We start from the raw sequence: 144,179 nt of genomic DNA on the forward strand, positions 1-144,179 counted from the left end.
CATGGGGTATTAGTTGTTATTTTGGCCAAAATACGCAAAGCTCGCAACCCAACGTCAAGGGTCCCCAGTGCCTTGCGAGTCCCTAACCAGAACTTTTCGTTCCTAATTTAAAAACACAAACAGAAAAAATGGGACATAAAGATCATCAAAACCACAAAAAAGGCCATACTCACTAGGTAGGTGGGTGGGTGAAAACCCGTTCCCATCAGGACGCAGACGGGTCAAAGAATGCTGCAGAAGGAGTGTGCATTAAGTAGTGATAGCCCCTCCCACTAGTCTTGAGGGGAGTGGCGGACTAAGTGCTCAAAGGTGTGCGATAAATGAGTGTCAGTGTAGTGCTAGGGTGTGAATGGATGGTAAAAAATAAATATGTATGTATGAAAGTGTGTAATAATGTAATAAAAATAAATAAATAAATAAATGTGATAAATAGGGGTCAGTGCTGTGAATAGTACATGGGGTGTCAGTACTATGTGTAATACGTGGAGGGATAATGTGCTGGTCGTCAGGCATGGCGTATCTTGCCGAATAACAGCCTATTTGTAACGCCGCTAGTGTTAGCTAAAGCGGGCTGCTCTGCATTCCAAACCAAACGCCAGCACATCATGCCCTCCCAGCATATAAGACCCGGCTGCGTCCTGAAAAAAAGTGTAGTATACGTAGTAAGAAATATCCATGAAACATGGGGTATTAGTTGTTATTTTGGCCAAAATACGCAAAGCTCGCAACCCAACGTCAAGGGTCCCCAGTGCCTTGCCCCTGTAATAATGTAATAAAAATAAATATTCACAGCACTGACCCCTATTTATCACATTTATTTATTTATTTATTTTTATTACATTATTACACACTTTCATACATACATATTTATTTTTTACCATCCATTCACACCCTAGCACTACACTGACACTCATTTATCGCACACCTTTGAGCACTTAGTCCGCCACTCCCCTCAAGACTAGTGGGAGGGGCTATCACTACTTAATGCACACTCCTTCTGCAGCATTCTTTGACCCGTCTGCGTCCTGATGGGAACGGGTTTTCACCCACCCACCTACCTAGTGAGTATGGCCTTTTTTGTGGTTTTGATGATCTTTATGTCCCATTTTTTCTGTTTGTGTTTTTAAATTAGGAACGAAAAGTTCTGGTTAGGGACTCGCAAGGCACTGGGGACCCTTGACGTTGGGTTGCGAGCTTTGCGTATTTTGGCCAAAATAACAACTAATACCCCATGTTTCATGGATATTTCTTACTACGTATACTACACTTTTTTTCAGGACGCAGCCGGGTCTTATATGCTGGGAGGGCATGATGTGCTGGCGTTTGGTTTGGAATGCAGAGCAGCCCGCTTTAGCTAACACTAGCGGCGTTACAAATAGGCTGTTATTCGGCAAGATACGCCATGCCTGACGACCAGCACATTATCCCTCCACGTATTACACATAGTACTGACACCCCATGTACTATTCACAGCACTGACCCCTATTTATCACATTTATTTATTTATTTATTTTTATTACATTATTACACACTTTCATACATACATATTTATTTTTTACCATCCATTCACACCCTAGCACTACACTGACACTCATTTATCGCACACCTTTGAGCACTTAGTCCGCCACTCCCCTCAAGACTAGTGGGAGGGGCTATCACTACTTAATGCACACTCCTTCTGCAGCATTCTTTGACCCGTCTGCGTCCTGATGGGAACGGGTTTTCACCCACCCACCTACCTAGTGAGTATGGCCTTTTTTGTGGTTTTGATGATCTTTATGTCCCATTTTTTCTGTTTGTGTTTTTAAATTAGGAACGAAAAGTTCTGGTTAGGGACTCGCAAGGCACTGGGGACCCTTGACGTTGGGTTGCGAGCTTTGCGTATTTTGGCCAAAATAACAACTAATACCCCATGTTTCATGGATATTTCTTACTACGTATACTACACTTTTTTTCAGGACGCAGCCGGGTCTTATATGCTGGGAGGGCATGATGTGCTGGCGTTTGGTTTGGAATGCAGAGCAGCCCGCTTTAGCTAACACTAGCGGCGTTACAAATAGGCTGTTATTCGGCAAGATACGCCATGCCTGACGACCAGCACATTATCCCTCCACGTATTACACATAGTACTGACACCCCATGTACTATTCACAGCACTGACCCCTATTTATCACATTTATTTATTTATTTATTTTTATTACATTATTACACACTTTCATACATACATATTTATTTTTTACCATCCATTCACACCCTAGCACTACACTGACACTCATTTATCGCACACCTTTGAGCACTTAGTCCGCCACTCCCCTCAAGACTAGTGGGAGGGGCTATCACTACTTAATGCACACCTTCTGCAGCATTCTTTGACCCGTCTGCGTCCTGATGGGAACGGGTTTTCACCCACCCACCTACCTAGTGAGTATGGCCTTTTTTGTGGTTTTGATGATCTTTATGTCCCATTTTTTCTGTTTGTGTTTTTAAATTAGGAACGAAAAGTTCTGGTCAGGGACTCGCAAGGCACTGGGGACCCTTGACGTTGGGTTGCGAGCTTTGCGTATTTTGGCCAAAATAACAACTAATACCCCATGTTTCATGGATATTTCTTACTACGTATACTACACTTTTTTTCAGGACGCAGCCGGGTCTTATATGCTGGGAGGGCATGATGTGCTGGCGTTTGGTTTGGAATGCAGAGCAGCCCGCTTTAGCTAACACTAGCGGCGTTACAAATAGGCTGTTATTCGGCAAGATACGCCATGCCTGACGACCAGCACATTATCCCTCCACGTATTACACATAGTACTGACACCCCATGTACTATTCACAGCACTGACCCCTATTTATCACATTTATTTATTTATTTATTTTTATTACATTATTACACACTTTCATACATACATATTTATTTTTTACCATCCATTCACACCCTAGCACTACACTGACACTCATTTATCGCACACCTTTGAGCACTTAGTCCGCCACTCCCCTCAAGACTAGTGGGAGGGGCTATCACTACTTAATGCACACTCCTTCTGCAGCATTCTTTGACCCGTCTGCGTCCTGATGGGAACGGGTTTTCACCCACCCACCTACCTAGTGAGTATGGCCTTTTTTGTGGTTTTGATGATCTTTATGTCCCATTTTTTCTGTTTGTGTTTTTAAATTAGGAACGAAAAGTTCTGGTTAGGGACTCGCAAGGCACTGGGGACCCTTGACGTTGGGTTGCGAGCTTTGCGTATTTTGGCCAAAATAACAACTAATACCCCATGTTTCATGGATATTTCTTACTACGTATACTACACTTTTTTTCAGGACGCAGCCGGGTCTTATATGCTGGGAGGGCATGATGTGCTGGCGTTTGGTTTGGAATGCAGAGCAGCCCGCTTTAGCTAACACTAGCGGCGTTACAAATAGGCTGTTATTCGGCAAGATACGCCATGCCTGACGACCAGCACATTATCCCTCCACGTATTACACATAGTACTGACACCCCATGTACTATTCACAGCACTGACCCCTATTTATCACATTTATTTATTTATTTATTTTTATTACATTATTACACACTTTCATACATACATATTTATTTTTTACCATCCATTCACACCCTAGCACTACACTGACACTCATTTATCGCACACCTTTGAGCACTTAGTCCGCCACTCCCCTCAAGACTAGTGGGAGGGGCTATCACTACTTAATGCACACTCCTTCTGCAGCATTCTTTGACCCGTCTGCGTCCTGATGGGAACGGGTTTTCACCCACCCACCTACCTAGTGAGTATGGCCTTTTTTGTGGTTTTGATGATCTTTATGTCCCATTTTTTCTGTTTGTGTTTTTAAATTAGGAACGAAAAGTTCTGGTTAGGGACTCGCAAGGCACTGGGGACCCTTGACGTTGGGTTGCGAGCTTTGCGTATTTTGGCCAAAATAACAACTAATACCCCATGTTTCATGGATATTTCTTACTACGTATACTACACTTTTTTTCAGGACGCAGCCGGGTCTTATATGCTGGGAGGGCATGATGTGCTGGCGTTTGGTTTGGAATGCAGAGCAGCCCGCTTTAGCTAACACTAGCGGCGTTACAAATAGGCTGTTATTCGGCAAGATACGCCATGCCTGACGACCAGCACATTATCCCTCCACGTATTACACATAGTACTGACACCCCATGTACTATTCACAGCACTGACCCCTATTTATCACATTTATTTATTTATTTATTTTTATTACATTATTACACACTTTCATACATACATATTTATTTTTTACCATCCATTCACACCCTAGCACTACACTGACACTCATTTATCGCACACCTTTGAGCACTTAGTCCGCCACTCCCCTCAAGACTAGTGGGAGGGGCTATCACTACTTAATGCACACTCCTTCTGCAGCATTCTTTGACCCGTCTGCGTCCTGATGGGAACGGGTTTTCACCCACCCACCTACCTAGTGAGTATGGCCTTTTTTGTGCTGTTCACATCATTGTTGGCTTTCCGTTCCGGAGTTCCGTCGGAGGTTTCTGTCGGGTGAACCCCGCAACGGAAAGTCAAACTGAAACCACAGCATCCATTTCCGTCACCATTAGCGCAGTCGACTGTGCTATTGATTCCGTCGGAAAAACGGAAACCTTCCGGAATGGTGGCGAACGAAAACCATTAGCAATGTTTCCGTCACCATTGATATCAATGGTGACGGAAACAGAAGCTGTGGTTTCACTTTGACTTTCTGTTATAAGGTACACCCGATGGAAACCTCTGATGGAACCCCGGAACGGAAAGCCAACGCTGATGTGAATAGGCCCTACTCCTTCCCCATAAACCTGTCCCGGCTAATTCAAATATACACTACCGTTCAAAAGTTTAGGGTCACTTAGAAATTTCCTTATTTTTGAAAGAAAAGCATACTTTTTTTCAATGAAGATAACATTAAATTAATCAGAAACACACTCTATACATTGTTAATGTGGTAAATGACTATTCTAGCTGCAAACGTCTGGTTTTTAATGCAATATCTACATAGGTGTATGAGGCCCATTTCCAGCAACCATCACTCCAGTGTTCTAATGGTACATTGTGTTTGCTAACTGTGTTAGAAGGCTAATGGATGATTACAAAACACTTGAAAACCCTTGTGCAATTATGTTAGCACCGCTGTAAACAGTTTTGCTGTTTAAAGGAGCTATAAAACTGACCTTCCTTTGAGCTAGTTGAGAATCTGGAGCATTACATTTGTGGGTTCGATTAAACTCTCAAAATGGATAGAAAAAGAGAGCTTTCATGTGTAACTCGACAATCTATTCTTGTTCTTAGAAATGAAGGCTATTCCATGCAAGAAATTGCCAAGAAACTGAAGATTTCCTACAACGGTGTGTACTACTCCCTTCAGAGGACAGCACAAACAGGCTCTAACCAGAGTAGAAAGAGAAGTGGGAGGCCCCGCTGCACAACTGAGCAACAAGACAAGTACATTAGAGTCTCTAGTTTGAGAAATAGACACCTCACAGGTCCTCAACTGGCAGCTTCATTAAATAGTACCCGCAAAACGCCAGTGTCAATGTCTACAGTGAAGAGGTGACTCCAGGATGCTGGCCTTCAGGGCAGAGTGGCAAAGAAAAAGCCATATCTGAGACTGGCTAATAAAAGGAAAAGATTAATATGGGCAAAAGCACACAGACATTGGACAGAGGAAGATTGGAAAAAAGTGTTATGGACAGACTAATCGAAGTTTGAGGTGTTTGGATCACACAGAAGAACATTTGTGAGACGCAGAACAACTGAAAAGATGCTGGAAGAGTGCCTGACGCCATCTGTCAAGCATGGTGGAGGTAATGTGATGGTCTGGGGTTGCTTTGGTGCTGGTAAAGTGGGAGATTTGTACAAGGTAAAAGGGATTTTGAATAAGGAAGGCTATCACTCCATTTTGCAACGCCATGCCATACCCTGTGGACAGCGCTTGATTGGAGCCAATTTCATCCTACAACAGGACAATGACCCAAAGCACACCTCCAAATTATGCAAGAACTATTTAGGGAAGAAGCAGGCAGCTGGTAGTCTATCTGTAATGGAGTGGCCAGCGCAGTCACCAGATCTCAACCCCATAGAGCTGTTGTGGGAGCAGCTTGACCGTATGGTACGCAAGAAGTGCCCATCAAGCCAATCCAACTTGTGGGAGGGGCTTCTGGAAACATGGGGTGAAATTTCTCCCGATTACCTCAGCAAATTAACAGCTAGAATGCCAAAGGTCTGCAATGCTGTAATTGCTGCAAATGGAGCATTCTTTGACGAAAGCAAAGTTTGAAGGAGAAAATTATTATTTCAAATAAAAATCATTATTTCTAACCTTGTCAATGTCTTGACTATATTTTCTAGTCATTTTGCAACTCATTTGATAAATATAAGTGTAAGTTTTCATGGAAAACACAAAATTGTCTGGGTGACCCCAAACTTTTGAACGGTAGTGTATATATATATATATATATATATATAATGTGTATAGCGCTGAATCCTGTATCCGTCAGGTCATCGGGACTGACTGATTCCGTGTCAGCAGGTACTGCAGGATCGAGCTGTTACCGATCACATCTGAGTTCATAACTTAGATGTGATCGATAATAGGCGACCTAATGGATTCAGGTCTCAGCACTATATTAGGGTATGTTCACACGGCCAAATTTCAGACGTATACGAGGCGTATTATGCCTCGTTTTACGTCTGAAAATATGGCTACAATACGTCGGCAAACATCTGCCCATTCATTTGAATGGGTTTGCCGACGTACTGTGCAGACGACCTGTTATTTACGAGTCGTCGTTTGACAGCTGTCAAACGACGACCCGTAAATTTACTGCCTCGGCAAAGAAGTGCAGGACACTTCTTTGCTACGTAATTTGAGCCGTTCTTCATTGAAATCAATGAAGCACGGCTCAAGGTTTACGAGCGTCTCAGACGCCTCGTAAATTACGAGGAGGAGCATTTACGTGTGAAACGAGGCAGCTGTTAACAGTCTGTCTTTTCACACGTAAATGCCTCTCATCGTGTGAACATACCCTAAAGCTACTCTTTATACAGGATACAAAGCAGCTGTATCTCAAAAAGTAACAATAATTTTGCTGTAACGCTGTCCGTAGCTGATTGGACAGTGTCACATGACCCCTTGCCAATTACCTCCCCTTTGACAGTTCATGGTGTTATTTAAATATCGGGCGCCAAATATTACAGCACCGATATCTAAATAACGAAGGAGGCTAGGAATTTTTTTTTAAAGTGCCCCAGAGTTTGTGCAGCCCTTCCCGTTACATGCTGCACTCAGCTGCACATGTATGGGGAGGTGAAAGGTTCTCTTTAAAATAAAGTTATCATTTTTTTTTTTTTTTTTTTTTATTTGATATGTTTTATTTTATGGGTCTAATTTTTCTAATTATTTTAATATGTTCCCTAAGGTAACTATTTATTCATATGTTTGTACTTTTGTGGGGGCAGCCATCTTTATTTTTATTTTTCATACTGCTAATTTTGGTTTTGCAGTATCCGCGGACCATTTGGACTACGTCGTAGATTCGTTGGACTAATTCGCTGATTTAAGCTTATTTTCTTTTTTTTAATAAAATGGTTAAAGTGGATTGTGTGGGAGAGTTGTTATTTCAATCAAATAAATTTCTTTATGTCTCTGTTTTTTAATATTTCATTGCCGTCTTAGTAATGGCAGCTGTCTGATTCAGAGTATCCATTACTAAGAAGGGGCTTAGTGTTAGCCAGTAATAAACCTATCACTAACACCTATTATTACCCCGATACCCACCGCCACCTGAAGTATCGGGAAGAGCTGTCTACGAATCAGCACCCGACCGTCTGAAGTGAAGGGTGGGTACTGGGGTGGTCGCAGGCTGGTAATATCAGGCTAGGAATGGCCAAAAACCGTGGCCCTTCCCACCCTGGTAATGCTAGGCTGATGCTGCTTTATTGTATCTGGCTGGTTATGAAAAATGGAGGGGATTGCACGTAATTTTTTTTCTATTATTTTTATTTTTTTTAAATGACGTGGGGTTCCCGCTATTTTTCATAACCAGCCAGATACAATAAAGCAGCTGCAACCTTGCATTACCAGGGTGGGAAGGGCCACAGTTTTTGTCCCTTCCCAGCCTGGTAAAACCAGCCTGTGGCCGCCCTGCTGCCTTACCTTCGCTTCAGATGGTCAGGTACAGGATCGTACTCCCCTCGCGGCAGTGAGAACCGGGGTAATAATAGGGGTTAGTGATAGCCTTTTTACGGGCTAACACTAAACCCCTTCTTAGTAATGGACGCTCTCAATCAGACAGCAGCCATTACTAAGGCCATAATAAAGTATTAAAAAAACCAGACATAAGAGAATTTTTTTTTATTGAAATCTAAACTCCCCCATGCAACCCTCTCTCACCATTTAAAAAAAAAAAAAAATTAGATCATCGAAGTAGTCCAATGAATCTACGACGTAGTCCAAACGGTCCAGCGGAATCTACCAAAAAAAGTTAGCAGTATAAAAATGTAAAAAAATTAAATTTGCCACAATAGAAACTAGAGGTCAAGGAAAAATAATTCCCCTTCATGTAACTCTGCTTCCTGTCAACTGAAAAGTCATCTGCCAGAGGGAAAAATGTTTCCCCATGGCGGAGTACAAGAAAGTCTAATTCCCTGGTCAGGCTTTCTTGTACTCTGCCATCAAGAAACATTTATCCTCCTGGCGGATGATTTTTCCGTTGACAGGTAGCAGAGTTCTTCCGCAGTGATGTTAGGGGGGGGCAAACTCGCCAATTGCCCAGTGCCCCCAGAATGGGCCGCTACTCTTGAGCCAGTGCTGTGTGCTTGCCCCGCAGAGTAAAATTTGCCAGACAACCCCTGGCCATTGGCTCCCTGCTCCGCCGTTTGCTCTTGTAGGCCACAGCCTGGCATAGACCTGAGGACTACAAGAGATCGGGAGCACGCTGATGACGTCAACTGCCCGGCACGATGACGTCACTGCATCATGCCGTCCATGCCTGACCACTGAATTCAGTTAAAATTCATAATTCTATTAGGTAATAAAAAGGGGGCAAAAAAAAGGGGCATACAAAAGGGGGCATCCTTATTGTGGGGGCATAAAGCAGGCATCTTTACTGAGTGGGGGTATAAAGAGGCAAAATTACTGTGGGGGCATTATTACTGAGTGGGGCAGAAAAAGTGGCATTAGTACTGAATGGGGGGCATAAAAGGCTGCATTACTACTGAGTGGATACATTATTTCTGTGGGGACATAAAGGGGATATTAGTACTGAGTGGGAATTCTATTACTGGGTGAAGGCCCTAAAAGGGGCTCTATCACTGAGTAAGGTATAAAGGGGACACTAACACTGTGTAGGGGAACAAAAGTAGCACTTACTGTGTGGGGCCTTTGGAGGAACAAAAGGGTGTGTGTACTATTACTTTGTGGGGCACCTAGTATAGTATGTATAAGACGTTTGTGTAGAGGTAGGGAATAGTTAAGGAGTGCGCTAAAAAGAAAGGAGCCAAAGATATCTGTGTCATATTCTGCAGGGCTTAGGAAATTGTGGTCTTGGCTGGATGTCATTGCGGTCTTGGCTGGATGAAGAAGAAAAGGTGAAAGTGAGCGACTTCAATCTGAGAAGACGTCACCTGTGAGTCACTCAATATAACTATACTGTAATCACTTATATGGTCTGCAGATTTTCTGTGTATAACTGGCATCTACCTTTATATGGTTACTGTATGGTGGTAATATTCGTCTATATATAGTGTGTTTTATTCACTAACAGTATCGTTTGTTTTTCCTGACACTGTGTTGTAGTAATATGTGATCTTGTTTTTTTTTCAGTATCAATATGGGGTATTATTCAGTAACTATATGGTTATGGTGTGGCGGTATTATTCAGTAACAGTATGGGGGTATTATTCAGTCACTATGTGGTTATGGAGTGGCGGTATTATTCAGTAACAGTATGCTGGTATTATTCAGTCACTATGTGGTAGTAGTATGTTCTCATGGAGTGGAGGTATTATTCATGGACACTATGGTTGTATTATTCAGACACTATGTGGTGGTAATATGCAATCATGGTGTGGAAGTATTATTAAGCCCCTATGAGGTTATGGTGTGGGGGTATTAATCAGTAACAGTATGGGGGTATTATTCAGTCACTATATGGTTATGGTGTGGCGGTATTTTTCAGTAACTGTATGGAGCATTATTGGTAATGTTGGTCTTACAATCTATGTAAATTACTATGGTGTGGGCTGTGGGGAAGTGTGAGTGTGACAGCAGATGATCATTCTAAGAGACAGTCTGCAGAGTGGCATGTGATGTACTTTGACATATAGGTGATACTTACATGTGGGATGTGGGCCCATAACATGTGTACAGCCCAGGGCCTAAGATCATATTAATCCACCACTGGCATCAAGACAGCACAAGCAGGTCACAACAATACAGCAGGTAGAGCAAAGAAACCTGCCCAGAACGTGCCGCTTCAAAACAGCTCTAAGTGCGATCCGTCCTGGACTGGCTTGATTGTAATTGCAGAGAGTGACGCCGCAAATGAGACTGGCTGCCGAGGAGAGATATGGGGCAGTGCAGTGCAGACCGTACTATTTGCACTGCACTAATTGGTAGTAAGAAAAATTCTTGAAATCTTTTCTATACTTCAAACAGCACTTTAACAAATAAACATCAAATGTTTCCCTATTTAAAAAATGTATATATTGCGTGTTTGATGTGTAAAGCTAGTAATGAGAAAACTCATATAGATTTGTGGCGGTGCCTGTTTATAGTTCGCTTCAGGCAGCAGAGGGTCTAGTTTCACCCCTGTATGCGTGGATACTACATGTAAAGATGAAAAAACCATTGCGGCAGCACTCTGCGAATGCCAAGACTACCTAATAAACTACAGTATATAAAAATAAATATGCATTATTTCTGAATCTACCTACAATAGTGAGGTTCTTAGTGTGCATTTTGATCAAAATGTGCGAGCCCACCTTCCACAACTAGGCGACCTCTATGAGGTGGGTCCCTAACCTAAGGCCTTGTTCACGTTTATTTGACACTATTTTGCCGCGTTTTATGTGCCGAAAAGCGCTTCAAAAACGTATTCCGTTCCCATGGGGTGTTTTTAAAAACGGCCGCGTAAAAAAACACCTCGTAAAAAGAAGTGCATGTCACTTCTTGAGCCGTTTTTCATTGACTCAAAAACTTCGCAAAAAACGCTAGTTGCTTAACCACTTCCTGACCAGAGGCTTTACCCCCATTCCTGACCAGGCCCATTTTCAATGGGGCCGTTCATACATGCCTGAAAACCATGTGTTGTGTTATGCATCAGTGCGCTTGCGAGTGGCATGCGTTTTTGATGCACTCGTGAAGCACTCTTTTTTTTTAAATGGAATTGATGCGCAAATCACGCACCCATTGACTTCAATGGGCGCGTAGGTGCGTGAAAACGAACCAATATAGGACATGCAGTCAGTTTCATGCAACGGAATCTCGCTGCGTGAAAACGTACACATGTGTGAACGGCCCCATTGAAATCAATGTGTCCGTGTGCTGTGCGTTGTTTCAACGCACAACACACGGACGTGATTCACGCTCGTCTGAATGAGGCCTTAGCGTTACCTGCAGTCCTACGTAACACCGCAGATAACACACAGTGATAACTATAATGTATTAGTGTTACCTGCAGTCCTATATGAAAATCACAGATAACACACAAAGTGATAACTCTCTGAGTACATGTAATGTAGCAGATGCTACCTGCAGTCCTATGTAACACCGCAGATAACACAGTGATAACTCTCTGATTACAGATAATGTATTAGATGCTACTTGCAGTCCTATGTAACACTGCAGATAACACACAGTGGCACGGGTAATATTGTTGGAATGCACATCCGCGATACATACACATAGGCTGTGTTCACACACACTATTTATGGACGTAATTCGGGCGTTTTAGCCCCGAATTACGTCCGAAAATGCGGCTCAAAAGCATGTCAAAAGGCGGGGTGTAAAAAAGACGCCCGCGTCAAAGAAGGGCCTGTCACTTCTTCAGACGTAAATGGAGTCGTTTTCCATGGACTCCATGGAAAAACAGCTCCAATTACGTCCGTAATGGACGCAGCGAAAGACGCCTGCACATGCCATTACGGCTGAAATTACGGTGCTGTTTTCTCCTGAAAACAGGACCATAAGTTCAGCCGTAACGGACGCTGCCGTGTGAACATATAGTGTTAAGAGGTTAAAGGGGTTGTCCGGATTTAAACTTTTTATGTGTCAGCAGGAGAGGAGGGCTTCAAATAAAAAAGCAGCCCATACTTACCTCTCTTCCCCCAGACATTCCTGCGCTGGGGGCTTCTGTCAATCTCTGTTCTGTGTGTACACAGATCGGCTGCAGCTGTGACATCACATCGACAGTACATCACCGCAGCCTATTACTGGTCTCAGCGGAACACCGCTGAGTTTATTAATAGGCTGCAGCGGTGGTGTATGGCCAACACGATGTCACCAAACAGAGAACATATCTGACCGGGGCCCCCAGCGCAGGGAAGTCTGGGAATTCTTTTTTTTATTTTAACTCTTCCTGCTGCTTCAACATAATGTTGATTTTTTTATTCCAGACAACCGCTTTAACCCCTTAAGGACACAGCCTGTTTTGGCCTTGTGTACACAGCCGATTTTTTCAAATCTGACATGTGTTACTTTATGTGGTGATAACTTAGGAATGCTTTTTACCTATGCAAGCGATTCTGAGATTGTTTTCTCATGACATGTACTTTATGATAGTGAAAAAATGTGGTCGTTAAATTCAATATTTATTTGTAAAAAAAAACAAAATGTAGAGAACATGTGCAAAAATCAGCATTTTTATAAATTTTAATGTATCTGCTTGTAAAACAGATAGTAATACCACACAAAATATTTACTAGTTAACATTTCCCATATGTCTACTTTATGTTTGCATAGTTTTTTGAACGCCCTTTTATTTTTCTAGGGTGTTACAAGGCTTAGAACTTTAGCAGCAATTTCTCACATCTTCACGTAAATTTCAAAAGGCCATTTTTACAGGGGCCAGTTCAGTTGTGAAGTTGCTTTGAGGGCCTTATATATTAGAAACCCCCAAAAAGTCACCCCATTTTAAAAACCTCACCCCTCAAAGTATTCAAAACAGCATTTATAACGTTTCTTAAGCCTTTAGGCGTTTCACATGAATTAAAGCAAAGTAGAGGTGAAATTTACAAATTTAATAATTTATTTTTTTTACGAAATTCATTTGTAATACAGTTTTTTCTGTAACACAGAAGGTTTTACCAGAGAAACGCAACTCAATATTTATTACCCATATTCTGCAGTTTTTAGAAATATCGCACAGGTATCCCTATTGCAGTAATGGACTGAAACACAGGCCTCAGAAGCAAAGGAGTGCCTAGAGGATTTAAGGGCCTCTATTTTATTAGAATATATTTTAGGCACCATGTCAGGTTTGAAAAGGTTTTGTGGTGCCAAAAGAGTGGAAACCCCGCAAAGTGACCCCATTTTGGAAACTACCCCCCTCAAGGAATTTTTCTAGGGGTATAGTGAGCATTTTGAGCCCACAGGTTTTTTGTTACATTTATTGGAACTAGTCTGTGAAAATGAAAATCTACTTTTTTTCTGAAAAAACATACAATGTTTTAGTTTTTAGCAAGGAATAAAGGAGAAAAAGCACCCTAACATTTGTAAAGCAATGTCTCCTGATTACGGCAATACCCCATATGTGGTAATAAACTGCTGTTTGGACCCACGGCAGGGCTCAGAACTGAACGAGCGCCATTTGGATTTTGGAGCGCAGATTTTGCTGGAATGGTTTTCGGTGCCATATCGTGTTTGCAAAGCCCTGGATGGACCATAACAGTGGAAACCCCCCAAAAGTGACCGCATTTTGGAAACTACACCCATCAAGGAATTTGTTTAGGCGTATAGTTAGCATTTTGAGCCCACAGGTGTTTTGCTAAATTTATTGGAACTAGTCTGTGAAAATAAAAATCTACTTTTCTTCTGAAAAAACATACAATGTTTTAGTTTTTACTAGGAATAAAGGAGAAAAAGTACCCCAACATTTGTAAAGCAATTTCTCCCGATTATGGCAATACCCCATATGTGGTAATAAACTGCTGTTTGAACCCACGGCAGGGCTCAGAAGGGAACGAGCGCCATTTGGATTTTGGAGCGCAGATTTTGCTGGAATGGTTTTTCAGCTCCATTTCGCATTTGCAGATCTCCTGAGGTAGCAGTACAGGGGTAGCCCTCAAAAGTTTTGGAAACTATACCCCCCCCCCCCCTAATGTATATATCTAGTGGAGTAGGGAGTATTTCGAGACCAAGTTTTTTGTAGGATATGATGCAAAGTCCATGTGAAGAATTTAAATCTGATTTTTTCTTACAAATATCCTACAAAGTACATTTAACTGAGTAATTGCACCCCAACATTGATTATGCCTGTTCTTCTATGTTTATAAATACCCCTATCTGCTGCTCGATCAAATGGTGGGTCCCAAAAGGAGCACCCTGCGGCTTTCAGGACACAATTTTATTTAAATGATAGGCCCTATTCCACGTCTTTAGGGGATTTCAGCTGGCAGAATAATGTAACACCTCCAGAATTGTCTCCATTTTCAAAATTAAACCCCCCTAAGGTATCAATCTAGGGGGTGTAGTGCGCATTTTGAGCCCACATTTTGGTCCATAACTTATGTAAAGCTGGTGTGAAAAATTTTAATTTTTTTTTTTTTTTCACAAGTATCATTTTAAGGGTATTTTTGTCATGCAAAATTCATGATACTGAAGGAATGCACCCCAGTATTTATTGCACTGTTTCTTCTGTGTTCAGTAATATGTCAACTTTGGCCATAGTCTGCTGCCTAGCCACACGACAGGGCCCGAAAATATACGTCATCCCCAGAAGTTACTCCATTTAGAAAACTATACCTCCTAAACTATTCATCTAGGGATCTAGTGATAAAAGTTTTTAAAGCGGGAAAAAATAATTAGGGTTAGGTGTAAAAAAAAATGGAAATGTGCCATTCTGGTACAGCATATATAAATGGCATGCATTCTCACAATTTATTCTTTTACTCTGTTACTCCTATGTTTAGAAATATGCTGCGTTTCTGGGGGATCAAACAATAGAGGAGCGCCAATTTTTACTGGTAAAAAAGGCTTGTCCCTAACAGTGCATTTTTGCCTGTAGTTACTGCATAACCATATAATGCCAACAAAGCTGTTGACCATCAAACATAGTCCTGGTTTGATATATAGTAAGTTAGCAAGCAAGGAAATATTGTCATGTAGTGAAGGGCAATCTATCTAAAAATTGGAGGGAAAAAAATCGATACAAACGTGTTGAAATGAAAGCGTGTTCACAGGATGAATGAACAGTTGCAGGGAAATATATTCATCATCTTTTTTCAAAGGGACTGGTTGTACAACGCCTCTTTAGTACCATCAATCACTATATGAGAGAAGGACGTGCCAAGTGACATTGCCCGGCAAGGTAGGAACTGAAATGTGCGCAAAACAACCTGTCACCTGCAGAATATTTAAGGGGCAGTGTCCAACTCCGTATATATGGATAGTAAAGGACCACCAGTCCCCAAAGTATTGTTAGCTTTACTAGAAGTTTTGTCGGTTTTAAGAGGTCAGTGAATAAACAGAATAAAACCATCTAGAGCCCATACTGTATTGGTCATGAACAGCTTGATATCCTCAAAAAAAACAAAAAAACAAGATGCCCATATTACCAATTATCAGAATAAATATAACAGCTGAATATGGTAATAATAACAAGCAAACACAAGCAAAAATATAGAAACCTCAGTTTATCAAAAGATATGATAATTATTCACTTCTGAAGGTATTCCTCTAGGGGTGTAATAAGAAGAAGGGGTTGGCAGAAATGGATGAGGTTGTAGAGAGTAACAATTGTTATTTTTTTCAGATGTGTCAGTTTGTTACATTTTTTGCAGTTGGTAACAATAGGGAAACAAATGTCTGTTCCGCTTAATACAATCTTTAATACAAAGGCCAGGTTTGGGGGGGCATGTGTCGCATTGATAGTGAGAATCTTTACGGATTCCTCGTTTGTAGCACACACTAAAAAATGTTTGCGCCCGTAACTTTTTTTTTGAGGCTTCGCTGGCTGATGTTGAAGGTTTTTATTCATCCTCACTGCTTTCAAAAATGTATTTTCTGATTATGTTTTCCTGGTATTCCAGGTATTTTTTGCGATGGCCAGCAGATCTGTACAAAATGTATGAGTTGTACATCGCTACCTGGACAAGATGCATGACAATTTTTTTATACCAGGTCCTGGATTTCCTCATAACATCATAGTGCTTAATCATCTGGTCGGCAAGATCCACCCCCCCTCCCCCATATATTTATTATACGCCTGTATACAAACAGGCTGTGGGGGTCTCAGCAGATCTGCCTCGCACAGGGACAAGAGTGCTTGCATCATTGTGTATAGTTGTGAGCATATGGACGTCTTTCTTTTCCCTATATTTTAAAAAGAGCACCCCATCACTGCACATTGCCCTGCTCTCACTAATTTGGAGCCTTTGGCCTAGGAGTGTCTTTTGGAGGCTCTCTGATTTTTCCGTACTGTTCCACAGGCTAAAAAAAATTTCACAGTCAAGCATTTAAAAAGGGGAACATTGGTGTAAAAATTGTCTAGGTAGAAGTGGTAGCTGTGGATCCCAGACAATTTTACCACTTGTACCTAGGACAGGAGGGCAGTCTGCTGGTTCAATCTTTGTGTCTTTGCCCTCATAAATCCAGAATGTGTATGTGTAGCCAGTTTCAGACTCACATAATTTGTACATTTTGAAGCCGTATATGGCTCTTTTATTGGGGAGGTACTGCTGAATTTTATCCGGCCATTAAAATGAACGAGGGATTCATCAATCGTGATATATTTTCCAGGGGTGTATATTTCACTGAATTTGTTAGCAAAATGTGTGTTCACAGGCCGGATTTTGTAAAGGCGGTCAGAATTGGGCTCACTTGGGGGTGGACACTGCAGGTTATCATTATAGTGCAAAAATTATTATTATTACGTCAAACCTTGTGTCAAACCTTCCCCTGAACATAGTATTGCGGTACATGTGTGTATGGTGCAACACGTGTGCTGACCAATATGATCCCACAGAGGTTTTTTTTGTGATGCCCATATTTAACAGCAACCCCCAGAATTTATGCATTTCCACTGCATTAACAGGACGCCACCTGTTTGGCTTAGCATAAAATGACCGCGGATTAGTGGCAATAAATTGTTCCGCATATAAGTTCGTTTGCATAACAATAAAGTTAACAAACTCATTCGAAAAAAAGAGTTTAAAAAAACTTATATCATCATGACCCACTGTGTCTACGTGAATCCATGAAGTAGCATTGAATTCTGGAACTTGGGGGGTATAGTTAACAGGGGAAACCCAGAAATGTTTGCTATTATCAGGGAAGACTTGATGGCGGCCCACTTCGTGACTCAGAGGAATCTCCTCATCATCGCTGGATCTGTCACGAGCTGATTCAGTATCAGAGCAAAGCATTTCGTACGCCTCTTCAGCTGTATACGATCGCTTAGAAATACTGCCCTTTATATATATATATATATATATATATATACACATATGCATATGCATATGTACAAAACTATAAAACTGATACAGCAAAGTGTAATCTAACAGTAAACTATATAAAAAAAAATTCTAACAATGTAACGTCCCAGGACGCTATTCCTAGGACACCTTTATTCTAATAGAAAAATTGATTGATACAGAAAAATTAAATGTGTGTGTGTATCTCTCTCTCGATAGTAAAATTAATCGGTTACAATAAACTGTATTGTAACAGTGAACTAGATCATTTGAAACTAATTTATTTTAACTTTTTTTTTTTTTAATATTTATTTTTATAAAACCTCCCTAAGGCCTCATGCACACGACCGTAGCCCGACCGTAGCCGTGTGCACGGCCGTGATTTTCGGGTCGGCCGGCTGCGGACTGTCAGCGGACTGTCAGCCGCAAGCCGCCCGCACATGCACATGGCCGCGGCCATTGTTTTCAATGAGCCCGGACCGCAACTCCGGACCGTAATAAGACATGGCCGTACTTTCTGCGGTCCGGGCTCCCGGGCCGTGCACGGACCGCAAAAACTACGGTCGTGTGCACGGCCCCATAGAAAAGAATGGGGCCGCAATTCTCCCGTGGATTTTCGGGGGAATTGCGGACGCAAAAACACGGTCGTGTGCATGAGGCCTAACTATTCCTAGCCAACTATCGCTATCTACCTATATAATTATATCTAACTAATCCCTAATAATCTAAACCAGTATGTTATCCCTAAATTCACTATCAGTAAAATTTCTACCTCTCCCTCTCTCTTTCACTCTCTGTCTCTCTCTAATCTCTCCTCTCTCTATTCTATCCCTGTCTCTCTCTCTATTATTTTTATTTTTTTTAAAAAGAGAAGCTCCCACAAGCTTCTGTTAGAAGCAGAAGCAGGGAGCATGTGTACTGAACAGCAGTGGAGGGGTTAAGGTGGGGTTAATGTGGGATTATTGCAGGAACTGTCGCTGGGCACGTCTGATCTCTTCACTTTCACTCTCTGACTGAAGAGATCAGATGCTGACAGCAGTGGCAGATCATCATTATGGCGGTTGGGGCGGCCGCCGGGGGACCAAGGCTACCAGGGGGCCCATGGCCGCCCGAACCACCTCATGCCCGGTGGCGTCGCTAGCACCGGAGTGAGCCCCGATGCCAGGACCTGTCATGAGGCGAGGTGAGCTTCTGTCCTACTTAGCAGCCGTGGTCTGTGCTGAAACTCCCCTTCCAGGCCCCCTTCCCTGCTCTACACATCTCTCCTCCTGCTGCTAGCAGTCGGGACATGGAGGAGGGGAGACTATCTGCAGGCTCTGTGTCGGGCTGTGAGCAGGAGAAACGCTGTGTGAAGACTCCCACCACATCAAGCTGCTGAATGTCCTTCACAAATATCCTACATAAAAGGTAAGTGCATGTGTGTGTACAATGTGTACTTTATATGTGTATAATGTGCATATTCATGTGTGTTGACAATGTGTACTTTATATGTGTATAATGTGCATATTCATGTGCGTTTACAATGTGTACTTTATATGTGTATAATGTGCATACTCATGTGTGTTTACAATGTGTACTTTATATGTGTATATTGTGCATATTCATGTGTGTCTGTGATGTGTACATGTGTATGTATATATATTGTGAGGGTTTAGCATCAGGAGAGGTTGGTACAGCGGTTTCTTTGTAGCCAGAGACAGGGACTCACACACACTTTGTCTGCACCTTTTTATACACAGGCTACAGGTGCAGCTAATTGAGCAGCAGCCTTGTCCTACAAAAAGAGATGGACTAGGGATTGGGGAACCCGCCCTGCTCTTCTCCAATCCAACTCCAGGCCCTTTTTCCGGCTTTTCCTTAAGCCGAGATTGGAAAGCTAGAGCTTTCTATTGCAAAAACTACTCATTCCCTGGAGCCTAGGATACATATGACAGGATTCTAGGGGAAATGTACCTTCCCTCAATGACTTTACCTGTCACTGTCTCACAATATATATATATATATATATATATATATATATATATATATATATATATAGTGCGTGTGTGTGTATATAATATATATATATATATATATATATATATATATATATAGTGCGTGTGTGTGTGTATATATATATATATATATATATATATATATATATATATTTCTACAGCAATTCCGCAGAAACTAGCAGAGATTCCGCTGCAGAAGAAAAGCACCATTTCCTGCATTTTTGCTGCAGAAAATGGTGCGTATTTTGTTGCGTTTTTCTCAATGTTGAGAGATGGTAACATCTCCTCTGAAAAAACGCATCAATAATGTCCACTTTCCGCAGCAGGAATTGACATGCTGCAGTACGAGAAATGTCTGGTCGCAAATTTTACGCAGCGTCTGGATGAGATTTGCTAAATCTCACTGAATTTGCCACTACTGTATTCTGCATATTTTCCGGGCGGAAAATACGCAGCAATTCCGTTAAGTGTGGACAAGCCCTACTACAGTAGCAACAGAGTAGATTAGATGTGAACAATTCTCATCCAAACGCTGCGTAAAAGATAAGTGGGGAAAAAAAGCTCAGAAATTGATCTGCGGTGCGTTTTTTTATTACGCAGCATGCCAATTGTATGTGCGTAAACGCTGCTAATTTGTTTCGGGTTTTCCCTATTTAATTCAATGGGGTGGTAAAACCCGCAAAAGATAGCAGATGGTCTGTAAAAACACAATTTAGAAAAAATAAAAATCTTATACTTGCCCAGAATTCAGTTTCTTCATCCGGGCCGGCCTCTTGGGATGACGTTTCACCCCATGTGACCGCTGCAGCCAATCTCAGACTGCAGCAGTCATATGGGATAAAATGTCATCCCAGGGCTGCACTGTAGCGACGCTGTGTAGCACTATATACAAGGGGGGAGCGCTGTGTGCAGGGGCGTAGCTAGAGGCTCATGGGCCCCGATGCAAAAATTCTTACTGGGCCCCCCCCCCCGCAAACTTCTCATGGCCGACGGTCCACTTTCAGCTGCATCGCTGGGTCTCCTAAGTGACCCAACAATGCAGCACTAGCAGCCGGGGCGTCACTAAGGCTGGGTTCACACACACTATTTACGGACGTAATTCGGGCGTTTTAGCATTGAATTACGTCCGAAAATGCGGCTCAAAAGCGTCGGCAAACATCTGCCCATTCATTTGAATGGGTCTTACGATGTTCTGTGCCGACGGTCATTTTTGTTTACGCGTCGCTGTCAAAAGGCGGCGCGTAAAAAAGTGCCTGTCACTTCTCCAGACGTAAATGGAGCCGTTTTCCATGGACTCCATGGAAAACCAGCTTCAGTTACTTCCGTAATGGACGCAGCAAAAGACGCCTCCACATGCCATTACGGCTGAAATTACGGTGCTGTTTTCTCCTGAAAACAGCACAGTAATTTCAGCCGTAACGGACGCTGCCGTGTGAACATACCCTCAGGGCTTAAAATGTCCGGGAAATAGCCCCAATACATATGTGTCCGCCCCAAAAAAAAGTGTGTATATGAGACAGCATAGCATATCTATAGCACTACGACCCTATAAACTATGGATAGGATTAGATACAGTGGCTGAGCAGACAGTATCACACATGATAGGATTAGATACAGTGGCTCAGAAGGCAGTATCACACATGATAGGATTAGATACACAGCTCAGCAGACAGTATCACACATGATAGGATTAGATACAGTGGCCCAGCAGACAGTATCACACATGATAGGATTAGATACAGTGGCTCAGCAGACAGTACCACACATGATAGGATTAGATACAGTGGCTCAGCAGACAGTACCACACATGATAGGATTAGATACAGTGGCTCAGCAGACAGTATCACACATGATAGGATTAGATACAGTGGCTCAGCAGACAGTATCACACATGATCGGATTAGATATAGGGCCCAGCAGACAGTATCATACATGATTGGATTAGATACACAGCTCAGCAGACTGTATCACACATGATAGGATTAGATACAGGGCCCAGCTCGCTGACATTGCGTCTCCAGCGCTGGACCCAGGATAGGCAAGAATAATAATTTTGCTTCTTTATGTGTTACTGATTATTTTTGTGTTTGTGTTTTTTTTACAGGTTCGGTTGTTGGACTTCGGATTTGAGGACTTCAATGACGGCGTTTTTTTTATTCTCAATAAAATGGTTAATGAGGGTTGTGTTTTTTTATTTCAATAAAATATTTTTTCTATGTGCTTGTATCTTTTTAAACTTTATTACTACCGCCTTAGTAATGGCCGCTGGCTGATTGACAACCTCCATTACTAAGGCGAGGCTTAATGTTAGCCGGTGCAGAGGCCAACACTAAACCCCATTATCACCCCGGTACCCACCGCTACCAGGGGTACTGGGAAGAGCCGGGTACAAACCAGTACCCGACCATCTGTAGTGACGGGCAGGCACCGGGGTGGCCGCAGGCTGGTAGTATTAGGCTGGGGAAGGCCAAAAACAGTGGCCCTCCCACCCTTGTAATACTGCCTGCTGCTGCTGTGTTGTATCTGGCTGGTTATGAAAATTGGGGGGGACCCGACATCGTTCTTTCCAATTATTTTTTATTTTATTTTTTTTTAAATGACGTGGGGTCCCCCCCATTTTCATAACCAGCCAGATACAATAAAGCAGCAGCAGGCAGCATTACCAGAATGGGAAGGGCCACTGTTTTTGACCTTTCCCCTCCTGATAATACCAGCCTGCGGCCACCCCAGTGGCCAACCATCACTACAGATGGTCAAGTACTGGATGGTACCCGGCTCTTCCCAGCACCCCTGGTGGTGGTGGGTAACGGGGTAATAATGGGGGTTAGTGTTAGCCTCTGTACCTGCTAACACTAAGCCCTGCCTTAGCAATGGATGCTGTCAATCAGCCGGCGGCCATTACTAAGGCGGTAGTAATATAGTTTAAAAAAAAAAACACAAAGACATAGAAAAAATATTTTATTGAAATAAAAAAAAAACCCACACAGCCCTCATTAACCATTTTATTAATAAAAAAAAAAGCTGTCATCGAAGTAGTCCTGGAATCCGCCGTAGTCCAACGACCGAACCTGTAAGAAAACACACAAAAAATGATTAGTAACACATGTGGTAGGGTATGTGCACACACACTAATTACGTCCGTAATTGACGGACGTATTTCGGCCGCAAGTACTGGACCAAACACAGTGCAGGGAGCCGGGCTCCTAGCATCATACTTATGTACGACGCTAGGAGTCCCTGCCTCGCTGCAGGACAACTGTCCCGTACTGAAAACATGTTTACAGTATGGGACAGTTGTCCTACAGCGAGCCAGGGACTCCTAGCATCGTACATAACTATAATGCTAGGAGCCCGGCTCCCTGCACTGTGTTCGGTCCGGTACTTGCGGCCGAAATACGTCCGTCAATTACGGACGTAATTAGTGTCTGTGCACATACCCTAAGGCTTAGATACAGGGCCCATGTGTGATACTGTCTGTGGGACCCTGTATCTAAGCCTACCACAAGGTAGGCTTAGATACAGGGTCCAGCAGACAGTAATCTTATACAGTATAAGATTAGTGTGTGCTGGGGCCCTGTATCTAAACCTACAGTGTGGTAGGCTTAGATACAGGGCCCAGCAGACAGGATCACGCATGGGCCATGTATCTAAGCCTACCATGTGATTGGCTTAGATACAGGGCCCAGCAGACAGGATCACACAATCTGTGATCCTGTCTCATGGGCCCCCTAAGCCTGATACATCGTAGGCTTAGGGCTTGTGTAGTCCCTAAACATTGATGGCCTATCCACAGAATAGGCCATCAATAGCTGATGTGTCGCCCGGGACCCGCAAATCAGCTGTTTTGAAGGGGCCGCAGCACTCGTACGAGAGCTGCTTCCCCTTCATTTCACTACTCGCTCACACTGTGAATCGCCGACACCGATTCACAGTGTGACCGGAATGAAGTGACAGGAATGAAGGGGAGCAGCTCTCGTACGAGTGCTGCGGCCCCTTCAAAACAGCTGATTGGCGGGTCCCGGGAGTCAGACCCCGCCAGTCAGGGCTAACCTTACCTTCCTCTTCGGCCGCGGCGGGAGTTCTGTAGTCTCGATGCTGTGCGCGGCGGCATAGCGCTGAGACGTCATGCGCTGCGCACAGCGCTTGACGTCAGGACCTCCGCTGCGATCCGGAACCAGGAAGGTAAGTAAAGTATGTTACTATAGTAACAGGGGCCCGCGGCCCGAGTTACTATAGTAACTTTTTATTGATGTGGTGCGGGGGGCCGTGGGCCCCCCTGGCTTCGGGGCCCGGTCGCAATTGCGACCGCTGCGACCCCTATAGCTACGCCAGTGGCTGTGTGGCACTATATATAAGGAAGGGAGCGCTGTGTGGCACTATATATAAGGAAGGGAGCGCTGTGTGGCACTATATACAAGGGGGCGTGCTGTGTGGCTCTATCTATAGGGGCTGTGTGATGCTATCTATAGGGGGCTGTGTGATGCTATCTATAGGGGGCTGTGTGACTCTCTCTACAGGGGGTTGTGTGTGGTGCTCTCTACAGGGGGTTGTGTGTGTGGCGCTATCTACAGGTGTGTGTGTGTGTGTGTGTGTGTGGCGCTATCTATAGGGGGGTGTGTGACGCTATCTACAGGGGCTGTGTGTGTGGCGCTGTCTACATGGGGGGTTGGCGCTATCTACAGGGGGCACTGTGTATGTTACATAGTTACATAGTTACATAGTTAGTACGGCTGAAAAAAGACACATGTCCATCAAGTTCAACCAAGGGACGGGAAAAGGGAAGGAAAAATTCCCTTTACTTTACTTTACAGTGTGTGACACAATTATATTCAGGGGCGCAGTGCATGGTGATATTATATTTAAGGGCTGCAGAAATGGGTCATGGCCAGCAGAAGTCGTCATGAGCTCTGGACCGGATGGAGAAGAAAAGAGGAAAAAAACTACTAGCATCTGAGACGTCGTCACCTGTGAGTCACTGGATTTGTAGAGAATCTGTCCCCTCTCCTGACAAGTTTATTATAGGAAATCCTTGTATTCCACATAACATATTTGTGCAGTCCAGGACTGATAGAAAAATTGGTGTTACCATTCCCCTTGTCAGAAGGATGTGTCTCTGAGAAGTGTGATAATGTCAGTATGTAGGGACACAGCCCTGTGAAAGGGAATTCGTAACACCCATTTGTTAATGCTTGTGCAAAAAGGTAGTGTTAGCAATAGTTACGGCGCGGCAGGGTGGCGGTGGAGAAGGGGGGCCCAGGCCCATGGTCTTCTTAATCCGCCACTGGCTGACAGCTCAGTTACTGTTGTCATGCGCTGTGATTGGTCAGTCACAGAAGAATGACCAATCACAGTGATCTCCGACAGTGGACCGCTATGATTGGTCCCTGTCGCGTTACTGTGCCGATCAACTGTCATAAACAGTTGATGGCACAGTTCTGTCACCCTGTCTTTTGACAGGGTGACAAATATTAGCCAGGACGCACCGGTACGTCCCGGTGTCTTAAAGTATTTCAATAGAGGATGCACCGGTGCGTCCTGGTGCGGTAAGGGGTTAAAGGCTATGCACACTTTTAAAATGTTTTTTCTTTAAATAATCAGTCAGTGTGTTTTGTGCAACTTTCTAACTAAAGTATTTTTATTAAAAACTATTTTTACTTTTAGAGATACAGTTGCTTTGTATTCTGTATACAGAGCAGCTGTATCTACCGCTGAGATGTGAATCCGTCAGGTCAATGGGACTAACGGGTTCAATGTCACCAGATCCTGTCAGAGACACGCAGGATCCACCTGTTATCCATCACATCTAAGTTATGAACTGTCAGAGACACGCAGGACCCACTGACACAAAACGGCGGAACCCTTGCACAACAGAGACAAACGGAAACCATTTGCACCTGATCCGTCACCATTGAAATCAATGGTGATGCAAACAGAAACCTATGGTTTCTGTTTGTTTCAGTCAGGGTTCCGTTCTGACGGAAAGCTCAGACGGAACGCCTGAATGGAGCCCTGACACCGATGTGAACAAAGCCTAAGGCCTCATGCACATGACCGTAGCCATGTGCACAGCCGTGATTTCTGGGTCGGCCGGCGACAGAGTGACAGCCGCGAGCCGCCCGCAAATCGCGGGCTGTGCACATGGCCGGGGCCATTATTTTCGTTCTTTCTGCGGTCCGGACTCCGGTGCCATGCACGGACCGTGAAAACCACGGTCGTGTGCATGGCCCCATAGGAATGAATGGGGCCGCAATTCTCACGTGGATTTTCAGGGGAATTGCGGCCGCAAAAGCACATTCGTGTGCATGAGGCCTTAAATGTAATTACAAAGTTGCACCAAACACACTGATTTTTATTTAAAAAAAAAAAGACTTCAAAGGTTTACATAGCTTTTAACGTAGTCTGAACAAGCTTTAAAAACGCAAAAAAAGGTAAATGTGCACTATGAAGGCACTGAATTCTGTGCCCATTTGACATTTATCAACACTTTAGTGTCTTTCAGTGCCACCATGGTGCCCATTTGCCACTTATTGCCCCTTTAGCGTCCTTCTGTTTGGTGGCCCCTTGATGCCCATTTGCCATTTACTGCCTTTGTAGCCTTTATGTGTTTCACTGGATGAATACCAATGGGAATTTTTTGGTTAGAGCCTAACCTTAAGGCCTCATGCACACGACCGTATTTTTTTCCCACCCGTAAATACTGGCGTAAATTTGGGTCCGGTATCACACGTATTTGACCCGTTTTGCACCAGTATTTACGGACCCGTGCCCGTAAATATGGGTTCGGTGTCACCCGTATTCCACCCGTATTTACGGGCACGTTTTTGGCGGCAAAATAATCGGCAGCCCCTTCTCTCTATCAGTGCAGGATAGAGAGAAGGGACAGCCCTTTCTGTAATAAAAGTTAAAGAAATTCATACTTACCCGGCCGTTGTCTTGGTGACGTGTCCCTCTCTTCACATCCAGCCCGACATCCCTGGATGACGCGGCAGTCCATGTGACCGCTGCAGCCTGTGATTGACCTGTGATTGGCTGCAGCGGTCACATGGGCTGAAACGTCATCCAGGGACGGCCAGGTCGTCAGGCCGGATGTCGAGAGGGACGCGTCACCAAGGCAACTGCCGGGAGACCGGACTGGAGGAAGCAGGAAGTTCTCGGTAAGTATGAACGTCTTTTATTTTTATTTTTTACAAGTTGCTCTTTATTCTGATCGGTAGTCACTGTCCAGGGTGCTGAAAGAGTTACTGCCGATCAGTTAACTCTTTCAGCTCCCTGGACAGTGACTATTTACTGACGTCGCTTAGCAACGCTGCCGTAATGACGGGTGCACACATGTAGCCACCCGTCATTACGGGAGCTCCATAGACTTCTATGGACTGTCCGTGCCGTTATCACGGCCTGAAATAGGACATGTTCTATCTTTTTCAACGGCACGGGCACCTTCCCGTAAGAAAACGGGAAGGTACCCGTGGCCAATAGAAGTCTATGAGCCCGTTATTACGGGAGTTTTTACGGTCGTGTGCATGAGGCCTTAATGTGAGATTTATTTCACTTTTTAGCAATTTAAGATAGTGATACAATTGTATCCATAAAGTTCGTTCACTAGTGCTTGCGCACTTTACAATGACATATGTAATAAATTCGGATAGTACAAGGATGAGATTTAAATGGTTAATACCATCACACTCTAGTATTTATATTTTATTTTAGAATTTTCCTGGTTTTTATTTATTTTTATATTTTTATATATTTTTAAAAAAATATTATATTTAAATATTTTAGTTCCAAGTTGGGACCGGTACCCTCCTTGTCACAAGGTTTGTGCCAGGAACTGATGCAACATGAGCAGCTGCTCTAGGAGTTCCTCTATATGAATCTCTTGTATTTCAGCTACTGCTGCTATAGAGATCTCTGTGCAGCTCTCTTATTAGCAGATCAGCTGCTTTATCAAGCACAGGAGCTGATACAGCTTCAGCTGCTGCTGCTGTGGATTCCACTGTGAAGATCTCGTGTTTAGGAAAACACTAATCCTGCTTATCTGTAGTTATCTAGCCCTACGCGTTTCCTCACTCATAAGTAACTCTGCAGTAATTCATCAGGGGCTCACAGAGTTAATAGATTAGACTCTCTGGCATTCCAGAGGTCTGTGTAGACAATGCACTGATTCTATGATCAAACGTGGACATAGTTGCTAGCCTTTAGCATCTTTTGTGACAGAAGAACAATAAGGCCTTATTTACACGAGCGTGTTTCATATGCGTGATACGCGCGTGAAAATCACGCACGTCACACGGACCTATGTAAGTCATTGAGGCCATTCAGACGTTCCGTGTTTTTCACGCAGCGTGTGTCCGCTGCGTGAAACTCACTGCATTACCTATACTTGAGCGTTTTTTGCGCATCACGCACCCATTGAAGTCAATGGGTGCGTGAAAATCACGGACGCACATCCGTGTGCTGTGCGTGATTCGCGCAACAGTTGCTCAAAAAAATGATTTAAAAAAAAGAAAACCACCTCCTTCATTTCATTTTGCATACGTCAAAACCACTTGACATAAGGATTCCATACTCACATAAATAACGCAGACACGCACCAAACACTGATGACACACGGAACTGCAACGCGCGCAAAACGCAGTGTTTTTTATGTGCGCAAAACGCACACGTTCGTGTAAATAAGGCCTTAAGTGGCAACAAAATGGCAACTGGGCATCAAAGGGGCACAGAATAGAAGGACACTAACGGGGCAAAAAGTGGCAAATTGGCACCAAGGTGTCACTGAATCCTTTGTCCGTTTACCATTATTGCCCTTTTTAGACCCCCACATCAGTGCTCCCATTCAAACAAAGCCCAGAGCCAGTGACTGACCTGCTGGGCTTCTTAGAAACACTGCCTGCTGGAGCTGGAGCCGGCAGAAAACGTTTCCTCGGTTTTCCCACCAGCCCTGGAAACGCATAGGAAGCGCGGTGTCTCCTCCCTGTCTTGCGTCTTGAATGATGTCATCACGCCTGTCTCGTCATTCAGGAGGCAGGACAGGGTGAGCGGATAAAAGGTGGGTAGGGTGCGGGGCAGCCAATATTGAGGTCGGTGCAGTAAGTGAGTGGCACCTGACACGCTGGCGCCCTGAGTGGCCACGGCGCGGGGCATGCACACCCGCATTGCCCCCTTACAGTGCGGCTGGTGGCGCCCTGTGCGACCGCACTGGTCGCACGTACCAAAGGCCAGCCATACGCTCTGACCGTAAATACTACATGTAAAGATGAAAAAAAATATTGCGACAGCACTCTGCGAACGCCACGACTACCTAGGAGGAGGAGTGCTAGACAAAAAGGAGGCAGTCACCAGTCTAACACTCCTCCCATTTGCCCAAGACTACTTTTAATTACAGTAAAGCTGTTTCCTACATAACCCCAGTATATTCTGCAGGCTCAGACCCAGAACAGAGGTGTATTTTTGGGTTCGGGACCAACCTCATAGAGGTCGCCTTGTCGTGACAGGTGGCCTCACACAATTTGATCAACATGTGCGCTAGGAACCTCAGTATTGTAGGTAGATTCAGCAATAATGCATATTTATTTTTATATATAGTGTATTAGGAAGTCTTGGCGTTCGCAGAGTGCTGTCGCAATGTTTTTTTTTTTCTTTACATGTAGTATTTATGGTCACAAGCTTCACAGTCTGCTCTGTAATGACATCGCTCCACTCCACCCATCCTTATGTATACCTAGCCCCACTAACCTCCGCCCCTCACTACCTCCTAACCACCCTTCCTAACTCCCTTAACTCATTCCCTGCCTACATCCCTGATCATGGTGGCCTCCCCCTATGGCCTTCTGCCGGGTCCGGCCTGCACTTGGGGACTGTAGAGTGCGTTCACTCTTATAAGGGTAATGTTACTATGACTACTACCCCTCCACCCTTTAGTGGCCATACCACCTACTACCACCCTTCACCTATAAGAAGAACACGGACAACTTGGGTTGGATAAATTTGGCCACAGCAGCCATTTAATTTACAAACAAACATAATGGAAACACCAATTTACATATAAGACTAACAATGGAAGCTACAAAAGTCTATCAACAAAACAGCCCACCTGCATCGTATTTTACTCCCAGCCGTCCCCCTACAGGCTCAGGGGCAACGTCATACCTGCGGTTGGCGACCTAAACTGCAACCACTCCCCAGGACACCACCCAGCGTGAGCCCAAATTGACCAGACCACAAAACCATAATAAATTAGGGCGGGACCATACCCCCGATGAATCCCCCCACACAGCAATTTACCACCAACTCCAAGGACCACACGAACATACTTAGACAAACTTTAAGTATGAGAGCCCCACCCAGCAAGAGAGCCCGCTCGATCCCCTCCTGCAGGCACAGAGTTCAAAGATCAATCTCCACAGCCGTCAGATGAACACCATCACCTAATCAGAAATTACCTTGGCCATCTTCAAAGTCGTAATGATGCATGAAGATGCCCCCGTTCCTCACCACAAACCCGAAACCGCCCTATTGACCTTCACCCGGGCCTTATTTAAGTGCACAACAGATCTGGCATGTCTCCAGGCCTTACGTGGGACAATTTTGGACCACACCACCTTAACCCTCGGGAAACTGGACCACAACCTAAGTAGATCATACTTAATATCCCTGATCAATTCCCGAAAGGAGCGACTACCCAAATCATTACCCCCCATGTGCAATACTAGAACATCAGGGGCTCTATCCATCTGAGCAAATCTATGGACTTCAGGCAACATCCGACTCCACACCATACCTCTACTCCCCAGCCACCGAACCAATACCTCCTCCTGCCGAAACCCCAACTGCCGCCCGTCCGGACAAACATTGGCCCGCTCCTCCCCCCAATGCACGTAAGAATGCCCGATAATCCACACCAACTGGCAAGGGAAACCTAGGATGATAAAAGCAAAAGGTAATATAACCAACCATATGAAGGGAAGGATGAAGGAGGGGAGGGGGGAGAACCAACACGCACATAATTATCATAAAAACTGCGAGCAAAAATACAACTGGAAATGGCAGGAATCCCACCGACCTATCCGCTTTTTCCATGTTCGACCCCAACCCCCAGGGCACTGCCTCCGTTGCCACCTATATACGAAATGAATAAAGGAAAACAAGGACCCATCCAATCCCAACTGCCCAAGACACCTACGAAAAACCCAGGTAAACTGGTACCGGGACAAAAAGGACATCCTGCCCCCCCCCCACGGACCCCCAACACCACTCGCTTCCCACGTGCACCCTGATCTGTCTTAGAACGCCGGATCCATAACTCCACACTCCTGTCCTCCAGCAAAACATCCTCCATCTGTAACCCCCCCAGCCCTTTTAGTGCTAAGCGCCACCAGCTCCCCTACCCTCAGGGCCCCAAAAAACGCCCACGAGCGCCAATCTATACAAGTTCACTTCAAAATCATAAAAGCAAACATCCACCAACACCCCCCACAACTGTTCCAATAACACAAAAGACACAGGGTGTCGATGATCAGGTAACACTCTCCTTTTCTATAACCCTGCAGGGCCTGGCCAACCCAAAAACTTTTTGCAATATCACTGCACCCCCGGAGCTTAAGACCAAACGCCAGGGCTACCACAAAATGACTAACCTTGGATACGGACCAGCCCGCGATAGAAACCTGTCCCAGAAAAACTAGAAGTGCCGCCACGCGATCGTTATCTGTCCTTACCCCATCCAGAGACGCCAGCCAACCTTCCCAATCCAGCCACGCAGAGTCACAAAAACTCTCCCCTCTCCAATCTATCCTCAATGCAGCAGCCAGGCTCATCTTTATGACCAACCGCTACACCAACGCCTCTAATCTGTGCCAGTCACTGCACTGGTTGCCCATCCCCTTCCGAATAAAATTCAAACTTATTACTCTCACCCACAAAGCTCTCCACAGTGCTGCACCTCCTTACATCTCCTCCCTCATCTCTGTCTACCACCCTACTCGGGCTCTACGTTCTGCCTACGACCTTAGATTAAAATCTTCCATAATCCGAACCTCCCACTCCTGTCTCCAAGATTTCTCTCGTGCTGCACCCGTCCTCTGAAATGCGCTACCCCAGACAATCCGATTAATTCCCAATATCCACAGTTTTAAACGTGCCCTGAAAACACATCTATTTAGACAGGCCTATAACATTCCCTAATCTGACTTCTTTTCAATGGCCCTCCTTTTAGATTAGTCATCAGAATAAGATTCCCTCACACTCCTTCTCTTCATGTCCGTCATACACGAATACTGGCTGGTGACCGGCTCTTGTAGCTTTATGTTACCACCGCATGTGTATAAAAATGGCCGGACCAATGTACAGAACAAACACTGTTACACTTTGTGTCTCCCTTATTTCCTCATAGATTGTAAGCTCTTGCGAGCAGGGTCCTCACTCCCCAGGTTTGAATTGTAAATGAACTTTGTCACTATGTAATGTCTGATATTGTTTGTTTCATGTTCCCTCTAAATTGTAAAGTGCTGCGTAATATGTTGGCGCTATATAAATAAAGATTATCCCCGCAACTTATCCCCAACCACCCCCACATACTGCAACGCCGAAAGCAGATTACGCAAGGAAAACGGAACCTCTTGAGAGGGGGGAGGGATCTGGAAACCAACCCGAAAACCATTCAACAACAAAACCGCCCGCGATCTATCAGGGAATCTATTTAGGAAGGGCTCCATTTCTTCCCACTTCACCGGAGTCAGGACCTTGGCTAGCGCCCCCTGCCCCCCGTCCCTTAACTTTTCGAAAACACTTGGCAGAACCGTGGGAAGTTCCGCCCCAGGAGGAACAGCTATGTTTAAACTTACAACCCGGTCCGAACTTACACTGGCCCTCGTTAAACTGGCAGAAGAACCCGGATTTCCCTGCTGCCCCACATGACCCACCACTAGAAGGCGCTGAGGGGCCGGATGAACTGGCCCCACCCGCAGGAAAGGACTAGCCATAATGCACCAGAGCCATGACCCGCAACCACAACCCTATATCCTTATTATCCAATCTACACCGTGTTCCAAATTATTATGCACATTGGATTTAAGTGTCATAAATATTTAATTATTAGTTTTTCAATTAAACTCATGAATGGTATTGTGTCTTAGTTAGTACGGCTGAAAAAAGACATGTCCATCAAGTTCAACCAAGGGACGGGAAAAGGGAAGGGAAAAATTACTACACCTAGGAGCTAATACTTTTTTGTTCTAGGAAATTATCTAACCCTTTTTTAAAGCCATCTACTGTCCCTGCTGTGACCAGCTCCTGCGGTAGGCCATTCCATAGATTCAAAGTTCTTACAGTAAAGAAGGCTTGTCGCCTCTGCAGGTTGAACCTTTTTTTCTCCAAACGGAGGGAGTGCCCCCTTGTTTTTTGAGGGGGTTTTACATGGAACAGGATTTCACCATATTTTTTGTATGTGCCATTAATATATTTATATAAATTAATCATGTCCCCCCTTAGTTGTCTTTTTTCAAGGCTAAATAGGTTTAATACTTTTAATCTTTACTCATAACTTAGATTCTCCATGCCCCTAATTAGCTTTGTTGCTCTTCTTTGTATTTTTTCCAACTCCAGGGCATCCTTTCTATGAACTGGAGCCCAGAACTGAACTGCATATTCTAGATGAGGCCTCACTAATGCTTTGTAAAGTGGCAATATTACATCCCTGTCCCGCAAGTCCATGCCTCTTTTAATACACGACAATATCCTGCTGGCCTTTGAAGCAGCTGATTGACATTGCATGCTGTTATTTAGTTTATGATTTACAAGTACACCCAGATCCTTCTCAACAAGTGAATCCACCAGTGTAGCTCCCCCTCGGACATATGATGCATGCAGGTTGTTGGTACCCAGATGCATAACTTTACATTTATCTACATTAAACTTCATTTGCCAACTGGATGCCCAAACACTTAGTTTGTTTAAATCTGCTTGCAATTCACGAACATCTTCCATAGACTGAACTATATTACATATCTTGGTGTCATCTGCAAAAATAGAAATAGTGCTTGTAAAGGATCTGCCAGGCACAGCTTCTGTGTCAACGCCCATAGGTAATCAGTCTGCACCTGCTTCTGTGTCTGTGAGACTGACTCCATCTTCCACCACTCAGGATGGCAGGCTTAGGAGTGGGAGAGCCTATCACAGCCTGGCCAGACGGAGCTAGCTCCCGCCCTCTGTCTATTTATACCTGCCTTTCCTGTTCCTCCTTGCTTGTGATTCTTCTCGTGTGGTTTCCTGGCCCTGCTGGAGCTTCTGAACTATTGAACTACCTGCTTCATATTGACCCTGGCTTACTGAATACTCTCCTGCTCTGCGTTTGGTACCTCGTACACTCCTGGTTTGACTCGGCTCGTTCACCACTCTTGTTGCTCACGGTGTTGCCGTGGGCAACTGCCCCATTTCCCTCAGCTTCTGTGTACCCTTGTCTGTTTCCCTGCCCCCATCATTACATAATCACAAGCCCATATACCTAGTCTACCCTGGTCCCTCACACTACTATGGACCCCCTTGAGACCCAGGCTCAGCAAATGCAGGGTCTCTCCCTACAGGTCCAGGCCCTGGCTCAGAGGGTCAACCAGCCTGATGCTACCATGGTAGCGCCCCTCACCTCACCTCTTGAACCCCACCTCAAGTTGCCTGACCGGTTCTCAGGGGACCGGAAGACTTTTCTCTCCTTTCGGGAGAGTTGTAGGCTCTATTTTCGCTTAAAGCCCCATTCCTCAGGTTCTGAGAGCCAGCGGGTGGGTATAATTATGTCCCGGCTCCAGGAAGGGCCCCAAGAATGGGTCTTCTCCTTGGCTCCTGACGCCCCTGAACTTTCCTCCGTTGATCTTTTCTTTTCTGCTCTCGGACTCATTTATGACGAAACTGACAGGACTGCCTTTGCCGAGAGTCAGCTGGTGACCTTACGTCAGGGTAAGAGACCTGTTGAGGAGTATTGTTCTGACTTTAGGAAGTGGTGCGTAGCTTCTCGGTGGAACGACCCTGCCTTAAGGTGCCAGTTTAGGTTGGGTCTGTCGAACGCCCTGCTAGTTAGCTATCCCTCTTCGGACTCCCTAGACCAGGTTATGGCTTTAGCGGTACGACTTGACCGACGTCTCAGGGAACGACAACTTGAAAGTTTTTGTGTTTTCCCCTCTGACTCCCCCATGATGCCTCCCGAGGTTCCGTTGCTTCGCTCTTCCACGGAAGACTCTGAGGTACCTATGGAACTCGGGGCCTCCGTGTCCCCCCGACAACGTAGAGAGTTCCGCAGGAAGAATGGTCTCTGCTTCTATTGTGGGGATGACAAGCATCAAGTGAACACCTGTCCTAGGCTTAAGAATAAGCAGCCGGAAAACTTACGCGCCTAAGTGATCATCGGGGAGGTCACTTGGGCGCACAGGTATTTCCCGTAAATTTGAAACGTAATAAAATCTTGCTTCCCTTTCAGGTCTCTTTTGGTGGTAGGTCTGCTACCGGCAGTGCCTTTGTGGATTCAGGGTCTTCTGCTAATATCATGTCTGTGGAATCTGCTATGTCTCTAGCTATGCCTGATTGATTTGCCTAAACCTGTCCCGGTAGTGGGTATCGACTCCACTCCTCTTGCTAATGGTTATTTTACACAGCATACCCCTGTTTTTGAACTCCTTGTTGGCTCCATGCATTTGGAGCAGTAGTGCTCTGTACTGTTGATGCAGGGATTATCGTCGGATTTGGTTTTAGGCCTTCCCTGGTTGCAGTTGCATAATCCCACGTTTGACTGCAATTCTGGGGAGCTTACCAAATGGGGTAATGAATGCTTGACGTCATGTTTTTCTGTTAATTCTATTTCTCCCCCTGAGGAGGTGAACACGCTACCTGAGTTTGTTCAGGACTTCGCTGATGTTTTCTCAAAGGAGGCCTCCGAAGTGTTACCTCCTCATAGAGAAGACGATTGCGCTATCGATTTGGTACAAGGAGCTAAGCTCCCTAAGGGTAGGATATTTAATCTCTCTTGTCCCGAACGTGAAGCCATGAGAGAGTATATCCAGGAATGCCTGGCCAAGGGTTACATTCGCCCCTCTACTTCTCCGGTAGGTGCTGGCTTCTTCTTCGTGGGGAAGAAGGATGGTGGTCTTAGGCCATGCATTGACTACCGTAACTTGAATAAGGTCACTGTAAGGAACCAGTATCCCCTTCCTTTGATTCCTGATCTCTTCAATCAGGTTCAGGGGGCCCAATGGTTCTCTAAGTTTGATCTACGGGGGCGTAAAACCTTATCTGCATCAAAGAGGGGGATGAGTGGAAGACTGCGTTTAACACGCCCGAAGGTCATTTCGAATACCTCGTCATGCCCTTTGGGTTGTGTAATGCTCCCGCGGTCTTCCAGAATTTCATAAATGAGATTTTAAGAGATTACCTGGGGGTATTTCTTGTAGTGTACCTTGATGACATACCTGTGTTTTCCAAGGACTGGTCCTCCCACATTGAGCATGTCAGGAAGGTGCTCCAGGTCCTTCGGGAAAACAAACTGTTTGCGAAGACCGAAAAATGTGTGTTTGGGGTGCAGGAGATACCATTTTTGGGTCAAATCCTCACTCCTCATGAATTCCGCATGGACCCCGCCAAGGTCCAGGCTGTGGCAGAATGGGTCCAACCTGCCTCCCTGAAGGCGTTACAGTGCTTCTAGGGGTTTGCTAATTATTACAGGAGATTTATTGCTAACTTCTCGGTCATCGCTAAGCCTCTTACGGACCTCACTCGCAAAGGTGCTGATCTCCTCTACTGGCCTCCTGAGGCTGTCCAGGCTTTTGAGGTTCTTAAGAAGTGCTTTATCTCGGCTCCGGTGCTGGTTCAGCCCAACCAAATGGAGCCATTTATCGTGGAGGTTGACGCATCCGAGGTGGGAGTGGGGGCTGTCTTGTCCCAGGGTACCAGGTCCCTCACCCATCTCCGTCCCTGTGCCTACTTCTCCAGGAAGTTTTCGCCCACTGAGAGTAACTATGATATTGGCAACCGCGAACTCTTAGCCATTAAATGGGCATTTGAAGAGTGGCGCCACTTCCTGGAGGGGGCTAGGCACCAGGTAACGGTCCTTACCGACCACAAGAATCTGGTTTTCCTAGAATCTGCCCGGAGGCTAAACCCGAGACAAGCTCGATGGGCATTATCTTTTACCAGATTCAACTTTTTGGTTACCTATAGGGCTGGGTCTAAAAATATTAAGGCTGATGCACTGTCGCGTAGATTCATGGCCAGCCCTCCCTCGGAGGAAGATCCTGCTTGTATTTTGCCTCCAGGTATAATCATTTCCTCTATTGATTCTGATTTAGTCTCTGAAATTGCGGCTGATCAAGGTTCAGCTCCCGGGAACCTTCCTGAGAATAAGCTATTTGTTCCCCTGCAATTCCGGCTAAGGGTACTTAGGGAAAATCATGACTCCGCACTATCTGGTCATCCAGGCATCCTGGGTACCAAGCACCTCATTGCCAGAAACTATTGGTGGCGTTGGTTGCCTAAAGACGTTAAGGCCTACGTCGCCGCTTGTGAGGTTTGTGTTAGGTCCAAGACTCCCAGGTCCCGACCAGCGGGCTTACTACGTTCTTTGCCCATTCCCCAGAGACCTTGGACCCATATCTCCATGGATTTTATCACCGATTTGCCTCCATCTCAACGCAAGTCGGTGGTGTGGGTTGTAGTAGACCGCTTCAGTAAGATGTGCCACTTTGTGCCCCTCAAGAAACTACCCAATACTAAGACGTTATCTACCTTGTTTGTCAAACACATCCTGCGTCTCCATGAGGTCCCTGTCAATATTGTTTCTGACAGAGGGGTACAATTTGTTTCATTGTTTTGGAGAGCCTTCTGTAAAAAGTTGGAGATTGATCTGTCCTTCTCCTCGGCCTTCCATCCTGAAACTAATGGCCAAACTGAGAGGACTAATCAGTCTCTAGAACAATATTTAAGGTGTTTTATCTCTGACTGTCAATATGATTGGGTCTCATTCATTCCCCTCGCCGAATTTTCCCTTAATAACCGGGTCAGTAACTCGTCAGGGGTCTCCCCCTTTTTCTGTAATTTTGGGTTTAATCCACGGTTCTCCTCCATTTCACCTGGTAGTTCCAACAATCCCGAGGTAGAGGTCGTTCATCGGGAACTTTGCACAGTCTGGGCACAGGTTCAGAAGAACCTAGAGGCGTCCCAGAGCATACAAAAAACTCAGGCAGATAGAAGACGTTCTGCTAACCCCTTGTTTATGGTCGGGGATCTGGTGTGGCTATTGTCAAAGAACTTGCGCCTTAAAGTCCCGTCCAAGAAGTTTGCTCCCCGGTTTATAGGGCCGTACAAGGTCATTGAAGTCCTCAATCCTGTCTCCTTCCGACTGTAGTTGCCCCCATCTTTTCGAGTACACGACGTGTTTCATGCCTCCCTCCTTAAACGCTGCTCCCCGTCCTTGGCTCCCTCAAGGAAACCTCCTGTCCCCGTTCTCACCCCTGAGGGGGTGGAATTCGTGGTGGCCAAGATTGTGGGCAGCAAATTGGTACAAGGCTCCCTCCTGTACCTGGTCCATTGGAGAGGATACGGGCCTGAGGAGAGTACTTGGGTACCCACCCGGGATGTTCACGCTGGGGTATTGGTCAAGAGGTTCCACCTTCGTTTCCCCAATAAACTAGGTCCACCTAGAAAGGGTCCGGTGGCCCCTCGTAAAAGGGGGGGTACTGTAAAGGATCTGCCAGGCACAGCTTCTGTGTCAACGCGCATAGGTAATCAGTCTGCACCTGCTTCTATGTCTGTGAGACTGACTCCATCTTCCACCACTCAGGATGGCAGGCTTTGGAGTGGGAGAGCCCATCACAGCCTGGCCAGACGGAGCTAGCTCCCGCCCTCTGTCTATTTATACCTGCCTTTCCTGTTCCTCCTTGCTTGTGATTCTTCTCGTTTGGTTTCCTGGCCCTGCTGCAGCTTCTGAACTATTTTACCCTCCTTCATATTGACCCTGGCTTACTGACTACTCTCCTGCTCTGCGTTTGGTACCTCGTACACTCCTGGTTTGACTCGGCTTGTTCACTACTCTCCTGCTCTGCGTTTGGTACCTCGTACACTCCTGGTTTGACTCGGCTCGTTCACCACTCTTGTTGCTCACGGTGTTGCCGTGGGCAACTGCCCCATTTCCCTCAGCTTCTGTGTACCCTTGTCTGTTTGTCAGTCATGCACTTATTGAGCGTAGGGACCGTCGCCCAGTTGTACCCCGTCGCCTAGGGCGGGTCGTTGCAAGTAGGCAGGGACTGAGTGGCGGGTAGATTAGGGCTCACTTGTCTGTTTCCCTACCCCCATCATTACAGTGCTATTAATCCCATCCTCTATATCATTAATAAATAAGTTGAATAATAGTGGTCCCAGCACTGAACCCTGGGGTACACCACTTATTACCGGGGACCATTCAGAGTAGGAATCATTGACCACAACTCTCTGGATACGGTCCTTGAGACAATTCTCAATCCAATTACAAACTATATTTTCTAAAGAAAAAAAAGTTGAAATTGAATCCAGCGAGGTAATTTCCTGTATCACAACCAACCTACTTCGTAGAACGGGTGAACATAATCTTCACCACCTCTTCTTCGGGTAAGTCATTTTCGGTCTTTCCTTTCTAATATTATGTGATTGTATTATTTGTTTGAAAATGTTATTAACTGTATAACTAAATTATCGCTGGAGTTTGCGATATTCCAAAAAAGACGGTAAGGGAATTTCGCCCTTTGGTGTAATTTAATACCGGGAATACTGACTGGTTAAAAACATGTATAAGTGTACGTAACATGAGTATAAAAATTACTAGTTCTGTGGGAGATACTATTCGGGAAAGGTTTACTGTATTATTAATATAAGATATCATTTTTATTATATTATACAATATAACTTGGTGTCCGATAACACATTTTGTTATCTGAGTTCTTTTAATATATATATATGGACGTTTTATGCAATAGAATATGTGATTGGAAGAGTTTTAGTGAACTATTTCCATTATTTTCAAATGTCCGATCTGATAAACTTGTGGGATTTAAAAGACAATGTAAGTACCGATTTTAACAATACGGAAAAATACTAGTAAAATATGATAATTATGACACATTTCATGGATGGGAGATCCATTTTTATGCACTATTTTAAATTACTTTGTATTTATTTAATGATCTCTATCTGTCAAAACAATAGGGTTTTGGAGATATATTATGGAAGTAATGGTTTGCTTAGCATGATTACTGCCGGCGTGCAGGATCGTATTGCCGGCTGTGGGCTTTCTGAACGTTTTTGATTGTATTGCTAAATTTTCTACTCCTGTTAATTCTAAATCCATGAAGATAATACTGTTTTTATCATGTGCATACGTAAATTTAAGATTCGATGTATAGGAATTCAGGAATTCAGGAAACAAACAAAATCTGGTATGGCAGACACATCCCCGTCCCAAATGAACAAGAGATCTTCAATATATCTGCTTGTTTCCTGAATTCCAATACATCGAATCTTAAATTTACGTATGCACATGATAAAAACAGTATTATCTTCCTGGATTTAGAATTAACAGGAGTAGAAAATGTAGCAATACAATCAAAAACGTTCAGAAAGCCCACAGCCGGCAATACGATCCTGCACGCCGGCAGTAATCATGCTAAGCAAACCATTACTTCCATCCCAGTGGGTGAACTATACAGAGCCAAACGAAATTGCAGTTCAGATAAACAATTTAAAATAGAACAGCAACAAATTCATAACAGATTATGCAACAGAGGTTACCCACAATGGTCATTAAAAAGAGCAAGTAACATCACCTCTAAGAAAACTAGGGATATCCTACTATCCCAGAAACGCATAAGTCCCATTTTAGAACCTAATAAACCTACTTTAGTTCTAGAACAAAGTAATCAATTTAATGACATAAAAAGGATTGTTACAAGACGTCTACCCATGCTGATGGAAGATGACATTCTAGCAGACATTCTCAAAGAAGGTTGTAGATTCGTGGCACGCAAAGCCCCCTCCCTTGGTGGCTCCCTCTCTCCCCCTTTTTTTTTCAGCTCCAAAGTATCTAAAACCACATGGTTAGAACATAAAGGGTTCTTCAAATGCGACAATAAACCTTGCAAAGTATGCCTGTATGCAACCCCAAAAAAAGTTTTCCTGGATTCAACAAACACTAATACCTTTACAATTAATAATTACATCAATTGCAATTCAGAATCCATGATATATATTATAGAATGCACACAATGCAATCTTAAATACATAGGATGTACAAACCGTAAATTAACCCCTTAATGACCGGGCATGTTTGTACCTTAATGACCAAGCCAGATTTGTCAAATCTGGTATGTCTGACTTTATCAGAGAATAACTCTGTGAAAGTTTTGAATATCCAAGTAATTCTGACATTGTTTTTTCGTCACATGTTGTACTTTATTTTAGTGGTAAAAGTAGACTGATACGATTTGCGGAAATTAATAAAAAAATTGAAAAATGGAAGAAATTTTGTAAAAATTACCATTTTCCCCTATTTTTAACTGCAATATGTCACATATGTACACACATACTGTACAATTTTTTTAATTAAATATATATTTCTATCTCTTTACTCCATTTTGGCAGCACTTTTGAAAAAATAAAATAAATTTTCAGCAATTTAGAGGACTTACAAATTGAATAATAATTTTATAAATTTTGAAGTACATTTTGTTTTCCTGCACCAAGCCAGGTTTTCAGAGGCTCATAGGTCTCAGAGTGATGGAAACCCCCTACAAATGACCCCATTTAGAAAACTAGACCCCTTAAGGTATTTACCTAGGGGTATAGTAAGTATTTTGACCCCACAGTTTTTTGCTAAATTTAATACATAGCAGGTGAAAAAAAAAATAATTTCACTTTTTTTCATAAAAGTATCAGTTTGAAGACCAATTTCTTTGTAAAGCGACCATGAGAATGAAGAAACACACCACAAAATCTATCACCCTGTTTCTCCTGTTTTCAAAAATACCAACATTGTGGCCCTAATGCGCTGCCTGGACACACGGCAGGACCCAAAAGGAAGGGAGCACCCGGAGGCTTTCAGGACTCATATTTTGCTTGAAAATGTTTTAGGCCCCACTGTACATTTGGAGAGGCTTTGAGCTGCCAGAACGATAGAAACTCCCCATAAACGACCCCATTTAGAAAACTAGACCCCATAAGGTATTTATTTAGGGGTAAAGTAATTATTTTGACCCCACAGTTCTTTGCTAAATTTAATGCATATCAGGTGAAAAAAATAATAATTTCACTTTTTTCATAAAAGTATTTGTTTGAAGACCGATTTCTTTGTAAAGCGACCATGAAAATGAAGAAACACACCCCAAAATATATCACCCTCTTTCTCCTGTTTTCAAAAATACCCACATTGTGGCCCTAATGCGTTGTTTGGACACACGGCAGGGCCCCAAAGGAAGGGAACACCCGGAGGCTTTCAGGACTCATATTTTGCTTGAAAATGTTTTAGGCCCCAATGTACATTTGGAGAAGCTTTGAGCTGTCAGAATGATATAAACTCCCCATAAACGACCCCATTTCGAAAACTAGACCCCTTAAGGTATTTATCTAGGGGTATAGTTAGCATTTTGACCACACAGGTTTTTCGCTAAATATATTGAAATTAGTCTGTAAGAATTAAAATGTACTTTTTTTCTGAAACAACATAGAAATTTTTATTATTTACAAGGAATAACGAAGAAAATGCACCCCAACATTTGTAAAGCAATGTCTCCCGATTACGACAATACCCCATATGTGGTAATAAACTGCTGTCTGGACCCACAGCAAGGCTCAGAAGGGAAGGAGCGCCATTTGGATTTATGATTTTGCTGGAATGGTTTTCGGTGCCATGTCGCATTTGCAATGCACTGGAGGGACCAAAACAGTGGAAACCCACCAAAAGTGACCCGATTTTGGAAAAACCTTCAAGGAATTTTTCTAGGGGTATAGTGAGCATTTAGACCCCATGGGTCTTTTGCAGAGTTTATTAGAATTAGGGCGCGAAAATTAATATCAACATTTTTTCCACTAAAATGTTGCATTTTCTCATTTTCACAAGGGATAAAGGAGGAAAAAAACAACCATTTTTTATAAAGCAATTTCTCCCGAGTACGGAAATACCGCACATGTGGTCATACGTTTTTTCATTAGAAATGAATTAACCCTTTCAGGACTGATCCATTTTTTGCTTTCATATTTTAGATTTTCACTCCCCGCTTTCCAAGAGCCATAACTTTTTTATTTTTCCATCAATAGAGCTGCGTGAGGGCTTATTTGTTGCGGGACAATCTGTAGTTTTCATTGGTACCATTTTGGGGTACATGCGATTTTTTTTGATCACTTTTTATTCAGTTTTTTTGCAATTCTGAGCAAAAAACAGGAATTCTGACACCGTTTTTTAGGTGTTTTTTTTGCGGCGCTCACCGTACGCTATAAATGACATTTTTACTTTATTCTGCGGGTTGGTACGATTACGGCGATACCATATGTATATAGGTTTGGTCCTTTTTTTTAGCGTTTGCGCAATAAAATGACTTATTTATAAAAAAAAAAAATTCTGTGTCACCATATTCTGAGAGACATCATTTTTTAATTTTTTAGTCAAAAAAGCTGTGTAAGGGCTTGTTTTTTGCGGGACGGATAGAAGTTTTTATTGGTACTATTTTCGGGTACATGCGACTTTTTGATCACTTTTTATTCTTTATTTAGGGAGCGGTGGTGACCAAAAAAATTGTGATTCTGTCGTCGTTTTTTATTGATTTTTTTTGGGGTGTACATCGTGCAGGAAAAATAACATTACAGTTTTATAGTTGGGGTCGTTACGAACGCGGTGATACCAGATATGTGTACTTTTTTAACGTGTTCATTTTTTTTCTATAATAAAAGTCTTATTATAGGAAAAAAAGCATTTAGTGTTTATAGAACTTATAACTTTTATTTTTACACTTTTTTTAAAACATTTTTATTACTTTTTTTTACTTTTTTAACTTGTCCCACTAGGGGACACTTAGTCTTGCAGCTTTGATCGCTGCTAGAGTACATTACACTACACACGTAGTGTAATGTACTCCAACTGTCATTGTGACGTGACTGTCACACTGACAGGAAGCAGAGGAGGAACGGCCGGAGGCTGTTCCTCCGAGGCTTCCGTGCATGGCAACCCGGAGGTCATTATCTGACCTCTGATTGCCGTGACAAGCATCGGTAGCCCCCACGATCACTTCGTGGGGGCTGCTGATGTGCTTCAAACCACTTAAATGCGGCGACGGCAATCCGTCGCCGCACTTAAGGGGTTAACTGCCGAAATCAGCGGCGATGGTCCGCTGTCCGGCAAGACTGATGTCTCAGCTGTCTAGGACAGCTGTCAGCGCGCATCTGTCACTCTGTGTTTAGACAGTTTGAAATGCGGACGAAAATGAACGTCATGGTGCGGGAACTAGCAGCCGACCATGACGTTCATTTTCGTCCTTGGTCGTTAAGGGGTTAAAAACAAGAATACTGGAACATCTAGATTATCCGGAATCCGAATATACTGAATATATCAAATGCGCCAAAACATTTCATTCATCACCACAATAGATCAACTAATAGTTTTATTTGTTATGCGATTGAAAAAATTTGCACTCCCAAGAGGGGAGGGATATTAAACACAAGACACACACAAGAGAGGCATATTGGGTATACAGACTACGAACACGAGTACCCAACGGCCTCAATTTAAGAAAATAATTAATGTTCCATTACTGAATTACATACATAAGAACTCTTGATTCAATGTAACAAAAAAACATTTACCGATTGGCTAAAGAGCGTATCTATTTTTTAGACACGCTAGGATTAGGTTAACAATCCAGAGATTGACCAGCAGAAGAATGTAATACAATTCCTAATATATCTCCAAAACCCTATTGTTTTGACAGATAGAGATCATTGAATAAATACAAAGTAATTTAAAATAGTGCATAAAAATGGATCTCCCATCCATGAAATGTGTCATAATTATCATATTTTACTAGTATTTTTCCGTATTGTTAAAATCGGTACTTACATTGTCTTTTAAATCCCACAAGTTTATCAGATCGGACATTTGAAAATAATGGAAATAGTTCACTAAAACTCTTCCAATCACATATTCTATTGCATAAAATGTCCATATATATATATATATATTAAAAGAACTCAGATAACAAAATGTGTTATCGGACACCAAGTTATATTGTATAATATAATAAAAATGATATCTTATATTAATAATACAGTAAACCTTTCCCGAATAGTATCTCCCACAGAACTAGTAATTTTTATACTCATGTTACATACACTTATACATGTTTTTAACCAGTCAGTATTCCCGGTATTAAATTACACCAAAGGGCGAAATTCCCTTACCGTCTTTTTTGGAATATCGCAAACTCCAGCGATAATTTAGTTATACAGTTAATAACAATTTCAAACAAATAATACAATCACATAATATTAGAAAGGAAAGAACGAAAATGACTTACCCGAAGAAGAGGTGGTGAAGATTATGTTCACCCGTTCTACGAAGTAGGTTGGTTGTGATACAGGAAATTACCTGTGTTCCAGGGAGTTCCCCAGTTGAACCGCAATTAACTGTTGCTAAAAATAGACCGGATATAAATTCCTAGACTGCGAGCGAGACACATCAGAAGCCATGACTAAGGACGCAGTTGGCGTCAGAAACGCGTAGGCACCGCTCACACTGCTAAAACCCTCTATTGTACTTTGGGAATACCCGTACTCACTACATTTGTTGTTTTAAGTTTGTTGCAAATAATAATATTCTCTGAATATTATGAAAAGGGGGACAGAAATAACTGAACTAAGCTCTTTAAGAATTCTAGGGTGTAACCCATCTGGTCCCGGGGCCTTGTGCACATTTATTTTATTTAATTTAGCTTGGACCATATCTACATTCATCAAATTCAGTAGATCAACTGATATATTAACAGCACAGGCACCGGCTACATCAGCTGCTCTTTCTTCTGTTGTATATACAGAGCTAAAGATCCCATTTAGTAACTCTACCTTCTCTTGATCCCCTGTGACCAACTCCCCATTACCACTATCTAGGGGTCCTACATGTTCAGACCTTGGCTTTTTAGCATTTATATACTTGAAGAATTTTTTGGGATTTGTTTTACTATCCTTGGCCAGCTGCCTTTCATTTTGTATTTTTGCTAATTTTATTACATTTTTACAGATTTTATTAAGCTCTTTATATTTTACAAAGGCTACAGATGTACCCTCATATTTGTATTTTTTAAATGCCCTTTTTTGTCATGTATTGCCCCTTTCACAGAAGGTGTAAGCCATGTGGGATTTAATTTTAGTCGTTTATACTTGTTACCTATAGGAATAAATTTTGCACTATAATTACCCAAAGTATATTTGAAAATCTCCCATTTATCATTTGTCCAATTAGTTGACATTAGTTCTTCCCAGTCTATATCCTGAATTGCAGCCCTCATCCTGGGGAAATTGGCCTTCTTAAAATTAAATGTTTTTGCCCTCCCAGCCTGCGTTTGTTTTTTACAGTATAGGTAAAATGTAACTATATTGTGATCACTGTTACCAAGGTTTTCACGAACATTGACATTCCCAACAAGATCTGCATTATTAGAAATGACCAGATCCAACAGAGCTTCACCTCTAGTCGGGTCTGGCCCATAAAATTTTCCTGCAACAGGTTGAGGAAATGTCTCCCCTTTGCAGTTGAAGCCGAACCATGACACCAATTAATATCCCGTAAATTAAAATCTCCCATTATCACTACAGTACCCGCCTATGCAGCCCGCTCTATCTGTTTATATAGCTGACCTTCCATCTCCTCAGTTATATTGGGGGGTCTATAGATTACACCAAAAGTAATTTTTTCAGTGTTTACCTCCCTTTCTAGTTCCACCCACAAGGTTTCAACTTCCTCACAGTATTCACCCACTATTGTCTCTTTCACACTTGCCTTCATATCACTTCTCACATACAGACATACACCACCGCCTTTCCTATTTGTCCTGTCTTTCCGAAACAGTGTAAAACCCTGTAGATTTACAGCCCAGTCATGTGAAGAGTCCAGCCATGTTTTAGCAACACCAACTATATCTATATTTTCTTCCAGTACCAAGGCCTCCAGCTCCCCCATTTTGCTTGCTAGACTTCTGGCATTTGTGAACATACACTTTAACTTGCCTTTCAGTTTTTCACTTTTATTATCAGAAATGTGATTTGACATTATTTGGGCATTTTTATTTACACTGCTGTTTTGTAACAAAAGGATCTCCTTATCCTGTTGTCTAGTCCTCTCCCCACATTCCGTTTCTCCCCCCACCAATACAGTCTGGCCCCTCTCTAACCTGACTACCCCTTTTTTTTTCTACATTGACCTCCCTCCTCAGCCCTAGTTTAAATACTCCACCACCCCAGCTGGAATTCTCTCCCCCAGCACAGCGGACCCCCTTCCATTTAGGTGCAAATCATCTTTAGAATAGAGTTTGTACCCCAATGAAAAGTCAGCGCAGTGCTCTAGGAACACAAAGCCTTCTCCTCTACACCAAGACTTAAGCCATGCATTTAACTCCCTGAGCTCCCGCTGTCTTTCCTGTGATGCGCATGGCACAGGCAGTATTCCTGAGAATACAATCTTGGAGGTCCTTCCCTTCAGCTTGTAGCCTAGTTCTTTAAAATGATTCTTAAGGCTCCTCCACCTACCATTTATTCTGTCGTTGGTACCGACATGAACCACAACAGCTGGATCATCACCAGCCCCTCCCAGCAATTTGTCCACCCGTTCCACCACATGCCAAACCCTAGCACCAGGGAGACAGCAAACCATTCGGTTGAGTTGGTCTTGGCGACAAATTATTCTATCCGTCTTCCTGATTATAGAATCCTCTACGACTATCAATTGTCTTGGCTTAAATGCATTACCATCCCGCCAACTACTAGCTGGGCTGATCTCATGGCTGTTAGGGTGATCAGTATCCACTAGGGCTGCCATTTCTGAGACTGACACCCTCGCATCCTCACCCAACTTGGCAATTTTGCTTGGAATGTCAGAAACAGGATTGGCCTTCCTTTTCTTGGACCGCTTTCTACTGCCCCTAACTACATTAACCCAGCTACTTGCCTGATCCTGCTCACCCATGTCTTCACCCTCCAGTTCTAATCCACTAACTGCATCTTCACACAAGATTGTCTATCGCCCTCAGTGTTGCATTTTGCTCCTCCAGATCTCTAATGCGAGCTTCCAGGTGACCAACATGCTCACATCTGCCACAGAGGTATTCACCCTGGAACTCAGGTTCCAGTCGTGCATACATATGGAAAACTGTGTACTGAAGAAAACCTCCAATCTTGCTGGCCATTATCCCAGTTACAAAAAAACAGCGAACAGTTGTTAATGCAAAAAGAATAGAAGAGTACTTTAACTCCTCTTTTTAACTCCGGTTTTTGTAACTCCACTTGATGTACAAACCACTTGTTTTATAAGCCCTACTAGAGCAGGTTTTTTGGAGCCCTGAGGGTTAATTTATACCACCTGGGATCAGCTAACCCCTCCCCCTAGTTAGCTGCTCAGCAGGAAGTAAGCTGCAAAGAAAAAACGTTTTTAAATTGTGTCACTTTTGCAAACTTTTTAGCAAGCAAGCAATCAATTCATATATCACATACAATGGCCCCTCACTTTGTCACACACAACACAGTAAGTCAATCCGGTTTTTGTAACTCCACTTGATATACAAACCACTTGTTTTACAAGCCCTACTAGAGTCTTAGGGCTCTTTGGATCATTGTAATCAATCTCAGACACATGTGATAATTAGTTTGCCAGGTGTGCCCAATCAAAGGAAAACTACTTAAGAAGGACGTTCCACATTATTAAGCAGGCCACAGGTTTCAAGCAATATGGGAAAGAAAAAGGATCTCTCTGCTTCCGAAAAGCGGGAAATAGTGCAATACCTTGGACAAGGTATGAAAACATTGGATATTTCAAGAAAACTTAAGCGTGATCATCGTACTGTGAAAAGATTTGTGGCTGATTCAGAGCACAGACGGGTTCGTTCAGATAAAGGCATAATGAGAAAGGTTTCTGCCAGACAAATTAATAGGATTAGGAGAGCAGCTGCTAAAATGCCATTGCAAAACAGCAGGTTTGCAAGTGTGCATAACGCTATTATTCGACCACCCCTAAACAATGCTCACAAGCAGAAACGGTTGCAGTGGGCTCAGAAATACATGAAGACTAATTTTCAAACCGTGTTGTTTACTGATGAGTGCCGTGCAACCCTGGATGGTCCAGATGGATGGAATAGTGGATGGTTGGTGAATGGCCACCATGTCCCAACAAGGCTGCGACGTCAGCAAGGAGGTGGCGGAGTCATGTTTTGGGCTGGAACCATGGGGAGAGAGCTGGTGGGCCCCTTTAGGGTCCCTGATGGTGTGAAAATGACCTCTTTAAAGTACGTAGAGTTTATGACTGACCACTTTCTTCCGTGGTACAAAAAGAAGAACCGTGCCTTCCATAGCAAAATTATCTTCATGCATGACAATGCACCATCTCATGCTGCAAAGAATACCTCTATGTCATTGACCTCAACCCTATTGAGAACCTTTGGAGCATCCTCAAGCAAAATATCTATGAGGGTGGAAGGCAGTTCACATCAAAACAAAAGCTCTGGGAGGCTATTCTGACATTCTGCAAAGATATTCAAGCAGAAACTGTCCAAATACTCACAAATTCAATGGATGCAAGAATTGTGAAGGTGATATCAAAGAAGGGGTCCTATGTTAACATGTAACTTGGCCTGTTAAGTTTTTTTTTTTATTGAAAGAGCTTTTGATTTCTGTAAATATGACCTCCTGATGCTACAAATTCAACAAATTACCATTTTAGTTCTCTTTACAACCTTTAAAATGTTTTGATCTCTGTTGTACATAATAATTTGAAATAGTGCATTTTGAGTTTTTTACTTCTAAAAAAAAATCTGTTATCATTAGGAGATTTGTTCAATAAAATTTGCATTATACTCCAACGGTTGATGGATTGAAGATTATACTGACTGTTATTTGCATCGACTATTTAGGAAAATCAGCGAAAAAGAACATTTGCATAATAATTTGGAACGCGGTGTAATGTCAGGCCGCACGGCATTCCGCTGCCGGAACTGCTCATCATAGCGCAGCCATGTCTGCCCGCCGTAAACACGATGAGCTTCCCCCGATAGCATCCATATAGCAGAAGAGCGCAGAACAATGATCCGGCGTCCTCTGGCCTATCACGCTTGCCAAAATTGCAAACGCCTGCAACTAATTAACAAAAGTTTGGGGAATCAAGCGATAGCGTCGTTTTTCCTCCTTCTCCTTTTTACTCTCCAACCACTTCCCCTTATCTAAGTTAAACTTCAATAACGGCAACAATGAAAAAATTTTGACGTGTGCGTCCTTCCATATATTTTTCCTGACTTCGGGCTTCAGAATCGCACCTAACGGGCAGACATACACTTCACCCTTCGCCTTATCATCCAATCGCACCTCATCATCTGCCCCATCCTTCTCCGTCTGCACCGACATTGCCACACACGCTTTCCTAGCCACACCCCCAGTACCTCCCAGCGGACTATCCACCATTGCAGGCCCAACCGACGCGGCACCCAGAGAAACGAGCCAACAGCTCCCGCACACAACTGCATGCAACAGGACCGCCACAGAGGAGGAGATGTCGTCACCGCATGAGCCCCGGATCCACACACCGACACATCACCGTCTCCTGCCGCCGGAGCAAAAGGCCCCACCAGCTCCTCTCCACCTCCACTCACCGCCGAGCTCAGAGCCGACGACAGAGGGCCGGATAGCCCCAGCCCTTCCGCAAGCCACGCCATCCTTCGCTCTGCTGTAGCAGGCCAGAGCTGGGTAAGTAGGGCCTCCATCGTAGGTGCAGCAAACAGTGTACAACCCTCACTGTCTGCTCTGTAATGGCGTCGCTCCACTCTCCCCACCCTTAAAGGGAATGTGTTGCCACAAAAACATGTTGTTTTTTTAAAAATTAAACATTTAGTGTGTGGGTGATTAAACATTGTTCAAATTTTTTTTATTTTTTTCACGAGTCAGGAAATATTATAAATTAATTCTAATTTATAATACTACCCATTTTTGGTCACTAGATGGAGCTGTCCCCAAAATTGCAGCTTTGCAAAATTGGGTAAAAAGCCCTCGCTCTAGTGAGCTCTCAGCATCCCCCCCTCCTTTATCCTGGCTAGTGCCGGGATAAACGAGGGGTTTGAACGGTGTAACCTCCTACACTGTGTGTCGCCATTTTTTGAGCTAACACACAGTGTAGTAGGTTTACATACAGTAGTAAACACACACAAACACGAACATACATTGAAATCTCTTACCTGCTCCGGCCCGTCCTCCCTCCGGCCCGTCCGCTCCGTTTGCTGCCGCTGGTCCAAGTGCACAAATCCGGAAGCCGCGACCGGAAGTAGTAATATTACTGTCCGGCCGCGACTTCCGGTCCACAGGAAAATGGCGCCGGACGGCGCCAATTTCGAATTGGACTGTGTGGGAGCGGCGCATGCGCAGTTCCCACACAGACGCCGTACACTGAAGTCAATGGGACGGGAGCCGTTCGCAGTCCCTATGGGACTGTGGCTGTCGTATTCCATGTCTGTATGTGTCGTTAATCGACACACACAGAAATGGAACAAAAAATGGCAGCCCCCATAGGGAAGAAAAAGTGTAAAAATAAGAAAAAGTAAAACACAAACACACAAATGAATATAAACGTTTTTAATAAAGCACTAACATCTTTAACATATAAAAAAATAATTTGTGATGACACTGTTCCTTTAAGTATACCTAGCCTCGCCCCACTAACCTCCGCCCCCCACTACCTCCTAACCACCCCTCCTAATTCCCTTAACTCATTCCCTGCCTACATCCCTGATCATGGTGGCCTCCCACTATGGCCTTCTGCTGGGTCCGGCCTGTACTTTCTCCTGGATTTATCTGGAACAGGCACATCCACTCATCCATTCTTATATCCTTGTGTAATACGTATCTCATATAATTTTCTGCCAAGAGCTATAATCTCCTAATTGCCGGGCATGACCAGAAACAGTGGACCAACCCCGCATTGGCTTCTCCACACTTCGCACATTGCTGAGTATAGTTAAGGATGTAGTTTTCATATGGCATATTAAATGCCCTACAGAGTCTAGATCCTAGCTCCCATTGCATTTCTCTTAAGTTTTAAGATGCTGTAGCCCTATTAACTCGTGTCCTTTAACAAACATTCCTCTACTTCCTCCTCCGAGAGCTGTGTATCCCAATCCCTTTTTCATTTTTGTATTATATTCTTTATGCATTTAGTATCTTTCTTTATTAACAATCTCCGCCTATGATAAATGCGATTGACGGGCTGCCCTGCATACCTCTTATCATATATAAGAATTAGTTTTGATTCATTCCCAAGAGCCTTTGCAGGTCCCCTTCTTTTTTCATTATACGATCTATTTGCATATATTGCAGAAAATAACCATGTTCAAGATCATATTGATCCTTAATTTGGCCAAAAGTTTTACATTTTTTGGCTTGCTCGTCAATCAAGTCCGAGATTCTGCAAATACCTTTTAGTGTCCATCTCTTTGTCCAGCCTATATTCTCCTGATGTCCTTTAAGCTGTAAGTATTCACCAATGGTCAGGAGCCCCAATAAACTATAGGACAGATTGAAACTTCTTCTCAGCAGTCTCCATACTACCTTAGAGTCTCTTAGCATAACAGAAAACCCAGCCCCAGAAACGCCTGCCCCAGGGGGTTGTTGCCGAAATAGTCTCAAAGATTCCAGTGCCGTTAATTGCCTTTCGGCATCTAAGTTAACAAATGTGTTATTATCATTCACCCATTCTATGAAGTATCTTGCAATGCAAGCAATATTATATGCCCTGATATTGGGGAAAGATATCCATCCAAATCTAGTATCTCTTTGTAAATTTTTTATTGAAATTCAGGATCTTTTATGTCTCCACAGGAATATCTGAAAGTCTTTATTGATGTTATTTACATCGTTATGCCATAGCAGGTTTGGGATCATCTGAAACTGGTACAATAGCCTAGGAAAAATCACCATCTTTATTAAGTTTTTTCTCCCATACAACGATAAAGGCAGATTTTTCCGAAGTTCCTTCCTTACATCATCCAGTATTGACGTAAAATTCAGCTTATAAATGTCATGTACGTCCCTCGCAATATAAACCCCTAAATATTTAAGTTTTTCCTCCACTACGTTCAATCTAATATCCCGATTCCAACTAAGATCCATTTGTTTATTTCACAGCAGGACCTCGGTTTTTTTGTGCTATTAATTTTGTATCCCGCTAAATATTTAAATTTGTGCATTATTTCTAATATTCTGCATATTTACACTTTAACCCCTTCCCGCACATTGACGTAACTGCAAGTCAATGTGTGCAGTAAGTTTGCGCACCTTGACGTGCAGTTACGTCTGTGCTTTAACAGTTAACTGCCGCGCGGCGCTACACCGCAGCGGCGGTTAACTGTGCAGGGTGTCTGCCCTGCATTCCCCGTTGCCGATCAGCGGCCTATCGCCGCTGATTTCGGCAGTTAACCCCTTAATTGCGGCGTTCGATTTGAACGCCACAATTAAGGTGTTTAGTGCCGATCGGCAGCCCCCATGTGAAATCACGGGGGCTGGCGATCGTACCTATGGCAACAGGACGCCAGACAATGGCTTCCGGGTTGCCATGTACAGAAGCCTATGAGGACCACCCCGAGGGTGGTCGTCGTAGGCTTCCTGTCAGTGTGACTGTTACGTCACAATGACAGTTGGAATGCATTACACAATGTGTGTAGCGTAATGTATTCCAGCAGCGATCAGAGCTGCAAGTCTAAGTGTCCCCTAGTGGGACAAGTGAAAAAAGTTAAAAAAAGAATAAAAATGTTTTAAAAAAAAGTGTACAAATAAAAGTTATAAGTGACATAAACATGAACTGCTTTTTTCCTTTAATAAGTCTTTTATTATAGGAAAAAAAATTAACACGTAAAAAAATTTACACATATTCGGCATCACCGCGTTCGTAACGACCCCAACTATAAAACTATTATATTATTTTTCCCGCACGGTGAACACCGCAAAAAAAATAAATTAAAAACAAAGCGAGAATCACTATTTTTTGGTCACCACCCCTCCCAAAATATACAATAAAAAGTGATCAAAAAGTTGCATGTACGCCAAAATTGTACCGATACAAACTACAACCCATCCCGCAAAAAACAAGCCCTTTCACAGCTTTTTTGACTGAAAAATAAAAAAGTTATGCCTCTCAGAATATGGTGACACAAAAAATAAATTATTTTCTAAATAAGTTATTTTATTGCGCAAACGCTGCAAAACATAAAAAAACCTATATACATATGGTATCGCCGTAATCGTACCGACCCGCAGAATAAAATATAATGGTCATTTATAGCCTAGGGTAAACGCCGTAAAAAATAAATAAGAATCATTGTCAGAATTGATGGTTTTTGTCACCACGCTTGCCGAAAAATGGAATAAAAAGTGATCAACAAAATCGCATGTACCCCAAAATGGTACTGTCAGGGATCATTATCATGTATATTGTTTGAAAAATATTATCCTCACACATATGTATATACATTTCAGTTCTTTGTGTAATATACTGATATATATAACAAGTTCTTTGTTCATGTCGGACACACCTATGGAAGACACCGCCCCCTGGAATGCAAAGAGGAGTGTGCAGAAGAATGTATAGCAAAAGTTACAGCAGAAGAGCCAATGGAATTCAAGCAAGTCACACATCTATAGGGAGGGGCATGTGTCTTCTCTGTGTGTGTTTCTTTGTTCTGAATAAAGTTCAGTCCCTCCTGGCTGACATTGAAGCTGTACCTCAGACATTTGTGTGGTGTACTTCTCTCCAGGCATGCCTTCAGCTTTCAATTTACAGAGGTGGTTATTCGGTGTGAAATGCGGACCTGACATTTGGTGCCGAAACCCGGGACCTCACTCGAGGAAAAATCAAAATCCGGACAGTCGACAATCACAGGGTGAAACAGAGGACTCAAAGTTGCCCACTGAAGGAATTTGATCACCTCCGCAATAACACGGTAAGCGAATTGATTTTATAAATCTTCGTCTTATCTGTGTTAGTGGGCAGTCTTGTAGCGATCTGTAGAACCCTTTTGTTGATTTCCTGGATTATCTCAGGCGACAGAGGTGATATTTTCCGCTGTGAGGTTGGAAACCTGTGAGACCCTAGTCGCGCCCGACTAACCATCCTCTGGGTAATTAGGGACTGGATAAAGTTATATAACACGACCAGAGAGCTGCAGACTGTGGAATTTTTAATATTTCCAGCGAGGCCAGAGAGTCTAAATAAATAAAGTTATATAACACGACCAGAGAGCTGCAGACTGTGGAATTTTTAATATTTCCAGCGAGGCCAGAGAGTCTAATTGAATATTTTTGAGAGTCTAATTAAAGATTTTTTATAATTCTAGCGAGATGTAATGATAAATACATTGCAGACTAGAGTTTATACTATTTCGGCGAGACTTAGCGTTGGAGACTGTGAAATTATATTATTTCCTGCCAGACCAAGAGTTGCAGATCGAAAATTGTTATATAAATTACGTGTATAATATAGACTGTTAGAATGGATGGTTTACGGTCCATATTCAAATCATCAGGATCACCCGATCCTATTCATGATTTGGTGAAGTGAATGGAAGTTAGGAATAAGAAAGGTATTGTATGTTATATGTATTAGAAAACAGGACCAGCCAACGCCCGGTAATGGTGTCCGTATCTCATGTTGAGTGTGTCCTCATTGTGGGTGGGAAACCACCCCCCCTTCACAGCTGCGCACTGTGTTTCCAATGGGAGAGGCTGCCCCCCCCCCTGCCCCTGATGTGGCCACGCCCGGCCCAACCAAATCAGTATGAAATAATCACCTTGTTAATTTTGTTATTTGTAGTGTTTTTTCTATTTACAGAAGTTCCAGTCTAGTTCACAGATGAAACAACACGTCATCATAATATAGAGATGGTGGCCGACAGATTGTACGGTTAAACATTAACGTAGATAATTCCTATACAATGGTGTGATGAATGATTGCAGATACGTATGTTGTTTTGCCGGCATTGAAAGTGTTAAGATTGTGAGAGAAGAAGTTGTGAGAAGCTGAGAGTGTGTGACCCCCCTCCCTCCCCTCTAAAGTGTGCTGTGTTTGGGAGGAGGAGGAGGGGGGCTGACTGGGTGCAGTCTGCAGGGCTGATGAGACAAAGGGATCTCAATATGCACTGCTGAGATATATATATGTCAGTAATGTCTACAAACTGAAATACATTTCTTCTCTTTTGCGCAAGCGCTGTTGGTTATAAAAGTTACGATATTTATGTGTTATGATGTGATCAGATTTCATGTGTTTTGATAATTCAGATGTCTTAAACTACAGATACTGTGAGACACGGGGGTTTTGAAAATGTATGTGCCCCCACCGTTATACTGTTTATTGGTTTGCAGTAATTAATGTTATCAGAGATAATATTTTTTTTTGTTTTATTGAATAACAAACTACAATTGTTTTGCTTTTGATTTCACACATGAGTTATGTCATTGTAAAGATCAAATGTATTTTCGTCAGGAAAAAGTCATTTTTGTTTCAGGCTGTTGTACATTACAGGGGGTTAAGTTAGTGTTATGTTGAGATGTCGTTTTGAACTCTGCTACATCACTTTCGCAGAGTCCACAAAGGGGGGAAGGGTGAAGGAACTGATCAGGTACAATTTTGGTTTGTTTTGAGTTAATTAATTTGGTTTCAGGAGATCTAAAAATGTGTAAGAGACCATCCCCCTCCAGCAAAGTTACACAGGAGGCAGAGGTGACGTCACTCACACGAGTCTTTATGGATTAAGATGAGGGGGAAGGCAAAACAAAAATTGTCTGGACATTGTTAATTTGATGTAAAGTTTTTAGGAATGTTTTCTTTTTATTTGTTTTTTTTTTTATTAATCAAGTATTTGCAGAACCTGATAAAAGTGAGATTCTCAAGGTATTCTGGATTATCAGATGAGTGTGGAGAAGTGTATAACATTTGGTTTTATTTTAGAGAATGAAGACGCCACCCCTTAGAGATGTTCTATCTATATGTGACATGGGTTTTTAATGTAAATTTGTAATAAAGAGATATTTTATTATACAGTATGTACAAGCCGGGATACGAGGCACCATGTAAATTACCCAGAAACCACTCTCACCTTCTTGTTCATCTCAAGGAGCGGAGCTGGAGGTGCTCGCTGAGGCTTGTAACCTGGCAGAAGGTAAGACGGCCGACATTTACACTGACTCTAGGTACGCTTTTGGCATCGCCCACAATTATGGGCCCATTGGTAGTAGGAACTTTATTGGATCATCGGGTAAGCCAATTGAGAGAGCGAGAGAAGACAGACCTGACAACAAGGGTATGTGCAGCCAGGTATCAGTAAATTGGCTTGTCCCTGGATACAATAATGCCACCACTAGGTTTGTAGCAGCCGGCATGATGTGCGCACGGCATGACATAGGTAAAACAGCAAAGGTACCTGTGAAAAGTGCAGCCCGGCCAGATTAACAGTCCCAGCGACTGCAGAACATACAACTACCGGAGGTAGAAGTGTATGACAATGTGCTCGTATGTGTAGACCTATTCTCAGGGGGGCCTGAAGCCCGGCCTGTATTTTCCCCACTACAGACGTTGTGTGTAAGTGACAGGGGAACAATGGTATCCCAGGTATTGACCTGATGTTTGTACAATAAGATATCAGCAGTTCTCCAGATGTTATCCCAAAGTTAGTTTGTTTAATAATTGTATTTAAGAAGTGTTGTGGGAATATTAAATATTGAGGTTAAGTTTTATGTAAAGTTCTGGACCAGCCTTAGCATTGGACTATTAGAGTCATGCGTCAGATAAAAGGTACAGAAGTGGAATATTCCCATTAGAAAACATTTTTATTTGTTTATTTTTATTTTTGTTGTGAAAGGGAAATTTTAGAGCAGAGAATTCTGTGCAGTGTATATGTGTATGTATAGATATGTATATAAAGAAGAAGAATCAATTTGTAAGTTTTAGTTACTGACCAGTGTGAACGTTTGATGTAAAGATGCTATTTGTTAATGTTTTTCTTCAATTGAATTATCTGATTAAGATCAATTAATGTTTATGCAATGAAAAAGCTTGTTCTCCACAGGAAGTGTCCAACTGGGAGCGGAAGGCGGGAGAACCAGATTCTAACAGAACGTGGACGGATAAAGGAAGGTGAACGGTGGCACCCAATTCACTCTTGATGGCACTTGTTTTGATGGTGTATGACCTCACATATGCCCCAAGACTGCAAGGATCGATTTGGTAAGATCTAATTGGTATGTCCCAGGTTTTACAGCTGTCGCTGCTAAATTCTGTTAGAGCTGTTTGATTTGCCTACAGAACAGTCCTGGCAGACCGGTGCCACCCTTATCATACCCGCCTCCCACGAAGAGAACCGACCTTGAGAGGCCTTCCCAGGTAGAACGAACCAGGTTAGAGTAAGAAAAATAGGTTTAAGACGCTTGTCAGATAAACATGTGGAATCTGTGTATCTTTCTGTGAGGTGGAGATGTTCCAGGCAATCAGCTGAGATCAAGGTACAAATCCTGCTGAAAGGGTATCACCAAGTGCAAATGAAATGTACCCAGTAAGTTACACATCTTCTAGGTGCCCTGTCCATTGTAACAGAGAAGTTTTTCCTTATATAAAGGTGTTTGATGTCATTTAGGGGCCTGACATTATTGTATGTACTTAGAACAACGTTTATAATGTATGCGGATGATGTTATCACCAGATTAGTATTTATTTTAACAATTGACAAGAGTTGGGGGTCCCCAGCAAGTGCCAGTAAACATGAACTAGAAGACTTTTAATATGATGCACTCCATCACTGAGATGCGGCAGGCACAGCCTGAGCCAGTACAACGCGTTTATCATGAACTGACGGCAGTGTCACAATTCTAAGCGGCCGCCCAGACGAGTAACTTGCCAGAGGAAGAGTACAGATGCGGAGGGTTTGATAGTCACAGTACAACTCCACTAATCCGCCTACGTGGGATCTCACCCCAGGCTCACAACATGAGGTGCTATGTACAGCCTGATGACGTAAACTAAAGGAGACGGTGTCGGACAGATGAGAAGGACCAAACCAAGTCCTGATGACATCAGCAAAGTAAAGACCAAAGACCTGAGTGAATCCGTCAGCAGGATCAAGTGTTTTGATAAGTAAGTGACCAGGAGGGGGTAATAATAACTCCCCCACTGGACACCAACGTAGTCTGACTCCACAATTGTGTGGGTTACCCTGAGGGTGACAGTCAGTGAAGAGCAGAAGACAGGAGAAGAAGAAGACGATGGTGTACAGGACTGGCAATGAACTGATGGGACCCGAGACCTGAGGGTGATAGCATGAGATTGGTGATAGTATTATGATTATTAGTTGAGGCCCTATTGTTTATAATGTCTGAGGTTTATAATTATAATGTGTGTAAATATGCCACGGTGCTGCAAATTACAATCTGAGGAGTTTTATGTGAAGGTGTGAGGTGAAGGTCACTGTGCTGCCCATGACCTGTCATATCTGCAGGGGTAAAGTCCCATTAGGACAGTAAGTGACAGTGCGACAATTATTACTGTTAATAAAAATGTAGACCGGATTAATATATATATATATATTACAACCAGCAGTGGTTTGTAGATTATATCAAGACAACCATCCTGTATCCAGAGGAGAATAGGGAAAGTTAGGACCACTCCGACACCTTGGAAGTCCAGGTACAAAGGGGGGTTACTCATCAGGAGTAGCTCGTCTCAAGCTGGTGAAGAAATCCAAAACCCCTACCCGCCTGGTTCGAGTGGTCAGTGGTAGGTTGCTAGGCAAGACTCAGGGATAGAGTAATAATATTTTTAGGGGGGACTGTCAGGGATCATTATCATGTATATTGTTTGAAAAATATTATCCTCACACATATGTATATACATTTCAGTTCTTTGTGTAATATACTGATATATATAACAAGTTCTTTGTTCATGTCGGACACACCTATGGAAGACACCGCCCCCTGGAATGCAAAGAGGAGTGTGCAGAAGAATGTATAGCAAAAGTTACAGCAGAAGAGCCAATGGAATTCAAGCAAGTCACACATCTATAGGGAGGGGCATGTGTCTTCTCTGTGTGTGTTTCTTTGTTCTGAATAAAGTTCAGTCCCTCCTGGCTGACATTGAAGCTGTACCTCAGACATTTGTGTGGTGTACTTCTCTCCAGGCATGCCTTCAGCTTTCAATTTACAGAGGTGGTTATTCGGTGTGAAATGCGGACCTGACAGTACCAATGAAAATTACAGATTGTCCCGCAACAAATAAGCCCTCACGCAGCTCCGGTGGTGAAAAAATAAAAAAATTTCCGGCTCCCAGATTATGGCGATGCACAATGTGCAGAGCGTTCCAAAAGCGGATAAGATTGGGCACCATTTATAATATAAGTGCAACACTGGCCACATATCTGCGGATTATTATTTATTTACCCCATTATTATACCCTCTTATTATGCCCCTGATGTACTCTGCCCAGTCTACATTTGCCCCCACATTATAAACTGAAATACCAGCAAAACGCCAGAGCTACTACCAAGCAAAATCTGCGCTCCAAAAGCCAAATGGCGTCCCTCCCTTCTGAGCCCTACAGCGTGCACAAACAGCCATTTACGTCCACCGATATGGCATCGCCATACACGGGAGGACCCGGTTAATATTTTATTTGTGGTATTTGTGGCACAAACTGGGCACAACATATAGTGCACTAAAATGGCACATCAGTGGAAAATTGTAATTTTCACTTTCCACCATCGGCTGCGCATTAAACCCTTCGCGCACCATGACTTAATAACATGTCGTGGTGTGGGGGGTGATATATGGAGCGTCTCACGCGCTGAGCCCGTGCCTTACGCTGCGGGTGTCAGCTGTGTATTACAGCTGACACCCGGGACTAATGGACAGAAACAGCGATCGCGCTGTTACAGGATCATGTAAAAATGACAATATACTGCAATACATTAGTATTGCAGTGTATTCTACCAGTGATCTAACGATTGCTGGTTCAAGTCTCCTATGGGGACTAATAAAATATGTAAAAACAAAAGTAAATAGTTATTATTAGTGGAAAAACATAAATAAATATTTAAAGTCCAAAAAGAAACCCTTTTCATATTTTTTCTCTAAAGTAATGTAAAAAAAAAAATAAAAAAAAAAAATTGGTATCGCTGCGTCCGTAAAAGTCCAAACTATTACAATATGCCATTATTCAACTCGCACGGTGAACGCCGTGAAAAAGAAAGAATTTTAAATGGCAAAATCGCCGTTTTTTGGTCACCTTCACTCTACCAAAAAATTTAATAAAAAGTGCTCAAAAAGTCTTATGTACCAAAAAATGGTACCAATAAAAACTACAGCTCGTCCCGCAAAAAATAAGCCCCCACACCGCTCCATTGACGGAAAAATAAAGAAGTTGTGGCTCTCAGAAAGCGGGGAGGAAAAACGAAAAAGAAAAAGCAAAACATGGATCAGTCCGGAAAGGGTTAATTATTTTCCAATGAAAAAACATTTATGACCACATGTGGGGTATAGCCGTACTCAGGAGAAATTGCTTTACAAATGTTGGGGTGCATTTTCTCCTTTATCCTTTGTGAAATTGAAAAAATTCAACATTTTTGTGGAAATAATGTTGATATTAATTTTCACGGCCTAATTCTAATAAATTCTGCAAAAGACGTGTGGGGCCTAAATGCTCACTATACCCCTAGATAGATTCCTTAAGTGGTGTATTTTCCCAAATGGGGTTACTTTTGGGGGGCTTCCACTGTTTCGGTCTCTCAGGGGCTTTGCAAATTCGACATGACACCCAAAAACTATTCCAGCTAAATTTGAGCTCCAAAAGCCAAATGGTGCCCCTTCCCTTCTAAGCCCCGGAGTGGGTCCAAACAGCAGTTTATTACCACATATGGGGTATTTACGTAATCAGGAGAAATTGTTTTACAAATGTTGGGGTGCTTTTTCTCCTTTGTTCCTTGTAAAAATTAAACATTTCTGAATTCTTACAGAAAAAAAGTTGATTTTTACCTTTACAGACTAATTCCAATGACTTCAGCAAAACAACTGTGGGGTCAAAATGCTAACTTTACCCCTAGAAAAATTCCTTGAGGGGTGTAGTTTCCAAAATGGGGTCACTATTAGGGGGTTTCCACGGTTTTCATCCCTCCAGTGCATGGCAAACGTGACACGGCACTGAAAACTATTCCAGCAAAATCAGAAATCCAAAATCCAAATGGTGCTCCTTCTCTTCTGAGGCCTGCTGTGGGTCCAAACAGCCGTTTATTACCACATATGGGGTATTTCTATAATCGTAAGAAATTTTTTTACATATGTTGGGGTGTTTTTTCTACTTTATTCCTTGTAAAAATTTTACATTTTTAGGTTTTTTCACAAAAAAAGTAGATTTTCATCTTCACATACTAATTCAAATAAATTTAGCAAAAAAACTGTGAGTTCAAAATGCTATCTATACCCATAGATAAATTCCTTGAGGGGTATAGTTTCCAAAATGGGGTCACTATTGGGGGGTCTTTACTGTTTTGGTACCACAAGACCTATTCAAACCTGACATGGTGCCTAAAATATATTCTAAAAAAAGGAGGCCCCAAAATCCACTAGGTGCTCCTTTGCTTCTGAGGCCTGTGTTTCAGTCCATTACCGCACTAGGACCACATTTGGGATATTTTTAAAAACTGCAGAATCTGGGCAATAAATATTGAGTTGCATTTCTTGGGTAAAACCTTCTGTGGTAGAGAAAAAATGTATTACAAATGAATTTTCGACTTAAAAAATGAAATTTGTAAATTTCACCTCTGCTTTGCTTTCATTCCTGTGAAACGCCTAAAGGGTTAAAACACTTTCTGAATGCTGTTTTGAATACTTTGAGGGGTGCAGTTTTCAAAATCGGGTGATTTATGGGGACTTTCTAATATATAAGGCCTTCAAAGCCACTTCAGAACTGAACTGGTCCCTGAAAAAATAGGCTTTTGAAATTTTCTTGAAAATATGAGTAATTGCTGCTAAAGTTCTAAGCCTTGTAACATCCTAGAAAAATAAAAGAATGTTCAAAAAACGATGCAAATATAAAGTAGACATATGGGAAATATAATCTAGTAACTATTTTGTGTGGTATTACTATCTGTTTTACAAGTAGATGCATTTAAATTTAGAAAAATGCTAATTTTTGCTAATTTTCTCTAAATCTTGGTGTTTTTTACAAATAAATATTGAATTTATCGACCAAATTTTTTCCCTAACAAAGTACAATATGTCACGAGAAAACAATCTCAGAATCACTTGGATAGGCAAAAGCATTCCGGAGTTATTACCACATAAAGTGACACATATCCGATTTGAAAAATCGGCTTCGTCCTGAAGGCCAAAACAAGCTCAGTCCTGAAGGGGTTAATATCGTGTACAAAACAAAAACCAGATCAATCCGCAAATAGTGCTATTTTTACTTCCTCTTCCCCAAATTTTATACCTTTTATCTGTGAAGTCTGAGAAATAAATCTGGCTAGTGTCTCAATGACCAGATTAAATAATATTGGTGACAAGGGGCATCCTTGTCTTGTGCCCCAATACAACCTACATTTTTTAAAATGTCTCCCTATGTGACAACTTGTGCATATGCGTGATGATACATAGCACTAACTGCTCCTAAAAATTAACCCGTTATCCCTATCTTTTCCATCACTTTTTTGGGCCAGGGCAAGACCAAACTATCAAATGCTTTCTCTGCATCAAAGGAGAGTATTGTTGCATTTTGCACCAGAGATGGCCTTGCCCTGGCCCAATATGGGACCCCCAACATCTTTCTAATATTTCTCACCCCATGTCTTCCTTTTATAAACCCATTCTGTGAATCCTGGATGATGTCATGAAGTACTCTTGCCAATCTGTCTGCCAATATCCACGAATACATCTAAGCATCAACATTAATCAATGAGACTGGTCTGTATGAGGCCGGATCTAACGGGTCTCCTTTTTTCTTTGGGATCAATTTAATATGGGAAATATTTCCAGATTCCATTATTCCAGATTCTTTAACGAGTTTATTGTAACCTTCAGTCAGAATATCCCTTACCTGCTGTGACATTAACTTGGAAAACTCTGCAGTATACCCATCAGGCGATGTGCCTTCTGTTTCAGAGCATTTTTAATTATTTCATTAAACTCTTGCCTTGTTATCTGGGCACCTAAATGGTTAAACTGGTCCTGTGTTATCGATGGTATGAAAACAACCGAAGCGTTATGTTTGTATGTAGCCATCTAAGGGAAGTTGTCATGATTTTTTTGTTTTGTTTTTTATTATATTGCTTTTAATATAATATTAACAAAAATTTTATTTAATTGTGTTCTCATTTTTTACTTTTTAATGTATTCTTACTTTTACTTCTCTATGGGGGCTGCCGTTTTTTTTCATCTCTGTATGTGTCGATTAACGACACATACAGAGATGCTATACGGCACATACAATCCAATAGAGAATGCGAACGGGAGCCATTCCAAAATGAAGCTCGTTCGTAGAGCGAAATCCGGCGCCATTTTCATGTGGAATGGAAGCCGCTGCCGGACAGTAAGATGATGACTTCCGGCCACTGCTTCTGCCCATATGTTCAATTAAGTGATGGCGCAAGGAAGTGGAGCGTAGACCAGCGGGGGCGGCGGCAGGAGCAGATAATTTATGTTTGTGTATGATGTGTGTATTATGTTCGTGTATGTTCGTGTGATACTGTCTGCTGAGCCCTGTATCTAACCCTCCTAGCACTGTGCAGTCGCTCAGAAAATGGCAGCACACAGTGTAGGAGGTTTGAAGACATTCAAACCCTTCCTTCTCCTGGCACTAGCCAGAAGAAGGGCGGGGGGACTGTGTGAGGACACTATAGGAGAGTGTGTCCACCCCAAATTTGCAGCATAAATAAATGAGGTTGCTTTCCCACAGTGACCATGCTGCAATTTTGGGAACTGCTCCCTCTAGTGGCCAGCACATGGAAATGTTATAATTTAGAATCTAATTTATAATATTTCCTGACTTGTGATAAAATTAAAAAAATTAAAATAATGTGTAATCACTTAAATACTAATTGTTTAACTGAAATAAAAATAATAATTTCTAGCGACACATTCCCTTTAACTTGATTCTGATAACTATCACACAACAAAAGCCATTGAAAAGTTATTGAAAAAGTCAAGATAAGGGATCTAGCCATTCTTTATTTAATGTGTTAAAAGTCAAGGTAAAGATGGCTACATCTGTAGTTTACCCTGTATAATTTGGACTATGAGAATGAGATAAAGAGTTAACTATTGTTTTTTTTGTACGTGGTCTGTAAAATCCCCAGAAAAGTTAACTTTAAGGCCCCATGTACACGAACGTAAATCACGGGCCCATAGACTTCTATTTGCCACGGGTACTTCCCCGTATGCTTACGGGAAGGTGCCCGTGCCGTTGAAAAATATAGAACATGTCCTATTTCAGGCGTAATTACGGCACTGGCAGGCCCATAGAAGTCTATGGGGCTCCCGTAATTACGGGTGACTACGTGTGTGCACCCATAATTACGGGAGCGTTGCTAGGCGACGTTAGTGGATAGTCACTGTCCAGGGTGCTGAAAGAGTTAAACGATCGGCAGTAACTCTTTCAGCTCCCTGGACAGTGACTTCAGATCACAATATAGTTCAACGTGTAAAAAAAATAGAAGTTCATACTTACCCAGAACTCCCTGCTTCTTCATCCAGTCCGGCCTCCCGGGATGACGCTGCAGCCAATCACAGGCCAATCACAGGCTGCAGCGGTCACATGGACTGCCACGTCATCCAGGGAGGTCGGGCTGGATGTCGAAAGAGGGACACGTCAACAAGACAACGGCCGGGTAAGTATGAATTTCTTTTACTTTTACTACGGAAAGGGCTGCCCCTTCTCTTTATCCTGCAATGATAGAGAGAAGGGGCTGCCAATTAGTGCAGTGCAATTTTGCAGCGAAAACATGCCCGTAAATACGGGTGGAATACTGGTGACACCGGACCCGTATTTACGGGCACGGGTCGGTAAATACTGGTGCAATACGGGTCGAATACGTGTGACCAAGGACCCGTATTTAGGCCAGTATTTAGGGGAGGAAAGAAATACCTTAGTGTACATGATGCCTAACTTGTTTTTTTTTTCCAAAGGTGGGGGTTCAGGGCTTTTCCAACAGGCTCCCTCTTTGTTTAAAGGGACAGTGTCATGATTTTTTTTTTTTTAAATAAATGTATGTGTTTTTATTTAATAAAATATTATATTGATTTGATTAAATTTTTCACACACAAAGTTTTTTTTTATTGACACTTTCTTACTGTACTGGGGCTGCCATGTTTTATTTCATTTGTGTATGTGTCTCTTAACGACACATACACAAATGGAATATGGCAGCACAGTGCATAGGACACAATGAGCGGGAACCGTTCATTGCTTCTGCTATCTGGCTCTGTACTGCGCAGACGCAGTTCAGAGCCACCCAGCAAAGAAGCTTGTTTGTAGGGAGATAGCAGTCACCATTATGAAAACCGGCTGCACTGCAGGTAAGGTGTGTGTGTGTCTCTGTCTGTCCCTCTCTCTCTCTCTCTCTCACAGACCCCTGCTCTCATGACCCTCGGCGGGCCCCCCCCCCTGTCGCTAGATGTATTGTCAGTATGGACGGTGCGCGGACTGTGATCGGGTGAGGAGATGCGGTATCCGTGAGCAGGAGGTCGGGGAGGAGACTGTCAGCAGCAGATGGTTATTCCTATCACAGAGTGGTGTGACAGTCTCCTCTACTGCGGAGGAGACTGTTAGGAAGATTGTATGAGGACGATGGAGGAGACTGTCAGCAAGATTGTATGGGGACGATGGAGGAGACTGTCAGCAAGATTGTATGGTGATGCTGGAGGAGACTGTCAGCAAGATTGGGTGGTGATGCTGGAGAAGACTGTCAGCAGGATTGTATGGTGACGCTGGAGGAGACTTTCAGCAAGATTGGGTGGTGATGATGGAGGAGACTATCAGCAACATTGTATGGTGACGCTGGAGGAGACTATCAGCAAGATTGGGTGGTGATGATGGAGGAGACTGTCAGCAGGATTGTATAGTGATGCTGGAGGAGACTATCAGCAAGATTGGGTGGTGATGATGGAGGAGACTGTCAGCAGGATTGTATGGTGATGCTGGAGGAGACTGTCAGCAGGATTGGGTGGTGATGCTGGAGAAGACTGTCAGCAGGATTGTATTTTGACACTGGAGGAGACTGTCAGCAAGATGGGTGGTGATGCTGGAGGAGACTGTCAGCAAGATTGTATGGTGACGCTGGAGGGGACTGCCAGCAAGATTGGGTGGGGATGCTGGGGGAGACTGTCAGCAGTATTGGGTGGTGATCCTGGAGGATACTGTTAGCAGGATGGAGGTATAAAGACATTTAGCAGGAGAGGCATGTAAAATGCGCAAAAAAAAACATGTCAAATACACGCCGTGTGAACCTGTCAACTGAAAATTCATTCACTTCACTTTCATCATTCTGAGGGTATGTTCACACGCAGTGTTTTCAGCAGTTTTTCGGGCCGTAAACGTACTAATTTATATTTGCATCGTTTTTTGAACATCCTTTTATTTTTCTAGGACGTTCGTAAAGACAGGACAAATAGGAAAGGTGGTGGTGTATGTCTGTATGTGAGAAGTGATATGAAGGCGAGTGTGAAAGAGACAATAGTGGGTGAAGACTGTGAGGAGGTTGAAACCTTGTGGGTGGAACTAGAAAGGGAGGTAAACACTGAAAAAATTACTTTTGGTGTAATCTATAGACCCCCCAATATAACTGAGGAGATGGAAGGTCAGATATATAAACAGATGGAGCGGGCTGCACAGGCGGGTACTGTAGTGATAATGGGAGATTTTAATTTCCGGGATATTAATTGGTGTCATGGTTCGGCTTCAACTGCAAAGGGGAGACATTTCCTCAACCTGTTGCAGGAAAATTTTATGGGCCAGTTTGTGGAAGACCCGACTAGAGGTGAAGCTCTGTTGGATCTGGTCATTTCTAATAATGCAGATCTTGTTGGGAATGTCAATGTTCGTGAAAACCTCGGTAACAGTGATCATAATATAGTTACATTTTACCTATACTGTAAAAAACAAACGCAGGCTGGGAGGGCAAAAACATTTAATTTTAAGAAAGCCAATTTCCCCAGGATGAGGGCTGCAATTCAGGATATAGACTGGGAAGAACTAATGTCAAATAATGGAACAAATGATAAATGGGAGATTTTCAAATCTACTTTGAGTTATTATAGTGCAAAATTTATTCCTACAGGTAATAAGTATAAACGACTCAAATTAAACCCCACATGGCTTACACCTTCTGTGAAAGGGGCAATACATGACAAAAAAAGGGCATTTAAAAAATACAAATCTGAGGGTACAGCTGTAGCCTTTGTAAAATATAAAGAGCTTAATAAAATCTGTAAAAATGTAATAAAATTAGCAAAAATACAAAATGAAAGGCAGGTGGCCAAGGATAGTAAAACAAATCCTAAAAAATTCTTCAAGCATATAAATGCAAAAAAGCCAAGGTCTGAACATGTAGGACCCCTAGATAATGGTAATGGGGAGTTGATCACAGGGGATCAAGAGAAGGCAGAGTTACTAAATGGGTTCTTTAGCTCTGTATATACAACAGAAGAAAGAGCAGCTGATGTAGCCGGTGCCAGTGCTGTTAATATATCAGTTGATATACTGAATTGGATGAATGTAGAGATGGTCCAAGCTAAATTAAATAAAATAAATGTGCACAAGGCTCCGGGACCAGATGGGTTACACCCTAGAATTCTTAAAGAGCTTAGTTCAGTTATTTCTGTCCCCCTTTTCATAATATTCAGAGAATCTCTAGTGACTGGTATAGTGCCAAGGGACTGGCGCAGGGCAAATGTGGTGCCTATTTTCAAAAAGGGCTCTAGGTCTTCCCTGGGTAATTATAGACCAGTAAGCTTAACATCCATCGTGGGGAAAATGTTTGAGGGGCTATTGAGGGACTATATACAGGATTATGTGACAATAAATAGCATTATAAGTGACAGCCAGCACGGTTTTACTAAGGACAGAAGTTGTCAAACTAACCTAATCTGTTTTTATGAAGAGGTGAGCAGAAGTCTAGACAGAGGGGCCGCTGTGGATTTAGTGTTTTTAGACTTTGCAAAGGCATTTGACACTGTCCCCCATAGACGCCTAATGGGTAAATTAAGGACTATAGGTTTAGAAAATATAGTTTGTAATTGGATTGAGAATTGGCTCAAGGACCGTATCCAGAGGGTTGTGGTCAATGATTCCTTCTCTGAATGGTCCCCGGTTATAAGTGGTGTACCCCAGGGTTCAGTGCTGGGACCACTATTATTCAACTTATTTATTAATGATATAGAGGAAGGGATTAATAGCACTATTTCTATTTTTGCAGATGACACCAAGCTATGTAATATAGTTCAGACTATGGAAGATGTTCATGAATTACAGGCAGATTTAAACAAACTAAGTGTTTGGGCGTCCACTTGGCAAATGAAATTTAATGTAGATAAATGTAAAGTTATGCATCTTGGTACCAACAACCTGCATGCATCATATGTCCTAGGGGGCGCTACACTGGCGGATTCACTTGTTGAGAAGGATCTGGGTGTACTTGTAAATCATAAACTCAATAACAGCATGCAGTGTCAATCAGCTGCTTCAAAGGCCAGCAGGATATTGTCATGTATTAAAAGAGGCATGGACTCGCGGGACAGGGATGTAATAATGCCACTTTACAAAGCATTAGTGAGGCCTCATCTAGAATATGCAGTTCAGTTCTGGGCTCCAGTTCATAGAAAGGATGCCCTGGAGTTGGAAAAAATACAAAGAAGAGCAACGAAGCTAATAAGGGGCATGGAGAATTTAAGTTATGAGGAAAGATTGAAAGAATTAAACCTATTTAGCCTTGAAAAAAGAAGACTAAGGGGGGACATGATTAACTTATATAAATATATTAATGGCACATACAAAAAATATGGTGAAATCCTGTTCCTTGTAAAACCCCCTCAAAAAACAAGGGGGCACTCCCTCCGTCTGGAGAAAAAAAGGTTCAAGCTGCAGAGGCGACAAGGCTTCTTTACAGTGAGAACTGTGAATTTATGGAATAGCCTACCGCAGGAGCTGGTCACAGCAGGGACAGTAGATGGCTTTAAAAAAGGGTTAGATAATTTCCTAGAACAAAAAAATATTAGCTCCTATGTGTAGAAATTTTTCCTTCCCTTTTCCCTTCCCTTGGTTGAACTTGATGGACATGTGTCTTTTTTCAGCCGTACTAACTATGTAACTATGTAACTATGTTACAAGGCTTAGAACTTTAGCAGCAATTTCTCACATTTTCAAGAAAAATACAAAAGGTTATTTTTACAGGGACCAGTTTAGTTCTGAAGTGGTTTTGAGGGCCTTATATATTAGAATCCTCAATAAATCACCCCATTTTAAAAACTGCACCCCTCAAAGTATTCAAAACAGCATTCAGAAAGTTTATTAACCCTTTTCATAGAAAATAAAGTAGAGGGGAAATTTACAAATGTCTTTTTTTTTTTTACCGAAAATCATTTGTAATAAAAAAAATTGTGTAACACAGAAAGTTTTACCAGAGAAATACAACTCAATATTTATTGCCCAGGTCCTGCAGTTTTTAGGAATATCCCACATGTGGCCCTAGTGCCCTAATGGACCGAAACATTGGCCTCATAAGCAAAGGAGCACCTACAGGATTTTGGGGCCTGCTTATTTTTAGATTATATTTTAGGCACCATGTCAGGGTTGAAGAGGTCTTGTGGTGCCAAAACAGTGTAAACTCCCCAAAAGTGACCCCATTTTGGAAACTAAACCCCTCAAGGAATTTATCTAGGGGTATAGTTAGCACTTTGACCCCACAGGTATTTTGCTATATTTATTGGAGTTAGTCTGTGAAAATGAAAATCTACTTTTTTTCTGAAAAAACATAGAAATTTTTAATATTAACAAGGAATAAAGACGAAAATGCACCCCAATATTTGTAAAGCATCTTCTCCCGATTACAGAAATACCCCTTATGTGGTAATAAACTGCTTTTTGGACCCACTGCAGCGCTCAGAAGGGAAGGAGCGCCATTTAGATTTTGGAGCGCAGATTTTGCTGGATTGGTTTTTAGTGCCATGTCGCGATTTCAACGCCCTATAGGGAACAAAACAGTGGAAACACCCCAAAAGTGACCCTATTTGGGAAACTACACCCCTCAAGGAATTTTTCTAGGGGTATAGTAAGCATTTATACCACACAGGTTTTTTGCAGAATTTTGTAGAATTAGGCCGTGAAAATGAATATAAACATTTTTGCCCACTAAAATGTTGAATTTTTTAATTTCCACAATGGATAAAGGAGAAAAAGTCGCCCTAAATTTGTAACGCAATCTCTCCCGAGTACGACAATACCCCACATGTGGTAATAATTTATTTTTTTTAATAGAAATTAATTAACCTTTGCAGGAATGATCCTTTTTTGCTTCTTTTCCATTTTAGTTTTTCACTCCCCGCCTTCCAAACGCCATAACGTTTTATTTTTCCATAAATTGAGCGGTGTGAGGGCTTATTTTTGGCAGGACGAGCTGTAGTTTTTATTGGTACCATTTTTTGGTATATGCAACTTTTTGATCACTTTTTATTACATTTTATTTAGAGCTTTGGTGACCAAAAACAGTGATTTTGGCGTTTTATATTCTTACAGCGTTCATAATGCGCTATAAATGACAATTTTACTTTATTTTGCGGGTCGGTATGATTACGGCGATTCCATATGTATAGATTTTTTTTATGTTTTGTAGCGTTTGCACAATAAAATCACTTCTTTATAAAATAATTTATTTTCTGTCACCATATTCTGAGAGCCGTAAGTTTTTTATTTTTCAGTCAAAAAAGCAGTGTTAGGGCTTGTTTTTTGTGGGACGGGTTCTAGTTTCTATTGGTACTATTTTCTTGTACATGCAACTTTTTGATCACTGTTTATTCTATATTTTGGGAGGGGTGGTGACCAAAAAATAGTGATTCTGGCATTGTTTTTAGTTTTTTTTTTTTTTTGCAGCGTTCACCGTGCAGTAAAAATAACATTATAGTTTTATAGATTGGGTCGTTACGAACGCGGTGATATCAAATACGTGTACTGTTTTTTAACGTTTTAATTTTTCCCCTATAATAAGAGACTTATTATAGGAAAAAAAAATCTTTTATATTTACACTTTTGTAAAACATTTTTATTAACTTGTTTTTACTTTTTTCTTTACTTTTTACACTTTCTTTTTTTACCTGCAGCTCTGATCGCTGCTAGAATACATTACACTACCTAGGTAGTGTAACGTATTCCAACTGTCAGTGTGACGTCACAGTCACGTTGACAAGTTAGTCTACGAGGGCTGGTCCTCATAGGCTTCCATACATGGCAGACCCGGAGGCCGTTGTCTAGCCCCCGGGTGCCATCACAAGCATCAGCAGCCCCCACAATTGCATGGGGGCTGCTGATGTGCTACAGACCCCCTACATGCGGAGATCGCAATCGAGCCCCGCATGTAGCGGGTTAATTGCCGAAATCAGCAGCAATGAGCCGCTGATCGGCAACAGTGGTGTCAGCTGTCAGGGACAGCTGACCTCCCGGTTCTAGATGCATACTGTCATCGACAGTGTGCATCGCGAACGGCAGTGACGTCCTGTCACTCTGACAGGAAGTCTATCAGAAGGCTAATCCTGATAGGCTTCCGTACATGGCAGACACGGAGGCCATTACTTGGCCTCCGGTCACCATGCTAGCCATCTGCAAACCTCACGATTTAATTGTGAGGTCTGCCGATGTGCTAGAAACCCCTGAATGCGGTGATTGCAATCAATCACAGCAATTAAGGGGTTAATTGCCGAAATCAGCGGAAATAAGACGCTGATCGGCATATAGTGGAGTGTCAGTTGTCAGGGACAGCTGGCCTCTTGGTTCCCGGTGCACACTGTCGCCGACAGTGTGCACCGGGAACCACACAGTAACTGTACGTCCCCGTGCGCTAAGACACTGGCCACATGGACGTACAGTTGCGTCGTGGTGCACCTAGTATTTAATAAGCTAATAAAATACACAACCAAATAAATTACTCTATTGCAATTCAGTGAGAAGTGTATATATATGCTCATTATAATCTTAATGAGAGTAGTGGATACATTTTGCAATGTGACAAAGCAAGCTACAGAGGAGTTAACCAAGAAAACTGAGAAGACATTGGTTAATAACATAGTACAGTAATAATACTAAAGAGACATATAAGTACTGATGTGAACAAATGCACTCTCCACAAAGCCATAAATACATCGTAATTACACTTGAACGTAGTAATAATCCTTCTATAAAATAGAAAAACATAAAGTCTAATTTAGGACAAATTATCCAGTAGAAATAAAGAACAGTTCTGTAATATGATAACACCATCTGAAACATTGGACATTAAAAACATGTCAACTTACGCGACCTAGCACGTCTTCAGCAATTTCCGAACAGAGAATTAAGTATGTTCTGTAAGTGAGCAACCATATTCCTTACATATCTGACATATCTGAACAAGAACACAAAGGTAGTCCTCATGACACAGAAGAAGAAGTAGCGTGCTCCTCTAATCTTCATTTAGGCGATTTCCCCTTGGTAGCGGTCAACCATTCAGCACGATGCGGTAGACCGGAAAAGGAATTTGAAGGTGGATCGGTAGCAAAGAGGGTATAGTCAAGGGTGGAATGTCCCTCCTTTGCTAAAGAAATCCCAGGCCATCTGGATGTCTGATGGTGTCACGGCGCGGGGTGTGGACCCACTGGGCCGTACTGCGTAGCGGGATAGCAGCTGGCCAAACAGGTATAGTACAAAGTCTATAGTCCAGAAAGGGAGGGTACCTGAGGCAATGTAGACAGTAGCGATGAATCAGGCTGATCATCAGGCTCCGGCAATAGACAGACACCCGGCGGGGTGTGACACAGTAGAGGTAGTGGAAGACACAACTTGACTTCAACTGTAGAAGACACAGAGGCACGATAGCACAGGATACATGGTACAGGCAGCAGGAACGGATAACACTGGGAACTGGAAAACACTAGGAGACCATTTGCAAGACAAACTTAGGTACACAACAATGCTCAGGCACTGAAGAAGAGGACAGAGCCCTGTTTATAGTCCAGTAGCACTCTGGGCTTGATTGCAGATTTCCTGTAATTGTGCGCACACTGGCCCTTTAAGGCCATGCACGCGGGGGCGCGTGCCCTACGGGAGAGAGTCTCTGGACCAGGAAGTGAGTGCCGGCATCTATCAGGAGGGAGATGCCGCCTCACACGTCCATGGCCGTGGCCGCCAGAGGGTAAGTCAGAACGATGGGCCGCGGCCATAGACGTCACAGGTGCCCTCTCTTTTACGCCCCCTTTTTTGGAGACCAAAGCGGGAGAGAAACTTCTTCACGAGGACAGGAGCATTCTCCTCTGGCTCCCAAGACCTCTCTTCTGGACCAAATCCCCTCCAATCCACCAAATAAAACGTCCTTTCTCCCACTTTCTTGGTTACCAGGATCTCCCTTACTTCGAAAGTCCCTGACGAGCTGCCAGGAGCCACTGCGAAACTAGGAGGCCTGGGGTAGCGGCTCACTACCACGGGCTTCAGCAGGGAGACATGGAAGGAGTTAGGGATCTTGAGTGAGAGTAGGAGGCAGCCGAAGCTTGTAAGACACAGGGTTAATTTGTAGCAGAACCTCGAAGGGTCCAAGGAACCTGGGAGAAAACTTGCAAGATGGCATCCTCAGCCGGATATTCCTGGAAGACAGCCAGACCTTTGTAACTGGAAGAAACTGGGGAGGCTCTCGTCTTCTAGTGTCTGTCTTTTTCGTCATGTGGTCCACTGCCAGCAGAATAGAAGATCAGGTCTGCTGCCATATCTGTAGAAAATCCCTGAAGGTAGAGTCAGCTGCAGGCACCTGGGACATAGTAGAGACAGGAAGAGGTATTCGAGGATGTTGACCGTATGACAATGAAGAACGGACTGTAGGTGGTGGACTCACTAGTATGGTTGTTATAGGAGAACTCAGCCCATGGGAGCAGCTACATCCAGTCATCATGCCGCCTGGGGACAAAGTGCCGCAGATAGTTCTCCATAATCTGGTTAACCCGCTCGACTTGACCATTTTACTGGGGATGGTAGGCCGAGGAGAAGTCCAACTTTACACCGAGGACACCGCAGAGTGCTCTCCAAAACTTTGAGGTGAACTGTATGCCTCGATTCGAGACAATATGCAGAGGCAAGCCATGCAGACGGAAGATGTGTTGAACAAAGAGATCGGCCAGACGAGCAGCAGAGGGCAGACCAGTCAGGGGGACAAAATGAGCCATCTTGGAAACCGATCCACCACCACCCAGATCACACTGCATCCAGCAGAGAGAGGCAGATCAGGCACAAAGTCCATTGCAATATGTTGCCAGAGGGCATCATGCACAGGCAGTGGTTGGAGCAGACCGGCTGGTCTGGAGTGGGCAACTTAATTTGCTGCGCATACCGTACAGGAGGAGACAAAGTCCATGACATCTTTGGACAGTGTGGGCCACCAGAAATGATGGGCAATTAGGTCTCGGGTCTTACGGGCACCCGCGTGACCTTCCAGCTTGGAACTGTGACCCCAGCAAAGGATTCTTCCTCTGTCAGCCAGACGTACAAAAGTTCTTCCCGGAGGAATGTCTCTAACTTGCAGAGGGTTGACAGAGAAGATGCAGGAAGGATAAATAATATTCTGTGTGGACTCCACAGTATCCTCTGTCTCAAAGGACCTAGACAAGGCATCAGCCCTCACATTCTTGTCGGCATGTTGGTAGTGGAGTTCGAACCGGAACCGAGCAAAGAACAGTGACCACCTGGCTTGGCAAGGATACAGCCGTGGAGCCGTCTGAAGATAGGTCAGGTTCTTGTGGTCCGTGAAGACCAGCATAGGATGAGCTGTGCATTCTAGTAGGTGTCTCCACTCCTGTATGGCCAGCTTGATGGCCAGTAACTCCCGATCCCCAATCGAGAAGTTGCGCTCTGCGGGAGAAAACAGCTTAGAATAGTAACCACATACCACCGTCTTGCCTTTTGAAATTCTCTAGAACAAAAGTGCACCAGCACCAACAGAGGAAGCATCCACCTCTAACGGAAACCGTAGAGACACATCAGGGTGATGAAGAATAGAGGCTGACGTGAAGGCTTTTTTATGGTTTTAAATGCGGCTTCTGCTTTCGGAGTCCACACCTTGGCATTCATGCCCTTTTTGGTGAGGGTAGAGATGGGAGTTGTCAATAAAGAGAAGTTGGGGATGAACAGCCGGTAGAAGTTGGCGAATCCCAGGGAACATTTTATGGCCCTTAAGCCTTGGGGACATGGCCATTCCAGGACAGCCTTTACCTTCTCAGAGTCCATATTGAGACTCTGATCGGAGATGATATAGCCCAGGAGGGGTAGAGTCTTTTTTTCAAACACGCACTTCTCCAGTTTGGCATAAAGATGATTCTCCCTTAATCGCAGCAAAACCTGGCGGACATGACTCTGATTGATGCGTTACAAGATCTGGGGAAAAAAATCTAAATATCATCGAGATACACCACAACACAGACATAGAGGAGATCACAAAAAATGTCATTGACAAATTGTTGAAACACTACGGGGGCATTACACAGGCCGAAGGGCATGACTAGGTATTTGTAGTGCCAATCCCGTGTATTAAATGCAGTCTTCCACTCATCACCCTGACGAATCCGGATTAGATTGTAGGCCCCCCGCAGGTCTAATTTAGAAAACAATTTTGCCCCCGTATGCGATCAAACAGTTCCGAAATCAAAGGCAATGGGTACCTGTTCTTCACCGTGATCTGGTTGAGAACTCGGTAGTCAATGCAGGGTCGGAGGGATCCATCTTTCTTCTTGACAAAGAAAAACCCGGGTCTGGCCGGGAAAGAGGATTTACGTATGAAGCCCCTCTCCAGATTCTCCTTAATGTAGGCCAACAAAGACTGGGTCTCAGGTAAGGAGAGAGGGTATACTCTACCGCGAGGAGGGGACGAATCAGGAACCAGGTTGATAGGACAATCATAGGCTCGATGTGGTGGCAACGTTTCTACTTCCTTCTTGTCGAAGACATCTGAGAACAGAGAATAACAATGAGGCAACCCTGCCAATGACTAATGCGGAGGAGACTGAGGCGAATGGATATGCCCCAGACAGTGGTTGAGAGACTTGTGGCCCCATTGGAGAACTTCTCCGGAGTTCCAATCCAGGACTGGGGCGTGTAGACGGAACCAAGGCAAACCCAGCAGCACGGGGTTGACGGCCTTGGGCAGGACAAACAGGGAGATGAGCTCAGCGTGAAGAGCTCCCACTTGAAATCTCAACGGCTTGGTTATCGACAAAACTGGGTCAGGCAGCAGCAGTCCATCTACCGAGGCAACGGTATACGGCCTTTCCAGCAGAATAGTGGGCAACTGAAGAAGATCCACAAGGTCTTGGCAGATGAAATTGGCTGCAGAGCCAGAGTCCAAGTAGGCAGAGACCGGATGGGGCCTCTCGCCAGCGACGATGATCACAGGAATTAACAGTTTGAAGGAGAGTTCTCTATTAAATGCAGCATCGCCCAGGGTTGTCTCTCCAACCAATCCTAGGCGGTGGGGTTTTTGGCTTCTGAGCACACAGACGCACAACATAACCAGCAAGGCCGCATTATAGACAGAGTCCAGATGTAATGTCGGGGAGGGGAGACAGACAGGTGAGCCCGAATCTACCCGCCACTCAGTCCCTGCCTACTTGCACGGCCCGTCCTAGGCGACGGCGTACAACTAGGTGATGGTCCCTACGCTCAAAAAGTGCACAACAGACAAACAGACAAGGGTACACAGAAGCTAAGGGAAATGGGGCAGTTGCCCACGGCAACACCGTGAGCAACAAGAGTAGTCAATGAGCCGAGTCAAACCAGGAGTGTATGAGGTACCAAACACAGAGCAGGAGCGTAGTCAGTAAAGCCAGGGTAAATTTGAAGCAGAGGTCAATAGTACTAGCAGGAACAGCAGAGCCAGGAAACAAGACAGAATCACAGGCAAAGGAAGAGCAGGAAATGAAGGTATAAATAGACCGAGGGCGGGAGCTAGCTCCGTCTGGCCAGGCTGTGATAGGTTCTCCCACTCCTCAGCCTACCAGCCTGAGTGGTAGCAGATCGAGTCACTCTATCAGACCTAGGAGCAGATGCAGACTGATTAACCACGGGCGTCGACACAGAAGCTGTGTCTGGCAGATCCTTTAAAGCACCCCCCCCCCCTTTTATGAGGGGCCACTGGACCCTTCCTAGGTGGACTTGGCTTATTGGAGAACCGAAGATGGAACCTCCTGAGCAATACCCCAGCGTGAATATCCCGGGCAGGTACCCAAGTCCTCTCCTCAGGCCCGTATCCTCTCAAATGGACCAGGTACTGGAGGGAGCCTTGGACCATCCTGCTGTCCACAATCTTGGCCACCTCGAATTCTACCCCTTCAGGGGTTAAAACAGGGACCAGAGGTTTCCTCGAGGTAGCCAAGGACGGGGAGCAGCGTTTCAGAAGGGAGGCATGAAACACGTTGTGTATTTGAAAAGACGGGGGTAACTCCAGTCGGAAGGAGACGGGGTTAAGGTCCTCAATGACCTTGTACTGCCCTATATACCGGGGAGCAAATTTTTTGGACAGAACTTTAAGACGCAAATTTTTAGAAGACAGCCACACCAGATCCCCGACCACAAACAAGCGGTTAGCAGAACGTCTTCTATCTGCCTGAGTCTTTTGTATGCTCTAGGACGCCTCTAGGTTCTTCTGAACCTGGGCCCAGACTGTGCACAGTTCCCGATGAACTACATCTACCTCGGGATTGTTGGAACCACCAGGTGAAACGGAGGAGAACCGTGGATTAAACCCAAAATTACAGAAAAAGGGGGAGACCCCTGACGAGTTACTCACCCGGTTATGAAGGGAAAATTGGGCGAGGGGAATGAAGGAGACCCAATCATATTGACAGTCGGAGATAAAACACCTTAAATATTGTTCTAGAGACTGATTAATCCTCTCAGTTTGGCCATTAGTATCAGGGTGTAAGGCCGAGGAGAAGGACAGATCAATCTCCAACTTTTTACAGAAAGCTCTCCAAAACAATGAAACAAATTGTACCCCTCTGTCAGAAACAATATTGACAGGAGCCCCATGGAGACGCAGGATCTTCCTCCGAAGGAGGGCTGGCCATGAAACTACACGACAGTGCATCAGCTTTAATATTTTTAGACCCAGCCCTATAGGTGCCCACAAAGTTGAATCTGGTAAAAAACAACGCCCAACGAGCTTGTCTCGGGTTTAGCCTCCGGGCAGATTCTAGGAAAACCAGATTCTTGTGGTCGGTAAGGACCGTTACCGCGTGCCAAGCCCCCTACAAGGAGTGGCGCTACTCTTCAAATGCCCATTTAATGGCTAAGAGTTTGCAATTGCCCACGTCATAGTTACTCTCAATGGGCGAGAACTTCCTGGAGAAGTAGGCGGATGGAAATGGAGATGGGTGAGTGACCTGGTACCCTGGGACAAGAGAGCACCCACTCCCACCTCGAAGGCGTCAACCTCCACGATGAATGGCTCCATTTGGTTAGGCTGGAGAAGAGATAAAGCACTTCTTAAAGGGATGGTGTTGCCAGAAAAACATGTTTTTTTTTTAAAAATTAAACATTTAGTGTGTGGGTGATTAAACATTGTTCACATTTTTTTTATTTTTTTGCATGAGTCCATGTAATATTATAAATTATTTCTAATTTATAATACTACCCATTTTTGGTCACTAGATGGAGCTGTTCCCAAAATTGCAGCATTGCAACATTGGGTTAAAAGCCCTCGCTCTAGTGAGCTCTCAGCATCCCCCCCTCCTTTATCCTGACTAGTGCCGGGATAAACGAGGGGTTTGAAAGGTTTAACCTCCTACACTGTGTGTCGCCATTTTTTGAGGTAACCCACAGTGTAGTAGGTTTACATACAGTAGTAAACACACACAAACACTAACATACATTGAAATCTCTTACCTGCTCCTGCCGCCGCGGCTCCCTCCGGCCCGTCCGCTCCCTTTGCTGCCGCTGTTCCATGTGCACAAGTCCGGAAGCCGCGACCGGAAGTAGTAATATTACTGTCCGGCCGCGACTTCCGGTCCACAGGAAAATGGCGCCGGACGGCGCCAATTTCGAATAGGACTGTGTGGGAGCGGCGCATGCGCAGTTCCCACACAGACGCCGTACACGGCAGTCAATGGGACGGGAGCCGTTCGCAGTCCCTATGGGACTGTGGCTGCCGTATTCCATGTCTGTGTGTGCCGTTAATCGACACACACAGAAATGGAACAAAAAATGGCAGCCCCCATAGGGAAGAAAAAGTGTAAAAATAAGAAACAGTAAAACACAAACACACAAATGAAAATAAACGTTTTTATTAAAGCACTAACATCTTTAACATATAAAAAAATTATTTGTGATGACACTGTTCCTTTAAGGATCTCAAAAGCCAGGACCACCTCCGGAGGTCAGTGGAGGAGATCAGCACCTTTGCGAGTAAGTTCCGTAAGAGGCTTAGCGATGACCGAGAAGTTAGCAAAAAATCTCCTGTAATAATAAGCAAACCCCAGGAAGCATTGTAATGCCTTCAGGGAGGCAGGTCGGACTCATTCAGCCACAGCCTGAACCTTGGCAGGATCCATGCGGAATTCATTAGGAGTGAGGATTTGACCCAAAAATGGTATCTCCTGCACCCCAAACACACATTTTTTGGATTTAGCAAAGAGTTTGTTTTCCCGAAGGGCCTGGAGCACCTTCCTGACATGCTCAATGTGGGAGGACCAGTCCTTGGAAAACACAAGTATGTCATCAAGGTACACTACAAGAAATACCCCCAGGTACTCGAATAGGACTGTGTGGGAGCGGCGCATGCGCAGTTCCCACACAGACGCCGTACACGGCAGTCAATGGGACGGGAGCCGTTCGCAGTCCCTATGGGACTGTGGCTGCCGTATTCCATGTCTGTGTGTGCCGTTAATCGACACACACAGAAATGGAACAAAAAATGGCAGCCCCCATAGGGAAGAAAAAGTGTAAAAATAAGAAACAGTAAAACACAAACACACAAATGAAAATAAACGTTTTTATTAAAGCACTAACATCTTTAACATATAAAAAAATTATTTGTGATGACACTGTTCCTTTAAGGATCTCAAAAGCCAGGACCACCTCCGGAGGTCAGTGGAGGAGATCAGCACCTTTGCGAGTAAGTTCCGTAAGAGGCTTAGCGATGACCGAGAAGTTAGCAAAAAATCTCCTGTAATAATAAGCAAACCCCAGGAAGCATTGTAATGCCTTCAGGGAGGCAGGTCGGACTCATTCAGCCACAGCCTGAACCTTGGCAGGATCCATGCGGAATTCATTAGGAGTGAGGATTTGACCCAAAAATGGTATCTCCTGCACCCCAAACACACATTTTTTGGATTTAGCAAAGAGTTTGTTTTCCCGAAGGGCCTGGAGCACCTTCCTGACATGCTCAATGTGGGAGGACCAGTCCTTGGAAAACACAAGTATGTCATCAAGGTACACTACAAGAAATACCCCCAGGTACTCTCTTAAAATCTTATTTATGAAATTCTGGAAGATCGCGGGAGCATTACACAACAAAAGGGCATGACGAGGTATTCGAAATGACCTTCGAGCGTGTTAAACGCAGTCTTCCACTCATCCCCTTCTCTGATTCGGATAAGGTTATAAGCCCCCAAAGATCAAACTTAGAGAACCATTGGGCCCCCTGGACCTGATTGAAGAGATCAGGAATCAAAGGAAGGGGATACAGGTTCCTTACACACCTTATTCAAGTTTCGGTAATTGTTGCACGGCCTAAGACCACCATCCTTCTTCCCTACGAAGAAGAAGCCAGCACCTACCGGAGAAGTAGAGGGGCGAATGTAACCCTTGGCCAGGCTTTCCTGGTTATATTCTCTCATGGCCTCACGTTCGGGACAAGAGAGATTAAAAATCCTACCCTTAGGGAGCTTAGCTCCTGGTACCAAATCGATTGCGCAATCGTCTTCTCTATGAGGAGGTAACACTTCGGAGGCCTTTTTAGAAAAAACATCAGCGAAGTCCTGAATAAACTCAGGTAGAGTGTTCACCTCCTCAGGGAGAGAAATAAAGTTAACAGATAAACAGGACGTAATGCATTCATTACCCCATTTGGTAAGATCCCCAGTATTCCAGTTAAACGTGGGATTATGCATCTGCAACCAGGGAAGGCCTAAAACCAAATCAGACGATAATCCCTGCATCACCAGTACAGAGAACGGCTCCAAATGAATAGAGCCAACAATGAGTTCAAAAACAGGGGTATGCTGCGTAAAATATCTATTAGAAAGTGGAGTGGAGTCGATACCCACTACCGGGACAGGTTTAGGCAAATCAATCAATGGCATAGCTAGAGACATAGCAAATTCCACAGACATAATATTAGCAGAAGACCCTGAATCCACAAAGGCACTGCCGGTGGCAGACCTACCCTCAAAAGAGACCTGAAAGGGAAGCAAGATCTTATTCGGTTTCATATTTACGGGAAATACCTGTGCGCCCAAGCGACCTCCCCGATGATCACTTAGACGCGGAAGCTTTCCGGCTGCTTATTCTTACGCCTAGGACAGTTGTTCACTTGATGCTTGTCATCCCCACAATAATATATTTAAATAGGTATTACCCTCTTACAATTTTATATATAATATGCTAGAGTAATTCACACTAGGTGTACACCACCAATTGTCGATACATGAATAAAGGAACGGGGAGTGGGAAAAGCAGTGTGTTTTGTAATTACAAAAAAATAAAAAATACTTTATTGTTAAATTTATATTAAAAACAATGTTAGATGAAAAGTGATGTTGCGCCAAAGTCCCCTAAATTGGCGCACTATGACAAATTATGTCTTAATTAGATTGCTCCGGATTATAAAAGATATATGTGTGTCTAACCTCCCCCTTTTTTTTATAATAGAGAAGAAACTATAGTAGTCCCTAAACCAAAAATTGGGTTGTTAAGTAATTGCAAAGGGGAGGTTAGACACACATATATCTTTTATAATCCGGAGCAATCTAATTCAGACATAATTTGTCATAGTGCGCCAATATAGGGGACTTTGGCGCAACATCACTTTTCATCTAACATTGTTTTTAATATAAATTTAACAATAAAGTATTTTTTATTTTTTTTGTAATTACAAAACACACTACTTTTCCCACTCCCCGTTCCTTTATTCATCATCCCCACAGTAGAAGCAGAGACCATTCTTCCTGCGGAACTCTATACGTTGTTGGGGAGACACGGAGGCCCCGAGTTGCATTGGTTCATCCGAGATTCCCGTGGAAGAACGAAGCAACGGAACCTCATGAGCCATCATGGGGGAGCCAGAGGAGAAGGCACAAAAACTTTCAAGTCGTCGTTCCCTGAGAGGTCGGTCAAGTCGTACCGCTAAAGCCATAACCTGATCTAGAGAGATCTAGAGGGATAGCTAACTAATAGGTCTTTCAGGGCGTTCGACAGACCCAATCTAAACTGGCACCTCAAGGCAGGGTCATTCCACCGAGAAGCTACGCACCACTTCCTAAAGTCAGAACAGTACTCCTCAACAGGTCTCTTACCCTGACGTAAGGTCACCAACTGACTCTCGGCAAAGGCAGTCTTGTCAGTCTCGTCATAGATGAGCCCAAGAGCAGAAAAAAAAAGGTCAACAGAGGAAAGTTCAGGGGCGTCAGGAGCCAAGGAGAAGGCCCATTCTTTGGGGCCGTCCTGGAGCCGGGACATAATTATTCCCACTCGCTGGCTCTCAGAACCTGAGGAGTGGGGTCTTAATCGGAAATAGAGCCTACAACTCTCTTTCGAAAGGAGAAAAATGTCTTCCGGTCCCCTGAGAACCCGTCAGGCAACTTGAGGTGGGGTTCAAGAGGTGAGGTGGAGGGCACTACCTGGTTAGCATCACGCTGGTTGCACCTCTGAGCCAGAGCTTGGACCTGTAGGGAGAGACCCTGCATTTGCTGAGCCAGAGTCTCAAGGGGGTCCATAGTTGTGTAGAAACCAGGGTAGAAAAGGTATATGGGCCTGTGATTATGTAATGTAGGGGAGGGGAAACAGACAGGTGAGCCCTAATCTACCCGCCACTCAGTCCCTGCCTAATTGCACGGCCCGTCCTAGGCGACGGCGTACAACTGGGTGACGGTCCCTGCGCTCAATAAGTGCACAACAGACAAACAGACAAGGGTACACAGAAGCTAAGGGAAATGGGAAAGTTGCCCACGGCAACACCATGAGCAACAAGAGTAGTCAACGAGCCGAGTCAAACCAGGAGTGTACGAGGTACCAAACGCAGAGCAGGAGCGTAGTCAATAAAGCCAGGATCAATTTGAAGCAGAGGTCAATAGTACTAGCAGGAACAGCAGAGCCAGGAAACAAGACAGAATCACAGGCAAAGGAAGAGCAGGAAATGAAGGTATAAGTAGACCGAGGGCGGGAGCTAGCTCCGTCTGGCCAGGCGGTGATAGGTTCTCCCACTCCTCAGCCTACCAGCCTGAGTGGTAGCAGATCGAGTCACTCTATCAGACCTAGGAGCAGATGCAGACTGATTAACCATGGGCGTCGACACAGAAGCTGTGTCTGGCAGATCCTTTACACCAGAGGTGTGCCTGCGCTGTTTCTCTTGAACAGACAGTTTAAGCTGATCCACCGGCAGCGGGACCTTGGGTGGAGCAGTAGAAGGCAAGAGGGGTTGCTGGAAGTTGGGCGCCAGTCTAGGAAGCTGTCTCTGTTGTCGCACTTATTGAGATCTTTCTCTTAGCCTTATGTCCACTCAAGTGGCAAGTAGAATCAGGTCATCCAAGGTAGATGGTAGATCCTGAGCAGCAAGTTCATCCTTGATCTCGGCTGATAGACCATGCCAGAAGGCTGCGACCAACGCCTCGTTTTTCCAGGACAGTTCTCCTGCCAGGGTACGGAACTGGATGGTGTATTCGCACACAGAGGCGTCTTTCTGGCGAAGGTTAAACATACCAGTGGCTGCCGATGAGACTTGTCCCGGCTCCTCGAACACAGTACAGAATGACCGTACGAACCCCTGGAAGTCTCGGGTCTCGTGTCCCTATCGTTCCCAGATTGGGTTCGCCCATGCCAGGGCCTTGCCGGCAAGTAAAGAAATATTGAAGGCGATACTGACTCTGTCGGGCGTGCAGGGTGAAGTGAATATGGCATTGGTTCAGAAATCCCCTGCACGTACTTGCGTCTCCATGGAAATGAGGTGGCAGTGGCAGCGAGAACCTATGATCCGTACTGAAGCTGCCAGGAGGTGTAACAGGAGGATCAGTCGGAGGAGCTTGAATAGGAGCAGAGAAGGAAGTAGTTAGCGCCCCTAGCTGCTGTGCCATGGAGTCTACTGCCACAAGAAGTTGATCCTGTCTTGCTCGCAGATCCTGCAGGTCCACCTGCATGGCTTGGGAGGGAGACAGTCCCATGAATTGACCAGCCGGGTCCATGGCCTGAGTGTAATGTCACGGCGCGGGGTGTGGACCCACTGGGCCATACCGCGTAGCGGGATAGCAGCTGGCTAAACAGGTATAGTACAAAGTCTATAGTCCAGAAAGGGTACCTGAGGCAATGTAGACAGTAGCGATGATTCAGGCTGAAGATAAGGCTCCGGCATTAGACAGACACCCGGCAGGGTGTGACACAGTGGATGCAGTGGAAGACACAAATTGACTTCAACTGTAGACAGCACAGAGGTACGGTAGCACGGGATACAGGGTACAGGCAGCAGGAACGGGTAACACTGGGAACTGGAAAACACTAGGAGACCATTTGCAAGACAAACTTAGGTACACAACAACGCTCAGGCACTGATCAAGCGGGCAGAACCCTTTTTATAGTCCAGCAGCACTCTGAGCTTGATTGCAGATTACCTGCAATTGTGCGCGCACTGGCCCTTTAAGGTCGTGTGGGCGTGCACGCCCTGCGGGAGAGAGTCACTGGACCAGGAAGTGAGTGCCGGCGTCTCTCAGGAGGGAGATGCCGCCTCACACTCACAAGTCCATGGCCGCGGCCGTCAGAGCGTAAGTCAGAACGACGGGCCGCGGCCATGGACGTTACAGATGGTAATTTGTTTACCGTTACACATTGTAGACAAACTAAAGAGGTACAAGCATCTAAACTGAACTCGTCTTCTCTCAATATATCCGTCAGCGCTTTTAGTATTTTCCGCTTGGTCAGCGTGCTGGTTGCTAGATCCTGGAAGAAAAGAACTTTAATCCTCTCAAAGACCACATTGGACGTCTCTCTAGCCTTCTGAAGTAATGCAGCCGTATCAACATAGCTCAAAAGACCGCATATCACATCTCGTGGCGGATCAGTTAATGCTGGCTTTGGGCGTAAAGCTCTATGAATTCTTTCTATAGATATTTTATTTGCTCTGTCTTCTCCCAGTAATCCCGAAAACATTGTCACAGCCACATTCTGCAAATCGACAGAAGCTTTGCTTTCAGGTAGAACTCTTATCCGTATTTTCTTCATACGTCTTGGTCTTCTAACATGAGAAGAGCATTGTTCAGATGGTCTTGTTGCGCTAAAATATTAGCCTGTGCAGCTTCACTGTGTGACAGGATGGAGGATTGTGCAGTTTCCAAGGATTCGACTGATTCCACCGATATGTTTTAACTCCGCTTTTATGTCCGAAAGTTCTTTTAGGACTGGAGACAGAGCTTGTGCCAGGCACTGTTTCAAAAAGGATTTAGAGAGATAGCAAGAGTCAGTATCAGTGGCCCTTTCAGAAGTACTACTTCAAACGTCAGAATCATCAACCAGATCCAGTTGAGCAGAGTCATTTGAAACATGCTTAAGCCTACCCGCTGGTGAAGCTTCTAGTTTCTTTCTCAGGAACTTATCAAGTTCTTGTTGGCTTTTGTGATGTTTAGGTGTACTGAAAGAATCTTTGATTTTATCTTTAGAAGGTTTGACCATTTTCAATGCAATATATCGTTCAAGTGATAAAGAATGCAAGTGTCCCACCATAGTAGACACACGTTAAAGCATTATTGCCAATAAATGTATATGTTCAGAAATGTATATCTTGCTAGTGATGCAATAGTCAGGGTTGTTAAGAGACAGTTCAATGACCAATTTGTAAACTAAACTTGAGTGTGCAGTGAAAAAATTGGAGCTATGCTCCTTTAAGGTTTGATGTAAAAGTTCATATGAATCGTATAAGCTAGATAAGAGAAATCAGGGGGGGTTGATGTATGGCAATTACTCAGTAGCCTGAGAATGCTGAGGTGTTGTAAGATCTCCACCTTATCTTTATACTCCGTGATCCCTGATAGTCCAAGATGGCAGATGTCCCGTTCCACAAGTCGAGACTGTCCAAAATTGAGGCCGCGGTTCCTCTCCTACAGGGCCTCAAAGCGTCTTCCTGGCCTATATAAGCAGAATCGTACCCAAGCACGCAAAAATCCACCATGCGTCCGGGACCCCGTCACCTGAGTCCTGTCAATCTCGCACCTCAGCTCTGCTGGGTAGCACATTCCCAGAGTCAGCGTCGGCACAAAAATCGAGGCCGCGGCTCCACAATGTCAGTGCCGCAAGTCGTACTTGCGGGTGGCTCCAGCCCCATCCATGCCAAAACCCACAGAAATGTCCAGCAAGACTCTTAGTGCTGCTGAGAGATAAGGTGGGTAATGTGCGTAGCAGACCTGTTTTTGCAGGTTATAAAGGAGAATCTCACAGCTCGGTCAAAACACGCCTGCTCTCCTCAGCGTTCGAGCCACGCCACCTAAATCATAATTTCTTTATTCTGATACCTAATTAGGGTACGCATTGATCTTCCCTCTTCTTCAAATTCTGTGGATATTATCTTAGCATTTACATTTTTATTGAATAGTATAACCACTCCAGCTTTACATTGCGTAGTCCCTTTTCCCCTTACCTGTCCAACCCAGCCCTTCATTAATTTTTGTATCTCTGTCTCTGAAATGTATGACTCCTGAAGGGGAGCTATATCAGTATCGAACCTTTTCAGGTGCTTCAATATTTTTTCCCATTTTATCAGGATGACCATCCCTCTTATATTCCATGAGACCGCATTTAACTTAGCCATTGCTTCCTTCAGAGAGTGATAAGGATCTATAAGGGTTCTGCACAGACCGTGGACCCCATGCCCCTTACCACCATACCCTCCACCCCCTTCCTTCTCTCTTTCCTCGCATTGCAACTTCTTTTCTTCCCTAACAGCAATTACTAGTGGTAACATTTCTATAACAATTGCTCTCCAGTAACTTTAGGATAACAACAGTAAGTATACCTCAATGTGAGCCAAGAGGTGAGGGGAAAAAAAGGAGAGGGGAAAAAGGGAGATATTTGTCTACTCATCTAGATTAATTTAAAATGTATCCTTGCAAGATTTAGCTGCCTCCTTTGGTTGCTCATATGATTGAATTGAAAAATCTTTAAGGTTGCAGGAGACAGATGTATAAATTTGATGTTTTGCTTGTATAGACCAGAGCATAGTGTTGAAAATGTCCTTCTTTTTGTACTGGTTTCTGCTAAGTAGTTCGGGAATATTAATTTTTTTTTGTCTTATCAGAGAAGCTCTTTCTTTTCTCTGTAAAGCTTGACAATCTCGAGTTTATCTTGAAAGTCCAAAATTTTTGCAATCAAAACACTGGGACTTTTCCCTTCCTCCTGTAGCAGAGCTTGACCAAGTCTATGGACACTCTTGATTTTGACTTCTCTATTGAGCCACAATAATGTAGGTATTTCTTTGGAGATCATATCTCTTAAGACTATATAGGGAACCCTTTCTGGAATGCCCACTTTCGGATATTATTTTGTCTAGACCGGTTTTCCAGGTCATTGACTATTATTTTTTTTCTTCTGAATATCCTTCAATTGGCAGTGTAAGTTCTCTAGCTCATCCTCCATGGTTGCCACCTTTTGCCCTAAATATTCCACTTTCTCTTGTTGTTCTTCTAATTCTTGGTTTACTTTTGCAAAGGCTTTTTGGACCGCTCTATCTATGATATCGTCCATGATTGGCATTATTTCTCTTATGATGGCTTGTGCTAATTCTTTTATATTTTGCATCGGTAGGTTCTCATATGTAGTACCCATGGATTGTCTCGATGGAGATTTTTGTCTCAATGTAGTTTGTCCCCCTCAATCCCCCATCCCCGTTTTTTTCTGGGGTGCTTCTAACAGAGCCATGCTTTATGCAGTTCTGTATTTCTCAAATTTTTACTCTGTAAGTTGGGCATTTTCCCTCTTTCTTTCGTCCCCTAGGAGAGAAAAAAACCCACCTGTGGGCCCTTTTTTTTGGTTAGATCAGCCTCGCCCTCATTACAAATTATAACCTCCTGACCTCAGTTTCACTTTTGCAGCTGCCCCCCCACCCCCTGACTCTGCATTCCTTAGCCGTGTATTTATGCTATGTTGTTTCCGTACTTTCACACACATAAATGAAAAGAGACAAAAAGAGGGGGAAAAATAAAATAAAAAAATAAATAACACAAAATAAAAAAAGTTTGACTTTCCCTCCAGAGGATAGGCCATCAATTTCTTATGAATGGAGAGTTCACTGTGAATGAGGTTACCAGCGGCCAAGTTGAAAGTAGGTCACTGACCTACTTTCAATGTGACTGCTAGTAACCCTGGTCACATAGCTAATGCAGGGACTCTGTCACTTTAGGGGTCCCTGCATTAGCTTTTTCTGGCGCATGGGACATATATGATTCGCCAGAATTATTAATAACTATTAATATTTTTGGTGTATCTCTAGGTCCTGTGCGCCACAATATAAATTAGAGTAGATGTAAATGGGAAGCTTAATCAAGCATTTTTTGACGCGCTGTTCGGCACATAAAATGCGCCAAAAAGCACGTCAAATACATGCCTTGTGAACTTGTCAGCTGAGAAGTCATTCACCTCATTTCTCTTTCCTCCTGACTCTTATCATTCTCAGCCTTTTGGTGTGTCCTGTAGCTGCTGCTGCCGTTATCAGCATGTCTTACCATTGTACAAACACTCCAAAAATGCAGCAGCACAATGCTTGGAAATTTGAAGACACCTCTCTTTGGTTTGTAGCCAAAAATAGGGAGGGTTGGTGAGTTTTGTCACTAGTAGGGAGAGTGTTCCTCCTGCATTTACAGCAAATGTGAGTCAGGTTGCTTTGCCTGATTCACCTTGCTGCAATTATGGGAAGTGCTCCCTCCGGTGGCCAATATAGGAAAACATGTAAAGTTATGGTTTCCTCTTCAATACTTCCCACCTTGTGGAAGAAAAAAAATACACCCCAAAAAAATATATAATAAAAATAAGTAACTTGGTAAAAAAATTTTTTTATTTGCAACACATTTCCTTTAAGCCATAGTGCAATGTAAATAGTCTCATGTAGCTTTTTGTTGGAAGATTCTGAACTCTTTTGTTCTTTTAATATTATAGGCATGAAGCGAAGGGAACTAAATGTTGCTTCTTGTTCTGACGTCAACATTAATTGTGGGGTTGTGAATCTGTTTGCTGGCACAATGACAATTCTATGATCCTTTGGAACTGTGCTGTTATTTATATAGCTCTCAAGGAATTTGGTCTCCCACCAAGACTTTATATTATCTTTATATTTGTCGTTGAGTTGCTTACCTTTGCTTGAATTTGGCTAAAGAAGACCTATCACCATTAAACATGCTAAGTTATCTTACAGTAGGGAATAGTTAAAGGGAACCTGTCACCAGCATTTCACCTATTAAACCGACTATACCTGGTGGTAGTGGGTGAAAAATCATTTCTATATAACCTATAATTGTCTTCTTAGTCGGCTCTGTAGCTTTAGTATTTAGCTTTTTAGTGTTCCCACATCATATGCTAATGAGCAGAAAAGAGTCAGATCTTCATTTGAAAAGAGTCAAATCTTCGTTTGGAAAGAGTCATATCTTCCTTCCTCAAGTCTTTCCAAGTTTACTTCGCCTCCTTACTTTTGATTGACAGCTCCTCGCCTTCCCCCAGCACACAAAATCCTGCGCTTGTGCATTGATGTCCTCTTTTGGTGTGTGCGCACAAAGGGACACCGCATAATTACGATAAAAGGCGCAAAACTTTTGCAGACTGATATTTACAGTCGGAAGAGGAGTTTAGGAGCGGGGATAACGGCAATGAACTTTTTATAGCAGCGGCCAGTGAGGGATAAGTAAAGCTCAATAGGTGAAATGCTGGTGACAGGTTCCCTTTAAATATACCTAAACATGCAAGAAAATTCCTTTGGAAGCATAATGACTTGGTAATTATGTTGTGAGAGAGACATTTTGTAAACAGTTTTTGAGATGTGCCATCTAGAGATTCATACCTCCCAACCATCCCGGATTCAGTGGGGCAGTCCTGGATTCCAGGGTGGAGTCCCGGGGGGGGCGGGGGGGTATGTCCCGGTGTCAACTGTATCTGCGTCCCCAGGGCGCAGATACAGTTGAACCCAATGCTGATGCAAGGTACCGTCAGCTCCCTGCTTCAGCATTAGTACAGAGGACTCCCCGGGCGCAGCGATACTTCAAGTGCTGAGCCCGGGAAGCACTTGACGTCACTGTCCATATACGAACAGTGATGTCAAGGGCTCCTCCTGGAGCAGAATCCCTGGCCAGAGCGTTGCTGACGATCTGGCCGGGGATTCCGCTCCTAGAGGGAATCCCTAAGGTCGCTGTCCATATATGGACAGTGACGTCTGTGGCTAGTCCTGGAGCGGAATCCCCGGCCACAGCGTGGCCGATGCTCTGGCTGGGGATTCTGCCCCTAGAGGGAGTCCCAATGGATACAGGGGGGATAACGCTATCTAGAGGGGGTGGCACTATCTTCAAGGTGGTGTGGCAATATCTATATGGGCACCATGGCACTATCTACAGGGGACTCTGTGGTGCTATCTATATGAGCACTGGGTGTAGCACTATCTACATGGACAATGGGGCACTATCCATATGGACACTGGCACTTTATATGTGGGCACTGGCACTAGGGGCATTGGGTGGGATTCGAGGTGTGGCTTAAAAGGGAAAAAAATGTCCATACTTGAAAGTTGGGAGGTATGGAGATTGTCAGCTCAGCCTGCTGTGTCCCAGTAAGCCACGCCCCTGTATTCCAGGCTTGTATGCTTTGCAGTCACAGTTAAAGGAACAGTGTCATCACAAATTATTTTTTTATATGTTAAAGATGTTAGTGCTTTATTAAAAACGTTTATATTCATTTGTGTGTTTGTGTTTTACTTTTTCTTATTTTTAGACTTTTTCTTCCCTATGGGGGCTGCCATTTTTTGTTCCATTTCTGTCTGTGTCGATTAACGACACATACAGACATGGAATACGGCAGCCACAGTCCCATAGGGACTGCGAACGGCTCCCGTCCCATTGACTTCCGTGTACGGCGTCTGTGTGGGAACTGCGCATGCGCCGCTCCCACACAGTCCAATTCGAAATTGGCGCCGTCCGGCGCCATTTTCCTGTGGACCGGAAGTCGCGGCCGGACAGTAATATTACTACTTCCGGTCGCGGCTTCCGGATTTGTGCACTTGGACCAGCGGCAGCAAACGGAGCGGACGGGCCGGAGGGAGCCGCGGCGGCAGGAGCAGGTAAGGGATTTCAATGTATGTTCGTGTTTGTGTGTGTTTACTACTGTATGTAAACCTACTACACTGTGTGTTAGCTCAAAAAATGGCGACACACAGTGTAGGAGGTTACACCGTTCAAACCCCTCGTTTATCCCGGCACTAGCCAGGATAAAGGAGGGGGGGATGCTGAGAGCTCACTAGAGCGAGGGCTTTTAACCCAATGTTGCAATGCTGCAATTTTGGGAATAGCTCCATCTAGTGAGCAAAAATGGGTAGTATTATAAATTAGAATTAATTTATAATATTTCCTGACTCGTGAAAAAACTAAAAAAAATTTGAACAATGTTTAATCACCCACACACTAAATGTTTAATTTTTTTTAAAAAAACATGTTTTTCTGGCAACACAATGCCTTTAAGGGAGCTTCTTATCAGAAGCAGGATCTTGTTATTTTTATTGCTGTGCACGTGTACCTAATCCCATGCTAATTTAGATACTGCTATTTATCCGGTATATGGTTATGCCACTAAACCAGTGTATCTAATCCCTTGATAATTGGATAATTGAGACAGTACAATTCATCCAGTGTATCTCAGCCTATTATACATAGTTACATAGTTAAATAGTTGATAAGGTTGAAAAAAGACACAGGTCTATCAAGTGCAACCTATAACCCTACAGTGTTAATCCAGAGGAAGGCAAAACCCCCATGAGGTTGATGCTAATTGCCTCATTAGGGGAATAATTCCTCAGATTAAATCCCTGGATTAACGTCCCATCTCCATAATCTAGTATTCATAACTTGTAATATTATATTTTTCAAGAAAGGCATCAAGGCCCTTCCTGAACTTGTTGAAAGAATCAACCATCATAACATCCTGTGGCATAGTCTTACTGCTTTCTCATTATGGGTCATACTGTAATGTTGTGCTGCTATGCCAGTGGATCTAAGCCTATCATGTGTGAAACTGAGCTGCTGAGTCAGACTATGGCCCTGTTCAGATCCCATTAATGGCCTCTGCTTAGCAAGTATGCAAAGAAAAACTACCGACATACACACTTTAGCGTCCCATTATCCCAATGGAGGCATCTGTCGGGTCCTGATATTGAAAAAAAGATATTGAATACTGTAGTAAACTATGCTATTCCATGCAATAATATGCAGTTAAAAAAATATATACTGCGCTGTATACATTTGTTTTCTTTCAACGGGAGCTCATGATTCAAATAAGTCGAGTCGTGTACCCCTTTATGTCCCTTTATGTACCTTTTAATAGAGCAGACACTGAAACCGAGTTGGATTTTAATGGCCACAGCAGCCGTTTATTATCTTAAATAACAATGAATTTGAAATAACCAAATAACATAAGTTTTGAATTCCCCCCGAGGAATTCATCATAACATAAATAACCCTGTGACCCTCTCAGGGTCATAAAAAACAAAAAGAATGACAGGGGCAAGTCCTATTGAGGCCACCAATAGTTTATTTACAGGTCATCTGCCCACCAATACCTTACCCCCAGCCGTAACCCGGCTCGGGTGCACCGATTACCTTTTGCAGATGACCTCTACCATATATGTCACAGTCTAAGAAGCCGATTTCCAAGTAATTGGGGGGTGCATCCCGTGATGCATTCCCCCCACCACTTTTTTCGACCTACTTCAAGGACTCCCCCCGCCAAAGCGATATAGGCCTTGACCTCCTCAAGCCTGTGAGCTCCTCCACATGCCCACCGCTCGTTCAATCCCCTCAGACAGAGCCAGACTCCACATATCCATTCCCACGTCATTCAAGTGCACTCCATCCTCCCTCCAATAGTTTCCTGTCCCAGCCTCCAAGTCCCAATGCCGTACCGCAACCCGCCCACTCCGCGCAACGAAACCTGATATAGCCCTGTTGGCCTTAATACGAGCCTTGTTGACCCTAGCCACGGAGCGAGCCAACCGCCAACTCTTCCTCGGGACTATCTCCGACCACACAATCACTAGCTTGGGGTGGGATGACCACAAGCACAACAGGTCATGTTTGACATCTCTCACCAATTCGCGAAAAGGGCGTAAGCCCAAATCATTTCCACCAACATGTAAAACCAGCACCCACGATACCCTGTCCAAATGTACGAAGGTGTTAAACTCCGGCAACACCCTACCCCAGGTCATACCACGGAAACCCATCCATCGTAATGTAGCTGTATCCCGGGGAATCCTGAGCTGTCTGCCGTCTGGCCATACATCCGCCCGTATGGTGCCCCAGTACACATACTAATGCACCATAATCCATACCAAGCATGGAGTAGGGCCTGCAAGACAAAGGAAAACATACTCGCACACCACTCAAACATGCTCACAACGACACATCACAGGCGGAAATGCACACACCCAGATCAGTAATGCATAAATACAAAGATCACAGCATATGAGGAAGAACATACGAGCAGAAACGCGCTGATTCCCAGCGCCCTATACGCTGCACCCCTGCATCGTCTAAACCCCACCTCACTGCTTCCGTCGCCGCTCCAATCCCAAATGAATGAGACGAGTACTGTTCCACCCGCACATGACACGCCACCAGCCATTTCCTAAACACCGCAACAAACTGAAAACGCGACAAAAAAGTGCCATCCAAATGCCTAAGTAACGGGGAATCCGAGAGAACTGCGCCCGCCAAAAACTCCCTGAAGCAGAAAACTGGACATACCGCATTCCCCGGCCATGCGAACAACAATAACCTCCTTCACCTATGATCCATTTGATCAGTCTTTGAACGACGAAGAACTATCTCCACCCTATCCTCATACACATCCACATCATCCCCCGGTTTTGACGCACTAGGCGAACCAGCTCCCCTAACCGAAAAGCCCCGAAGAAAGCCAGCGAAAAAGACAAACTAAAGAGCTTGCTCTCATAAGGTGATCTACACAGCTGCCACACCACCTCACCCATATCACAAAGCAGTTGGAATGACAATGGACGCCTCTGATCTCTTATCACCACACCCTTTTTCAATCTCTGCAATGCCTGGCTCACCAAGAAATGCTTTGTGACGTCCATCAACCCCCGGAGCTTAAAACCGAAAGCAATGGCAGCCACAAAGCGATTGACCTTGGCAACCGTGCAACCAGTAGAAAATGCATCCCCCAACCAAAACAACAACGCAAGTATCCTGTCATTGTCAGACACCACATCCCCCAGGGACCTAATCCACTCCTCCCATGGACCCCATCCGGCGGAATATGCTACTCACGTCGATCGTTCGATCAAGGCACTTGCAGCCCGGACACGAGCTTCCAAAGATGACTGACACAGTCCACCTCAGTCAAGTCCGCGTCCGGCACCAGCTGACGAAAATGATCCCATTGTGAGTGAGAAAGCGAATCAGCGATACAATTCTCCACCCCCGGTACATGCACCGCCACCACCCACGCATTCAATTGCAGACAAGTGAGCACCAACTGCCTTAACAAGCGAACTACCGGGTGAGACAACGCCGACACATAGTTTATTGCCATTACGACCCCCATTTTATCGCAATGGAAGTGAACATTCGTGTCCCGGAACCTGTCCCCCCAAATGGTAACTGCTACCATGATAGGAAACAGTTCGAGCAGGGCCAAGGTACGCGTCAAACCCCTCTCCACCCACGTAGCCGGCCACGTGCCCGCGCACCATTGACCTTTACAAAACGCTCCGAAACCCACTGCACCCGATGCGTCAGTGAACAACTCCAGATCGAAACTATCCAAAGCCCGAGACATCCATAACGAGCGGCCATTATGGGTAGCCATGAAATGAAGCCACACTCGCAAGTCCTCCCTGTGATCAGCGACTAATCTAATAAAATGAAGTGGCTCCTTAACCCCCGCCGTCGCGGCTGACACCCGACGGCAAAACACCCTACCCATCGGCATGATGCGGCATGCAAAATTGAACTTCCCCAACAGCGACTGCAACTCCCGTAACGTGATTTTCTTAAGATGACAAGCTCTGTCATCCTCAGAACGCAAAGCAAACAGCTTATCATCCGGTAATCTACACTCCATTGTCAGGTCCGTATATCAGGGAAGCTCCTTTCTCCCTGTCATTTCACACCGAATAACCACCTCTGTAAATTGAAAGCTGAAGGCATGCCTGGAAAGAAGTGAACGAGTCAGAAATGTTCGCTACACACTTTCCCTTCATCAGAAAAGAGGAGAACTGAACTTTATTCAGAACAAAGAAACAGACAGAGGAGACACATGCCCCTCCCTCGAGATGTGGGACTTGCTTAAGTCCCATTGGCTCCTCTGTTGTAAGTTTTCCTGTACATTCTTCTGCACACTCCTCTTTGCATTCCAGGGGGCGGTGTCTTCCATAGGCGTGTTATGCAGGCTCTTTGTGCTCCATGAATTCAATCTCTTTGTGTAATATACTGAATATATATATATATATATATATATATATATATATATATATATGTAAGGATAATATTTTTCAAACAATATACATGGTAATGATCCCTGACAGTCCCCCCTAAAAATATTATTCTATCCCTGAGTCTTGCCTAGCAACCTACCACTAACCACTCGAACCAGGCGGGTAGGGGTTTTGGATTTCTTCACCAGCTAGAGACGAGCCACCCCTGATGAGTAACCCCCCTTTGTACCTGGACTTCCAAGGTGTCGGAGTGGTCCTAACTTTCCCTATTCTCCTCTGGATACAGGATGGTTGTCTTGATATAATCTACAAACCGCTGCTGGTTGTAATATATATATAATTAATAAGGTCTACATTTTATTAATGGTAACAACTGTCGCACTGTCACTTACTGTCCTAATGGGACTTTTACCCCTGCAGATATAACAGGTCATGGGCAGCACAGTGACCTTCACCTCACACCTCCACATAAAACTCCTCAGATTGTAATTTGCAGCACCGTGGCATATTTACACACATTATAATTATAAACCTCAGACATTATAAACAATAGGGCCTCAACTAATAATCATAATGCTATCACCCTCAGGTTTCGGGTCCCATCAGCCCTGCAGACTGCACCCAGTCAGCCCCCCTCCTCCACCCAAACACAGCACACTACAGGGGGGAGGGAGGGGGGTCACACACTCACAGCTTCTCACAGCGTCTAGTCTCACAATCTTAACACTTTCAATGCCGGCAAAACAACATATGTATCTGCAATCATTCATCACACTATTGTATAGGAATTATCTACATTCAAAACATCAACCACATAATTTGTAACAGTATCCAATCTGTCGGCCACCATCTCTATATTATGATGACGTGTTGTTTCATCAGTGAACTAGACTGGAACTTCTGTAAATAGAAAAAACACTACAAATGACAAAATTAACAAGGCGATTATTTCATACTGATTTGGTTGGGCCGGGCGTGGCCACATCAGGGGTGGGTGGTGGGGGGCAGCCTCTCCCATTGGAAACACAGTGTGCAGCTGTGAGGGGGGGGTTTCCCACCAACAATGAGGACACACTCAACATGAGGTACGGAAGCCATTACCGGGCGTCGGCTGGTCCTGTTTTCTAATACATACAATACCTTTCTTATTCCTAACTTCCTCTTCTGCAAATCCCTCTAAAGCACTTTCCATCAATTTCTTCATTTTACTCACATACTGCTTCCCTTCTCTTCGCTTCCTTAAATCATATGCCTAACAGTCTATATTATACACGTAATTTATATAACAATTTTCGGTCAACGACTCCCCGGCCTCGCCGGAAATATTAAAATTCCTCAGTCTACAGCCTCCGGTCCGCCGAAATATAATTTTTATTTAGACTCTCCGGCTTCGCTGGAAATATTAAAATTTCACAGTCTAGCTCTCCGGTCTCTTATATAATCTTATTTAGACTCTCCGGCTTCGCTGGAAATATTAAAATCCCAGTCGATAACTCTCCGGTCTCTTATATAATCTTTTATCTAGTCCCTAATTACCCAGAGGATGGTTAGCCGGGCGTGACTAAGGTCTCACAGGTTTTTTTACCCTCACAGCGGAAAATATCACCTCTGTCGCCTGAGATAATCCAGGAAATCAACAAAAGGGTTCTACAGATCGCCACAAGACTGTCCACTAACACAGATAAGACGAAGATTTATAAAATCAATTTGCTTACCGTGTTATTGCGGAGGTGATCAAATTCCTTCAGTGGGCAACTTTGAGTCCTCTGTTTCACCCTGTGATTGTCGGTTGTCCGGATTTTGATATTTCCTCGAGTGAGGTCCTGTTCGGGTGCCAAATGTCAGGTCCGTATATCAGGGAAGCTCCTTTCTCCCTGTCATTTCACACCGAATAACCACCTCTGTAAATTGAAAGCTGAAGGCATGCCTGGAAAGAAGTGAACGAGTCAGAAATGTTCGCTACACACTTTCCCTTCATCAGAAAAGAGGAGAACTGAACTTTATTCAGAACAAAGAAACAGACAGAGGAGACACATGCCCCTCCCTCGAGATGTGGGACTTGCTTAAGTCCCATTGGCTCCTCTGTTGTAAGTTTTCCTGTACATTCTTCTGCACACTCCTCTTTGCATTCCAGGGGGCGGTGTCTTCCATAGGCGTGTTATGCAGGCTCTTTGTGCTCCATGAATCCAATCTCTTTGTGTAATATACTGAATATATATATATATGTAAGGATAATATTTTTCAAACAATATACATGGTAATGATCCCTGACACCATCGCCACCGAATCTATTGAAATCCCCAAAAAACAAATGGACGACGTAGGTCCTTCTGTCTTCTCAGCCGCCAAAGGGACCCCAAACTCCCATGACACCCATGTAACCATCTCCAGCAAGTTCGCGCATATTCCCGAACCCGCCGGACCGACACACAAAAAGTCGTCGAGATAGTGTATAACCGAATTCACCCCAGCGACACTTCTAACAACCCACTCCAAAAAAGAACTAAAAACTTTGAAATACGCACACGACAGAGAACAGCCCATAGGCAGGCAACGATCAACAAAATATCCCCTGTTCCAGTAACACCCTAACAGCAGCCGGCTGTCCGGATACACCGGCAGTAAACAAAAAGCTGCCTCCCTGTCGGGGTATCTACTTAGAAAAGGGGCCATCAATGTGACCCTCACTGGCATCACCCCATGACCAGAGGAACCACTAGCTCCCCCTTGTCGTCGCCTTTCAAGGACTCCCCCCCGCAGCTGCAATGACAAACCATTACAAACATTTGAAACACCTTCACACCATCCTGAATCCATCCATCAGTAAAACAACATCACCTCGGCTGGAAACCACCAGCCAGCGAAAAACTACCATCCAGCAAGCTTGCTGAGACACTCCAATCCAAAGTAGGGCGGGCGGGCGTGGACATGTTCTTGCTTCAGCGTCCTGGCGAAGAGAGGGAGAGAAAACACAAGGAAAAGGTACTTCCCCTATTCCCCCCTCCCCTTTCCTTACTAGCCCTCCTACTGGCCTTATCCCAAATTCCCATAGGCCAAACCAACTCATTACCCTTCCCATCTATTTTAGTCATGGAGGCCTCCCCTTATTCTATTTTTGTCTGCAGTACAGCCTTTTCTTTAGCAACATCCCTTACTGTATGCCTATATAGTGGGATATGTCGCAGGCCTCTTTCTGAGGTATACATCTGGAGTTTTCCTGGCATATACGTCAGAGGCAATTATTGAGATGTGAACAGTGCCTATCTAATACTCTGTGCACACTGCGATTGAGCCTTCGTTATATGTTGGGAAGATTTATACAGTGACATATGTTGCCCATAGACTGCAATTGTAAAGAAGAACATACACTGCACAGTTTTCATTTTTTTTGCGGTGGCCCACTGGCAGGCTGGAGAAAGCTGGGCTATCTTCTTTTTAGGGCTTCAATGACAAGTGCCTTTCAGCTCCTGCAAGAAACTGATGTCAGCAGGTACGGAGGGGACATCTACCGAAATACTGCAGGCTGCTGCCTGAGTTAGATGTAGTAAAGTTGGGTCTGTCAAATGCAGAAGAGCTGAATATGTCAGATGTGGAAAAGGCGGGTCTGTCAGATGTAGCAGAGGCGGGTCTATCAGATGCACTGTAGGAGACAGGGGTGTAACAAGAAAAGACTGTGCCCCATAGCAAACTTTTAACTGGGCCCCTTCCCCCACAACCAATGCCCTCCCACTCCCACAAAACCAGCCCTCCGGACAATTAACATTTTTCAGCTCTGTGTGGAATGTAAAAATACACCTAGGCTGCCAAGTTGTAGATCATCTCCCCCATCCCTATTTTTTGAGATCCCATTAATAATGATCCCATAGCCCCTGTAGATAGTGCCACACCCCCCTGTAGATAATACCACACACAGTTCATCTGTAGATAGTGCCACACACCCCATTGTAGATAGTGCCAAACCCCTTTGTCAATAGTGCCAAATCCCCCCTGTAGATAGTTCCACACACCCACCTGTCGATAGTGCCTCACACCCCTTGTAGAAGGTGCCACACCCATCTTGTAGATAGTGCCACACACAGTCCCCTTGTAGATAGTACCATAAACCTGCTTATAGATAGTACTATACACACCCCTGTAGATAGTGCCACATCCCCTGTTGTATTTGGTGCCTCATACCCCTGTTGTAGATAGTGTCACACACATTCCCTTGTAGTTAGTTCCACACAAGCCCTCTTGTATACAGTGCCACACTCCGCCGCCTTGTAGATAGTGCTACACACCCCCAATGTAGATAGTGCCACAGAGCCCTGTAGATAGTGCCACATACACCCCTTGTAGATTGTGCCAAACACCCGCCTTGCAGATAGTGCCACAAAGCCCCCCTTTGTAGATCGTGACACACAGCCCCCCTCGAAAATAGTGCCCCCCAAAGAAATTTTAAAAAACCTTGTACTTACCTAGCCCTGCAACTGCGACAAATGGAGCTGCTCCACAGCCTCTTCAGAAGCCTATGAGATGGAACCTGTAACGGTTCTCACAGGTTTGTTTGTAGATCCTCTGTGTTGTCTGGGAGATGGTGCTTGGAACCCAGGGCAACGCTTAGCACAGTTCGTTAGAGGCGGTCGGATGGTAAGGCAGAAGTCAGGACAGGCAGCAGATGTCGTAACGGGTATGGATAGCAATAGGTCAAGGCAGGCAGCAGGCATCGTAACAGGTATTGATAGCAATAGGTCAAGGCAGGCGGCAGGCAAGGATAGTCAAGTTCAGGCAGAGGTCAACAACGGGAAATCCAGACAAAGGCAGAAGGGAAGAAAACAGAGAACCAGGGTACAGGGAAACTCACGGGGACTACGTATTGTGGATGGGGAAAGATCCATATTTTTCAACTCCCCGCAAGAAGCTGACGACTGGGTGAGAAGTAAATGATCGGTGCGCCGAAATTAATATTATTGATCAATGCAGTCAGCGATTCATACAAGGCGGACTGATGCTATTGACCCAATCCGTATCACCGGAACCGTGGGACAGTTCGCAGGGATTCTCGGTCCGTTTCATACTGACGGTGATGCGGAGGGGGCCAGATGGAGATCGGTCGGCCCCTGCCTGACTAAGGTGCCTTTCCACGTCGGGTAATATGTGAGGCGACACTCCTGAGGAGGCTACCGCACGTATCCTTAAAATAGAAGCTTGAACAGTTGCTGTTTGGCGCGGGGATTACCCCCGATTACTTAAATGCCACGTTTCTGGGCATGCAACGGCAATGTAGTAAGCATCTTCATGCATTGTCGGTATTGTTATAATGTTTTCAACTGGTTTATCTTGGTTATAAGTTGGAATGTGCCGCGGATGCGGATAGATTTAATATTACTAAGGTACAGATGCAACCGTGTAAGAGATGTATTGATTCATTTATACTCACCCCTGCAACAGGCGAGAATGTTAATGTATATCTGGGATTATGGCTTACTCCTGCATATGGATATCGCAATGTATAGATGTCTTCTTTAACTGTAATGTCCTGGAACGTGAGGGGTATGGGAAGTCCGCAGAAGCAAGTTATACTGTATAGCCACATCCGTAGAGTTAACCCTCACATATTGTGCCTCCAGGAGACTAACTTAATACCCGCCAAAACGAGAACAGTGACCCGACTGTGGGTTCAGTGGTCTGGCCACTCTTGTCATACCTCATATTCAAGAGGTGTTTCTATCCTGGTGCACAAATCTGTGAGGTGGGAGGCCATCCATACCAAAGTTGATAGTGAAGGCAGATATGTGTTTGTGTATGCCCTCATAGAAAATGTTCCCTATGTAATACTGGGTATCTACATCCCTCCGCCCGCATCTATGCAAATTTTATATATGGCTGCTGCCTTTGCCGCAACTTACCCGACCGCTAAAGTACTGGGAATGGGAGACTTCAATATGGTAGTGAATTGCAACCTTGACAGACTTAACACTTCCTCTGAGAGGGATAGGGCACCACCCGACATGTCTGTATTGGGCTTATGGTTGGATGAGATGGGATGGATAGATCTTTACCGATATAAACATCCGACAGCTAAAGTGTATTCATGTCACTCATTAGGTAAACACTCCCTATCACGCATCGATTATATGGTGGGTAATTCTCACGTTGTGCCCATTGTTGATTCTATCTCCTATAAGTCCAGAGCGGAGTCAGATCATTCTCCTATAGTGGCCAGCCTTAGCCTCCCTGGCCCCTCTAGGCCTGGGACGTGGAAAATACACCCCTTTTGGCTGACCCTGATAGGCCCTTAAGATAGGATCCCAGATCAATTGGAGGTGTTTAACATGGACCATAGTACATTTGAGAATTCCAGTATTGCATGGGACACCTTGAAAGCTTATCTTAGAGGATGTCTTAGGTCCACGATTTCATATATTAAAAAAGATTCTACCAGGATTGAATTAGAGCTAGAGCAGCAATGTAAAATTTTAGAGGGCAAATTCATCGATGACCCTACAGACACGAACAGGGATCTCTGGCTGCAAACAGGGCGGAAATACCTTATGCTGCTTCAGGAAAAGGCAAACAGAAAAATATTTTTTACCAGACAATCGTATTTTGAATTGGGCAACCAGTCTAGTAAGCTATTGGCACACTTAATCCACCAGAACTCTAAAAGTCCAACCATCCTTAAAATACAGGGGGATCTGGGGAGAGTTTGACAAATTCCCTAGGTATAGCCGAGACATTTGTACAATACTACAAAGAATTATACACCTCCCATTCTAGATACAATGTGTCAGAGTTTAAGGCCTATATGGATGGTATAACGTTCCCTACGCTGAGCACAGAAGGCAGAATCGCTTTAGAGGCCGAAGTGACGGAGGAGGAGATACGGGAGGCCATGGGGGACATGTCAAAAGATGGGGTCCCTATAGAGGTGTATCACAAATATTCGGAAACATCTCGTCCCCTCCCTATGTTCTCCTATGCACTAGATAAGGGGCGGCTGCCTGATAGTATGTATGATGCAACTATAATAGTCCTGTTAAAACCTGATAAGGATCCGATGGATTGTGGCTCCTATCGTCCGATCTCACTATTAAATAGCGATTACAAGATACTTACCAAAATCTTAGCGAATAGGCTTAATAAAGTCATCTCCCAAGTAATTCACGAGGACCAATCTGGCTTTATGCCAGGGAAGTCTACATCCGACAACATCCGTAGGGTACAGATACTTGCACAGATAGGAGAAGCTATGAAGGCAGACTGGGCAATGGCATCGTTGGATGCCGCTAAAGTCTTTGATTCCATTGAATGGGCATACTTGTTGGAGACTCTGGACAGATTTGGATTTGGGCCTCAATTCCTTAGGTGGATCTCTCTTCTATATAAGGAACCACGGGCACAAATTCTGGTGAATGGGGTGTTATCCCCGCATTTTTGTTTACAGAGGGTTACTAGACAGGGCTGTCCCCTCTCCCCTTTGCTGTTTGCCCTCGCTATTGAACCACTGGCCCTTCGAATTAGACAGCACCCTGAGTACAAAGGGATAGGTCTGGGGGAAAGGAGGAAAGAATTGGCTTGTATGCAGACAATATGGTCCTTCTTATGTCTCAACCCAGGGAGACGCTACCCGTTGCGATCACTGCTTTAGAATTATTTGGGAAATTGTCGGGACTCCACATTAATTGGACCAAGTCGTTTTTTATGCCCCTCAGGGAATGGGATGGCCAGACATCATACAGGGTCTACGAGTAGTCTCTTCATTTAAATACCTTGGTATCATTATAAATCGGGACCATAGAAATGATCATGATACTAATATCTTACCACTGCTGGATTATGTAAGGGGCAAGTTCAGGATCTGGAGTACTCTCCCCCTGGCTGTAACTGGTAGGATTAACTTAATTAAAATGGTCATCCTCCCCAAATGCCTATATGTCCTAGAACACGCAGCGACACCAGTGTACAAAACCTTCTTTAAGCAGATACATGCCTTATTCCCAACATTTATCTGGGGTGCTAATAGGTCGAAACTCAGCCGCACTACATTGCAAAGGCCCGAAAGACAGGGGGAGCTGCCTTGCCGGATCTCTTTCTGTACTATCTAGCGGGGCAATTACGATATTTAAAAGCATGCGTAAATGACACGGCACTGACAAATAGGGAAAAACACCTGGCGGTCTACCTACAAATACCTACCCTTTGGCCAGTATTGGAAGGACCCATGAATGCACTCAAGAATGTACTACCTGTTCATAGGGTGGCTTTCCAAGTATGGTCAGCTGCAAAGGGCATTTACGGGTACTCTGACGTGCAGACAGACATGCCATTATGGTCAAACCCACTGCTCACCCAGGTATCAGAGGACCTGGCTCCAGTATTCTGGATCCAACATGGGATGCACAATATCGGGGATTTATATGAGGGAAACAGCCTCAAATCCTTTACACAGCTGCAGTCAGAATTTACACTGCCCAGGACTGCCTTCTACAGGTACTTGCAATTGCGTCATGCTCTTAGGGCCCAGTTCCCTGCCCCAGATACGGCATTCTCACAATTTCCATTGATAGGAGTATTTAGATCTCAAGGACCCAGAGGTTTAACCCCTTCCCCCTGCTTGCATTCTGGGCCCTAATGTCCAAGCCATTTTTTACATTTTTCCATTGTCACATTCGAAGAGCTGTAACTTTTTTATTTTTGCGTCGGCATAGCTGTATAAGGTCTTGTTTTTTGCGGGACGACTTGTAGTTTTTATTGGTACCATTTGAGAGTAGATGCGACTTTTTGATCACTTTTTATCACATTTTTTTTAAGTCAGGATTAACAGAAAACAGCAATTTTTTGATTGTTTTTTATTTGATTTTTTACGGCGTTCACAGTGCGGGTTAAATAATGTAACAGCTTTATAGTCGGGGTCGTTACGGACGCGGCGATACCAAATATGTGTAACTTTTTTGCTTTATTGTAGTTTTTTTTAATAGTAAAGCATTTTGTAAGGGGAAAAAGTGGGTTTTTCATTTATATTTTTTTCACTTTTTTTTTAAATTAACTTTATTAAACTTTTTTTACTTTTATACTAGTCCCACTAGGGGACTTCACTATCCTCCGATCGCTATTGTAATACACTGCAATACTTTTGTATTGCAGTGTATTACTGCCTGTCCGTTTAAAATGGACAGGCATCTGCTAGGTCATGCCTGCGGCATGATCTAGCAGGCATTCACTCCAGGCAGACCTGGGGGCCTTTATTAGACCCCCGGCTGCCATAGAAGACACTGACACTCGGCGATTTTATCGCCGGGTGTCGGTGGGAGAGAGAGGGAGTTCCCTCCCTCTCTCCAAAACCATTCAGATGCGGTGCACGCTATTGTGCACCGCATCTGAAGGGTTAAACGGGTGAGATCGATACTAATATCGATCTCACCCGGCAGAGCAGGGACGCCCCCAGCCCTCAGCTGCCTCTGGCAGCTGAGAGCAGGGAGATTTGACGGCTCCCTGCTCTGTTTACTTTATTCTACAGCAGCGCCGTAGAATGGCGGCGCTGGAGAATAAAGCCCATTAATGACCGCCGTGAAAAGGCTTATCGGCGGTCATTAAGGGGTTAATATCAGCCATTTACACGTCTCTCATAACAGCCAAAGTTAGCATACCACTACCGGTAAAGGACAAATGGAGAGCACAGATACCTAACCTCACTGAGGAGGACTGGGACGAGATTCTCTCTTCCCCACTCTATGTGTCCCCAGCGGCCAATAACAGGATGATACAACTTTCCATGATACATCAAAGCTACCTTACTCCTGTTAGGCTACAAAAAATGGGTAGATATCCGAGTATGGAATGTCACAGGTGTCGGTTTCCTAGGGCCGACTTCTGGCACATGATCTGGGAGTGTCCATTTATTTCCTCTTTCTGGGATGAGGTAGTTGGGGTAGCAGCTGGAATTCTGCATATCCCAGTCCCGGCAACTCCGCAGATTTGCTTATTCGGTATTCTCCAAGACGAATGTTGGCCGCATTACATGAAAATATTTCTGAGGGAAATACTGTTTATGGCAAGGAAGGCTATTGCTCTTAGATGGATGGACCCGCGTCCTCCCAAGGTGAATAAGTGGAAATCACTTGTGAATTCGATCATCCCTTATGAACGGATAATGTATAAACAAAGAGGATGCCTTGATAAATTCTATAAAATATGGGAAGCATGGTGTGAATCAGCAGTGACTCAATATACCCCACACAAATATCATGACATCCGTAGATCGCTGACAGTTAAATTAAAGAGAAATGAATCATCATAGCTTCCTTTACAGTGCCTGGCTCAGTATGTGATATGGGAGATATATACTGTTTGTCTGCTCACATGTATGTATTTTTCTTGATATGTTAAATTGAGACGTTTTGTAATGTGCACATCTCTGCATTCCTTTTTGTATACAGTGTATGGTGTAAATGCATCTGTACTATATGTTTTCAATAAAACGATTTAAAAAAAAAAAAAAACATGTAAAAAGAAGGATACGATACAATATCAAAAGATGGAGTCCCTATATGACCCTATAAATCCCTATACTTGCGTCCATAATAAATAGGTATGGTGACATATACATAAACATATATATGAAGGATCCAATAACAATGCAATGGACAAGGGAGGGGGAGAAAAAAAAAAAGAGGAAAGGAAGGAAAGAGGGGGAGGGAAGAAGGGGAAACAATAAATCACTGTTATAAAGTGCATAGTGCAAACATGATGTAAAAAAAAGTCAAAGAAAACATCTTGGTGAAATCGAAAGGGGTTCCCCTTGATAACGAAGATTAAAAAAAATAAAATAAATTAAATCGAAAATTTCCAATCGTTGGATCGTCAGTCCATGCCTAGGGAAAAGGAAGATGAAGAAGTTTAGTAATCACTAAGAGAACATAAGCTGCACTATGAAAGCGACATATCCTGAAGTGTACAAGAAAAATACAGAGGAATAAAGATGAAAAATATATCAAATTAATGATAAAAAGCAACAAAAGTTGCTAAAAGAGCCGACTGAGTGAATGCATAGGAAACGTGGAGTAGTATTAGGAATACAGAGTATTTATAAGAGGGGAACAAAACTATTATATTCATTTAAATCCATGGGAGTTATTGTGTCCAACTTGTGGATCCACATCGACTCACGTTGGGTGAATAGTTTTTTCCAATCTCCTCCTCGTGTGCTGATAAAAATCCGATCAAATCCCCAGGCTTGGAAGAGAGAACTATCACAATTGTGAAACATCTTAAAGTGGCGTGGAATGGTCTTGAGAGTAGATGGATCCAGACATTCCTTTGCTGCCTTTTTTTGTGTTATGCTATATCGGTAGTTCCGCCACAGGTAGGAGAACTAAATGTGTCAGATGTAGGATAGCTATTTTTGTCAGATGCAGCTAATATTAGTGTGTCACATATAGAAGATACTGTATAACTTTGTCAAGTATAGAAGTGTTGATGTAATTTGGTACCATGCAAGGTAATATCACAATTGTTATCGTTGGTTTGGCATACAAACAAGAAAGTCCTTGGTCTGTATGTTCCACTTCTCCTGTATCTAGATATTTAATTGTCTTATTGTATATATTTTGCACCAAAGGCCCTTTTACACTGGGCAATTATAGGGCAGACAAGCATTCATAGAACACTCGTTACCGATAATTGCCCCGTGTAAACAGGGCAGTGCTCAGCAAATGAACGAGTAAACGCTCGTTCATCTGCTGATCGTATTGTTTTAAAAAAGTGAAATATTATCGTTGTCGGCAGCACATCTCCAGGTGTAAACAGGGAGATGCGCTGCCAACATGATAATAATGTAGGGGAACGAGCGATCGGAGTATCGAGCACTCATCCCCATACATAGCTCCTGTGACAGGAGTAAATGAGCGCCGATCAACGAGTTGTAATTTTTTGTATGTATTGTCTCTGATTGACTATAGATCTTGGGGTTATTCCTTCATCGTGGGTGTTTACATTTTCAGGTATTTTTATCTATTTATATGTAACAATAAAGTTTTCATTGAATTTATAATTATTTTGTGAGTGTTGCTGTCATTAAGTAGGAGGTACTATATAACTTTGTCAAGTATTGAAGTGCTGATTTTGTCATTTGGCACCATGCAAGGTGACAACACAATTGTTATCTTTGGTTTGGCATGCAAACAAGACACATATTTAGACAACTGGTTATAAAAAAGCCCCTTCCACTTTACGGCTATGTTCACACTAGGTTTTTGCAGGCGGAATTTCTGCCTCAAAATTCCGTTTGGAAGTTTCAGGCAGATTTTCCTCTCCCTGCACGCTGATATTCGCTGCGTTTTTCGCCCGCGGCCATTGAGTGCCACGGGCATAAAACGCAGTGAAATACGCTTTCTCTGCCTCCCATTGATGTCAAAGGGAGGTCAGAGGCGTAAACGCCCGAAGATAGGGCATATCGCTTCTTTCTCCCGCGAGCCGGTTTTATCGCTCGGGGGAAAAAGACGCCTCCGACTCCCATTGAAATCAATGGGAGCCATTTTCGGGCTGTTTTTGACAAAAAAATTGTCAAAAAAACTCTGTGTGATTATAGCCTATATCTGTTGAGATAATATGCGCAGTCGATCCTGAGAATGTCTGTCAGAATAGTGTTCACTCATTGCTAGCCAATTTGCGTTTTTTCCGCCATTTTTCTGAAAACTGCAGCAACATATTCACTGCCGAGCCCAGCTATCTGTACAGTAAGGCCTCAGGCATTGCAATTGCTCGCTCTTCAGGACCTTTCGCCACACCAGGCCCAACGATGTGATGCTCAGTTCCAGCTCCAAAGCAGCTTTTAACTCCTTCAACTCCTAGAAACAACACCTCTTCTCTCTATAGTACGCAGAGCTCAGGTTATGCTATCTTCATCCCAGCAGTGATCACCACTGTGTATATCCTAAGTGCTGCTGTTAGAGCGGTAAATGCAGCCTTAACCCCTTAAAGGGAAGGTGTCATTAATTATTTATTTATCATATTGCTTTTATTATGATAGTAACATAAATTTTATTTATTTGTGTTCTCATGTTCTACTTTTTACTTTGTTCTTACTTTTACTTCTCTATGGGGGCTGCCATTTTTTTTCATCTCTGTATGTGTCGATTAACGACAGATACAGAAATGAAATACGGCACATACAACCCCATAGAGAATACAAACGGGAGCCGTTCCATTCTCTGAAGCGTACGCCGTCTGTGTGGGAACGGCGCATGCGCCGCTCCCACACAGACCAAAACGAAGCTCGTTCGCAGAGCGAAATCTAGCTCCATTTTCATGTGGACCGGAAGGCGCTGCCGGACAGTAAGATGACGACTTCCGGCCGCGGCTTCCGGCCATATGTTCAAGGAAGCGAAGGCGCAAGCAATAGGAGCGGAGGCGGCGGTGGCAGGAGATGGTAATTTATGTTCGTGTATGGGATGTGTGTATTATGTTTGTGTATGTTCGTGTTATACTGTCTGCAGAGCCCTGTATCTAATCCTCCTACACTGTGCAGTCGCTCAGAAAATGGTGGCACACAGTGTAGGAGGTTTGAAGATTCAAACCCCTATTTCTCCTGGCACTAGCCAGAAGAAGGGAGGGGGTTTGTGTGAGGACACTAGAGAGAGTGTGTCCACCCCAAATTTGCAGCATAAATCAATGAGGTTGCTTTACCACATTGACCATGCTGCAATTTTGGGAACTGCTCCCTCTAGTGGCCAGCACATGGAAATGTTATAAATTAGAATCTAATTTATAATATTTCCTGACTTGTGAAAAAATTAAAAAAATTCAAACAATGTGTAATCACTTAAATAATAATTATTTAACTGGGAAAAAAAAACATTTCTAGGGACACATTCCCTTTAAGGACACAGCCTGTTTTGGCCTACAGGACACAACCAATTTTTTCAAATCGGACATGTTTCTCTTTATGTGGTTATAACTTCGGAATGCTTTTACCTATACAAGCGATTCTGAGATTGTTTTCTTGTGACACATTGGACTTTATGTTATTGGCAAAATTTGCTCGATACATTCAATATTTAATTCTGAAAAACACCAAAATGTAGCGAAAAATTGCAAAAATGTGCATTTTTCTAAATTAAATGTATCTGCCTGTAAGACAGATACAGTGGCGTATCTATAGGGGTCGCAGCGGTCGCAATTGCAACCGGGCCCCGAAGCCAGGGGACCCGCGACCCCCCGCACCACATCAATAAAAAGTTAATATAGTAACTCCAGCCACGGGGCCCTGTTACTATAGTAACTGACAGTACATACCCTCCTGGTTCCGGAGTGCAGCGGAGGTCCTGACGTCACAGCGCTGTGCGCAGAGCATGACATCACAACACTATGCGCCACGCACAACATCGTGATCCTGGATAGAGTCAGGACAGAACTTCCGCTGCAGCTGAAGAGGAGGGTAAGATTAATATCCCTCTCTGCTGAAGCTGATTGGCGGGGTCCGTCTCCCGGAGCCGGCCAATCAGCTGTTTTGAAGGGGCCATAGCACTCGTACGAGAGCTGCTTCTCCTTCATTCCGGTCACTTCATTCCGGTCACTTGCTCACACTGTGAATCCGTGTCGGCGATTCACAGTGTGAGCGAGTAAGGGAAATGAAGGGGAAGCAGCTCTCGTACGAGTGCTGCGGCCCCTTCGAAACAGCCGATTGGCGTGCTCCCGGGAGTCGGACCCCGACACATCAGCTATTGATGACCTACCCTGAGGATAGGCCATCAATGTTTAGGGACTGGACAACCCCTTTAAGCCTACGATGTAGCAGGCTTAGAGGGCCCATGAGACAGGATCACAGATTGCGTGATGCTGTCTGCTGGGCCCTGTATCTAAGCCAATCACATGGTAGGCTTAGATACATGGCCCATGTGTGATCCTGTCTGATGGGCCCTGTTTTTAAGCCTACCACACGGTAGGTTTAGATACAGGGCCCCAGCACACAGTAATCTTATACTGTATAAGATTACTGTCTTCTGGATCCTGTATCTAAGCCTACCTTGTGGTAGGCTTAGATACAGGGTCCCACAGACAGTATCACACATGGGCCCTGTATGTAAGCCTAACACATGTGTCACTAATCGTTTTTTGTGTTATCTACAGGTTCGGTCGTTGGACTACGTCGGATTCCAGGACTACTTCGATGACGGCTTTTTTTATTATCAATAAAATGGTTAATGAGGGTTGTGTGTTTTTTTTTTATTTCAATAAAATATTGTTTCTATGTCTTTGTGTTTTTTTTTAAACTATATTACTACCGCCATTAGTAATGGCCGCTGGCTGATTGACAGTGTCCATTGCTAAGGCGGGGCTTAGTGTTAGCCGGTGCAGAGGCTAACACTAACCCCCATTATTACCCTGGTACCCACCGCCACCAGGGGTGCTGGGAAGAGCCGGGTACGATCCAGTACTTGACCATCTGTAGTGATGGCCGTGCAATGGGGCGGCCGCAGGCTGGTATTATCAGGCTGGGAAAGTCCAGAAACAGTGGCCCTTCCAACCCTGGTAATGCTAGGCTGCTGCTGCTGCTTTATTGTATCTTGCTGGTTATGAAAAATGGAGGGGACCCCACGTCATTTAAAAAAAAAATATATAATAATAATTGGAAAGAACGATGTGGGGTCCCCCCCAATTTTCATAACTAGCCAGATACAACACAGCAGCAGCAGGCAGGGTGGGAAGGGCCGCTGTTTTTGGCCTATCCTAGCCTAATACTACCAGCCTGCGGCCGCCCCAGTACCTGGCCGTCACTACAGATGGTCGGGTACTGGTTCGTACCCGGCTCTTCCCAGTACCCCTGGTGGCGGTAGGTACCAGGTTAATAATGGGGGTTAGTGTTAGCCTCTGCACTTGCTAACATTAAGCCCCGCCTTAGTAATGGAGGTTGTTAATCAGCCAGCGGCCATTAGTAAGGCGGTAATAATAAAGTTTAAAAAAATACATGCATATAGAAAAAATATTTTATTGAAATAAAAAAACACAATCCCCATTAACCATTTTATTGAGAATAAAAAAACACTGTCATTGAAGTAGTCCTCGAAACCGAACTTGTAAAAAAAAAAAACACACAAAAAAAATTAGTAACACATACAGAAGCAAAACAATTATTCTTCTTGCCTTTCTTGATTCCAGCAATGGAGCCGCAATGTCAGCGAGCTGGGCCCTATATCTAATCCAATCATGTGTGATACTGTCTGCTGAGCCACTGTATCTAATCCTATCATGTGTGATACTGTCTGCTGAGCTACTGTATCTAATCCCATCATGTGTGATACTGTCTGCTGAGCTGTGTATCTAATCCCATCATTTGTGATACTGTCTGCTGGGCCCTATCTCTAATCCTATCATGTGTGATACTGTCTGCTGGGCCACTGTATCTAATCCTATCATGTGTGATACTGTCTGCTAAGCCAATGTATCTAATCCTATCCATAGTTTATAGGGTTGTAGTGCTATAGATATGCTATGCTGTCTCCTATACACACACATTTTTTTGGGCGGACACAGTGCCGCACCTGCCAGGAGGCGGGGTGAGCCGACAACCTCAGACAGCACCACCTAGCTAAAAATGGGGGGTGGCAATTCAGTGGCGTAACTACCGCGGTAGCAGCCGTAGCGGCTGCTACAGGACCCCGTTCCGCTAGCCGACACGCTCCCCCCATATGCCCGGTGGCGCCGCTAGCAGCCGTTATGGCTGCTACTGCTGTAGCGACGCTACTACGGGACCCGCACTGCCGAGCCTCTAACATTTATGGGCCGGGCGACACGTGCCCCTCATGCCCGGGGGCGTCGCTAGCACCGGAGGGGGCTTCAGTGCTAGCGACAGCCACCCCATCTTGCAGTAATTGTACTTGCTTCTATAGCATGCAGGTACAAATACATGCATTAGTGCTGATTGGCCGGGCATGTTCCATGCCCGACCATTCAACGCCTTACAACGTCGCTGATTGGCGGGGCAAAATAACTTGCCCCGCCAATCAGCGCCTTTCAACAACGCTAGCGTCGCGATGACGCTTCCGTGCTTGAAAGGCTCTGATTCTGCACCGCCAATCAGCGCCTTTGAACGACGCGTCGTTCAGCTCCAGCAGACATGCTCAGAAGAGAGCAGATCTGCATCGCCACAGGACGGGATCATGTGAGTATGTAAAGTTTTATTTTTTTTCTCTACTAAAACTGTGAGTGGCATTATGTACAGTGGGGGGCTCTATCTACAGGGGGGGTCGTCTATATGTGGGGATGTGAGCCACTGTATACAGTGGGGGTCGGGTCTATATGAGGGCCACTATATACAGGGGGGCCTATATGGGGATCTGATGTGGTGCACTATGCACAGGGGGGTATATATGTGTGGATGTGGGCCACTATATACAGGTGGGTCTATATGTGGGGATGTAGGGCACTATCTACAGAGGGGTCTATATGTGTGGATGTGGGGCACTATATACAAGGGGGGGTCTATATGTGGGGATGTGGGGCACTATCTACAGGGAGGTCTATATATGGGGATGTGGGGCACTATATACAGGGGGAGCTATATGTGGATAAGTGGAGCACTATATACAGGGGGAGCTATATGTGAGGTACTATCCACAGACACAGTGTATGGTACTATTATAATCAGGGACACAATGTATGGCGCTATTATATTTAGAGGTTTTGAGAATTTTGACTTCATTTATAGGTGCAGAAATGTTTTAAAAGTGAGAAGCTGAAGACATCTGAGCAGAAAACTGCAGAAATGGGTCATGGCCGGGAGAAGTCATCATAGAGGTCTGGACCGGAGGGAGAAAAAAATAACTAGAATCTGAGACGTCAACGGTGAGTCACTTAATGTAAATGTTTATTTTGCCTCTAATCAGCACTGTAGTCACTGTATGATCTGTAGCGAGATGATGGGTGGTATGATTTTTTTTGGTGTGAAACAGCATCTCCCAGCATATCCTTATCATTGTTCGGTCCATGCTGGGAGCTGTAGTTTTACGCCGTACAAACTATACAGCAGGGGTTGCACTAAATTGAGCTGTATTTGTTCTAGTGCTGCATTTATGTACTGAGATTGGTTTTGATGTTTTATATATGTACTGAGGTTTGTTCTGGTGTTTTATATATGTACCGAGGTTTGTTCTAGTGCTGTATATACATGTACTGAACTTGGTTCTGGTGTTGTATTTACGTATGAGCTATATATATATGAGCTTGGTTGTGGTAATATATATGTCAGAGCTTGGTTCTAGTACTGTATTTATGTATTGAGCTTGGTTGTGGTTCTGTGTATATATATATATATATATATATATATATATTTATTTATATATACATGAGCTTGGTTGTGGTACTATATATATGTAATGAGCTTGTTCTGGAGCTGTAATTATATAGGATATATCTATAATAACAAAATTGCAGGGCTGATGGAATTGTTTTCAATTCATTGTATATTTCATGGGAACCTGTCTGGTAGTTTTAACCGCTTGAACCGCCACCATGCAGTAATACATGACCTGACAATGTTTCCCCTGTATGTTTTTTCTCAGATGCAGTAAAATCTTTAAAATCCACTTTTAAAACGGCGCACACTATATGCTAATTACTCATTAAAGGGTCATGGGGCGGTGCCGTATCCTGACGAGTCACATAGTCTTGTCTCCAAACCAAACTTTCCATGTTTGATTGACATCACCTGGCTGATACAACTTTCTCGGATGCGCCATTGCCTTGTGGCACTATATACAAAGGGGGGCTGCGTGGCACTATATAAAAGGGGAGCTGTTTGGCACTTTACACATGGTGGAGCTGTGTGTCACTATATACAAGGGGCCGTGTGGCACTACTAGGGGGGCTGTGTGGCACTATTTACAAGGTGGAGGGCTGTGGCTCTATCTACAGGGTCTGTGTGTGGCGCAAACTACAGGGGTCTGTGTGTGGCCCTATCTACTAAGGGGGGGGGCTGTGCAGCACTAAATACAAGGGATGGGGTCTGTGTGGCACTATATACAGTGGGAGCTGAATATCGCTAAATACCAGTGGGGCTTTATGGCGATATCTACAGGGGGCTGTATGGCACTATCTACAAGGGGGAGGTGGGGGTCGCTATCTACAAGTAGGGTGTGACACGGTTTATAGGCGGGGATGTATAGCACTGTCTACAGGGGGGCTGTATAGCACATTCTACAGGGGGCACTATCTATAAGGGGGGCTGCTTGTGGCACCTGGGGGGGCCCAGTCAAGAGTTTTGTCTGCCTACTATGAGGCCCAGTCTTTCCTACTTACGCCTCTGAGTGCCATTTTGAAACAGGGTAGGACTGGACCGGGGGGAAGGGGCATGCCTTATTTTACTTACCTGACGTGCTGCATGATGGTGCCCATCTATAAGAACACTCCTCCTCTCTGACGCTGTACGCAGCACGCGCCGCCAGAGAGGAGCAGGTCTGCAGAAAGAGCAGTCGAGTGGGACCGGGAACCGGGAGTATACTGCAAGGGAGCTCTGAGCATTTTACTGACAGCAAAGGGCTCTACGAGGGGGGGAATAATCCACCCCATAGAGCCCTCACGTTACTACAATGGAAGGATAAGGGGATGCAGGGGAGGGGCGGTCTGAGTGTCTGACTTACTGCAGAGGGCTCTATAGGGGGGAGTATTCTGCCCACCCTTTAGAGAAGTCAGTCAGATGCTCAGACCCCCCCCTAACCTTTCAGTATTGTAACTAGTGAGGGCTCTATGGGGGGGATAATTCCCCCCTATAGAGCCCTCTGCTGTCAGTAAAATGCCCAAACCCCCCCCCCCTTGCAGTATACTCCCAGCCCCCCAGCGTTGGCCAGCCCCTTTTAAATTAGTAGGGGCAGGATCGAGCTGTTACCGATCACATCTAAGTTCATTACTTAGATGTGATCGATAATAGGTGACCTAGTTGATTCAGGTCTCAGCACTAGATACAGCTGCTCTGTATACAGGATACAAAGCAGCTGTATCTCAAAAAGTACAAAACATTTTCAATAAAAGGTAATTAAAACTTGCACCAATCACATTGATAGATATATTTTTATATATATATATATATATATATATATATTAAAAAATACGTTTTTAAAGGTGTACATAGCCTTTAAACTGTAACTAAACTTTTATCATGTCATACTGACATGTCAGAAGTTTTCATTGGTGGGGGAGCGAGCACTGAGACCCCCACCGATTGCTAAAACAAAGCAGCTGAAGTGCTCTTGTGAGCGCTCAGCTGCTTCGTGTCTGTTCGGCTATTTACAGAAATAAATCTATCAGTGTACGGACTCAATAAAGAGTCTATGAGCCTGTAAACAGATAGATTTATTTCCGAAAAAAAGCCGAACAGACACGAAGCGGCTGAGCGTTCACACGAGCGCTTCAGCTGCTTCGTTCTAGCGATTGGTGGGGGTCTCCGTGCTCGGATCCCCATCAATCCAAACTTCTGACATGTCAGCGGTTTGTCAAACGTTTAGCTACACTTTAAGCTTTTTTTCAATAAAATGGTTAAAGTGGATTGTGTGGAGGAGTTATTTCAATAAAACTTTTTTTTAATGTGTTTTTGAATACTTCATTACCGCCTTAGTAATGGCAGCTGTCTGATTGAGAGCATCCATTACTGAGAATGGGCTTAGTTCTAGACAGTAAAAAGGCTATCACTAACCCCCTATTATTACCCCGCTACCAACCCCCACCAGGAGCACCGGGAAGAGCTGGGTACGATCCAGTACCCGACCATCTGAAGTGAAGGGTACTGGGGTGGCCGCAGGCTGGTACTATCAGGCTAGGAAGGGCCAAAAACCATGGCCCTTCCCACCCTGGTGATGCTAGGCTGTTGCTTTATTGTATCTGGCTGGTTATGAAAAATTGAGGGGATCTCACATAATTTTTTTTTCAATTTATTTTATAAAAAATTACGTGGGGTTCCCCCTATTTTTCATAACCAGCCAGATACAATAAAGCAGCTGCAACCTAGCATCACCATTGTGGGAAGGGCCAAGTTTTTGGCCTTTCCCAGCCTGATAATACCAGCGAGCGGTCGCCCCGCTGCCTAACCGTCATTTCAAACGGTCCAGCAGAAACTACCAAAAAAAAGTTAGCAGTATAAAATGTAAATAAAAACTTAACTTTGCCACAATAGAAACCCTGCTCCACCGTTTGCTCTTCTAGGCCACAGCCTGTTTAGGCCTGAGGCCTGCAATAGATCGGGAGCACGCTGGTGACGTCAACTGCCCGGCACGATGACGTCGCTGCATCATTCCGTCCACGCCGGGCCACAGAACTCAGTTAAAAATCATAAGTCAATTAGGTAATAAAAAGGGAGCATAGAAGATGCGTCAAACCATTTTCAGTGTTAATGCTGCATTGTTGATCTATGATACTAAAGTAATACAATAAGTAGAATTCATTAAATATTTTCTATATCTCAAACAGCACTTTACAAATGAACAACAAATGTTTTCCCATTTAAAAAAAATTATATAGTGTGCGTTTGTTGTGTAAATCCAGTAATGAGAAAACTCGGATAGATTGGGGGTGGGGGGCGTCTTTTTATTGTTCGCCTCAAGCAGCAGAGGCAGAAACATATGTATTGGGGCTATTTCCCCTGACATTTTAAGTTCTTAGTGACGGCCCTGGCTGCTAGCGCTGCATTGTTGGGTCACATAGGAGACCCAGCGATGCAACTGAAAGCTGCGGACCGTCGGCCATGAGAAGTTTGCGCGGGGGGGCGGCCAATAAGTACTTTTGCATCGGGGCCCATGAGCCTTTAGCTATGCCCCTGGACAGATAGTAATACCACACAAAATTGTTGCTAATTAACATCCCCCATATGTCTACTTTAGATTGGCATTGTTTTTTGAACATCCTTTTATTTTTCTATGACATCACAAGGCTTAGAACTTTAGCAGCAATTTCTCACATTTTCAAGAAAATGTCAAAAGGCTATTTTTACAGTGACCAGTTCAGTTATGAAGCGGATTTTAGGGCCTTATATATTAGAAAGCCCCCCCCAATAAGTCACCCCATTTTAAAAACTTCACCCCTCAAAGTATTCAAAACAGCATTTAGAAAGTTTCTTAACCCTTTACACGTTTCAGAGGAATCAAGGCAATATAGAGGTGACATTTTCAAATTTCTTTTTTTTTTTTGCAGAAATTCAATTTTCATCTATTTTTTTTGTAACACAGAAAAATTTACCAGAGAAATTCAACTCAATATCTATTGCCCAGATTCTGCCGTTTTTATAAATACCCCACATGTGGTCCTAGTGCACTTATGGACTGAAGCACAGGCCTCAGAAGCAAAGGAGCACCTAGAGGATTTTGGGGCCTCCTTTTTATTAGAAAATATTTTAGGTACCATGTCAGGTTTAAAAGGCTCTAGCGGTGCCAAAACAGTGGAAATCCCCCAAAAGTGACCCCATTTTGGAAACTACACCCCTTGAGGAAATTATCTAGGGGTATAGTGAGCATTTTGACCGCAAAGGTTTTTTGCAGAAATTATTGGAATTAGGCCGTGAAAATGAAAATCTACATTCTTTCAAAGAAAATGTAGGTTTAGCTAATTTTTTCTATTTTCCACAAGGACTAAAGGTGAAAATACACCGCTACATTTGTAAAGCAATTTCTCCCGAGTAAAATAATACCCTGCATGTGGTCATAAACGGCTGTTTGGACACACGGCAGGGCTTAGAAGGGAAAGAGAAGCCATTTGGCTTTTGGAGCTCAAATTGAACAGCAATGGTTTACGTCACATTTGCAAAGCCCCTAAGGGACCAAAACAGTGAAAACACCAAAAAAGTGTCTCCATTTAGGAAACTACACCCCTTGAAGAATCCATCTAGGGGTGTAGTGAGCATTTTGAACCCACAGGGGTTTCATAGATTTTATTAGAATTGGGCAGTAAAGATAAAAAAAACATTTTTTTCCAATAAGACGTAGCTTTAGCTCGAATTTTTCATTTTCTCAACAAAAAAAGGAATAAAAGAACCACAGCATTTGTAAAGCAACTTCTCTGGAGTACGGCAATACCCCAATTGTGGTCATAAACTGCTGTTTGGGCACACGGCAAGGATCAGAAGAGAAGGAGTGCCATTTGGCTTTTGGAGCACAGATTTTGCTGGATTGGTTTCTTGACACCATGTCACGTTTGCAAAGCTCCTAAAGTACTGTCAGGGATCATTACTATGTATATTGTTTGAAAAATATTATCCTCACACATATGTATATACATTTCAGTTCTTTGTGTAATATACTGATATATATAATAAGTTCTTTGTTCATGTCGGACACACCTATGGAAGACATCGCCCCCTGGAATGCAAGAAGAGTGAGTCTGAGAACTTACAGCTGTGAAACCGGTGGGGGCTTGGGCACTCCCACATCTTTGGGGAGGAGGCATGTGTCTCTTTCTGTGTTTCTTTGTTCTGAATAAAACGTTTTCAGTCTTCCTCCTGGCTGAGGAAGGGGATGTCTACCAACATTACTCTGTGTGGTGTACTTCTTTCCAGGCATGCCTTCAGCTTTCAATTTACAGAGGTGGTTATTTGGTGTGAAATACGGACCTGACATTTTTGGAGCCCGACGGGGACCTCACTCGAGGAAATATCGAAATCCGGATAACCGACAATCACAAGGTGAAACAGAGGACCCGAGATTTCCCACTGATAAGGAATTTGATCACCTCCGCAATAACACGGTAAGCGAATTGATTTTATAAATCTTCGACTTATCTATGTCAGTGGACAGTCTTGTGGCGATCTGTAGAACCCTTTTGTTGATTTCCTGGATTATCTCAGGCGACAGAGGTGATATTTTCCACTGTGAGGTCGCAAACCTGTGAGACATTAGTTGCTCCCGACTAACCATCCTCTGGGTAATTAGGGACTAGATATAAACTATAACAGACCGGAAATTGACTGTGAGATTTTAATATTTCCATCGAGGCCGGAGAGTCTAGATAAAAATTGTTATATCCTAGCGACATGTAATAATAAATACATTGCAGACTAGGACTTGTAATATTTCGGCGGAACGGAGGCTGTAGACTGAGGAATTTGAATATTTCCGGCGAGGCCTGGGAGTCGTTGACCGAAAATTGTTATATAAATTACGTGTATAATATAGACTGTTAGGCATATAATTTAGTGAAGCGAAGAGAAGGGAAGCAGTATGTGAGTAAAATGAAGAAATTAATGGAAGTGTGTGGAATCCATAGAGGAGGGCGGCTGCAAGCCGGAGATTGGGCAAAAGGTATTCTGGAGAACCAAGGGAAGTTGGAAGGTAGTAAGTTGATGGAAAGTGCTTTAGAGGGATTTGCAGAAGAGGAAGTTAGGATTAAGAAAGGTATTGTATGTATTAGAAAACACAGGACCAGCCGACGCCGGGTAATGGCGTCCGTACCTCATGTTGAGTGTGTCCTCATTGTGGGTGGGAAACCCCCCCTCACAGCTGCGCACTGTGTTTCCAATGGGAGAGGCTGCCCCCCCCTGCCCCTGATGTGGCCACGCCCGGCCCAACCAAATCAGTGTGACATAATCGCCTTGTTAATTTTGTCATTTGTAGAGTCTTTTCTATTCTTAGATTCAATTCTAGTGTGCAGGACGCTGTTCACTGATGAAGCGACACGTCATCATAATATAGAGATGGTGGCCGACAGATTGGACTGTTACAGATTATGTGTTTGATGTTTTGAACGTAGATAATTCCTATACAATGGTGTGATGAATGATTGCAGATACGTATGTTGTTTTGCCGGCATTGAAAGTGTTAAGATTGTGAGACTAGACGCTGTGAGAAGTGAGTGTGTGACCCCTGGGTGCAGTCTGCAGGGCTGATGAGACAAAGGATTTCAATATGCACTGCTTTTAGAGATATATATATATCAGTGATGTCTACAAACCTTAAAGAGGCTCTGTCACCAGATTTTGCAGCCCCTATCTGCTATTGCAGCAGATAGGCGCTGCAATGTAGATTACAGTAACGTTTTTATTTTTAAAAAACGAGCATTTTTGGCCAAGTTATGACCATTTTCGTATTTATGCAAATGAGGCTTGCAAAAGTACAACTGGGCGTGTTGAAAAGTAAAAGTACAACTGGGCGTGTATTATGTGCGTACATCGGGGCGTGTTTACTACTTTTAATAGCTGGGCGTTCTGAAGAGAAGTATCATCCACTTCTCTTCAGAACGCCCAGCTTCTGGCAGTGCAGATCTGTGACGTCACTCACAGGTCCTGCATCGTGTCGGCACCAGAGGCTACAGTTGATTCTGCAGCAGCATCAGCGTTTGCAGGTAAGTAGCTACATCGACTTACCTGCAAACACCGATGCTGCTGCAGAATCATCTGTAGCCTCTGGTGCCGACACGATGCAGGACCTGTGAGTGACGTCACAGATCTGCACTGCCAGAAGCTGGGCGTTCTGAAGAGAAGTGGATGATACTTCTCTTCAGAACGCCCAGCTATTAAAAGTAGTAAACACGCCCCGATGTACGCACATAATACACGCCCAGTTGTACTTTTACTTTTCAACACGCCCAGTTGTACTTTTGCAAGCCTCATTTGCATAAATACGAAAATGGTCATAACTTGGCCAAAAATGCTCGTTTTTTAAAAATAAAAACGTTACTGTAATCTACATTGCAGCGCCGATCTGCTGCAATAGCAGATAGGGGTTGCAAAATCTGGTGACAGAGCCTCTTTTATAAATTTCTTCTCTTTGCGCATGCGCTGTTGTTTATAAAAGTTAAGATATTTATGTGTTATGATGTGATCAGATTTAATGTGTTTTTATGTTAATTCAGATGTATTAAACTACAGATACTGTGAGACACGGGGTTTTGAAAATGTATGTGCCCCCCTCCGTTCCCTATTTTTATATACAGTTTATTGGTTTGCAGTAATTAATGTTATCAGATATAATATTTTCGGTTTTATTGAATAACTAACTACAATTGTTTTGTTTTTTATTTCACACATGTATTTTCGTCAGGAAAAAAGTCACTTTTTTTGTTCCAGGCTGTTGTGTATTACAGGGGGTTAAACTAGTGCCCGACTTTGTTATGTTGAGATGTCGTTTTGAACTCTGCTACATTACTTTCGCAGAGTCCACAAAGGGGGAATGGTAAAGGGACTGATCAGGTACAATTTTAGTTTGTTTTGAATTAATTAATTTGGTTTCAGGAGATCTACAAAATGTGTATGAGACCCCAATGAGTAATCCAGATTAAATGTGTATGAGAGTAACCTAAATGTTGAGGTTTTTCTGTGTAGATGGTTCCAGATCTTTTCAGAACGGTGAATATGGCACTGGGTAAGCTGTGCTGTAGTCTCCACCCAATATGAGGTATTGTGTAAGAGACCATCCCCCTCCAGCAAATTTACACAGGAGGTGATGTCACTCACAGATGAGTCTTTACAGATTTAGATGGGGGAGAAGGCAAAACAAAAAAAAATTTGTCTGGACATTGTTAATTTGATGTCAAGTTTTTAGGAATTTCTTTTATTTTTTATTTGTTTTTGTATTAATCAAGTATTTGCAGAACCTGATAAAAGTGAGATTCTCAAAGTGTTCTGGATTATCAGATGAGTGTGGAGAAGTGTATAACATTTGGTTTTATTTTAGAGGATGAAGACGCCACCCCTTTGAAATGTTCTATCTATATGTGACATGGGTTTTTAATGTAAATTTGGAATGTAGAAATACTTCATACAGTATGTACAAGACAGGATACGAGGCACCAGGTAAATTACCCAGAAACCACTCTCACCTTCTTGTTCGTCTCAAGGAGCGGAGCTGAAGGTGCTCGCTGAGACTTGTAACCTGGCAAAAAGACGGCCGACATTTACACTGACTCTAGGTACGCTTTTGGCATCGCCCACAATTATGGGCCCATTGGTAGTAGGAACTTTATTGGATCATCGGGTAAGCCAATTGAGAGAGAGCGAGAGACGACAGACCTGACAACAAGGATATGTGCAGCCAGGTGTCAGTAAATTGGCTTGTCCCTGGATACAATAATGCCACCGCTAGGTTTGTAGCAGCCGGCATGATGTGCGCACGGCATGACATAGGTAAAACAGCAAAGGTACCTGTGAAAAGTGCAGCCCGGCCAGATTACCCGTCCCAGCGACTGCAGAACATACAACTACCCGAGGTAGAAGTGTATGACAATGTGCTCGTGTGTGTAGACCTGTTCTCAGGGGGGCCCGAAGCCCGGCCGGTATCTTCCCCACTGCAGACGTTGTGTGTAAGTGACGGGGGAACAGTGTTATCCCAAGTATTGACCTGATGTTTGTACAATGATAAGATGTCAGCAGTTCTCTAGACGTTGTCCCAAAGTTAGTTTGTTTAATAACTGTATTTAAGAAGGGTTGTGGGAATATTAAATACTGAGGTTAAGTTTTATGTAAAGTTCTGGATAAGCCTCAGTATTGGACTGTTGGATGTGTCAGATAAAAGGTACAGAAGCGGAATATTCCCATTCGAAAACATTTTTATTTGTTTATTTTTGTTGTTATTATTGTGAAAGGGAAATTTAGAGCAGAGAATTCTGTGCAGTGTATATGTGTATGTATGTATATATATATATATATATATATATATATATATATATATATATATAAAGAAGAAGAATCAGTTTGTAGGTATCAGTTTTAGTTACTGACCAGTGTGAACGTTTAACATAAATCTGTCATTGTTAATGTTTTTCTTCAAGTTAATTATCGGATTAAGATCAATTACTGATTAGGCTATGAAAAGCTTGTTCTTCACAGGAAGAGTCCAACTGGGAGCGGAAGGCATGAGAACCAGATTCTAACAGAATGTGGACGGATAAAGGAAGGTAAACCGGTAGCGCCCAATGCATTCTTGATAGCACTTGTATTGATGGTGTATGACCTCAAATATGCCCCAAGACTGCAAGGATCGACGTGGTAAGATCTAATTGGTATACCCCAGGTTTTACAGCTGTTGCTGCTAAATTCTGTTAGAGCTATTTGACTTGCCTATAGAACAGTCCTGGCAGACCGGTGCCAACCTTATCATACCCGCCTCCCACGAAGAGAACCGACCTTGAGAGGCCTTCCCAGGTAGAACGAACCAGATTAGAGTAAGAAAAATTGGTTTGAGACACTTGTCAGATAAACATGTGGAATCTGTGTATATTTCTGTGAGGTGGAGATGTTCTAGGCAATCAGCTGAGATCAAGGTACAAATCCTGCTGAAAGAGTATCACCAAGTGCAAATGAAATGTACCCAGTAATCACACATATTCTAGGTGCCCTGTCCATTGTAACAGAGAATTTTTTCCTTCTATATATATATATATATATATATATATATATATATATATATATATATATATATATATATATATATATATATATATAATAAAGGTGTTTGATGTCATTTAAGGGCCTGACATTATTGTATGTACTTAGAACAACGTTTATAATGTATGCGGATGATGTTATCACCAGATTAGTATTTATTTTAACAATTGACAAGGGTTGGGGGTCCCCAGCAAGTGCCAGTAAATATGAACTAAAAGACTTTTAACACGATGAACTCCATCACTGAGATGCGGCAGGCACAGCCTGAGCCAGTACAACGCGTTTATCATGAACTGACGGCAGTGTCACAATTCTAAGCGGCCGCCCAGACAAGTAACTTGCCAGAGGAAGAGTACAGATGCGGAGGGTTCGTGATAGTCACAATACAACTCCACTAATGCGTCTACGTGGGATCTCACCCCAGGCTCACAGCATGAGGTGCTATGTACAGCCCGGTGACGTAAACTAAAGGAGACGGTGTCGGACAGATGAGAAGGACCAAACCAAGTCCTGATGGCATCAGCAAAGATCAAAGTAAAGACCAAAGACCTGAGTGAATCCGTCAGCAGGATCAAGTGTTTTGATAAGCAAGTGGCTAGGAGGGGGTAATAATAACTCCCCCACTGGACACCAACGTAGTCTGACTCCACAATTGTGTGGGTTACCCTGAGGGTGACAGTCAGTGAAGAGCAGAAGACAGGAGAAGAAGGGGACGATGGAGTACAGGACTGGCAATGAACTGATGGGACCCGAAACCTGAGGGTGATAGCATGAGATTTGTGATAGCATTATGATTATTAGTTGAGGCCCTATTGTTTATAATGTCTGAGGTTTATAATTATAATGTGTGTAAATATGCCACGGTGCTGCAAATTACAATCTCAGGAGTTTTATGTGAAGGTGTGAGGTGAAGGTCACTGTGCTGCCCATGACCTGTCATATCTGCAGGGGTAAAGTGCCATTAGGACAGTAAGTGACAGTGCGACAATTATTACTGTTAATAAAAATGTAGACCGGATTAATTATATATATATATATTACAACCAGCAGCGGTTTGTAGATTATATCAAGACAACCATCCTGTATCCAGAGGAGAATAGGGAAAGTTAGGACCACTCCGACACCTTGGAAGTCCAGGTACAAAGGGGGGTTACTCATCAGGAGTAGCTCGTCTCAAGCTGGTGAAGAGATCCAAAACCCCTACCCGCCTGGTTTGAGTGGTCAGTGGTAGGTTGCTAGGCAAGACTCAGGGATAGAGTAATAATATTTTTAGGGGGGACTGTCAGGGATCATTACTATGTATATTGTTTGAAAAATAATATCCTCACACATATGTATATACATTTCAGTTCTTTGTGTAATATACTGATATATATAATAAGTTCTTTGTTCATGTAGGACACACCTATGGAAGACACCGCCCCCTGGAATGCAAGAAGAGTGAGTCTGAGAACTTACAGCTGTGAAACCGGTGGGGGCTTGGGCACTCCCACATCTCTGGGGAGGAGGCATGTGTCTCTTTCTGTGTTTCTTTGTTCTTAATAAAACGTTTTCAGTCTTCCTCCTGGCTGAGGGAGAGGATGTCTACCAACATTACTCTGTGTGGTGTACTTCTTTCCAGGCATGCCTTCAGCTTTCAATTTACAGAGGTGGTTATTTGGTGTGAAATACGGACCTGACAGTACCAGTACAGTGGAAACTCCCCAAAAGTGACTCGATTCACGAACCTACCCCTAGATGAATTCCTCAAGGGGTGTAGTGAGCATTTTGACCCCACAGGTGTTTCATAGATTTTATTAGAATTGGTCAGTGAAAATAAAAAATCCTTTTTCTTCAATAAGACGAAGTTTTAGCTGAAAATCTTTCATTTTCTCAACAAATAATTAATGAAAAAAAGCATCCCAACACTTGTAAAGCAACTTCTCCTGTGTACGGCAATACCACATATGTGGTCATACACTGCTATTTGGGCACAGAGTAGGGCTCAGAAGGGAAGGAGCGCCATTTGGCTTTGGAGTACAAATTTTGCTGGATTGGTTTCTGGGCGCTATGTCGCATTTGCAAAGTCCCTGTGGGACCAAAACAGTGGATCCCCCCCAGAAGTGACCCCATTTTGGAAGCTATTCACCTAGGGGTGTAGTGAGCATATTAACCCCACAGGTGATTGGCATAAATTGGTGTGCACTCGATGTTGCAGAGTGAAAATGGGATTTTTTCCATAGATATGCCAATATGTGGTGCCCAGCTTGTGCCACCATAACAAGACAGCTCTCTAATTATTATGCTGTGTTTCCCGGTTTTAGAAACACCCTACGTGTGGCCCTAATCTGTTGCCTGGACATTTGACCAGGCTCATGAGTGAAAGTGTACCATTTAAAATTAAGGCCTAATTTGGCAATTTACGAAGTATTGGATCACAATTGCAGGGCTCTGATGTGAAATAATAAAAGAACGTGCTGAGAAGTGACTCCATTTCGGAAACTGCACCCGTCAAGGCATTTATTAAGGGGTGTAGTGAGCATTTTCACCCCACAGGACTTTTCCATGAATGATTGCTCTGCGGAAGGTGCAAAGTAAAAAATTAAATTTTTCCCTAGATATGCCATTTAAGTGGGAAATATGTCGTGCCCAGCTTATCCTACTGGAGACACACATCCCAAAAATTGTTAAAAGGGTTCTCCCGGGTATGGTGATGCCATATATGTGGAAGTAAAAAGGTGTTTGGGCACACTGTAGGGTTCAGAGCAGAGGGAGCTCCATTTGGCTTTTGGAGCGTGGATTTTGCTTGGTAGTAGTATTGTTTGGAGTCTTACCGGTGTTTCCATTTATAATGTGGGGGCACATTTAAGCCGGGCAGAGTATATAAGGGGCATAGTCAGGTGGTATAATAATGGGGTAAAAAAAAAACAATTAAATAATCCATAGATATTTGTTACGCTATGACACAATCCTTTCTGCACAGGTCTGTGTCGCACTAATAAATGGTCTTTACTTATTCCCCTTTTGGTCCACACTCGGCATCTTTGCAGTTTGAGGAATATTGCTGGGAAGTGTTGTCCTGGTACAATACGGGCACCCTCACTTCCAGCAGATATGTTTGGGCCCTCCCCTTCCTGGTTCCCTAATTTTAGGGGCCTTGATAATTCGCCACTTGAAACAGAAGAAATGTTCCCCTCGGGCCGGCACAACTGCATATTTTTTCTTTCCTGACTTATTAACTAATTTTATTTTTTCATAGACATAGTGGTATGTAGGCTGTTTTTTTTTTCGGGAAGAGCTGTAGTTTTTATTCGCACCATTTTGGGGTACATACGACTTTTTGATCACTTGTTATCCTTTTTTTTTTGGGAGGCAAGGTGACCAAAAAACAGCAATTCTGGCATATTTTTTTAGTTCTTTTTCTACAGCATTCACCACGCGTTATAAATCACATGTTACCTTTATTCTGCGAGTCAGTCCAATTCCGGTGATACCTAATTTATAGCACTTTTTTATGTTTTACAACTTTTTGCACAATAAAATAACTTTTGTAAAGAGAATGGATTTTTTCTGTCGCCAACTTCTAAGAGCCATAACGGTTTTAATTTTTTCGTTGACGGAGCTGTATGAGGGCTTGTTTTTTGCGAGACGAGTTATAGTTTTTATAGGTACCATTTTTGGGTACATGCGACTTTTTGATCACTTTTTATTTCAATTTTTGGAAGACAAAGTGACCAAAAAATAGCAATTATGTCAGTATTTTTTAGTTTTTTTTACGGCGTTCACTGTGCGGAATAAATAACATAATATTTTTATAGTTCAGGTCGTTACTGTCGCAGCGATACCAAATATGTATGGCTTTATTATTTTTTTCAATAATAAATGACTTGATAAGTGAAAAAGGGAGATTGTGTATTATTTTATTACTTGAAACTTTTATTGTATTTTTTACAACTTTTGTTTTTACTTTTTTTACACTTTTTTTTACACTATTCTTTAGTCCCACTAGAGGACTTGAAGCTCCAACTGTTTGTTTGATGTTCTAATACATTGCACTACCTATGTAGTGCAATGTATTAGAACTGTCAGTTGTTCACTGACAGCAAGCAGATCAGGCCCCGCCTCTGGCCGGGGCCTAATCGGCTTCCGTAATGGCAGATAGGAAGCCATTGTTAGGCCTCCTGTTGCCATGGTAGCAGTCGCCAGCCTTGCCATCGCATGGCAGGCTGCCGATTTCATACAAACCACTTTGATGCAGCGATTGCATTGGATCGCTGCATTGAAGGGGTTAATGGCAGGAATCGGAGCTAGCCTTTACTGATGACGACGGCTCAGTTTCTGAGCCGGAAACTGAGCCGGCGCCATCTTGCCGATGTTACCGGAAACCTTTTGGGCCCCGCCGACGAAGGGGCATAGGAGGATTCCGTTACTGGCAGACCGGGAGGTAAGTATTAGGCCTCCAATCGCCTTTGCAGCCACCGGCAACCCAGCGATCTCGTTGCTGTGGTGCCGGTGGCTATAAACTCCTCACATGCTGCGATCTCTATTGAGCGCAGCATGTGAGGGGTTAATCGGTCGGATCGGAGGCTAGCTCTGGTCCTGGCCGATACCTCAGGGTGCCAACTGTAACATACAGCTGTCACTCGGCGGTGGTGTCGCTGCCTCAGCTCCTGAGCCAGCTCCATCTCTTTCACGTACAGTTACGTGGAATTGCAGGAAAGCACCAGCTCCCATCACGTAACTGTACGTGAAATTGCGGAAAGGGGTTAAAGACACTGCTCTCTCTTGGTTTTCTTCCTATTTCTCTGACTTCTCCTTCAGTGTGTCATTTGCTGGTCCTACCTCTTCTCCTCTTCCCCTTGCTATCGGGGTACCTCAGGGATCAGTCCTAGGTCTGCTTCTATTTTCTCTCTACACAGCCCCTATTGGACAAACCATCAGCAAATTTGGCTTCCAGTACCATCTCTACACTGTTGACACCCAATTATATGCTTCTTCCCATGACCTCACCCCAACTCAAATACAAAACACCAGTGATTGTCTGTACGCTGTGTCTAACATAATGTCCTCTCTCTATCTGAAACTGAATCTTTCTAAAACGGAGCTCCTTGTGTTCTACTAACCTACCTAAACCTGATGTCTCCATCTCAGTGTGTGGCACTACCATAACTCCCAGGCAGCACGTCCGCTGTCTTGGAGACATTTTTGACTCAGATATTTCCTTTACTTCACACATCCAATTACATCCACACATGGCCGGCCTTAGCTATGTGCGACACGTGCAGTCGCACAGGGCGCCGGCCGCCATGCTGTAAGGGGTGCGCCAGTGGGTACAAGCTGAAGAGAGGAGAAATTTTCCTTCCGCTCCACGGCTTCTGTCTGCTCCACCAATCGGCACAGCCTGTACTGCAGTGTCACTCAGAGCCTCACGCAGCTCCTTCCTGCTGTGCTGCTGCCACAGTGAAGACTCCTCCACGGAGCTCCGGTGTCATGTAAGAGCAGCAGCTTTAGCTTAATCTATGTTTATTTATGTGCTGTGTGAGGAAGGAGGAAAGAGGGAAGGGGTTAAGTGATGTGTAACAGGATGTTTTTTCTTTGTTTTTTTTTTAAAAGATCGATTTTGTGGGGGAGGGGAGACTAGGTTATAGGTACTTTGTGTGTGTGTGTGTGTGTGTGTGTGTGTGTGTGTGTGTGTGTGTGTGTGTGTGTGTGTGTGTGTGTGTGTGTGTATTTTTTACAGATCTATTTTGAAGGTGAGGGGACATTGCCCTAAATGCTATAGGAGTGTGGGGGGATTCTTTATAAATGTATTTTGTGAGGAGGGGGACTTCTGTATAGTTTATTTTGTGGTGTAGGAGCTTATTATGAAACATGGGGGAGGGGAACTTAGCGTTCTGTATGGGGAGAAAGGATTCTTTAGGGTACGGCCACACGGAGCGGCCCTCACACTGTTGCAACACGGCCAACAACCGCGCTGGCACTATGTAGGAGCGGCTGTCAAATACCTCGTTAAGGGCTATACCGGTTACATTCGCATGCGCACTGCCGCTCCATTCATTCTCTATGGGAGCGCCGGAGATAGCCGAGTGCAGTGTTCTGCTTTTTCCGGTGCTCCCATAGAGAATGAATAGGGGGTAAGTTGTTGTAATTTGCAAAATCGTTCGGCCATAAAGGGTGTATTAATTCATGGCGTTAATGCGGGTAAACCGTCCCTTTATCTGCAAAATCGTGCGGCCATTAATTAATATACCCTTTATGGCCGCACGATTTTGCAAATTACAACAGCTTGCCCCCTATCCATTCTCTATGGGAGCGCCGGAAAAAGCCGAACACTGCACTCGGCTATCTCCAGCGCTTCCATAGAGAATGAATGGAGCAGCAGTGCGAATGTAACTGGAATACGTGCGGCCACTAAGAGGCTGTTTGACAGCCGCACTGAACATGGTGCCGGCGTGGTTGTTAGCTGCATTGCGACCGTGTCAGGGCCTCTCCGTGTGGCCTTACCCTTAGGCTGGATTCACACGAGCGTGTGCCTTTTGCGCTTTCAAAAAACGCGACGTTTTGCCTGCGCAAAAGGCACTTGACAGCTCCATGTGTCATCACCATATAATGCGCGGTTGCGTGCTTTTCGCGTAGCCGCCATCATTATGACACTCCATTTGGATGTTTGTAAACAGAAACATGTTTTTTTCATTCATCCTTTTGACAGCTGTTGCGCGAATCACGCTGTTCGCGCGTTAGTGCTTCCGTGTGGCATGCGTGGTTTTCACGCACCCATTGACTTCAATGGGTGCGTGATGCGCGAAAAACGCTCAAAGAACGGACATGTCGTGACTTTTGCGCAGCGGACACACGCTGAGTAAAAATCACGCACCTGTTTGCACGGCCCCATAGACTAATATAGGTCCGTGCGAAGCGCATAAAAATCACGCGCGTTGCACGGACGTATATCCCATTTGTCTAAATAAGCCCTTATTAGAGACAATATTTGTTGGGTAGAGCAACTTGATTATAAGGGTAGGAACACACAGGGTGGATCCGTAAAACTACACAGTGTATACGTCCTGAGAACCGCAGGTAATTTCACCTGAAAAACGGCACCAAATTTTGGTACAGTTTTCTAGGCGGAAAGACTGCAGAAATAAATTTAAAAGAAAGGTAATACTCCCAGCCGTAGTCCCTCTCTCTCTGAGCGTAGCCCGACCTCCTGCGATGACGCTGTAGTCCATGTGACCGCTGCAGCCTTTGATTGGCTACAGCTGTCACATGGGATGCATCGTCATCCCTGGAGGCCGGGCTACGCTCAGAACAGAATACGCATCGCTATGACTACGGCCGGGTGTATTACCTTTTTTTTTTCTCATTTGAGATTAACGATAAGCAACGTTTTTATCATTGATCTTCCCCTTTGTTAACACTGACCAAATATCATTAGAATTGGTCAGAAACTGGTGAATCATGATGATAATTGGCTAAACTAAATAGGCCTTAGTGCCTAGGGCAGCGTGAGTTGTAAATACGGCTCTGCTAAAGACGCAGATACTATTCAACACTATAGCAGAGCAGGGAGTATCTGCGATCTACTAGGCTGGTGGTTCCCAACATGAAGTTCCCATGAGAACCCTCCAGGGGTGCCGCGACACTCCTCTGGACAACTGCCACGGATGTGCTTTCTCTCCTCCTCCTCATAGCGCGAAGTGGATGTGAGGAGGAGGACCCCCTGTAGATAGCACCCCCCGACTAAATGGACAGAGACATCACGGGCTTCTCCTGGAGTGGAATCCCCAGTCACAGCGCCGACAACGCGGTGACTAAAAAACAGAAATTCTACTATTGTTTTTTTATAGCGTTCACCGTGCGCTATAAATGACATATTCACTTTATTCTGCAGGGCGATACGATTACGGTGATACTGGATGTTTATAGTTTTTTTTTATGTCTTATTGCGTTTGCACAACAAAATACATTTTGTAAAAAATCATTTACTTTTTGTGTTACCATATTCTAAGTGCCATAACTTTTTTATTTTTCCATCAATAAAGCCGTGTGAGGTCTTATTTTTTGCGTAACGAACTGTAATTTCGATCAGCACCATTTTTAGGTACATGCGACTTTTTGATCTCATTTTATTCAATTTTTGGGGAGGTGAAGTGACCAAACAATTGTGATTCTGGTACCGTTTATTATTTTATTTTACGGCGTTCACCGCGCTGGATAAATAATGAAATAATTTTGTAGTTCAGGCCGTTACGGACGTGGCTATACCAATTATGTATATAGAGAAGTATTCGGCACACAGACAAATATGATTCAAAACTTCTTTCGTTTTATTTGTATTGTATTCAAATGCCATGGGCGGAGTGCAACGTTTCGGTCCAAGAAGACCTTCGTCAGGCACTAGAACCCTGTTGGCGTGGATATATCCTGCTGATGAGCACTGCTGTTCATATCGCGGCTTACCGCTCGTTTTTGGCGCCAAAAACGAGCGGTAAGCCGCGATATGAACAGCAGTGCTCATCAGCAGGATACATCCACGCCAACAGGGTTCTAGTGCCTGACGAAGGTCTTCTTGGACCGAAACGTTGCACTCCGCCCATGGCATTTGAATACAATACAACTAAAACGAAAGAAGTTTTGAATCATATTTGTCTGTGTGCCGAATACTCCTCTACATACGATTGGGTTGGGACCCTATTCGTGCACCTCCTATAGGTCTTGTGCACTCTGAACCAATACCGACCAATTATGTATAGTTTATTTGTTTGTTTATATATTTTTATTAATAATAAAGGACTGATAAGGGAAAAGGGGGGATTTTTACTTGGATCACTTTTAAAACTTTTGTTTTCTTATTTTTACACATCTTTTTTTTACTTTTTTTTAACTTTATTACTTTGTCCCTCTAGGGGACTTGAGGGCAGAAGGCCCTGATTGCTATTCTAATACACTGCACTACATGCGTAGTGCAGTGTATTAGAGCTGTCAGCTACTCACTGACAGCAAGCATAGTGGGTCCTGACTTCGTCAGGACCCACTAGGCTTCAGTCGATGGCAGAGCCGGACGCCATTGTTTGTTGTCCGGTTGCCATAGTTACAATCGCCAGCCGCTATCGTGTAGCAGGCTGGCGATTGTAGCTTAACCCCTAAAAATCCGTGATCGCTATTGAACACGGCTTTTCAGGGGTTAATCAGCGGGGACACAGCGATCGGTCCCCACTGTAGGAGCTGCGGCAGCTGCTGTACGAGACAGCAGCTGTCACAGCTCCTGTATGTGTCGGGAGGACGGCCGTACTATTCCATCATGGAGCGCGAACGGGGCGGTTTCCATGACGGAATAGTATGTCACTGAGCGTTAAGGGGTTAAATCCTGTTCCATGTAAAATCCCCTCAAAAACAAGGGGCCACTCCCCCCCGTCTGGAAAAAGAAAGGTTCAACCTGCAGAGGCGACAAGCCTTCTTTACTGTGAGAACGGTGAATTTATGGAATAGTCTACCGCAGGAACTGGTCACAGCAGGGACAGTAGATGGCTTTAAAAAAGATTTAGATAATTTCCTAGAACAAAAAAATATTAGCTGCTATGTGTAGAAATATTTTACTTCCCCTTTCCAATCCCTTGGTTGAACTTGATGAACATGTGTCTTTTTTCAACCATACAAACTATGTAACTATGTAACCCCATTGACTTGCAATGGTGTCTATTGGGTACCGCAGGGGCGTAGCTAGGGGGGCAGGCGGGGCACGTGCCCCGGGCGCAGCTCAGAGGGGGGCGCCAGCGCCCCCTCCTCCTGCACTATAATTGTACCTGTGTCGCAAGGACACAGGTACAATTAGAAGCAATGAATGACCGGGCACGTTCCATGCCCGGCCATTCAGCGCCTCTCCACGAATGAAGCGACTGGTACCTTTTGTACCAGTGACGCTTCCGTCGATGGAAGGCGCTGACTGACTGGCAGGGAAAGTCATCCTGCCCAGCCAATCAGCGCCTTTCATAGACGCCGCGTTCAACCCCCTGGAGACCTGCGCAGAAGAGAGCAGGTCTCCATGGCTGCCGGCCGGCGTGGGAGCGGGAATAAGGTGAGTTTGAATATTTTTTATTTTTTTTTATTCTAATAGAAGTGTGGCTGTATCTGCGGGGGAGGGGGGACTATATCTACGGGGGGACTATATCTACAGGGGGGCTATATCTACAGGGGGGACTATATCTACAGGGGGCTTTATTTACAGGGGGCTATATCTACAGGGGTGGGCTATATACAGGGGGACTATATCTACAGGGGGTGGGCTATATACAGGGGGACTATATCTACAGGGGGTGGGCTATATACAGGGGGACTATATCTACAGGGGGTGGGCTATATACAGGTGGACTATATCTACAGGGGGTGGGATATATACAGGGGGACTATATCTACAGGGGGCTATATACTGGGGTGGGCTATCTACAGGGGGACCATATCTACAGGGGGTGGGCTATATACAGGTGGACTATATCTACAGGGGGTGGGCTATATACAGGGGGACTATATCTACAGGGGGTGGGCTATATACAGGGGGACTATATCTACAGGGGGGCTATACACTGGGGTGGGCTATCTATGGAGCACCATATACAGGGGTGGGCTATAGCTACAGGAGGGCTATATAGTATATAGCCCCCTGTAGATATAGCCCACCCCTGTAGATATAGCCCACCCCTGTAGATATAGCCCACCCCTGTAGATATAGCCCACCCCTGTAGATATGGTCCCCCTGTAGATATGGTCCCCCTGTAGATATGGTCCCCCTGTAGATAGCCCACCCCTGTAGATATGGTCCCCCTGTAGATAGCCCACCCCTGTAGATAACCCACCTGTAGATATAGTCCCCCTGTATATAGTCCCCCTGTAGATATAGTCCCCCTGTAGATATAGCCCACCCCTGTATATAGTCCCCCTGTAGATATAGCCCACCCCTGTATATAGTATCCCACAAATAGCTCCCCCTATAGTTCTCCACAGAAAGCCCACCCCTGTATATAGCCCCCTTGTACATATAGTCCACCCCTGTATATAGTGCTCCACAGATAGCCCACCCTTGTATATAGTATATACAGGGGTGGCTATCTGTGGAGCACTATATACAGGGGTGGACTATCTAGTGGAGCACTATATACAGGGGTGGACTATATGTACAAGGGGGGCTATATACAGGGGTGGACTATACGTGGAGCACTATATACAGGGCTGGGCTATATCTACAGGGGGCTATATACAGGGGTGGGCTATCTGTAGAGCACTATAGGGGGAGTTATTTGTGGGACACTATATACAGGGGTGGTCTATATGGGGGCACTATCTACAGGGGCTCTATGGCAGGCACTATCTACAGGGGCTCTATGGCATGCACTATCTACAGGGGCTCTATGGCAGGCACTATCTACAGGGGGCACAGTGTGTGTGTGTGTGTGTGTGTGTGTGTGTGTGTGTGGGGGGGGGGGGGACACGGTTGTATGGTACTATTATAATTAGAGGTGCAGTGTATGGCGCTATTATATTTAGGGGCGTAGTGTGTGGTATAATGATAACTTTAGATTTATTTATAGGTGCAGAAATGTTGGAAAAGTGAGAAGCTGAAGACATCTGAGCAGCAAACTGCAGAAATGGGCTGTCACCGGGAGAAGCCACCATAGAGGTCTGGACCGGATGGAGAAAAAGAGCTAGAATCTGAGACGTCACCGGTGAGTTACTTAATGTAAATGTTTATTCTGCCTCTAATCAGCACTGTAGTCACTGTATGATCTACAGCGAGATGATGGGTGGTATGATTATGATATGATTTATTTTTTGTGAAACGGCATTTCCCAGCACGTCCTTATCATTGTTTGGGCCATGCTGGGAGCTGTAGTTTTACGCCGTACAAACCTATACGGCAGGGGTTGCACTAAATTGAGTTGTATTTGTGCTGGTGCTGTATATATGTACTGAGCTTGCTTCTGGGGCTGTATTTATGTACTGAGCTTGCTTCTGGTGTTGTGTATAGAACCATATTGCTTGTAAAATGTACAAATGTTTTTATGCTCGCGTTACATAAAAATAAATGACATGTCGATTGGTAAAGAAAACAAACACGGCGAGGGGGAAGGAGATGTCGGGAAAGAGGTTGGGGGGGGCGCCAAACTGAATCTTTGCCCCGGGTGCTGGAGAACCTAGCTACGCCTCTGGGTACCGTCATGATGTCCATTGGTTAACGACAAAAATAGCACTGAATGCAGCGCTATTCTTTCCATCAAATCTGCCAAAACTGCCGACGGAGGCTCATGTTGGCAGTGTGAACAGAGCCTAAAGGCCCTATTACACCGGCCGATTTTGCTCAGTGCTCGTTTGCTCCTGTCACAAGGAGCTATGTATGGGGATGAGCGGTCAGTATTCCGATAGCTCGTACCCATATATTATTATCATGTCGGCAGCGCGTCTCCCTGTTTACACAGGGAGATGTGCTGCTGATAACGATAATATTTTGCTTTTTAAAAAAAAATATACAATCAGCAGAAGAACGTTCATCTGCTGATTGCTGCCCTGTTTACACAGAGCAATTTTCGGCAATGAGCGTTCTACGAACGATCGTTTGCCCGATAATTGCCCAGTGTCATTTTTAATAGCTTTCTTATCAGTGTTATTAGTGGAGCTTGAAAGGCCCATAGTGTACAGCTGTACGACCCCTACTCCTTTATAATAACAACAACTCCTATTTTTAATGTAACAAAGTTATAAAAAAAAAGAAAATAACTTGTTCATATAAAAAAAAAAATAAGAATGAGTCAATAAACAAATTTTATTAAAAGCCCGTGTAAGTTCACACTGGACCCTCTAACATTTTAAACATGCTCACTCAATAAAGCTAGCAGCCAGATTATCCACACAAATAACTATTTAGACATCATGTCAAAAGGACAAGCAATGATGAATTGGCTTATCTATATATAGTAGTTCAAGCAGGTTATGCTAATACTGATAGACATTGTGCCCCTCCAGAAAGGACTACAGTGCTGCTTGTGATTCTGTTATCTAGAGTAGATGCTTTATGTGTATTAAAAGTTTAGGTAGTTTACAACCCCAGACCTATTTCACAGAATATGTGGCTTAATCAGGGTCAGGGACTCACTTAGTAAATCTTTCACTCATGGATTGACCAATTACATTATGAATCAACTGTTAGAACTAACCTGTAATTTCATTTATGATTCTACGTATTGGAAAAGTCATCAGAAAATCTGTGGTTTGTATAGTTACTGGTTGTATCTAATCCTATCATGTGTGATACTGTCTGCTTGGGCCCTGTATCTAATCCTATCATGTCTGATACAGGGCCACAGCAGACAGTGTCAAACAATAGAATTAGTTACCGTTTGTCTCTAAGCCTATCATGCGGTGATACTGTCTGCTGGGCCCTGTATCTGAGCCTATCATGCGTGATCCTGTCTGCTATGCCCTGTATCCAAACCTACCATGTGTGATGCTGTACTATGGGCCCTGTATCCAATCCTATTATGTGTGATACTGTCTGCTGACCCAGTATCCCAGCCTATCATGCGTGATACTGTCTTCTGGGCCCTGTATCTAAACCTATCATGCATGATATTGTCTGCTGGATTGCTGTATCTAATCCTATCATGTGTGATGCTGACTGCTGATTCTAATCCTATCCAGTTCATAGGGGTCATAGTCTTATAGATATGCTGTCTCCGAGATAGATAGATAGATAGATAGATAGATAGATAGATAGATAGATAGATAGATAGATAGATAGATAGATAGATAGATAGATAGATAGATAGATAGATAGATAGATAGATAGATAGATGATAGATAGATAGATAGGATGCAGAAGTTGGGGCGGGATAAAACATGTGTGTTAGGGCTTGTGCCTCTCATGTCTTAAGACCTTAGCAACACCCCTGGCTCCTAATGCTGAATTGGTGGGTCACTTAGGAAACCCTGCAATGCAGCTGAAAGCTGAGGGCCGTCGTCCAGGAAGTTGGGGTGCGGGGGCCCAAGAAGGACTTCTGCACCAGGGCACATGAGCCTTTAGCCTGAGTGAATGGATACCTAGGTGTTCCTAAAGGAGTTGTCTCATCATAGACAACCCCTTTAATGTTAGAGCTGTCCGGGTGACCAGCTGATCAGTGCAGGCCCAGCTGCCGAGACCCCTGGCAAACAGCGAGACCCCTGGCAAACGCCCAGTTGTGTATTAAAAAAGTAATTAGCATAAATCCAAAATTGCTCATAGCTGCCTCAAAAATGATAATTTTTGTTAAAATAAAAAACACTGCTGTTATCTACATTACGGTGCCGATCACATTATGTAGGAGACAGTGTTGACAGAGTCTCTTTAAGTCCGCCATAGTGAGAACCGCTGCTTGTCAGCTTTGGCTCATCGAGGAAGGTCCCGAGGGAGAGGGGTTGCCTTTTCTACAATGTCTGTATGCCCTAGCAGGGAATATGTACAATGGTTGTGCTGATGGGACCACCGCATTAAGATTTTGATAGACATTAGATTAATGTTGGAGGATCCTGTCAATTTTGGCAGGGTATGCCCACAATCTAATGTTTATGGGGGCCTTCCAACTGTTTTTCAATGGCAGCAGATTGAAACCATTACATTTCCCATAGATATTGTCACCTATGATTGATACATTCCTGAATGAAAAACAAATCTGTCAAGAATATCAGCTATAAATAGGCAATCAAAATATCAGTGCAAAAATGGGCAGGTTTATCATTCCTGGCAAGGAAGGTGGTCAGTGGCATATTTAGAGTCTGGTAGGTCATATTTCCATTAATCAAATGTGCAGGGAGATATATATTTTTCACATCCTGATGTCCAGTGGGAGAGAAGGCAGAGTCGGTTTTAGACAAAGTGTGGCCCTGGGCAAAGTTAAAAATGGGGCCCCAAATGCTGAATTATTGTATCAATAATGCAGTCAATTCAGAAGGCGGTGTTCAGAGAACTGCATCGCTGATTTCTAGCATGTCTGTGAGTGTTGCAAGCCCCAAAGCATCTGTCCCCCCTCCCTCACAAAAAAAGTATCTATATACAAATACAGTTATTAAAGCATACCACTATACCAGATTAAATATTACCTGCATTCTGTTACCAAACACAACTCACTATTATAAGACCCCTATTACCAATAATAACACAATATAAGGTCCAAATAATACCTCCACAGTAGAACCACATATTGACCGAATAATACACCCATACTATTACTGAATAATACCTCGACACCATAACCACATAGTGACTGAATAATACCCCCATACTGTTACTGAATAATACCACCACACCATAACCACATACTGACTGAATAATACACCCAATACTATTACTGAATAATACCTCGACACCATAACCACATAGTGACTGAATAATACCCCCAAACTGTTACTGAATACCACCACACCATAACCACATACTGACTGAATAATACACCCAATACTATTACTGAATAATACCTCGACACCATAACCACAGTGACTGAATAATACCCCCATACTGTTACTGAATAATACCACCACACCATAACCACATAGTGACTGAATAATACACCCAATACTAATACTGAATAATACCTAGACACCATAACCACATAGTGACTGAATAATACCCCCATACTGTTACTGAATAATACCACCACACCATAACCACATACTGACTGAATAATACACCCAATACTATTACTGAATAATACCTCGACACCATAACCACATAGTGACTGAATAATACCCCCAAACTGTTATTGAATAAAAACCACTAAACAAAAACCGATATTAAAATCATATAGTGACCATATAGTGGTAGATGCCAGTTATACACAGGAGCTCTGCAAACAATATAAGTGATTACAGCACATTTATATCCAGTGACTCACAGGTGATGTTTTCTCTGATTTAGAGTCATTCACTTTCCCTTTTCTTTCTCCATCCGGCGCAGACCACTGTGCCGATTTATTCCAGGCACGACCAGTCTCTGCAGAATTTGACACACAGACATGTTAGTTTCTCGCTTTTCCAGCATCCTCCCCTCCTATACCCCCATCCTCTAAACAAACTTTTAATCCACAGTGTCCCAGATGGTAATAATGATCCATCAGTGCTCAACACAATAAAAGTGCCCCCTCCGTAAACGTGCCCTCTTTGTGCCCCCACACAGTAATATTGCCCCTTTGTGCCCCCAGTAGATAGTGCCACACACAGCCCCCTGTATATAGTGCCACTCCCCCCTTGTAGATAGCGCAGAACAGCCCCCTTTGTAGATAGCGCCACACAACCCTCCCCTATAGACGGTGCTACACAGCCCTCCCCCTGTATAGTGCCATACAGCCTCTCCTAGTAGATAGTGCCACACACACAGCCACATGTATATAGCTCCACACAGCCCCCCCTTTGTAGATAGCACTACACAGCCCCCCTTTGTAGATAGTGCCACACTGCCCCCCTTTGTAGATAGGGCCAGACTGCCCCCCTTTGTAGATAGCGCCACACAGCCCTCCCCCTGTATAGTGCCATACAGCTTCCCTTAGTAGATCGTGCCACACAGCAATCCGCCTATTTTTGATACACAGCCCCCCCCCCCTAAAAAAATTAACTTACCTAGCACCGTTCCCGCGACGGCTGGAGTACTCCATAGCCCCCAGACGGGACCCTTGCAATAAAGTCATCATGCCGGCCTGCGCATGGACTCTATCCCAGCGTCTTATAGGCTGCAGTACTAACATGGTCAATCTTATCTGCATCCTGAGGACGCAGATACAAGTGAATGTGGCAGTCGCAAGCACCGGGGGCCCCCCTGGTGTTAGCGACACCACTGGGCATGAGGGGGCCCGTGCCACCTGGCTCTTAAATGTTATGTGCTGGGTGGTGCGGGCCCCCTCATGCTGCAGGCCCCGTGGCTGCCGCTATTACTGCTTTAGTGGGCAGGGAGCCTGAGAGGATGGTCGCCCTGGGCAATTTCACATCGTTGCGACGCTGGATGGCGTAAGGACCTCCGCTGCACCCAGAGCCGAAGAGGAGGGTAAGTATAACGTTACTGTCTGCTGGGACCCTGTATCTAAGCTTCCCACATGGTAGGCTTAGAAACATGGCCGATGTGTGATCTTGTTTGATGGGCCTTTGTAACGTCCGTGGTCGCTGACCACGAACTCCTCCCATCCTGTCGACGCCCCTCTCTCCAGAGATGTCTGCACATGCGGCCATCCTGTTCTGCAGCCACCGCTAGGGTCGGCTCGGGAGCTCAGTCCAGCCTTAAAGGGAAGGTGTCATGAAATGTTTAATTTTTTTTTTATAATATTGCTTTTAGTATGATATTAAAATACATTTTATTTATTTGTGTTCTCGTGTTCTACTTATTTTTTTTCTTACTTTTACTTCTCTATGGGGGCTGCCATTTTTTTTTCATCGCAGTATGTGTTGTTTAACGACAGATACAGAGATGGAATACGGCACATACATCCCCATAGAGAATGCGAATGGGAGCCGTTCCATTCACTGCAGCGTACGCCGTCTGTGTGGGAATGGTGCATGCGCTGCTCCCACACATACCAAAATGAAGCTCGTTAGCAGAGCGAAATCCGGCGCCATTATCATGTGGACCGGAACCTGCTGCCGAACAGTCAGATGACGACTTCCGGCCGTAGCTTCCGGCCATATGTTCAAGGAAGCGAAGACGCAAGGAACAGGAGCGGAAGCGGCAGCAGCGGCAGGAGCAGGTAAGTTATGTTTGTGTATGTGATGTGTGTAATATGTTCGTGTATGTTCATATTATACTCTCTGATTAGCACTGCATCTAATCCTCCTACACTGTGCATTCACTCAGAAAATGGCGACACACAGTGTAGGAGGTTTGAAGATTCAACCCTCTCCTTCTCCTGGCACTAGCCAGAATAAGGGAGGGGGGATTGTGTGAGGACACTAGAGCGAGTGTGTCTACCCCCTAATTTGCAGCATAAAGCAATGAGGTTGCTTTACCACATTAACCATGCTGCAATTTTGGGAATTGCTCCCTCTAGTGACCAGCACATGGAGATGTTATAAATTAGAATCGAATTTATAATATTTCCTGACTTGTGAAAAAATTAAAACAATGTGTAATCACTTAAATAATAATTGTTTAACTAAAAAAAGAAAAAAAAACTTCTAGCGACACGTTCCGTTTAAAGGGAATGTGTCGCTAGAATTTTTTTTTTCAGTTAAACAGTTAGTATATAAGTGATTACACATTGTTTTCATTTTTTTAATTTTTTCACAAGTCAGGAAATATTATAAATTAGATTCTAATTTAGAACATTTCTATGTGCTGGTCACTAGAGGGAGCAATTCCCAAAATTACAGCATTGGCAATGTGGTAAAACAACCTTATTGCTTTATGCTGCAAATTTGGGGTAGACACACTCGCTCTAGTGTCCTCACACAATCCCCCCTCCCTTATCCTGGCTAGTCCCAGGAGAAGGAGGGGGTTGAATCTTCAAACCTCCTACACTGTGTGCCGCCATTTTCTGAGCGAATGCACAGTGTAGGAGGATTAGATACAGTGGTAATCAGACAGTATAACACAAACATACACGAATGTAAAACAAACATCACATACACAAACATAACTTACCTGCTGTTGCCGCCGCTGTCGCCTCCGCTCCTATTCCTTGCGTCTTCGCTGCCTTGAACATATGGCCGGAAGTCGCGACCGGAAGTAGTCATCTTACTGTCCGGCCGCGGCTTCCAGTCCACATGAAAATGGCGCCGGATTTTGCTT

This window comes from Rhinoderma darwinii, chromosome 3 (assembly GCF_050947455.1).
Source record: "Rhinoderma darwinii isolate aRhiDar2 chromosome 3, aRhiDar2.hap1, whole genome shotgun sequence".
NCBI lineage: Eukaryota > Metazoa > Chordata > Amphibia > Anura > Rhinodermatidae > Rhinoderma > Rhinoderma darwinii.